The sequence below is a fragment of the Bos javanicus genome, chromosome X, assembly GCF_032452875.1.
Source record: "Bos javanicus breed banteng chromosome X, ARS-OSU_banteng_1.0, whole genome shotgun sequence".
Lineage (NCBI taxonomy): Eukaryota > Metazoa > Chordata > Mammalia > Artiodactyla > Bovidae > Bos > Bos javanicus.
This window is the reverse complement of record NC_083897.1, coordinates 20,411,901-20,556,079: the sequence shown is the minus strand read 5'-3', so window position 1 is coordinate 20,556,079 and position 144,179 is coordinate 20,411,901. Positions and strand designations below refer to the sequence as shown.

General features: G+C 40.9%; 1 protein-coding gene across 13 annotated transcripts; it reads left to right on the top strand.

Moving 5' to 3' along the window:
- Positions 1 to 26,841: 26,841 nt before the first annotated feature.
- On the top strand, positions 26,842 to 143,443 carry ARHGEF6 (Rac/Cdc42 guanine nucleotide exchange factor 6). Of its 13 annotated transcripts, none has more exons than XM_061408472.1 (22): positions 26,853 to 27,139; positions 28,351 to 28,434; positions 58,200 to 58,284; positions 60,464 to 60,588; positions 62,182 to 62,383; positions 74,020 to 74,090; positions 88,418 to 88,512; positions 91,547 to 91,642; positions 93,461 to 93,583; positions 119,200 to 119,338; positions 122,078 to 122,137; positions 124,079 to 124,225; positions 127,974 to 128,060; positions 128,857 to 128,935; positions 129,912 to 130,057; positions 131,368 to 131,505; positions 133,078 to 133,098; positions 134,214 to 134,307; positions 135,413 to 135,502; positions 137,971 to 138,070; positions 139,774 to 139,828; positions 141,487 to 143,443. In XM_061408472.1, exons 1-22 carry the CDS (start codon positions 26,903 to 26,905, stop codon positions 141,625 to 141,627), a joined length of 2,415 nt encoding a protein of 804 aa, XP_061264456.1. In that variant the 5' UTR covers positions 26,853 to 26,902; the 3' UTR covers positions 141,628 to 143,443. The 13 variants fall into 13 exon arrangements, with proteins under 13 accessions (XP_061264458.1, XP_061264456.1, XP_061264459.1 ...); XM_061408473.1 differs by having other exon boundaries at positions 26,858 to 27,139; positions 131,380 to 131,505; XM_061408474.1 differs by lacking the exon at positions 133,078 to 133,098 and having other exon boundaries at positions 26,842 to 27,139.
- The last annotated feature ends 736 nt before the right edge of the window (positions 143,444 to 144,179 follow it).

Sequence of the window (144,179 nt, the reverse complement as noted above, 5' to 3'; positions counted from 1 at the left end):
CTTTTTCATATTCTTTTTCTATTATAGTTTATCACAAAATATTGAATATAGTCCCTCTGCTATACAGTAGGGCCTTGTTGTTTATTCATTCTATCAATATGTATAATACTTTGTATCTGCTACTCCCAAACTCCTAATTTATCTGTCCTCCTCCCTTTCCCCTTCAATAACCATAAGTTTGTTTTGTATGTCTGTGAATCTTTTTCTGTTTTGTAGATAAGTTCATTGTAGAGTAACTTGTTTTTATAGATAAATGTCATATTTTAGATCCCACATGTAACTGGTATCTTATGGTATTTATCTTTTTCTTTCTGACTTAGTATCATCTCTAGGTCCATCCATGTTGCTGCAAATGGTATCAGTTCAAGAAGGTTAATTCTCCTGGTTGAAAATAAAGTGTGAGATTTCCTTCTTCTTTTTCTCAAAGCACTTATTTTAGAAAACTTGTAATAATAAGCATTTTCTCATTTCTTTGAAATTTATTTTATTTCTTAAAATTAATTTATTTATTTTAATTGGAGGCTAATTACTTTACAATATTGTGGTGGGTTTTGCCATACACTGACACCTCCATTTTTTAAATTTTAATTGGAGGCTAATTACTTTACAATATTGTGGTGGTTTTTGCCATACATTGACTTGAATCAGCCACGGGTGTACATGTGTTCCCATCCTGAACCCCCTCCCACCTCCCTTCCCATCCCATCCCTCTGGGTCATCCCAGTGCACCAGCCTGAGCACCCTGTCTCATGCATCGAACCTGGACTGGGGATCTATTTCACATATGGTAATATACATGTTTCAGTGCTATCCTTTTGAAGACTATAGACTTTGTGCCAGCTTTGTGACCCAGGAAGTTCTCTCTTGTGGACCTGGGAACCAACTCTTTGATATAAACCTCAGGAGAGATTGCCCCCTTATCTCCTAGCTTCTGTGGGAGGGTACGAGCCTAACTTTGGTAGGTACTTCACTCAAGTTGCAAAACTACAACTTGCCATAAAGATATAAGATGTTTGTTTTTTAACTTGATAAATTCGCTAACACAGATGATCACCCCAATTACCAAGTAAAGTTCGGATTAACTGTGTGACAAATGGTGCTGTCAGGTCCTTTTGCTGAAGAAGTAATTACCGTTTAGGGACTTCCCTGGCAGTCCAGTGGTTAGGACTTGGCACTTTCACTGCTGGGCCCGCGTTCAATTCTGGTTGGGGAACTAAGATCCCACAAGTCGCATGGCAAGGCCAAAATAAACAAAAACAAACAAACCATGTGTATAATAGGTTGTATTTGCCTGGCCATACAAAAGGGTGAGATTGCTTTCAGTCTTTGAAATCTCTTAGTAGATTACCTGTGATCCACATCACATTCTGGTTTAAGTGTTTTTCTTTCTCTGCTACCACTGTGCAAGGGATTTCTGAGTTTGGAGAGATTTTGTTTTTAATTGTATTTCTCCAGCTTAGGCAAAATTACGCCCACCCCCACCAAGATGCCCATGTGCTAATCCCTAAAATTTGTGAATGTTACCTTACATAGCCAAAGATGCTTTGGAGATGTGATTAAAGCTATAAACCTTGAGATGGGGAGAATAGCCTGGATTATCCAGGTGCTAATCCAGCTGGGCTTCCCTGGTGGCTTAGTGGTAAAGAACTTGCCTGCAATGCAGGGAGCTGCAGAGAGACTTGGGTTTGATCCCTGAGTGGGGAAGATCCCCTGGAGAAGGACATGGCAACCCAATCTAATTACACGAGTTCTTAAACAATGAAAGAGAGAGGCATATGAGTGGGTCAGAGATTCGATGTGAAGACTCAACTAGTTGTTGCTAGCTTTCAAGATGGAGACAGGGGCCCAAAAGCCAGGGAATGGTGTTCAGGCTCTTACAAGAAAATGCCATATACTGGGTAGTTTAAAAAACAACCTCTTCCTGGTTCATAGCAACTGCCTTCACATGGTCGGATGGACTGGGAGCCTCTTTTATAAGAGACTAATCCCAAGAATTCTGGGATTAGTGGTTATGCCTCAGCATTTTCACTGCCATGGACTGGGTTCAATCCTTGGTAAGGGAACTAAGATTATGTAGTGTGCAAAAAAAAAAAAAAAAAAAAAAGACACTAATCCCATTTATTATGGCTCCACCCTCATAGCCTAAGTACCTTCCAAAGGCTTGATCTCCTAATGCCATCATTTTTGAGGTTAAGGTTTCAATAGAATTTAGTGGTTAGGAGGCAACCATTCAGAACATAGCAGTAAGTAACCTCTAAAAGCTGGAAAAGGCAGCGAAATGAATTCTGCCTTAGCATCTAGAAGGGAGCACAGTCCTACTGACACCTTGATTTTAGTCCCATGAGACCCATGTTGGATTTCTGAATTACAGAACTGTAAGATAGCAAACTAGTGTTGTTTAAAGCCCCTAAAATTGTAGTAATAAAAAACTAATACAGCAAGATAGTCCCCAACAGCTAAGAGCAAATCCAAGGAGAAGGCTGCAGTTGTAAGCTGTTGGCTGCAGCATTCCCAGGAGCTGGAAAATGGGTACACTGGTCATAAAAGAGACAGAAACCATGGCTGCTATAATATGTGTGTGCATCGTGCTAAGTCACTTCAGTTGTGTCTCACTCTTTGTGACCCCATGGTCCTCTGTCCATGGGATTCTCTAGGCAAAGAGACTGGAGAGGGTTGCCACGCCCTCCTCCAGGGGAATCTTCCCAACCCAGGGATCAAACCCGTGCCTCTTGCATTGCAGGCAGATTCTTTACCATCTGAGTCACCAGGAGAGCCCATGGTTTTGTACATAAAGATTTATTTCATTTCTTCTGAAAGTTGTTTTTGTTAGTGTATGAGTTGGTGATCTACCTCTTTTCCAAATGGATAGTCAGTTGTCTCAACATCATTTATGGAGAAGTCAATATTTTCCCTGTAGATTTAATTTAATTTAATTAATTTTTATTTTGGTCATGTCACACAGTATGTAGGATCTTTAGTTTTGGTATGTGGGATCTTAGTTCCCCAACCAGGGATTGAACCTGGGCTCCCTGCTGTGGAAGTGTGGGGTAGGGAATTCCCACCCTATTGATTTTTTCTTTTTAAAATATTTATTTCACTTTATTTTGGCTGTGCTAGGTTTTCACTGTGTGTGAGCTTTCTCTAGTTGCAGTGAGTGGGCTTCTCACTGTGGTGGCCTCTCTCGTTGAGAAGCACGGGCTGTGGCGCTCGGGCTCAGTAGTTGCACCCACAGGCTTAGCTGCGGCGAGGCATGTGGAATCCTCCTGGACCAGTGATCGAAACCATGAGGCATATTCTTTACCACTGGACCTCCAGGGAAGTCGTCCTTTTCTTTTTTTTCTATGAATTTATATTGGAGCATAGTTGCTTTACAATGTTGTGTTAGCTTCTCCTGCACAACAAAATCAATCAGCCACATGTATACATATATCCGCTCCCTTTTGGATTTCCCTCCATTGAGGTCACCACAGCGAATTAAGTAGAGTTCCCTGTGTTATATAGTACGCTCCTCTCAGCTGTCTATTTTATACATGGCATCAACCGTGTATATATGTCAATCTCAACCTCCTGATTCTCCCACCACCCCCTCACCTTTCCCTCTTGGTATCCGTACATTTTTTCTCTATGTCCATGTCTCTATTTCTGCTTTGCAAGTAAGATCATATACACCATTTTTCTAGGTTCCACATATATGCATTAATATATGTTTTCTTCCCACCCTATCTGTTTTAAATACCATGTCTAACATATACCAAATTCCCACATGTGCATGGGTTAGTTTCTGGGCACTCCATTTTCAAGGGAGGTACTGATTTCTTCACTTATCTGAGTCAACACCACACGTGTTTAATTATTGTACCTTTATAACATTTCCTTATGGAAAGGAAAATTGCCTTGTGGGTAAAATCCCTTTTTTAATTTTTATTTTTTAAACTAGTCTTCTCTATTTGAGAGGAAATGTAGCATGACCCTAGATGAAATCAGCTAGGGAGTGAACATAGATAGAAAAGAGAGGGTGCCCAACAACTGAGTCCTGCTGTGCTCCAATATTTAACTTATGGAAGGAGGGGAGGAACCCGTGAAAGAGACAATCAGAAACCAGTGATGCTGGAGGAAAACTACGTGGCAGTCTGGAAGCCAAATGAAGAATCTGTTTCAAGTGGAGCAACTGCTAAGCCATATTATTCCTTTGTGAAACAAAAATAAAGCAAATAACAAGACAAACCAGAAGCCCTATCTCTTCTTCAAGTTAAAAAAATAATTGTTAGTGTGCTATTTATTTTCCAGTATAACAATTATAAAACTATAAAGTCATTCGGTGTAAATTATACAAATCAAATATTGAAGACAAAAGTAGAAACAACTCAAAGATTTAATCACAACGTTAGGAGCTCAAAACTGTCAGCATAATAATTTATTATTTAACAGTTTTACATCTTATTTTTATGAAAACAGAAATCTTTATGACAGTTTCAATACTGACTTGCTTTTTGTCTATAGAAATAATCACTATATATGACAGTTTTCTTTTGAGACTGTAGACATTAAGTAGTTCTTTTTCTTTTCTTAAAGTGTCTTTTGTTATGTTTTTTATTTTATTTGTTTATTTTTGGCTGTGCTGGGTCTTCCTTGCCTTGCACAGGTTTGTTTTAGTTGCAGCGAGTGGGGCTACTCTCTAGTTGCCATGTGCGGGCTTCTCATTGCAGTGGCTTCTCTTGCTGCAGAGCAAGCCACTCTGCAAGTTTGCTTCAGGAGTTGTAGCACATCAGCTTAGTTGCCCCGTGGCCTGTGGGATCTTAGTTCCCAGATCAGAAATTGAACCAGTGTCCCCTGCATTGGCAGGTGGAGTCTTAACCACTAGACTATCCGGGAAGTCCTTAAGTAGTTCTTAATACATTTTAATTTGGGGAAACTACATTCTCTATTGGTAACCATTATTGATGAAATTAAATACATCCTGAGAGCTCTAGAAGTATTCAGAAATGTATCCGGTGAACTATTACTGCCCAACTGAATGCAGAGTTCTAGAGAATAGCAAGGAGTTATAAGAAGGCCTTCTCAATGCAAAGAAACAGAGGAAAACAAAATAGTGTGGAAGACTAGAGATCTCTTCAAGAAAATTGGAGATACAAAGGGAACATTTCATGCAAAGATGGGCTCAATAAAGAATAGAAATGGCAAAAACCTAACAGAAGCAGAAGAGATTAAGAAGAGGTGGCAAGAATACACAGAAGAACTGTACAAAAAAGGTCTTAATGACCCAGATAACCACGATGGTGTGGTCACTCACCTAGAGCCAGACATCCTGGAGTGTGGAGTCAAGTGGGCCTTAGGAAGCATCACTATGAACAAAGCTAGTGGAGGTGATGGAATTCCAGTGGAGCTATTTCAAATCCTAAAAGATGTTGCTGTGAAAGTGCTGCACTCAATATGCCAGCAAATTTGGAAAACTCAGCAGTGGCCACAGGACGGGAAAAAGTCAGTTTTCATTCCAATCCCAAAGAAAAGCAATGCTAAAGAATGTTCAAACTATACACAGTTACACTCATTTAACACATTACCAGGGCTTCCCTGGTAGCTTAGCTGGTAAAGAATCTGCCTGCAATGCAGGAGAACCTGGTTCAATTCCTGGGTTGGGGACTTCTCCTAGAGAAGGGATAGGCTACCCACTCCAGTATTCTTGGGTTTCCTAGGTCACTCAGATGGTAAAGAATCTGCCTGCAATGAGGAAGACCTGGGTTCAGTCCCTGGGTTGGGAAGATCCCCTGGAGGAGGGCATGGCAACTCACTCCAGTATTCTTGATTGGAGAATCTCCATGGACAGAGGAGCCTGGAGGGCTATAGTCCATGGGGTCGTAAAGAGTTGGACACGACTGAGTGACTAAGCACAGCATAGCACATGCTATCAAGATTACGCTCAAAATCCTTCAGGTTAGGCTTCAGCAGTATGAGAACTTCCAGATGTACAACCTGGATTTAGAAAAGGCAAAGGAACTGGAGATCAAATTGCCAACATTCATTGGATCACAGAAAAAAGAATGAAATTGCTCCTTCCCCCCACCCCCCAAAAAAAATCTACTTCTGCTTCATTGACTACACTAAAGCCTTTGACTGTGTGGATCACAACAAACTGGAAAATTCATAAAGAGATAGGAATACCAGACCACCACCTGTCTCCTGAGAAGCCTGTATGCAGGACAACAAGCAACAGTTAGAACCTTGCATGAAACAATGGGCTGGTTTCAAATTGGGAAAGGAGTACATCAAGGCTGTGTATTGTCACCCTGCTTATTTAACTCATATGCAGAGTACCTCATGTGAAATGCCCAGCTGAATGAAGCACAAGCTACAATCAAGATTGCCGGGAGAAACATCAACAACCTCAGATATGCAGATGATACCACTTTAGTGGCAAAAAGTGAAGAGGAACTAAGCCTCTTGATGAAGGTGAATGAGGAGAGTGAAAAAATTGGTTTCAAGCTCAACATTGAAAAAATAAAGAAAATGGCATCCAGTCCCATCACTTCATGGCAAATAGATGGGGAAAAAGCAGAAACAGTGACAGATTTTATTTTCTTGGGCGCCAAAACCACTGTGGAGGGTGACTGCAGCCATGAAATTAAAAGATGCTTGCTCCTTGGAAGAAAAGCTATGACAATTCTAGACAGCATATTAAAAAGCAGAGATATCAGTTTTCCGACAAAGGTCCATCTAGTCAAAGCTATGGTTTTTCCAATAGTCAGGTACAGATATGAGAGTTAGACCATAAAGAAGGCTGAGTGCTGAAGAATAGATGCTTTTGAATTGTGGTGTTGGAGAAGACTCTTGAGAGTCACTTGGACAGTAAGGAGATTAAAACATTCAATTCTAAAGGAAATCAACCCTGAACATTCATTGGAAGGACTGATGCTGAAGCTGAAGCTCCAATACTTTGGGCACCTGATGTGAAGAGCTGACTCACTGGAAAAGACTCTGATGCTTGGAAAGGTTGAAGGCAGGATGTGAAAGGGCAACAGAGGATGAGATGGTTGGATGGCATCACCGATTCAATGGACATGACTTTGAGCAAAGTCCAGGAGATAGTGAAGGACAGAGAAGCCTGGCATGCTGCAGTCCATGGGGTCACAAAGAGTCAGACACGACTTAGCAACTCAATAACAACAGCAACATTGCTGCAAATATATGGCGTACTTCAACAAGAGGCTTACTAGATTTTAGTAACCAGCTTTTCAGTTCCATATTTCAGTTCCTCATACATCAAAGATCATCAATATCTCATTTCTTACATAATATCATCAGTCATTTCCATTTTAAGCCTTCCTAGATGTATTAGCTTATTTTTATTATTTTATATTTATATATTATATGTATTAATGACATAAATATATATATAGGTATTTATAAATTGTATATTTATTGTTTGCATGCTAAGTCGCTTCAGTTGTGTTCGACTCTTTGTGACCTCATGGACTGCAGCCCACCAGGCTCCTCTGTCCATGGGGTTCTCCAGGCAAGAATACTAGAGTGTATTGCCATGCCCTCCTCCAGGGGATCTTCTCGACCTGTATCTCTTACATCTCCTGCATTGGCAGGAGACATTCTTTACCACTAGCACCACCTCGAAGTTTATTTAAATATAAATCATAATTATATTTTCTATTTGTATTATTACTCTCTAACATATTGCTTGAAACACTGAAAAGGCAGATTTGTACTAGGCTGAATTGTTGTTGTTTAGTTGCTAAGTCATGTCTGACTTTTTTTGACCCTATGAACTGTAGCCCACGAGGCTCCTCTGCCCATGGGACTTTCCAGGCAAGAATACTGGAATGGGTTGCGTTTCCTTCTCCAGGGGAACTTCTTGACCCAGGGATGGAACTCAGGTATCCTGCATTGGCAGGTGGGTTCTTTACTGCTGAGCCACCAGGGAAGCCCACTAGTCTGAATAGTCAGGACCCAGGAACGTGTAAATGTAATCTTATTTGGAAAGAGGATCTTTGCAGAGGTGATTAAAGGCCTTCAGGTTATTACGAATTTTCCAGGTGGTCGCTATATGCCATCACAAGTGTGTTTATAAAGGAGAGGCAGGGTCTTGTGATCCAGTGCTTAAGACTCTGTGCTTCGACTGCAGAGGGAGGGCAGAAGTTCAGTTCCTGGTTGGGGAACTAGGATGCTGTGCAGTGCGGCCAAAAAGAAGATAGAGGCACAGGTTTTAGTGATGTGGGTAGAAGGCAGGGAATGCTGGTAGGACCAGAGAATGGCTTCTCCGCTAGAATGTCTAAAGACAGCAGGGCCCTATTTGATTTCAGACTTCAGGCCTCCAGGACTATGGAAGAACAACTTTTTGTTGTTTTTCTTTTCACAGTGCTTTATTTATTTATTTTTGGCTGTGCTGTGTTTTCAGTGCTGCAGTCGAGCTTTCTCTAGTTGCAGAGAGTGCGAGTTACTCTCTAGACACAGTGCGTGGGCTTCCCTCGTGGAGCACAGGCTCTAGGAGCATGGGCTTCAGTGGTTGCTGCACGCAGGCTCAGCAGTTGCGATTTCCTGGCTCTATGGTTCTTGGGCTTCAGTAGTTGTGGCACAGTGGTTCATTAGTTATGGCTCGTGGGCTCTAGAGCTCAGGCTCAGTGCTTGTGGCACATGGGCTTAGCTGCTCCCTACCCTCACTGCATGTGAGATCTTCCTGGACCAGGGATCAGACCTGTGTTCCCTGCATTGACAGACAGATTCCTATCCACTTTGCCACCAGGGAAGTCCAATTTTTGTTGTTTTAAGCCACCAAATTCTGTGATAATTTGCTATAGCAGCTCTAGGAAATGAATACAGCCATGATAGTCTTTAATTATTATAAACTTTTCTTTTAAATATGATACTGTATACAATATAGAAAAAAGCTTAGCTTGAAATTGATCACCATAGATATACAGTTTAAATGAGTTGTCTTTTCCCGTTTTATGTTTTTACACTGAAGAGGTTAGTCTCTATTTTAGTAGGCCTTAGTTTGTTTAGCATCATTAATATATTTAGCTTAAACATCATGGTTCACTTTTTGTCGAACAATTTCTAAGTTCCTTCAATGCTTTCAAGGGCACCTGTAGGCCGATAACCTATAGTGATAACTGTGATATTTCAATTGTGATAATATGCCACAAACTGATTCTGTGATACTCTCCAAACTCATTTCTCCTCAAGCAACTGAGAAAACAGATATTGAATTGATCATATACATGAATACTGAAATCACCAGTTGAAAAAAGCTTGCAGATTTTAAACTTAGAGTCCTCAAATTGTAAAAATATGAACATTTTGCTAATAATTAAAGTATCTATGATTGTGAATGGCACTGACTTAGATATAAGGCACTTGTGCAGTGGACAACCTGAACAACCATATGTAGTGACCTTGATTTCAAGGAGAGAGTAATCTGATGTTTCAAATGCCACTGAGAACTACTAATGTGTCTTTATAATTGACCACTGGGTTTGATAACATGGAGATTGTTATGGGCTGAATTCTGGCCTCTCAAAATTCGTATGCTGAAGTCCTAAACCCCAGTACCTTGGAATGTAATTATATTTGGAGATAAGGTCTTTAGAGAGGCGTTTAAGTTAAAGTGAGGTCTTTCAGTCAGTTCAGTTCAGTCGCTCAGTCGTGTCCGACTCTTTGCAACTCCATGAATCACACAGCACGCCAGGCCTCCCTGTCCATCACCATTCCCCGGAGTTCACTCAAACTCACGTCCGTTGAGTTGGTGATGCCATCCAGCCATCTCATCCTCTGTCGTCCCCTTTTCCTCCTGCCCCCAATCCCTCCCAGCATCAGAGTCTTTTCCAATGAGTCAACTCTTCGCATGAGGTGGCCAAAGTACTGGAGTTTCAGCTTCAACATCATTCCTTCCAAAGAACACCCAGGACTGATCTCCTTTAGTATGGACTGGTTGGATCTCCTTGCAGTCCAAGGGACTCTCAAGAGTCTTCTCCAACACCACAGTTCAAAAGCATCAATTCTTTGGCACTCAGCTTTCTTCACAGTCCAACTCTTACATCCATACATGACCACTGGAAAAACCATAGCCTTGACTAGACAGACCTTTGTTGGCAAAGTAATGTCTCTGCTTTTGAATATGCTGTCTAGGTTGGTCATAACTTTCCTTCCAAGGAGGAAGCGTCTTTTAATTTCATGGCTGCAGTCACCATCTGCAGTGATTTTGGAGCCCCAAAAATAAAGTCTGACACTGTTTCCACTGTTTCCCCATCTATTTCCCATGAAGTGATGGGACCAGATGCCATGATCTTCGTTTTCTGAAAGTTGAGCTTTAAGCCAACTTTTTCACTCTCCTCTTTCACTTTACAGTGGGTCTTAATCCAGTATGACTGAAGTTCTTATGAGAAAAGAAGGCCACAGAGACACCAGACACGACGTGTGTAGACAGCCAGGTGTCCATATGAAGATACAGCAAGAAGGCCTCCATCTGCAAGCCAAAGAGAGGCTTCAGGAGAATCCAGACTGCTGAAGCTTTGATCTCAGACTTTTAACCTCCAAAATTGTGAGAAAATAAATTTTCTGCTGTTAAGCTACCCAGTCTGTGGTATTTTGTTATGGCAACCCCAGTGTTACTGAGTCCAAACTCATATTGCTTGCAGCACAACAGGCCAGTCAATGGAGAAACAAGCTGTTGGGCAAGGAGTGGTGGCTTTATTAGGAAAGCCAGCAGGCTGGGAAGATGGTGGACCAGTGTCCCAAAGAAACATCCTGCCCAGGTTTGGATGCTAGTTTCTTTTATTGTACAAAGAGGGGGAGGTGTGTGTGTATGTGTGATAGTCACTTAGTCATCTCCAACTCTTTGTGGCCCCATGGAATTCTCCAGGCAAGAATACTGGAGTGAGTAGCCATTCCCTTCTCCAGGGGATCTTCCTGACCCAGGGATCAAACCTGTGTCTCCTGCACTGCAGGCAGATTCTTTACCATCTGAGCCACCAGGGAAGCCCCAAAAGACAATAAGTTGTTGCAAATATTTCCTGGTTCCGGTAGACTCCAGAGGAGATGTGTTGATGTCTTCTTTCCTGCAGCCTTTTACAGGTGGCCCTGGTCACAATGTTTCCTGTAAGCTAAGATATTTTAGCTTAACTTCATTGCTTAGGAGGCAGGGTCCTGGGAAATAGACCATTATGTCTACTTTAAGGTATATGATGCTGTGAACGTGCTGCACTCAATATGCCAGCAAATTTGGAAAACTCAGCAGTGGCCACAGGACTGGAAATGGTTCGTTTTCATTCCAATCCCAAAGAGAGGCAGTGCCAAAGAATGTTCAATCTACTGCACAATTGCACTCATCTCACATGCTAATAAAGTAACACTTAAAATTCTCCAAGTCAGGCTCAACAATACGTGAACTGTGACTTTCCAGATGTTCAAGCTGGTTTTAGAAAAGGCGGAGGAACCAGAGATCAAATTGCCAACATCCACTGGATCATTGAAAAAGCAAGAGAGTTCCAGAAAAACATCTATTTCTGTTTTATTGACTATGCCAAAGCCTTTGACTGTGTGGATCCCAACAAACTGTCAACAATTCTGAAAGAGATGGGAATACCAGACCACCTGACCTGCCTCTTGAGAAATCTGTATGCAGGTCAGGAAGCAACAGTTAGAACTGGACATGAAACAACAGGTTCCAAATAGGAAAAGGTGTATGTCAAGGCTGTATATTGTCACCTTGCTTATTTAACTTATATGCAGAGTACATTATGAGAAACGCTGGGCTGGATGAAGCACAAACTGGAATCAAGATTGCTGGGAGAAGTATCAACAACCTCAGATATGCAGATGACACCACCCTTATGGCAGAAGGTGAAGAAGAACTAAAGAGCCTTGTGATGAAAGTGAAAGAGGAGAGTGAAAAAGTTGGTTTAAAGCTCAACATTTAGAAAAGGAAGATCATGGCATCTGGTCCCATCACTTCATGGCAAATAGATGGGGAAACAGTGGAAACAGTAGCAGACTTTATTTTGGCGGGGGGGCTCCAAAATCACTGCAGATGGTGACTGCAGCCATGAAATTAAAAGACATTTACTTCTTGGAAGGAAAATTATGACCAACCTAGACAGCATATTAAAAAGCAGAGACATTACTTTGTCAACAAAAGTCCATCTAGTCAAGGCTATGGTTTTTCCAGTGGTCATTTATGGATGTGAGAGTTGGACTATAAAGGAACCTGAACACTGAAGAATTGATGCTTTTGAACTGTGGTGTTGGAGAAGACTTTTGAGAGTCCCTTGGACTGCAAGGCGATCCAACCAGTCCATCCTAAAGGAGATCAGTCCTGGGTGTTCATTGGAAGAATTGATGTTGAAGCTGAAGCTCCAATACTTTGGCCACCTGATGCGAAGAACTGACTCATTTGAAAAGACCCTGATGCTGGGAAAATTGAAGGTGGGAGGAGAAGGGGACAACAGAGGACGAGATGGTTGGATGGCATCACCGACTCAATGGACATGAGTTTGAGTAAACTCCGGGAGTTGGTAATGGACAGGGAGGCCTGGCGTGCTGCAGTCCATAGGGTTGCAAAAAGTCAGACACAACTGAGCGACTGAATTGAACTGAACTAAACTGAAGCTATAGGCAACATCTCTTTAGTGATTAACTTGTAACAAAAGCAATAGAACACAAAGGTTAAAGGAAAAGAAATGGATCCAATATGGAGTAAGATTTGTTCTTCCTTATTATAGTAGCAGACTAAGAGAATACTGTTGCAGGAAATAGGGGGCGATAATTGCAAGAGCAAAGTCCTTGAGTGGGTGAGGTTGATCTTCGCAAGGAGCACCGACAGTTCATAGATTATAATAGGAGGGAGGCCAGAGCAGATGAGTACAGATGCAGATAGCTTGGTTGACTTGGAGAAGGGGAGATAACTGGCTCAATTTTCTCAGTTACATATGCAAGATCATCATCTGGCAGTGAGGAGCGTAGAGAGGAAGATGCAGATCTGATGAGAGAAGCCAGTGTTTTCAATAATCTTCTGATAAAGTGGAACAGTAATTGAACTAGAGAAATACAGTAAGATTACTTGGTAGTGCTAAAGGCCCAATCAAGGTGTGAGATACTAAAGTGAATCCAGAGACTTCCCTCATGATCCTAAGGGAAGGATCGGCTAAGTCTCTGAGCTCCCAAGGCAGGCAGTCTGGTTTTGATTTCTGGTCAGGGAACTAGACCCCATATGCAGCAACTAAAAGATCCTGCATGCCACAACTGAGACATGGAACAGCCAAATTAATAAATAATTTTTTAAAAAGTGTATATTGTACCTCTGGCATTGTGAGACCTGTGGGTATCTGTCTTTTCAAGAATGTTATATAAATGAAATCATACACTATGTAACTTTTGGGGACTGGTTTTTTGCATTCAGCATCATTCACTTGAGATCCACATAGGCTGTTGTGCGTATCAATAATTTGTTCCTTTTTATTGATTATCCTGAGCAGGATTCCATGATATGGATGGGCCACAGTTCGTTCATCCATTTGCCTGTTGAAGGAAGGACATTTGGTTGATTTCCAGTTTGGGCTGCTACAAATAAAGCTGTTTTGAACATTTATGTATAGATATTGATATTTTTATTTTTTCTGGACTAGATTTCCAGGAGTATAATTGCTGGGTTAGATGGCAAGTACATGCTTAGTTTTTTAACAAACTAAAAACAACTTTTTTTTAGATTTTTTAAAAAAATATTTAATTGGAGGATAATTGCTTTACAATGTCATATTGGTTTCTGCCACACAACTTTTTTTCCCCACAAACTATTTTCCCATAGTGGTTGCAACATTATACATTCCTCCCAGTGATATAGGAGTGATCCAGTCTCTCTGCATCCTTAGCAGCATTTGGTGTTGTCACTGTTTTTTTATTTTAGCTCTACTGATATGTGTGTAGTCAGATCTCACTGTGATTTAAATTTGCATTTCCCTAGTAGCTAATGATATTTAACATCTTTTTCATGTGTTTATTTGCCATCCGCATGTCCTGTTTCAAGAGCTGTTTATGTCTTTTGCCCATTTTCTATTGGATTGTTTATTTTTTAACACTGAGCTTAAAATGTATTAAAAGGTGTTTTAGGCTTTTTAACATGTATTCTAGATAGTAGGTCTTTATCACATATATGGTTTCTAAGAGTTTCTCTCAGTCTGTAGCTTGTCTTTTCATCCTCTTCAAATGGGTTTTCAAAGAACAAAAGTTCTTAATTTTGATGAAACCTAATTTCTTAACTTTTTTTGTTCTGTAGATTGTGATTTTATAATCTTCCAAACTTGTCATATTTTCCTAGGATAAGTTTCTAAAATGACCTTGAGGAAAAACTTTAGGCATGATATAAAAGATGTACATCATAAAGGAAAAGATTGGTATATTTTATTATGTACAAAATTTAAAATTTCTGTATAGTAATTGCTAAGAAATTAATAAAATGTAAAAAAGGCAAATACTAACGAGGAAACAATTTAAAAAGTATATATCAAAAGGTTAGTATCCTTAATATCCAAAGAGGGATTATAAGTGAACAAAAACAAACTATATTCAGTCTCACTTGTATGATATAGAAGACATAATTAAAAGTAGACTGAGCCAGGGACTTCACTGGCAGCCCAGTGGTTAAGACTTTGCCTTTGGGACTTCCTGGCGGCACAGTGGATTGGAATCCGCCTGCCAGTGCAGGCAACAAGGGTTCATTCCCTCGTCTGGGAAGATTCCAGGGCCTCGGAGCAACTAGGCCCCCGCACCACAACTTCTGAGCGCGCGTGCTCTGGAGCCTGTGCTCCACGAGGAGAAGCCACTGCAGTGAGAAGCCCAAGCACCATAACAAAGAGTAGCCTTCGCTGACCGCAACTAGAGAAAGCCCACCCAAAAGCCACAGAGACCCAGCACAGCCAAAAAAACCCCCAAAACTTTGTCTTCCAATACAGGGCGTGCAGGCCAATCCCTGGTCAGGGAGCTAAGATCTCACATGCCTTGTGGCCAAAAAACCAAAGCATAAAACAGAGGCAATATTGTAACAAATTCAATAAAGACTTTAAAAATGGTGCACACCAAAAAAGAAAAAAAAAAAATGTAGGCTAAGCCAACCTCTGCTTCTACCCATAAAGGATTATGTGGTACGGACTTTTCCTCCCAATATAAACAACTTGAAAACCAGTCAGAATATATGAAACAACTCTTTCCAGAAATTGAGACAACCAGCAGCACAGGACTTTGATCCCCAAGAGAAGGGAAACAAAGGGGGAAGAACCCTGTGGTCACTCAGATTTTTGCCTAGAGGCAAATTCAGTTCTACGACAGGAGGAGGGGCAAATTGATTGGATGCTGTATTGAAAAAAAAAATCTTTGAAAAACATTTTAGGGACAAATGGGAAAGTCTTAATATGAACTGAATATTGGATGGCATTAGTGAATTTTGCTTATGTTCAAAATATCCTTAATTTGAGGAGAGGCATGCTGAAGTATTTAGGGTGATTTAGGGTGATAGGATGTCTGCAACTTATTTAATCATTTATTTAGAAAAATATAGCCACTGTGCCTATTTAGGCAAGTGAAATATGGCAGAATGTTTCCAATGATTAAATCTAGATGTTGGGGACAAAGGAGATCATCATATTCCCTCAGTCTTTCAGTAAGTTATACATTTTCCTTATTAAACTGTGTGTGGGGAGGGAGGAGTTTCAGTTTTAGTCCCCCATCCTGACATTTGGGTTGGAATGCAAATGTCATGACTAGTGTCCAAGCAGTCTGTTTTATTTATTTATTTTTTGCTCATCACAATTGCCTTTTAATTTTATTGTTATTTTTTTGGCTGCACCTCACACCTTGTGGGATCTTAGTTCCCTGACCAGGGATTGAACCTGGGCCCTCGCCAGTGAGAGTGCAGAGTCCTACTACTGGCTCACCAGGGAAGTCCCACAATGGCCTTTTAAAAAATAGCAATTTTGTTGAGACATGATTAACATAGTGTATAACTTACCTATTTATTTATTTATTTTTTATAACTTACCTATTTAAACTGTACAATTCAATGGCTTTTAGTATATTTACAGAGTTGGGCAACCGTCACTAAATCAATTTTAGAATATTTTCTTCACTTCTTCCTCCCCGCCTGGAAGTCCCACTCATACCCATTGGCAGTCAATCCTTATTTCCCCTCAACTCTCACCTCAGTCCTAGGCAACTGCTGTTCTACTTTCTATCTGTGTGGATTTGCCTATCCTGAGCACTTCATATAACTGATCATTCAATACATGATCTTTTGTGACTGGCTTCTTTCACTTAACATAAAGTTTTCAAGGTTCATCCATGTGTAGGATGTGTCTGTACTTCATTTCTTTTTGTAAAATGAATAATATTCACTTGTAACATTTTATTTATCCATTCATCAGGTGATAGATATTTGAGTTTTCACTTTTTGGCTATTATGAGTAATGATGCTATGAATCTTTGTGTACAAGATCTTACGTGGACATGTTTTCATTTCTCTTGGAGTGGAATTGTTAGCACATATGATAACTGTATTAACATTTTGAGTCACTGCAAAACTGTTTTCCACTGCAGCTGTACCATTTGACATTTCCACCAGCAATGTATGAGGGCTCTAATTTCGCAACAGCCATGCCAACACTTGTTATTGTCTGTGTGTGTGTGTGTGTGTGTGTTTTTACCATAGCCATCCTCATAGGTGTGAACTGGAATCTCATTGTGGTTTTGATTTGTGTTTCCCTGAAGGCTAATGATGTTGAGCATCCTTTCTTGTGCTTATTAGCTATTTGTATATCTTTGGAGAAATGTCTCTTCAGACAATTTACCCATTTTTAGCTATTTGTCTCTCTGTTGTTGTAAGAGTTTTATATACATATATATATATTCTGGATACAAGTCCCTAATCAGAAATATGATTTGCAAATATTTTCTCCCATTCTGTGAGTTGTCTTTTCAGTTTCTTGATGGTGTCCTTTGAAGGAAAAAATTTTCATTTTGAAAAGACCTGTTTATCTCTTCTTCTCTTTTGTGGCTTGTGGCCTTGGTGTGATATCTAAGAAACCGTTGAGGGGACTTCCCTGGTGGTCCACTGATTGAGACTCTGTGCTTTCACTGCTGGGGGTGTGGGTTTGATCCCTGGTCCAGGAACTAAGATCCCATATGTTGTGCAGCCACAACAACAACAACAACATCAAACCCACTGCTTAATCCAAATTCACACAAAGAATCATTTTGAACTATGAGGTGGGAAGCTAAAAATGGCAAAGTAACTGAAAAGTAGCATCAGTAGATCTCTGATGACTAGGAAGCTGCATGCTAGCCTTGGACTGCCAAATTCTGTATTTGTTTTATATGAGAGTGAGATAAAGTCTCTTATTTAAAAAATTGAGGACCTCTGTTTCTTAAAATGTGCTACAGGCATTGAAACATGTATAATATCATGTATGAAACGAGTCGCCAGTCCAGGTTCGATGCACGATGCTGGATGCTTGGGGCTGGTGCACTGGGACGACCCACAGGGAGGGTATGGGCAGGGAGGAGGGAGGAGGGTTCAGGATGGGGAACACAGGTATACCTGTGGCGGATTCATTTTGATATTTGGCAAAACTAATACAATATTGTAAAGTTTAAAAATAAAATAAAAATTTAAAAAATGTGCTACAGAATGAATTATTTGCAAACAAATAACTGACATTGACTTAGTATCCACCAGGTGTGACAAAGTTTTTTTGTTTTTTTATTTTGGTTGCACACTTCAGCTTATGGATCTTAGGTCTCTGACCTGGGAACAAACACAGATACCCCCTACCTGCCCGCCTTCCCATTGCACAGTGGAAGCATGGAGTCCCAGTATGACAAACTTTTATGACTCAATAACAAAAAGACAAACAACCTAGTAAAAGAGGGGCAATAGAAATGAACAAAGATTTTACAGAAGAGGAAATATTTGTGGCCAATCAACAGAGAAAAGCAAAGGAGAAAAGGAAAGATATAAACATCTGAATGAAGAGTTCCAAAGAATAGCAAGAAGAGATAAGAAAGTCTTCTTCAGTGATCAATGCAAAGAAATAGAGGAAAACAACAGAATGGGAAAGACTAGGGATCTCTTCAAGAAAATCAGAGATACCAAAGGAACATTTCATGCAAAGATGGGCTCGATAAAGGACAGAACTGATATGGACCTAACAGAAGCAGAAGATATTAAGAAGAGATGGCAAGAATACACAGAAGAACTGTACAAAAAGATCTTCATGACCCAGATGATCATGATGGTGTGATCACTGACCTAGAGCCAGACATCCTGGAATGGGAAGTCAAGTGGGCCTTAGAAAGCATCACTACGAACAAAGCTAGTGGAGGTGATGGAATTCCAGTTGAGCTATTTCAAATCCTGAAAGATAATGCTGTGAAAGTGCTGCACTCAATATGCCAGCACATTTGGAAAACTCAGCAGTGGCCACAGGACTGGAAAAGGTCAGTTTTCATTCCAATCCCAAAGAAAGGCAATGCCAAAGAATGCTCAAACTACCACACAATTGCACTCATCTCACATGCTAGTAAAGTAATGCTCAAAATTCTTCAAGCCAGACTTTAGCAATATGTGAACCGTGAGCTTCCTGATGTTCAAGCTGGTTTTAGAAAAGGCAGAGGAACAGGAGATCAAATTGCCAACATCTGCTGGATCATGGAAAAAGCAAGAGAGTTGCAGAAAAACATCTATTTCTGCTTTATTGACTATGCCAAAGCCTTTGACTGTGTGGATCACAACAAACTGTGGAAAATTCTGAAAGAGATGGGAATACCAGACCACCTGACCTGCTTCTTGAGAAATCTGTATGCAGGTCAGGAAGCAACAGTTAGAACTGGACATGGAACAACAGACTGGTTCCAAATAGGAAAAGGAGTACGTCAAGGCTGTATATTGTCACCCTGCTTATTTAACTTCTATGCAGAGTACATCATGAGAAACACTGGACTGGATGAAGCACAAGCTGGAATCAAGATTGCCGGGAGAAATCTCAATAACCTCAGATATGCAGATGACACCACCCTTATGGCAGAAAGTGAAGAGGAACTAAAAAGCCTCTTGATGAAAGTGAAAGTGGAGAGTGAAAAAGTTGGCTTAAAGCTCAACATTCAGAAAACGAAGATCATGGCATCCAGTTCCATAATTTCATGGGAAATAGATGAGGAAACAGTGGAAACAGTGTCAGACTTTATTTTGGGGGGCTCCAAAATCACTGCAGATGGTGACTGCAGCCATGAAATTAAAAGACGCTTACTCCTTGGAAGGAAAGTTATGACCAACCTAGATAGCATATTCAAAAGCAGAGACATTACTTTGCCAACAAAGGTTCGTCTAGTCAAGGCTATGGTTTTTCCAGTGGTCATGTATGGATGTGAGAGTTGGACTGTGAAGAAGGCTGAGTGCCGAAGAACTGATGCTTTTGAACTGTGGTGTTGGAGAAGACTCTTGAGAGTCCCTTGGACTGCAAGGAGATCCAACCAGTCCATTCTGAAGGAAATCAGCCCTGGGATTTCTTTGGAAGGAATGATGTTAAAGCTGAAACTCCAGTACTTTGGCCACCTCATGCGAAGAGTTGACTCATTGGAAAAGACTCTGATGCTTGGAGGGATTGGGGGCAAGAGGAGAAGGGGACGACAGAGGATGAGATGGCTGGATGGCATCACTGACTCTATGGACGTGAGTCTCAGTGAACTCCGGGAGTTGGTGATAGACAGGGAGGCCTGGCGTGCTGTGATTCATGGGGTCACAAAGAGTCGGACATGACTGAGCGACTGATCTGATCTGATCTGATCTGAATCAACATACTAAAAAATTCTTGGGACTTCCCTGGTGGTCCAGCGGTTAGGACTCTGTGCTTTCACTGCAGGGGTCCTGGGTTCCATCCCTGGTTGGGGAACTAAGATCCCCCAAGCTGTGTGTTGCAGCGAAAAAAAAAAAAAAAGGCTCAACCTTATTAGTAATCATACAAGAGTAAATTTCACACCCACAAAAATATTTTTAAAAATTAAAAAGTCTGTAATATGGAGTGTTAGCTATGATATGGAGTGATAGGAAATCATACCCTGCTTGTGGGAATGTAAATTTGTATAATCATCTTAGAAAACCATGCTTTGGGGATCGCTATGTGGCTAAGGATTAATTGTAGTGGGAGTAACTGAATAAACAAGCTGAAAAGACAGTTGGTTGTGGTTAGAAAATGTAGTGCTTGAATTCATGATGCAGGAGGCAGAGAAGTTTGTTCAATGACCAAGTACAAGGTGTGACCTTGCAAGTGGTTAACTAAAGTGGAGGTGAGTTCACTGAAGATGATGAAGCATGTTAGTCTGGGTCCAATTAGGACAGATAAAGCACAGGGGGATTTTAACAGGAAAAGTTTAACGTAAAGAATTACTAACGATAACAGGGGACTGGAGTAATAAGAGATTGGCTGGTAAGAAGTCAAGGGAACTCTAAAAGAATATAGGAAGAGCAGATATAATATACAATGGCAGACAATATAAAAACAATATGTAATAGTCACTACTCACAGAGCTGTGATAATCTCTCTTTCCCTGTATAGCTGAGATCCAGGCCTTGTTAGAGAAGTTGCCTGTGGTGTGCTGAGTCAGAGGAACTTGCTGGACATCCACCCTCTGGAACTGGCTGAAAACGTGCTTCTCCAGGATGTTTCCCATTCATAGGGGAGGTATCTCACCAGAAACACTGCTACAGAACCACCCAAGGGTGGTGCCAGGGGAAATTGCCACCCACTGTGCATTGAGGAAGCCAGTGCACAGAAGGTGGGTGCTAGGAAAGTGGAGGGTGGGGTGGGTGGGGGTGAGGTGTCAGCGGGGGTGGGGTAGGTAGGGGGGTGGTCTTACCAGGAGCCTATAGAGGAAACACACAGGAAACAGGAAGTAAAGCCCCTTCTTCCTGCCAGGTTTTTCCACCACCATCTACTAGATAAAATATTTCAAACCTGCTGGCAAAAGAACACAGCCTGAAAGTCCCCAGATCCACTTTCACAATAAAAAGAGGGAGTGAGAGGTATTATATCAATTACAGGTAGAGGAGGTCAAGAAGCTGAGTGGTCATGCAGTTGGATTGTTGTTCTTGTGAATACTGAAATTATCACCGGTGTTTACAGAAATTTTGGTGGAGTATAAGGTTGTAAAACAACTTGTTTCTTCACGTGTGACCTTGGTCCACTGCCTCAGAATCAAGGGGATACTTTAATAATACAGATTCCTTTGTCCCACTGCAGATCCTCTAAACTGGGGTATTAGGGAATTGAACCCCCAAATCTTTTTAACAAGTGCCTTAGATTTAAAATTTCAAAAATCAATTATGATTATTCCAAAGGCAGAAAAGTTAAGAAAATAACATAATGGGTTCCAATGTACCCAGAAACCAGTTTTAACAAATGTTAACACTTGCCTTATTTGCTGTAGGTTTTTTTATTTTTAATATAATATTACCAATTTACCGATCGGCACAAGTTCCACTCTCATGCCTTTCTCCTCCCTCCATCATAAGAGGTGATTATTTTTGTACGTTGTCATTTGTAAATGACTACTTTAGGTGATGGAGAGCCTTTGAGAGTTTTTGAGCAGGAATATTAAACGATTACAGAGGTGTTTTTGGAAAATCAACCAAACTGTGCTCTGCAAGGGAATTCATTAAGATGAGAGGATAAAGGGGGAAAGCCAGTGATGAGGCAGTTTCAGTGGCCCAAGGTGTGTGGTATTAAAGATCTGAAGTAGAACCAGAAACCTTTGCTCTTTGTATGGCAAAAACCATCACAATATTGTAAAATAACTATCCTCCAATCAAAATAAATTAATTAACTGAAAAAAAGCACTATACTAAAAAAATTTTGTGGGAGGCATTTAATTAATTTAAAATTAATTTTTATAAGAGGATAGTTGTCTTATCTTTTTAAAAAATTTGATTTGCTCAAAATTTATGTTATACTTTATTTTAGGTGAAATCTATATGTAATTTCAAGTTGAAAAAATCAACTTCAGTGCTCCCATTTCATTTAGTTTATGTTTTCCAATTTCTCTGTCTCTTTCTTTTTGATAGTCTTTCTCAAGCTTTTATCTATCAAGCATAGTAGAAAAGCTTTTGTATACATATATATAATATATGTATAACATATATATTTTATAAAACTTATGGATTTTTGCCTAGCTAAAAAATTTATGACAGTTTGATTCCACTTGTTTGACTTAGTATGAATAGAATGTTACATTTTTAACTCATATTCACTCAAAACTTTGGTATAGTTCCACGTATTTTGGCATCCAGTATTACTGCTAAAAGTCTAGAAAGTTTATTATCTTAGTGATTTTAAAAAAATTGAATAAGGCTTGAAATCCAATTCTGAGAACATAAAGAAATATCACATTGTAAGAAAAATAAACAACCCAGAAAATTAACATGTGGTACAATATTATTAATTAAAGTACAGCTTTTGTTCAAATTTAAAAAAAATTGGGGCATTAAATTAATTAATTTTAAATTAATTTTTATTGGCATATAGTTGCTTTATCTTTTTAAAAAATTTGCTCATAATTTATGTTCCACTTTATCTTAGGAAATCTATGTATAAATTTAATTTGAAAAAATCTGCAAAAAATATAGTTTTCAAAATAGAGTACATACTGGCTACCTTTTAACAAATCTGAGCAATATTACTTGAATACAATACCAAGATTATAGAAATTCAAAGTTACAATCCTGTTCAGAAAACCCAGATTTAAAACATCTTTTCAGAAAGTTCAATGTCTGTCTTTTAAGGTTATTATGAAATCGATTTCATATCTGGTATCATGTTGTGTGCTTAGTCAATAAAGCAGAAATAGATCTCTGCTTTATTGACTATGCCAAAGCCTTTGTGTGGATCACAATAAACTGTGGAAAATTCTGAAGGAGATGGGAATACCAGACCCCCTGTCCTGCCTCTTGAGAAAGCTATAAGCAGGTCAGGAAGCAACAGTTAGAACTGGACATGAAACAACAGACTGGTTCCAAATAGGAAAAGGAGTACGTCAAGGCTGTATATTGTCACCCTGCTTATTTAACTTCTATGCAGAGTACATCATGAGAAATGCTGGGATGGAGGAAACACAAGCTGGAATCAAGACTGCTGGGAGAAATATCAATAACCTCAAATATGCAGATTACACCACCCTTGATGGCAGAAAGTGAAGAAGAACTAAAGAGCCTCTTGATGAAAGTGAAAGAGGAGAGTGAAAAAGTTGGCTTAAAGCTCAACATTCAGAAAGCTAAGATCATGGCATCCGGTCCCATCACTTCGTGGCAAATAGGTGGGGAAACAGTGGAAACAGTGTCAGACTTTATTTTGGGGGGCTCCAAAATCACTGCAGTTGGTGATTGCAGCCATGAAATTAAAAGACGCTTACTCCTTGGAAGGAAAGTTATGACCAACCTAGATAGCATATTCAAAAGCAGAGACATTACTTTGCCAACAAAGGTCTGTCTAGTCAAGGCTATGGTTTTTCCAGTAGTCATGTATGGATGTGAGAGTTGGACTATAAAGAAAGTTGAGCACCGAAGAACTGATGCTTTTGAACTGTGGTGTTGGAGAAGACTCTTGAGAGTCCCTTGGACTGTAAGGCGATCCAACCAGTCCATCCTAAGGGAGATCAGTCCTGAATATTCATTGAAAGGACTAATGTTGAAGCTGAAACTCCAATACTTTGGCCACCTGATGTGAAGAGCTGACTCATTTGAAAAGACCCTGATGCTGGGAAAGATTGAAGGCGAGAGGAGAAGGGGACAACAGGATGAGATGGTTGAATGGCATCACTGACTGAATGGACATGAATCTGAATAAACTCCTTGAGTTGGTGATGGACAGGGAGGCCTGGCATGCTGCAGTCCATGGGGTCACAAAGAGTCGGACACAACTGAGTGACTGAACTGGACTGTGTGCTTAGATAAAATAGTCGCTAGATTTCTGTATGGCAGAAGGAGAGCAGATAATGTTGTTCATCAAAATGGGTAGACTCTAATATTCATATGATGGAAGAGAAAACTTAGGCTTCTGCTTGAATTAAATGAGTCAGTGAGGTAATTTCATGCAAGTTCTGGATACATGTATCCACCTTTACTTCTGCCATTCTCTTCTTGCAAGCGTGACAAGGTAACTTTTGCATAGCATTTTATTTTTTCATACTCTTATGTAAAGCCTGTGCTTTGTGCCGCTATGATCTCCTGTCTTTCAACTCTCCAGTCTGTTCCCCCAGGTCATTAACTTCTTTTCATTGCCCTGGGTTCCCTGGTTAGTCATTTCACCCGTATGGTTGCTACTGTCCTGGAATGCCTTGCTTTCTTGACATTTGCCCATACCAACCCTAACTTCCAATCTTTATACTAGTAGAAGTGTTTCTTCTGCTTTGAGATGGCCTTGCCTTTCTGATTTTACTCTATTGCTTACAGTCATTTGCGATAGCCAATGTCTAAAATGAGGCAGATTTTCACCCCAATAACCCCAGTGGGCTCAAGCCTATTTTGAACAAGGCTGGGTTCCTGAAATTACCCAGGCTTTATTCTTCAACAAAAAATGTAAGTGATACCTTAATAATACTGCCGGATTTGTTTGTCTGTAGAATACAATTTTGATGAGCATTTGTGAGAAAACTGGTCAAATGAGATATCAAAGTATATTTAAGCAGGTTACATTTAAGAATTTCATTGATCAACACATGGATTTTGGTTTTATTTCCATTACATAGATTTGGTCATGGATCAAAAGTCAATGAAAACTTTTGATTGACTATACTTATTTTGCTCAAACTGAATATCTGGAGGTCAAATCTTTCTTATAGAATTATTGATAGATACAACAACATGAATGAATCTCAAAGTGATGATGTTAACTGCAAGAAACCAGACAACAGAAAGGTCCACACTGTATGATTCCACTTATACAAGATTCTAGAAAATGCAAACTAATCTACAGGATTGAAAAAGGATTTTTCATTGTCTGGGATTTTAAGGGAAAGGAGGGAAGATGGTGTTGAAAGGGCACAATAACACTTTTGGGGGATGACAGAAAAATTTTTTGAATTGTGTGTGTATGATTGTATCATGGGATGTATACATATGTCAAAATCCATTAAATCATACATCTTAACTATGTGTGATTCATTATGTCAATTATATCTCAGTAAAAGTACAAAAATCATTAGCAAGGAAAACATGTTGGTTTTAAGTCATTAAAATGTCTGCTGTGTACCAGGCACTCTGCTGGGGACAGTGTTCATCAAGGCAGACAAGACCCCTCCCCTAGTGGAGGCTATATTCCGGTGGAGGAGACAGATCAACAAATGACAGTGGTCAAGTCTGGATAACTGTTACGACAAGGTAAAAAGGGGAAGCTTTGAAAGAATGTAGCCAGATTAAAAAACAATTTTTATTTGGCTGCACCTGGTATTAGTTGTGGTACGTGGGATCTTCACTGTGGCATATGGGATCTAGCTCCCTGACCAGGGATGGAACCTGGGCCCCCTGCATAGGGAGCGTGGAGTCTTAGCCCCTGGACTACCAGGAAAGTTCCCCAAACATGTAGCAGGATTATCTAAGCTGATTATTTGGTAGTAGATGCCTGTCACTCTGTTGAAAAGATTCTTAAAGTTAGCAGGATCCCAAGCATCAGGAGAGGGTAGTGATGGTGAGTACCATGCATTTGCCCAGATCAGGCTATACTGTTGGCCTTATCATAAATTTCCTAATCATGTGGCTATTATAACTGGTTATGAAGCTGTTTTAAGAATAGTGTCGATCTCTTGTTATAGACCTTTTTTTTTTTTTTTTCCAGAGCAATATTTTGAAGGCAAAATGTTTCTTGTTGGGGAAACATCAACCTTCAGACTGTAGTAAAGACAGAGGACAAGTGTTCTTTTGTTCTCGAAAATTCTGTTTCCAAGTGCTTTTCACTAGCCGATATGACTGTGTCTGAGCCTTTGCTAAGGGCACTGCAGCTGGATTGTGTAGTGGAACCAGGTCCAGAAAAAGAATCGCTCAAGAATGCAAGTAAACAGGATGTCAGATGTTATCCTTAGTCTATTTCCCTAAACATAGCTTTTTGGCTGCAAAGTAAAATGCCATTCTTCTAGTTTGTGCTTACACAGAGTGATGGCTGACAGCAGGCACAGTCTTCATCTGCTTGGCACGTTGTCACCGTGCAATTCAACGTGTTTTGCAAAGGAATGATCATGACACATTATCTCGGTGAGACAGTAAGAGGACATCCGGCCATTTCTTGGAAGAATTTTCCCAGCTTACCTTCTCTGAGCCCTGTTGTGCCAGCACAGCTCCCCACGAGGCTCAGATCTGTCTGACCTAAGAGCCAGTTGGCATCTTCCTCTTGACAGAAGCCAGATTTTCACTGGGGCTAGACTATTTATTGACAGCGTTTTCCCAGACTGGCCCATGAGTATCTCATTTCCAAGGTCCCCTGAAGTGCTGGCTCGCCTCTGTTTTCCCAGAGCGCTCGCTGCCTTCTCTTTCTTCCCTCCCCAGCATCCTGCTCACTTCCTTCCCTTACAGCTTCTTGCACTGTTGGTTTTTTTTGGGGGGAGGGGGAGGGGTGTGAGTGTGTGTATGTATTTCTTCTTTTTTTTAAAAAAAAAAAAAATCCTAATGAATTTGTTTTGCAGCTTTTGAAAAAGAAACGCAGTGTTATCCAGGATTATCCCCCCATTCATTCTATTTCTACATCTTTGAGTGTGAGCTCTGTGGTTTTCGAATCCCAGAATTGGTGTGGCTTCCACCGTTGTCTAAGGAACGTTGTTTTAGAGCTTTGCTCTGCAAGCACGAGAAGAGAACTCACAAAAAGGAAGACAACAGCAGATGCAATCGCGGATGTGGCTTAGTCCTTGCAGCTGCCCCAGAGAGGTGCTTGGGAGCATTCAGTCTGCAGTAATGAATCCAGAAGAGCGTGTCGTGACCTGGCTCATATCCTTGGGAGTATTAGATTCCCCCAAAAAGACCATCTGTGATCCTGAGGAGTTCTTGAAGTCCTCGTTGAAAAATGGGGTAGTGCTGTGCAAACTGATCAACAGACTAAGGCCTGGCTCTGTAGAAAAGGTAAGGGAAATTTGCAGTATCTTTAGGGTTGCTCACCACCAGAGAGCAGCGGTAATGTCACTCTGGAGATTTCGATTGCTTGGGTCATGGGACACTCCTGCTTTCATCTCTTTCTGAGACTTAACCGTTCTTTCTTACTGTTTTCGTAGTTGGAAAAAGTCAGAGAATGAAAGGTTATCCTTTAGTGATTGGCCACTGGAGGTTAGTACAGTAAAAACCTGTGACACCACTGGTGCCAGGGGACAAGGAGAACACCCCGTCACGAGCTGGCTCTGTCATAGAGACGCGTGTTGTACCTCCCTGTGTACTGAGGACATGTTTTGAACCTGAGGTTCATGTGAGTCCGTGGAGTAAAGGGATGATTTGTAACAGATATTCAGGGTGCTTATTGATGGTATGACTAAATTTAGTGTGGATTTACTTCTCAAAGAAATAAAGTATCCATTGAAAGAGAGGCTATTTAGCAATCAGGAGAAATAATCCAAAATGTCACAACGGGTTTGTTAAAACAATAGAAACCAAATATATGTTTTGAATGCAACACGTGTTCAAAGTGAAACTAACCTTACTCATTTTTAAAAATCCAAAATTGTGAATGTTGGAAACCCATGATCACCAGTATGAATAATTTTAAAAATGGGCACCTTGACTAAGTTTAAAAGTGGAGCCATAAATTATTTTTTTAAGGTCAGCAGGGAATGAGACACTGAGTACAGTTCATTTCCTTCCTTGAGGCAGTTGGTGTTTTTATTGAACATACCGATTTACTTATAATTTCTCAAACTTGGAAAACAGTGATAAAATGAAAAATGTCGAGAAATGTGATCAAATGTAAAGAGCAGCGAAGAGGAAAATACAATTTTAATACATTATCATGAGGAGGATGGAGGGAAATGATAGGTTGAAAGCAGTCAGGATGAAAAAAACTTGCAGGGTCTCTCTAATTTGCTATCACCACACTTTGGTAGAAAGCATGAGAAAGTTTATAAGTGCAGATGGCTTGGGGCTAAGGACTTGGTGACATTTGGAACAAGACCAACCGTTTAGATTTTTGCATCACTTCCTTCAGTGGTTAATTTCTCTTCCTGGATTGACAGTAATGTTGGCCCCACCTTAAAAAGCCTACTTTATCTAGTTATCAGCGAATGATGCAATGATGTGTCCCACTTGGGATGACAGTCTCCAAGTGATATTTGACTGTGTTTCTCTAGTACTGTCTGGAGCCCCAAACTGAAGCTGACTGCACCAACAACATCAATGACTTCCTGAAAGGATGTGCGGCCCTTCAAGTGGAGGTAAGCCCACCCAGGTTGCCTTCCTTGTGGTCATTTTTCACTCTGCTAATGAACATGGTGTTGTGGTAAAAGGCTTATTTTCACTGTTAAACAGAGGAAGCATTTTTATGGAAACCATGGTTAAGATCGATGGTCCTCAGTCATTGTTTGTTTGTTTGTTTATTTTTTTTTCCAGAAACCAATTCCAAAGCAAAACAAAATCAAAATTCAAAATATGGTAACTTTTATCTTACTGTATAGCACAGAGAACCATATTCAATATCCTATGATAAACCATAACGGAAAAGAACATTAAGAAAAAGAATGTCTGTATATGTGTAACTGAATCATTTGGCTGTACAGCAGAAATTAACACAGCAATGTAAATCAACTATAATTCAATTTTAAAGAACCAAAATATAGTACCACTTAAAAACAGCTCTCCAAATTTGTTGCATAACTCAGGGAACTCAAACCAGGGCTCTGTGACAACTTAGAGGGGTGGGATGGGGTGGTAGGTCGAAGGGAGATTTGAGAGGGTGGGGACATATGTATACCTATGGCTGATTCATGTTGATGTATGGCAGAAACCAACACAGTATTCTAAAGCAATTATCCTCCAATTAAAAATAAATTTAAAAAAAAAAAAAACAGCTCCCAAGCTCTGAAAGCAGGCTTTTGGTGCCAGAGGTTGTATGGTATGCATCCCTACTAAGTGGAGGCCAAAGTGGGCCACTGGATGCTGCAGAGGGTTACTGTAATCCTTTTGAGTTGGGAAGGGTGGAAAAATTATAACCACTTTTCCCCACTAACAATTTAGAATAGAGGCCATGAAAGAATTTGGGCCTGAGGTAGAAACTGTATATTAAGTTACATTGTATTCTTTTATGTTATGTGGATCCTTGCAGTAAGTATAGGGGGTGTTGCTGAAAAGGAGGTGACACTTCTGCTTGTATGTTACATTATTTCATGTCTCTGTGCTTTAGTGCTTTAATCTGTAAAATGGACACAATAATAACTACCTTATGGGGCTGTTTTAAGGATCAAATGAGATACTGCATAATAATTTAGAGCTAAGAGCTCCAAATTCCAAAGATCTATGAAATAATGTAGGTAGAGTACTCAGCACAGGACCCGGGGTGTAAGAAGTATTAGTACTGGTTTGAGCCTGGACTCTTCCCTACTGGCTCAGACAGTAAAGAATCTGCCTGTAATGCAGGAGACTCGAGTTCAATCCCTGGGTTGGGAAGATTCCCTGGAGAAGGGGGCGGCAACCCATTCCAGTATTCTTGCCTGGAGAATCCCATGGACAGAGGAGCCTGGTGGGCTACAGCCTGTGGGCTTGCAAAGAACTGGATACAACTGAGCGACTAACACTTTTACACACCTTCTGGTATTAGACTACTTGGGTTCAAATCTCAGTTATCTCTTGCTAGTAGCTTTGTGACCTTGGGCATGTTACTTAACTATGGCTCTATGCCTCAGTCTCCATATCTGCAAAATGGGAAGAATAGCAGCACCTGTCTCATGGGATTGGTATAAGGTTTCAAAGAATTCGCATCCTTGGAAGAGTGCATGGCACACAGAAAGTTTTCTCCTAGTGTTAGTTAACTTCTAGTAGTACTAGTACAAGTACCTTTTCCCCAGATAAACTTTGCTTCCTTCAGATTTTTTCTGAAAGTTAGCCATAGCATCAAGTTATGCTTGTTTCAGAATATTTTATTCCAGATTTCCTTATTGCCAAATTTTAGCTCCTTCCCTCTCTCTCTCTCTTTATCTTTCTGTGTGTGTGCCTGGGCACACAGTGTGTATGGCTTTTAAGGCAGGTGCAACCTACTCTATATCCCTTATGGAATGATGTCTGCTCTGAACAGATCATGGCATTTTCTTTTCATTTGTTAAATAAAAACATGGTGAGGTTGCCAATGATTCATGCACTCTGAAGCTGTCAGAAGGTATATTGAGCTTCTTTGTGGTTCTAAGAATACTAGGTGATACAGAAACACCTCCTGGGTCTGGCATTGTTGAAGAATGAGTCGTTTCACATAAGTGGATTTTTCTGACAATTAATGCTTACTCCGTTAAGCACCCATACTTAAAATATTTTTGGCCACTTTGGACACAAACATTTCTTTAAAAGTATAACATAATTTTCGTTTCTTACATGAAGGTCACCAAACATATTTTGATCTCTTTTGGATAATTCAGGCTGGCCTGAGCATCAGATGAATATTGTGAGGAGGCAATATCTGGCAGGATGGTTAAGCACATCCCTTCTCCAGTTTGACAGACAGACATGGGTCAGAATTTTGGCTCTGTGTGATTCTGAGAAGTTACTTGGCCTCTCTCTGCTCCAGGTTCCTCATCTGTATAATGGAGACATGAGTAATAGGTACTGCATTGGATTTGTTTATTTATTTTTAATATTTTGACCATAGCTTGCAGCATGTGGGATCTTAGTTCTCTGACCAGGGATCAAACCCTTGCCCCCTGCAGTGGAAGCAGGGAGTCTTAATCACTGGACGGCCAGGGAAGTCCCTGCATTGGATTCTTTTAAAGATCAAATGAAATAATGCATCTAAAGCACTTCATATGTCATTGCACATAAAGCATGCATAATAGCTGTTCACTCATACCATTATTACAGGTAGTGTTGCACACAAAATTATGCCTGAAAGGGGTGCACAGCAATCATACAGAGGCACTCCTAGAACCCTGAGGGAAGATTAATAAAATCAATACATGAGGAATGAGATTGAAAGCTGAGCGAGGGTGCACCCAGCAGCCAAAAATACTGACCATTCAGTCTCAAGTTCCCAAGGTAGCTAGGAGATAGACTTAAACACAAATATTTGCAAATTTAAAAACATTATTTTAAAAATTGAAAGTATTTGACGTACAATATGGTGTAAATTTAAGGTGTACGATGTGTTACCTTGATGCATTTATATTTTGTAATATCATTGCCATTGTAGCTATATTTATCACATCACCTAAGTACAATATTGTTGTCTGTGTTCCCTATAGTGGACATTAGACCACTATGGTGTATTTACTACTCATTGTAGGTTGGTAAGCTTAAACAATGTCAGTTTTCATCCCTCAGCCCCCACCCCCTGGTAACGGCTCTTTTTTTATATTTGATTTTTTAAGATTCCATGTATAAGTGAGACCATACAGTATTTTTCTTTGACTTATCTCATTTAGCATAATGTGCTCAAAAGTCCATCCCTGTTTTTGCAAATGCCAGAATATCCTCCTTTTGCATGGTTGAAAAACAGTCCATTGTGTGTATATACCACATCTTTTCTTGAAATCCATTCATCCATTGATGAACATTTAAATTGTTTCTGTATCTTGTCACTTTAAATAGAGTATCTCTCAGATCTAAAGTACCTAGCATAGTGCCTAGTCTGAAGCGAAGTGAAGTGAAAGTTGCTCAGTTGTGTCCTACTCTGCGTTCCCATACAGTCCATGGAATTCTCCAGGCCAGAATACTGGAGTGGGTAGCCTTCCCCTTAGGGCATACTTAATACTTTTTTTTGTTGACACTATGAAACTGTTAATGTTTAAAAAGCAAAAAGAGCAGGGCTTGATTGTTGCCAAGGACACACTATTATTTATATACAGAAAGAGTGCCAGCTGGGAACGGTCAGTTTGGAAATCTAGAAAAATGAAAGCAGAGATGCAGCAGTACATTGACAATTTGAGTGTTGACTGTGGGGCACGGTGACCACATGAAAGAGCTGCTGCCTTCTGACCCTCTAAGTGGCCAGCTGGTCTCTGCAAGTGACCTCCATCTTTGTGTTCTCATGTGGCTCTGGTGTCCTAGGGTCGCTAGAGGCTCATGCCACTGGCAACTCACCAGGGAAGTACGCTGAGACACCTGGGAGACAAGGATGCTTCTGAAGTGCCTCCCAGACTTTGATAGTATCTTCTTAAAAATATTTCCCCATTTTCTTTCTTTTTAATTTAATTAAAATTGTTATTATTATTGGCTGTGTTGTGTGGCTTGTGGGATGTTAGGTCCCCAATCAGGGATCAAACCTGGGCCCCCACCAGTGGAAGTGAGGCATCCTAACCACTGGACCACCAGGGAAGTCCTTAAAAATTATTTTTTATTACACGAAAAATTCTTAAAATTCTATAGTGCTTTCTAATTTTCAAAAGTTTCACACATATGATTTCATATAGTCCCATAATAACCCCTTTTATTCCCTTATCCCTATGTTGCCTTCTTCCTCCTTCCCTCTCCCCTCAGGCAGTTTGTTTTCCATATCTGTGAGTCTGCCTTTTTTGTTTGTTTTAGTCACTAATTTGTTGTATTTTTTAGATTCCACATATAAATGATATCATACAGTACTTGTCTTTCTCTGACTTGTTTCACTTAGCATAATGCCATCCAAGTGTCCATCCATGTTGGGATAAATTGGCATTATTTAGTTCTTTTTATGGCTGAGTAGTATTCCAGCCATAACACACACACACACACACACACACACACACACACACACACCACATTGTCTTTATCCATTCACCTGCTGACAGACACTTAGATTGCTTTTATACCTTGGAAATTGTAGATAATGCTGCTATGAACATTGAGGTGCATGTATCTTTTGAATTGGTGTTACACCCAGGAGTGAAATTGCTGGGGCATATGGTAGTTCTATTCTTAGTTTTTTGAGAAACCTCCATACTGTTTTCCACAGTGGTTGCACCAATTTACATTCCCATTGACAGTGTAGGAGGGTTCCTCTTTCTCAATACCCTCCCAAATTTGTTATTTGTGTTCTTTTTCATGATAGGCATTCTAACAGGTGTGAGGTGATACCTCATTGTGGTTTTGATTTGCACTTCCTTGATGATTAGCAATGCTGAGCATCTTTTCATGTGCCTGTTGGCCATCTGCATTACCTCTTTGGAAAAATATCTATTCAGGTCTTCTGCCCATTTTAAAAATTGGGTTGTTTTTTTGATGTTGAGTTGCATGAGCTGTTTATATATGTTGGATATTAACCTCTTATTAGTCAGCATTTGCAAATATTTTCTCCCATTTAGTAGATTGTCTTTTCATTTTGTCAATGGTTTCCTTTGCTGTACAAAAACTTTAAGTTGTAGGTGCCATTTGTTTATTTTTTAAATTTCCTTTGCTTTAGGAGATGGATCAAAAAATATTGCTGTGATTTATGTCCAAGAATAATCTGTCTATGTTTTCCTCTAGGAGTTTTATAGTATCTGGTCTTTAATCCATTTGAGTTTAGTTTTGTGTATAGTGTTAGAGAATGTTCTAATTTCATTCTTTCACATGTGCTGTCCACTTTTCCCAGCTGCTGCTGCTAAGTCACTTCAGTCGTGTCCGACTCTGTGTGACCCCATAGACGGCAGCCCACCAGGCTCCCCTGTCCCTGGGATTCTCCAGGCAAGAACACTGGAGTGGGTTACCATTTCCTTCTCCAATGCATGAAAGTGAAAAGTGAAAGTGAAGTCGCTCAGTCATGTCCGACTCCTAGCGACCCCATGGACTGCAGCCCACCAGGCTCCTCCGTCCATGGCATTTTTCCAGGCAAGAGTACTGGAGTGGGGTGCCATTGCCTTCTCCACTTTTCTCAGCACCACTTATTAAAGAGACTATCTTTTCTCCATTGTATATTCTTGCTTCCTTTGTCATAGATTAATTGACTGTAAGTGAGTGGGTTTATTTCTGGGCTCTCTATTCTGTTCTACTGATCAATGTATCTGCTTTTGTGCTAGTACCATACTGTTTTGATTGCTGTAGCTTTGTAGCATAGCCTGAAGTCACAGAGTGTGATTCCTCCAGCTCTGTTCTTCTGTCTCAAGATTGTTTTGGCTATCTGGGGTCTTTTGTGTTTCCATACAAATTTTTGAATTATTTGTTCTAGTTCTGTGAAAAATGTCACGTTGGTATTTTTGATGGTTTGTTGTTGTTCAGTCATGTCTGACTCTTTGTGACCCCATGGACTGCAGCATGCCAGGCTTCCCTGTCCTTCACTATCTCCCAGAATTTGCTCAGATTACTGTCCATTGATCAGTGATGGTATATAACCAACCATCTCATCCTCTGCTGCCCTCTTGTCCTTTTGCCTTCAACCTTTCCCAGCATCAGGGTATTTTCCAATGAGTTGGCTCTTTGCATCAGGTGGCAAAAGTATTGGAGCTTCAGCATCAGTCCTTCCAATGAATATTCAGGGTTGATTTTCTTTAGGATTGACTGGTTTGATCTTGCACTCCAAGGAACTCTCAAGAGTCTTCTCCAGCACCGCAATTCAAAGGCATCAATTTTTCAGTGCTCAGCTTTCTTTATGGTCCAACTCTCACATGAATACTGAAAAAACCATAGCTTTGACTAGACAGACCGTTGTTGGCAAAGTGATGCTTTTGCTTTTTAATATGCTGTCTAGATTTGTCATAGCTTTCCTTGCAAGGAGCATCTTCTAATTTCATGGCTGCAGTCACCGTCCACAGTGATTCTGGAGTCCAAGAAGATAAAATCTGTCACTGTTTTCACTTTTTTCCCATCTATTTGCCATGAAGTGAGGGGGCCAGATGCCATGATCTTGGTTTTTTGAATGTTGAGCTTTAAGCCAGCTTTTTCACTCTCTTCTTTCACTATCATCAAGAAGCTCTTTAGTTTCTCTTCACTTTCTGCTATTAGAGTGGTATCATCTACATATCTGAGGTTGTTCATATTTCCCCCGGCAATCTTGATTCCAGCTTGTGCTTCATCTAGCCTGGCATTTCACATAATATAGTCTGCATATAAGTTAAAAAAACGGAGTGACAATATACAGCATTGTCACACCCCTTTCCCAATTTGGAACCAGTCCATTATTCCATGTAATGTTCTAACTGTTGCTTCTTGACCTACATACAGATTTCTGAGGAGGCAGGTAAGGTGGTCTGGTATTCCCTCTCTTAAAGAATTTTCCACAGTTTGTTGTGATCCACACAGTCAAAGACTTTAGTGTTGTCAATGAAACAGAAGTACATGTTTTCCTGGAATTCCCTTGCTTTCTGTAGATGATTCTTTCCCCCACTGAATTGATTAATGTAGCTGAGTGGTAAGTTTTCAAATCAGAAAGCATGAGTCCTCCAACTTTGTTCTTCATTTTCAAAATAATTTTGGCTATTCTGGATCTCTTGTGTGTGCATATGGATCAGGATCAGCCTGTGCATTTCTGCAAAAAGGCAAACTGGAATTTTTAATAAGGATTGTATTCAGTCTGTATATTGCTTTGGGGAATACTGCCATCTGAACAACATTAAGTCTTCTGATCCATAAACACAGGATGTCTTTCCATTGATTTAGGTCTTTAAAATTTCATTCAACAATGTTTTGTAATTTTCAGTGTACACGCCTTGTACCTCCTTGATTCAATTTATTCCAAAGTATTTTATTTCTTTTGATACTATTGCAAATGGAATAGTTGTTTCCTTAATTTCACATTTGGGTTGTTCATTGCATAGAAATACAATTGATCTTTCACCATTAAGCATAATGGTAGTTGTGGGTTTTCATAGATGCTCTTTATCAGATTAAAGGAGTTCCATTCCATTCCTAGTTTTTTGAGTATTTTTTATCATGAAAGGGTGCCAGATTTTTTCAAATGCTTTTTTTTTTTTTTGCATCTGTTAAGATGACCATTGATTTTCTCTTCTATTATACTGCAATGTTTATTACATTATTAATTTTCATATGTTAAATCAATCTTGTATTCTTGGGATAAATGCCAGAGGGTCATGTTGTATATGCACATAGAGATTTGTGTACATCTGTGATTATTCTTGAAGCATCTTTCTTAATAGAAATGGAATAGCTGTGTTAAAATTTGATACTCTCAAATTCCCCTACAAACATGCTGTATGCAGTTCTAATCCTACCAACAGTGTAGAAAGTGCCTTCTTCCTCATGTCTCTGGTGGCCCTGGATATTATTTATCATTAATGTTTGCTAAAATGTTGGGTGCAAATGGTATCTGATTTATTGCTGTAATATGAATTTCATGATTCCATGTGCGTTTGGACATCTCTCATGCCTTTATTGTTTATTTGTATTTCCATTTCTGTGAACCAAATGTATCTTTCTTATTTATTTACAGAATGGAGAAGGCAGGGAGGACACTCAGGCTTCAAGAGAAAATCTTCTAGAACATATGGAAAAATCCTCATGTCTAGGTAGAGTGTCACTAATGTGACCAATAAGTCCCTCGACAGCACTATCCTAGCAATGGTCTTTGTTCTGCCTTTGAACTTGCTGGGAGTCAGGGACAGATATAGTTCTTGTGATCATTTAGGACTTGCCTGGGTGGTACCTCTCTGACTACGCGGTCCTGGCTAAGCCCCAGGAAGGACTGGTTTGTCCCAGCTCTAGTCCTCTGGTTTTTCTTTCAGCCAGGCTTCCCCCAGCCTCATCCCCAGTAGGCACTTCTTTTTCACCTGCCGCTTTTATGAACAACCCTTTGCCAGGGATACTCTACAATCTCCTATTCTGCTCCTGGGCCAACCCTACTTTGTAGAAAGCTGTTTTGTTTATGAAGGATTTCATTGAACGTATATGAAGCTCAGTTAGGGTTTCTTTCACTCTCTTTCTCCCTCCTCTCTCTCTCTCACCAGCTGGTATCAGTATGGCTTTTTCTTTGCCCCCACCCGTAACTGCCTCCTGTCTCCCTGAGTCACTCCATCTGCCTTGTCACTGGAACAGCATGGGTGCCCTCCCCAAAGTGGGGCCTGTGGGATGGACGATTTGCCATTTCCCAGGGGCTGCTCGACAGGGAAGCAGTTCTGGAAGGAAGGCAGCTCTACTAATGATCATGAGTCAAGGGCTAAATCTCCCATAATCGATCTGGGCTCTAGGAGAGCAAAGCCTCCCTGGAGCAGTGAGGCAGAGACCAGGCAGCTAAGCAGTAGCTGCAGTGGGTATCAGGCCCTGAAACGGCGACGTTCTCTCCGAGAACTCAGAGTCCCCTTCTCTCAGCCTCGGTTGACTCATCTGTAAACATGAAGAGGCTGGAGTAAGGATTGGTAATGTCTCACTGTTGGACACTGTTTTTAACTGGCCCATTTCCATCAGTTTCCGCTGGGGAAAGCTTTGTATATTTAGCCGCTCAATTTGAGCTAGTGAGAAGACTAAAGAGGATTTTGGTAAGTTTTTGGTCTTTTTTTTTTTTTTTTCCTCTTTCTGTCGAGCCAGTCTGACACTCCTACTGGAATTTCCGTGAGTTACATCAAATGACACCCATGACTCTGGCCATCCTAATCTACCGATTCCATTGCTTTTCGGTAAAAACTGGACTTCAAGTAAGGTCGGAAATATTTGCCTTCTCTCACGAACCTTTCCATTCTCCCTCGAAGAGACTGTTTGGTGTGGGGCCTGTTATTCGAGAAGTCCGGGAAGGGCATCCAGGACAGTTCGGGGAAGGGAGGGGTGCGGAGGGCCGCTGGAGAGCGCTTCCTCTTCTGGGGTGGCTCAGCGGCTCACCACAGGGTTTGGGGGCTCCAAGCCGTGTCCGGGGCTGGAGGAGGAAGCGGGCCACCTGGCAGGGCTGCTCAGTGAGGCCGGGATTCCCGCCCGAGGCTCTAGCAGAGGCCCGCGGCAGGCCAGGCGGCGGCAGCCCCGGGCTCGGGGTTGAACCCGGCGGCAGCAGCATGCGCAGTGTGGCCGCCGCCGCCGCTGCTTCGTGGCTTCTGCTGCCGCCACGGCTACCGGGCGGCGGCGGCGGCGGCGGCGGCGGCTGCTCTGCCCTGCGCCGCTGTCACTTCCAGTTCCTACTTCGGCGATCCAGGTCCGGGTCACTGCTTCCCCGCCGCTGGCCCGGTCCCTCCAGGCCGCTCTCCCTCCCGGGCTCTGGCTCCCGGCTGGAGGGGGCCGGCGAGGTACTGAGAGCCGGGTGCGGAGCGGCCGCAAAGGCGGGTTCCCAGGGCAGCCGCTGCCCGCCCGTTGCCGCCCCGCGCGCCCTCGGCCGGCTCGCCGCCCGCGCACCCAGCAGGGCGCGTCTCCCGCACCCCGCTTTCGGCCCCGCGCTCCCCGCCTCTTTGGAAACAAGAACTTGAGGGCCAGCATCTAGCTTCCCTTTAGGCTAAAAAAGGAGGGGGGGAGCATTAAAAACAAAAAACAAAAAAACCCTGGTCTGGAGAGGTTGCGGGCGCTGCTCAGAGTTTGGAGACGGGCGCCCCCTCCTCGTCCGCGTCCAGGAGCAAAGTTGCAGTCGCCCCTCCCCGCCCCGGCGAGCCGAGCCCAGCTCTCCAGTTTCGCCCTGGTGGCGGCCGCGCTCAGGGCAGAGTACCAGCTCCGGCCGAGTGGAACCGTTCCCGCAGCCTTGGCACCGGCTCGGCCGCCCGCTCGCCGGCCCGGTGACTCGGGAGGGCGAGCGGCTTCCCGGAGGCGGCGGCAGCGCGGATAGAGCGAGCGAAAATCTGGAGGACCAGCGGGCAGCCGTCAAGCCAGGTGACCTGCCCGGGCGAAGGGTCAGGGGAAGGGGAGCGCGCGAGGGCCTGGGGTGGGGCCGAAGGACCCTCGTTGGCGAGGAGACGCCCTTCCTCCCCGGGCCGTGGCCGCGGGGTCCGTCCTCCGCCAGGGCCTCGCGGGGCTCTGAGCTCCTGGGTGCCGGGAGCGGGGGCGGGGGCCGAGGGCGCAGAGCGGGGACGCGCCAAACTTAGGGGCGAGTTGTCCGGCTCTGGCCGCGAGGTTTGCATCAGACCCAATTCCTTCTTTTCCCTGAAACCAGGGCAGGAGTCAACAGTACTATTTTTCTTTTATACTAATTGACATACCCCCCGTCCCCCCCCAATTCCCGGCATCCGTACATTTGGGGTTATTTTAGGCATTGAGTACACAGGTCTGTCGCAGAAATGGTTTGTGGATGGGGAAAGTCCTGTATTTACAAGATGTTCCAACGTACCTGTGGTTAATTTCGAGTTTTCATTTTCCAGTCATTTAGGAACCCAACAGGTATTTGAGCGATTTCGTTTCTCAGCTCTAGAGTGGAGAGCCTTTAAGTTTATCTGTCTCTTCGAAAATCTTATAGTTTTATTTTTGGTTTGTTATTGTTTTTGGATACAGGGGTGACTCACATGATTTTTTTTTTTTTTTTGTCTCTCCTTAATGTGTAGTGGGAGAAAAAATAGAGTCCTAAGGGAATATATTTTTGTATGAAACTATGTACCTTTTGTCAAGAAAAGCTTCACATAAACCAGAAACCATTATAGGAGAGGAGACAATTTTAAAAGCAAGATTCTGAGGTCCAGACTGTTTTTCTAACTTGTATTTGCCTGGGAACCCCACGATTTGTCCTTGAACTTCCTATCTTAATTTTGACATTGACCATGGTAAGAAGAGCTCCGATGACATCATTTGCTCCAGCCACAGTTCTGGTGTTCCGTGACTGAGAGCGCCTGTCTCCAAAATGTAAAGCCTGGGCCTGCCCTTGTAGTTCAGCTGAGGCATTTCCAAGGATTTCTCTTAAGCAAAGTATTACGCTACATGCCAGGCAGTGCTGCAGTCTCTTCTTACATAAGCGAGCTTCAGGCTGGTGGAGTCTCTGGGTGTGCTTGAAGCAGTTAATATCAGAGAGTTCTCAGTCTTGGGGAGGGAGGGTGGTGGTTGGTGACTGGAGTTTGGAACAAAGTAAATTTCCAGCCTAGAAATCTCATCTTGCCTTCCTTTGCTGCTTCAGGTTTTGGAAAGCATTCTATTTATCTTATCTAAAACTCACTGTGCCCTTGTAAAGGATGTAGGAGAGATGGCATTGTTTTCATTGGCCAGAGAAACAGAAAAGTTTAGTGAACCAAAGTCACACAGCTGATGGGTGGTGTCATCAAAACTCTCACCCGAATCTTCTGCTTCTCAGCCCATGATTCTGCTTTGTTTTTATGCCAACATGACATTTGATACAAAAGTGTCTCATTTGGTACATATCGTGGCTGGTATGTCTCCCAAGCTACTGTTTCTTTCTGTTCTTTCTTGCCACCTCACAGGACTGTTGCTGTTACTAGGGGTAAGGTCAGGGACAAAGCTTTCCACAGGAGGGTCTGTGGTTGGTATTGATCTATGGTCTGCTTCCTCTCCAATCATCTTTGGGGGTGGCAGTGTTGAACAGAGTGAGCCCCCAGGGCCCAGAAATGTCTGATATTCATTTGACGTCACTAGCCCAAGTATAATATTACTTCAGTCTACAAAGAAACTCATTCAGGAGGAGAAACCGGAGAGTGTGAGTTTTGTTTGTCTACAGCGATCTGCTCATCACTGGGCTGAGACTTAGGAACTTAGACATGAAGGAGGGAGAGGAGGTGGGTACCTACCATTTTTCAAGCACATACTGTGTTCTAGGTTGCATGCTAGGTGCTCTAAATATATTATTTCATTTCATCCTCACAACAGTCCTAGGTGGGGAGAGGATATTGTGCCCATTATACACTGGTGGAAACTGAGGTTTGGGGATGATCCAGACAAATGCCACACACTGCCAGTGCAAAACAGAGCCAGAATGTAATCACTGATGTTCCTTACTTCAGAACTTGTTCCCTTTGCCACGTGCCAGGCTGTTAACCCAAAGGAGCTATTGAAAATATGGGAACATCTAGCCTTGGTTTTCACACATAGCTGTACATCAGAGCCACTAGGGGTGTTTTTTAAAAAATACAAATATTGGGGTCTACCCACACTGGGCTTTTGGGTTAATTGGTCTGCAGTGAGATCTAGGCCTTCCTCACTATTTCTTCTTTTTTTTAATGTTTAAGTAAACTTTATATTGACGTACAGCATGAATTCAGGAAACTGCACAAGTCCTGAGTAAAAAGTTCATTGGATCCTTACAAACTGAACACATCTGGAACTGGTGGTTCAGTGGTTAAAAATCTGCCTGCCAAGTGCAGAGGACACAGGTTCGATCCCTGGCCCGAGAAAATTCCGCATGCCGCAGGGCAACTAAGCCCATGTGCCACAGCTACTGAGCCCAGGCGCCCTAGAGTCTGTGCTTCGTTGTTCTCTATTTTTTATTCCTAGTGGTATTCCATTGTGTAGATGACCCCTATTTTCTTTATCCATTCACCTGTTGATGGACATCTGGGTTGTTTCCAGTTTGGGGTTGCTATGAACAATGCTACTATGAATATCCCTGTGTGTGTCTTCTGGTACACATTTCTGCTGGGTTTATACATAGGAATGGAACTGCTGGGTCATAGGGTATGTGTATGTTTGGCCTGAGTAAGTGCTGCCCCCAAATTTTCCGAAGTGGTCTTGTTATTATTTGATTTTGAAAGCTCCCCAAGTGATTCTAATGTGTAGCCAGAGTCGAGAACTTTTTCCCTGGTTTATTTACAGTTCAGTCGTCCAGCAACCCCTAGAGTCTGCCACCAAGCTGAGAACCTCATCAGCCTTGGATCGTCTAGAAAATCTCTGCTGAACTGGGCAGCTAGCATCCATTTTCCCATAATCCTTTGTGCACAGCTACCTTTTTGCTGCCTGCCCATTCTCAGCATGGTAATCTGTGGTCACATTTCTCTCTCTACTAGTCTTGGGGCTTCTCAAAGGCAGGAACTAGAGGTTGATCATCCTTGTAATGCCAGCAGTCATGACAGAATGTGGCACATAGCTGGTGCTCAGTAAATGTTTATTAAATGAATGATTGCTAGAATGACTGAGTGGTCAGGCAAGGTCTGGGCTGCAAAAGAGATGCCCGCTCTTTGTCCTTGGACATGTGCACTTCATTCCTAGGAGTCTGCCTTAAGCCCTCACTCAGAACCTAATTGCTTTTATTTATCGAAGCCTGTTGGAATTATGGGTAATCTGGTTGCTCATCCCCAAACTGATTAGAAATAGCAAATTAGATTAGATGAGATAAGGTATGTGGAAGCACTTTGTAAACTGGAAAACAGCATCTAAATGGAAAGTTGTGATAAAGGGAGAAGAGAGGTTGCTCCAGATTAGACTTGCTGGTGATGGTAGAAAGTCTATATCTATGTGAAACATGGAAGCAATGAAATCAGCAGGAGACAAAAACTATAAAAAAGCAGACTGCCAAACATAACCATCCGGGCATTTTTGGCATGGGGTCAGGTAACCCAGCACATGCTGTGTGGTCTAGTGGCCAGAATTTCTAACTTTCTCGGCCTTGGTCTAGGTCTAATTCCTGCTCAGGAAACCTTTGTTCTTGAGAAGTCGTGTAGTAGTGCAAAGGCTAAGAGCTTGAGTTTTGGACTTGAACTGACCTGAGGTAGCCACTTGTGAGGTATATGATAATTTCCTTCATGGTGAAAAGTGTTAGTCGCTCAATTGTGTCTGACTCAATTGTGACCCTACGGACTGTAACCCGCCAGGTTCCTCTGTCCATGGGATTCTCCAGGCAAGAATACTGGAGTGGGTTGACATGCCCTTCTCCAGGGGATCTTCCCAACCCAGGGATTGAACCCAGGTCTCCTGCATACAGGCAGATTCTTTACCAACTGAGTCACCAGGGAAGCCCTTTCTTCATGGTAGTGTTAGGTAATATTAGGTATATATATTACTTTCTTATTATTAGATATAAGCTACCTCTTAGCATTAAATGAGAGAAGTAAAGCACTTCACACTAGTGCATGGCACTGAGTAAACGCTCACTAACATCTAATTAGTTCCTAATTTAGCTGTATTTTAGTTTTTTGGCTGCACTGGGTCTTCGTTGCAGCATGGGCCATGTGGGATCTTAGTTCCCTGACTAGGGACTGAATCCACATCCCCTGCATTGGAAGGTGGATTCTTAACCACTGAACCATCAAAGAAGTCCCTGGAATTTTAATATATCCTAGTAGACTAGTGTTCACAAATGATCACATTGCAGTATCCAAAAAAGGTTCACTTTTTTTCTTGTTGACAGGTTAGGCAAACTCTATTTAAGAAGGGAATCGTGCTTAATGGAAAGATTTGCTTTAGAAATTGTAGCATTAAAAAAACCTTGGGACTTCCCTGGTGGTCCAGAGGTTAAGAATCCACCTTGCAATGCAGGGGACATGGGTTTAATCCCTGGTGCAGGAAGATCCCATATACTGCAGAGCAACTAAGTCCGCAGGCCTCAACAACTAGAGCCTGTGCTCCACAAGAGTAGCCACCGCAATGAGAGGCCCCCAGTCACCGCAACTAGAGAGTAGCCCCCAATTGCCACAAGTAGAGAAAGCCTGCGCAGCAATGAAGACCCAGTGCAGAGAAACAAATAATAAAATAATGGAAAAGCCCTTGGAGACAGGAAAGGGTAAACTGTGGCCTCTGGGGAATGATGGCGTCACCTGGGGTTCTGAGGTTTTACACTTGTTCCATTGAGAATTTAGACGAGGATGAAATGTAAACCAGGAAAGAGAAAATCCAGCCATCTTCTTTCATAGTTCTATGCTTTATTTGGCAGAGATCGCTTGTTTTTGGGAAAAAGTTGTTAGAAAATAAAGTTGAAGGTTAAAATCCCCACATATTTTTTAATACTTAACATCTTTCTTCCAAAGACAAAACAAAGTTGAACGTTTCTGGGAATTTTCGGTGAAGAGTGGTGGTGGGCTTGACCTCTGTTCTCCTGGTGAACAGCAGAACTCTATCCTGCCAACATTATTAACCTCTTTCACTCACTAATTGAAGTGTTTTTTTTTTTTTTCTTTTTCTGAACTTGAAATTCTTAGTGTCTCGCATCATAGAAAATAACGACTTTAGATTAGAGGGTGTTGAAATGTGTTGAAAACTATTTGTAGGTCATATTTACTGTGTTTACATATTTTATTTGGAAGATTGCATAAAGACAGTTTAAATTTTGGTGATATTATAGCCCAGTGATAGCCATGGGACAGAAACTGGAAGCTGTAACTCTAACTTCTGATAATGTATGTGTAATCTTAAGACTCGATGGACGTGAGTCTGAGTGAACTCCGGGAGTTGGTGATGGACAGGGAGGCCTGGTGTGCTGCGATTCATGGGGTCGCAAAGAGTCGGACACGACTGAGTGACTGAACTGAACTGAACTGACTGAATCTTAAGAGTTTCATGAACTGGTTATAAAAGTTCCTGTTAAGTCTCCAGCCTAATGTCTCGCTGTTGTTTTTAGTGCTTTGCGTGGCTGATTTTTAAGTTCTGAGAAGAAATTTGTATATGGTTTTCTTTATAACAACTCAGGGCGCGAAATATGTTTGGGGATCCAGTTCTAAAGAGGAACTGGAGAAGACAAAGCGACTGAATTCTTCTGAGACTATGAATTATTCAGTTGTTAACCACAGTAACTTCTTTAGCTACCATTTTGTGTGCTAATAATAGAAACGGTTTGGACGGATTCCTCTTGGAATTGAAAAATCAGGAAAGCTTTTCACTCTTTTCTAGTCTATGCATAAACTAGGAGAATGTTTAAAAGGATATTTTCAGTTTCTCATGTTTACCTGGATAAAATAGTAGGTGTGTCTTTTAAAACAAAGGTATTGATATTCATTTTATAATTACTATAGCTTGAAATTTAAAAATCCACTCCAGAGCAGTTTGCTTCTTGTTTTAGTTGAATTAAACAATTCAGCAAATGTTTTTTTGTTTTTGGTGATGACTGACAAAAGCTTTCCCCCTTGCTCCCAGGAAATAAGTAATAAACCTGTTGAATTGGGCACAGTTGAGGGGGAAAAATAATCAGTTGCCTCTATACAAAAAACAAAAACAAACAAAACCCCCCATGGTATATAATACTTAAAAAGGAAACATATAGTTTCTGAATTGAATTGAATGTGTGCTGATAATACCAAAAGGAAGGCATTTTGTTGGAATTAAATCTAACTCAACTGTAATTTGGTTTTAATGTTGATTTGAATCCAGGCTGTTTCTGGGGGCAACAGAGCACAATACAGGCCTTTATTAAGACCACACAATCTTGGCCAGTTCTCCCCTGCTCCAGCCCTACTCTAATTTGTTTGTATGCTATCACTGAGGCGACCCCCCAAGGATCGGTCTGAGAGGTGAGGACATTGCCAACACAGCATAAGGTAGGCAGAGCCATTGGTGATGACACTGGGGTTAGCACCAAAGGGAAGTACAAGGTCTGGCTGATTGCTTAGGGCCTTTGCTTACCTCCATTTTTAGAGGAGGTGTATGTCCACTCAGCCCAGAAGGCTGCTCCTTATCTACATTTCAACAGTGACCTTGCCACTTCCTCTATTGTCTTCTGGAAGAAAGACTTACAACACCAGACATCTGTCTAATTAGCTCCTGGCTTTGTCAGACCCTGGCAAACTGGACCCTACCACACAGAGGGTTGTGTGGCTTCAGATGACATCTAGTCACATGTCATTTGTATTTGACTTCTTGGCAGAAGATTTACCTTCCTAATTAAGTTCTGCTTAGAGAAATAGAGTAAAATCCCAGCTTTATACTTTCTTAGGGACTTGAATATTATTACAGAGATCAGACATGTCAACTGAGGGATTGAATAGGGCAATGGGGAAGAGAAAGAATTAAATTAAGGTGAGATGAAGTGCAGCAGTTTGCAAAGCAGAGAGTGAAAGTGTGATAAGGACTTGCTTGTCTCACCCTAGACAAAACATGCAGGTTTCCCTCCCTTTGGCAGCACAGGCATTACTTTAAGAGGCATCTTTAAGGGGTCAAGCTGTGAACAGCTTTTATGAAGAGCTGGCCCTGTGAAGCAGTCCCTCAACACTGAGGAACATTCTGTCTTGTATTAATAACTTGTCTGTTCTTCATGGCTAGGTTTCCAGCAAACTGGGGCTACTTACCAATGATTTCTGAGAAATGTATGCAAACCAAGAGAATTCAGTATTTTACTAACCAAAGAAATTTAACCACTTCTTTGGAGAAATGTGTGTTGTGATAGTGTAAATCAGCATTTTTACTGTGAAATAACCCGCTTGCATTCTTTGAAGATATGCTGGTATTTGGGAATGAATTGGGGGAAATCTTGATTGGGGATTAAAAAATCACCTTCAAGGAAAGAGAACAGAATGAAAAATAATGTTTGACAGTTGGTATATACTTGTAGGGACTTTTTTTTTTTTTTGATAGACTTCATATAGCATCCGTTTTATTTCTTATCTTAAAACAAATTTATGCATTAGTGCTTGGCATATACCAGGTGTTCAGTAAATATTTGTTGAATGGGTAATGAGTGGATGAATTGTTAAGAATTAATTTTAGATAGCTTGAATATCTAACAGCCTATATGTAGATTATCAAGAGCTGACTTTATTTATTGAAGTGACTCTTTAGTGGATGAAAATAAGGCTAACAGGAAAACTGGGTCTCTCCTAGTCAGTATTACTCAGTTTCTTTATACCAAGCTGGAGCACCTGTTTCATGTTTTTAAAAGTTAAAAAAAAAAGAAAAAGAAAAACATGAGAGATTAGGTCACACAGTGTCATATGGAAGACTTTCTCTGCCTTTCCTGTCCTCAGGTCACTTCTTATTCCTTGTGTTACCGAAACTCTGTCAATTTCACTATAATTTCAAGTGTGAGATTTGCATATCCAGGACTCTAACTTTGATTCTCCAAAGTGGTCCCAGGCAGTAACTTCACTTCCTTTGGGTGAGGTAAATGCTTTATCAGCATTCTTTTCTTCTCTCAATCATATTCTTCAAAAACAAACATCTGTCTTCCCATGTGATGGAAAATATATGAGCCCTGATTTAACAAGTTCTATGAGGAAAAAAAATGACCTCCCCCTGTCTTTCCTTCTGGAGAAGGTAGGCCCAAAGGACAGGTGTTTCTGGTGGAAGAAATAGCCACTTAAATTTTAGGTTGAAAGAAAAGAGGAATAGTCAGCAAATGTTTGTGGATCGTCTGTGTGGCAAGTGCTGAGCATTGTGGAAAAGGGCAGCATGTGTACGGGAAATAGTCATGGAGTTTCGCAGTGGATGTCTGGCTAGGTAGCCATGCTGCCAGAGTCTAGAGCATAATACAGAGTGGAAAGAGAAGTGCATTGTGTACTAAGTTAGAGTGTTGGAGGAAGACCCTATGGAGGAGACTGATGGAGGATGGGCCCGGAAGATCTGCTACAATTCAGATGATTGAGGGAGCTTGTTCATAAAGAGAAGGGTGCCTAGCAGAGAGCGCACAGTGAAGGAAGCAAAGGATTCTGGGGCATACATAGAGGTGACGGTAAGAAATGACACACTTGCTAGTGGTGAGACCAGCTTGAGAAGCACTTTGAATGCTGGTTTGAAGAGTGCGGACTTGATCTTGTAGGCAGTCATAGGCAAGGTTAGCTTAGGCTGAGAGATGTGACTTTTAACAGAAAGCACTGTTCATGCTGGCTTGGATGTCTGAGCTCCTGAATGCCCACCTTCCTGTGTTTGGATGGTTTCCTAGGCACAGATCTTGTTTGGGGTCAGATGGAGGAAAATTAATTAACTTATTCATTAATTGGCTGATTGATGTCTGTTAGGCCTCGATGGGCATCTCTGAAAAGGGCATAATTTTGAAAAAGTGACTCACATAGAGAAGTAAGCACAGTTGCCAAAAGTCTTTGCCAAATGAATTGTTGAAGGTGATCTCAAAAGAAAGAAAGAAAGTGGGAGAAACTTTGGCACAACATCCTTCCCACCCAGATTAGCTGGTGTGAGAGGGACTTCAGGCGTGTGATTTGTAGTCTTGCCAATTGCCTGTCACTGCTTCTTCCTTCTCCTGGGTTACTTTGCCGTATTTTGTCATGTCCCACTGTGCCCTGCTGGGACTTGGACTCTGTTTTAAGGCAAGGGATAAACAGGTTAATGTGGCTCATAGTGGCTGTCTTTTAAGCTGTTTTACAATACACTGTTCAAAAAAAAAAAAAAAAAAAAAAGATAACCCAGCCAGCCAAACAGTAACATCTCACAGTCCTTTCCAGCATCCCTTCTCTATAGTGCCCACATCATGGTGCTTTGGGAGGAGATTTGTACCACCCGAGACAAGCCAGAAATTGCATGGGCACATGAGTCACTGAAATCCATCACCGTAGAGTTTGAAGCATCTTTAGTCACCTCACAGTCACTGAGCTTCAGTTTGGGGACAAGCACAGGTGTGTGTTAGTTTAGATAACAGATGTTTCCTGAAAAGTCATATGGAAATGGATTCTTTTTCTTTGCTAATCATATTTCTTTTTGCCTTTACTTGTGATCTTGACAATGCCTTTTCCTCAATTATAATTAATCACCAGTTGGTGAAAGCTTCTAAACTGTAATTCATCAAACAGTTATTGAATACCTACTATGTGACACTTTTCTAGACACTGAGGATCCAGAGATGAAAAAAATTTTTAATACTATTGCAGTGTAGTTGATTTACAATGTTATGTTAATTTCTGCTGTACAGCAAAGTGATTCAGTTATACATTTTTTATATTCTTTTCCTTTATGGTTTGTCCCAGGATATCAAATATACTTTCTTGTGCTATACAGTAGGACCTGGTTGTTTATCCATTCTATAAGTAATAGTTTGCATCTGCTAATCCCAAACTCCCAGTCCGTCCCTCCTCCACACCCAGATATGAAAATGTTTTAAAAAACCTGGCTTTATGGGGCTTATTTCAGTTTTTCTGATAGTCCACCCTACCAATCCACCAATGAATGGTGGTTTATTGAGTGTCTCATAGGTATTGAATGCTGGACCAGGGCTGGGGGACACTGTGCTGCTAAGAGTTGGTTTTCCAATGGGAAAGCCAGGGCTAATCTTAAACCCTGCAGAATAAGTAGAGAGTATAACACTGGAGTTGACTGAGAGCTTATGTATGTGCCATCTATGCAGACAGGAGGAAGAAAGAGAGACATGAGGGTGGAGGACTTTAAGGAAGGCAGTGGATGAGACTGCTGGAGGGGGGACTACTGTGTTCATTGCCCACCTCCCTCCCTCAGCTTTGTGCTCGTAAAGGCTGTATTTTGTCACCCTGCTTATTTAACTTATATGCAGAGTACATCATGCAAAATGCCTGACTAGATGAAGCACAAGCTGGAATCAAGATTGCGGGGAGAAATATCAATAACCTGAGATATGCAGATGACACCACCCTTGTGGCATAAAGTGAAGAGGAAATAAAGAGCCTCTTGATGAAGGTGAAAGAGGAGATTGAAAAAGCTGGCTTAAAACTCAATATTCAAAAAACTAAGATCATGGCATCTGGTCCCGTCACTTCATGGCAAATAGATGGGCAAACAGTGGAAACAGTGACAGGCTTTCTTGGGCTCCAAAATCACTGCAGGTGGTAACTGCAGCCATGAAATTAAAAGACCCTTGCTCCTTGGAAGAAAGCTATGACCAACCTAGACAGCATATTAAAAAGCAGAGACATTACTTTGCCCATAAATGTCCTTCTAGTCAAAGCTACGGTTTTTCCAGTAGTCATGTACGGATGTGAGAGTTGGACCATAAAGAAGGCTGAGCGCCAAAGAACTGATACTTTCAAACTGTGGTGTTGAAGAAGACTCCTGAGAATCCCTTGGACTGCAAGGAGATCCAACCAGTCAATTCTAAAGGAAATCAGTCCTGAATATTCATTGGAAGTACTGATGCTGAAGCTGAAGCTCCAATACTTTGGCCACCTGATGTGAAGAACTGACTTATTTGAAAAGACCCTGATGCTGGGAAAGATTGAAGGCAGGAGGAGAAGGGGACAAGAGAGGACCTGGTTGTTTATCCATTCTATAAGTAATCGTTTGCATCTGCTAATCCCAAACTCTCAGTCCATCCTTCCCCAATGCCCAGACATGAAGATGTTTTAAAAAACTGGTTTCATGGGACTTATTTAAGTTTCTCTGATAGTCCACCTTACCAGTTCACCAGTGAGTGATGATTTATTGATATAAGCTTGGCATGCTGCAGTCCATGGGGTTGCAAAGAGTTGGGTGCAACTGAACGACTGAGCAACAACATGTAACACTAGTCTCTCCTGTGCATGGAATTTGTCGCAAAGCAGTTGCTTCTACTAGGTTTTCAGGCTCTGACCCTAAATCATAGAAAGCAGGGGCTTTGGGAACCCTGTCTTCACAGGAGAGTCCCCTCCTTCACTGCCTGGACAATTAAACCAGCAGGAGCTCTCGGCTCTTAGACTTTCTGAGCCTCTTCTCGTGGTCTTTATACCTATGGCTGGATTCATCATGGGGAGTTCTAAAAGAAATAGTACCTGGAATATCTAGGGTGTTTTTTATCTTTTTAAATTTATCCTTACATGAAAGGACAAGGAAGAAGTATAAAGGATGAGGATGTTGATTTGGGACCCCATGTTCAGGCATTTTTCAGTATAAAAATGGATTTTCCAAAAGTTTGTTTTTAAGTTATTTTAAGGAACACAGCACATTTTCCCATAGAAATATGGCGCTACACGGTGACTGTTTTCTGGCCGGCCCACAGCGGCTTGTTTAATAACTAATGTGACTGAATTACAGATGTCACGGTGACTAAGTGGCAGGAATGACACTGTATCTCTGGGAAAACATGTTCCTTGTTCCAATCTGCAAGACTAAGAAATAAGTTGCCTTCTCTGAAGGGGTGGGGACTTGGGGCTCAGGGAGGACACCCCCAGCTCTGGTGCACAGATGCTCCAGCAGCTGGGGCATCCCATGTCTGTCCGCCCCACCCCTCAAAACTGGCAGCTTGTATGACTCTAGTGACAGGGGCACAGGAGGAAGGTGGTGGGCGGGAGGTGGGCCACAGCGGCCATCTGGCTGGGCGGCAGCTGGTTCTAGGTCTTCGGCTTCCCTCCTTGGCTTGGCAAGTGCTATTTATAAGAGAGATTTCGTCTGTTCCTTTCCTTCACATCGACTGTCTTTTTGGTGAGATTATCCAAAGCCAATTGTCCTCTCTCTTTCTCCTTTTAATCTTGGCACTGTTTCCACCAGGATGCCCCTATCATTCCTCATTCCTTTGCTTCTTTCCTGAACACTTGCTACTCAACTGAAGATAAATTTCTGTCGTGGAGAAAGTGGTTTTTGCCGTAAACATGTGCTCACAAGGAAGAATGGAGATCATAAAGTTGGATGTGGTGATGTCAGTGATGCTGAGGAAGCCATCTGGAAGTGGACTTGGGGATTTCAAGATGAGGCGTGAGCAGTAACAATTAGGCTCAGACCTTTGCTCGTTTTACAGGAGCTCTGTGAAGCTGGACTTCCTGGCTCTGGATATCATGAGGTCCAAGTCATCAAGAAGCCTATATTAGTTATCTAAAGTAACTCTGTATAAATTCACAGAAACAAAAGGACATAGATGGTCAAAGCCATCCCCAATTGCAACACGAGTCCCACGAGGCACTGGCAGGAAGATAGAGCCAGAATTTATAAATAAGCCATTTAAAAATGACATTTTGAAAAAAAAAATCATCTGTAAACAGGTAATAATTATGTTAGGCTGCGATACTCCAGACTCCCTTTGCTCTGATTCTGTATTATCCAACAAATTTCTGATTGTAATTTGGCTTACCATGTAGATTTCTCTGTTGGGAGAGAGTGATGTAGACCATAAAATGGAAGGATCCAATCCTCTTAATGGTTCATTTTTTTGAAAAATTAGTACATTGGCTTTTCGCTTTATGTATTAGCCTTTTGTGAACGTGGTTAATGTGAGTCTATTTTCAAGAGCCTTGAGATTTGAAGACCAGATTCTGGACCTTGGGGACCCAGCCAAGATGCTGCCTTTGGGAGCCCCTGTTCAGAGGATGAATCAGCAGGCCTTTTACTGCGCTCCTTTGGTCAAAGACATCTCTCACCATCCAGATGGGAAACAGAGACACAAAGAAAGTAGTGTTGCTTTCCTTGAGTCCTCACAACTGCCCTGCAGTGACAAATCTTGGATTAGAGTCAAGGTTTCCTGACCCTCACGTCGGTGCTCTTTTCAGTACACCGATGTTATTGCAGCTACGTGCATAAGTCAGACCTTGTTCTCTAAATGGCTGAAGTGTAGAGAAGGGAAGGAAATAAGGGAGAGAAGTAGCGAGCAGGCTTTGCACCATATCAAATTGGAAGAGTTTTCATTTAAAACCAAGCAGAGTATAAATGCTAACTCCTGTATTCTAGTAAGTGGAATACCAGTGTCGAAGTGGGTCCAGTTTCTGAGATGAGAGGATTATTTGTTGCGGACTGGGTGACTGCTTTTAGGAGGAGCTGGGTGGAAGCATCCCAGGTCATGTCTACAAAGCCAGGAGCACTGCCACCCAGTGAAATATGACTAAGCAGCTCAGATTGGCTTGCTCTGTCGCACGATGTAATGACATTTCCTCCAAAGTTCAGGGGTTAACAGAGGCAGCGTGCTCAGCTGTGAGGATTAGAGAATGTGATTCAAGATGGTCTAAGTTAATTTAAGATCTTATTCAATAAGAACAAGGAGAACAAGGAAGAGATGGAATGTTCCTAAAATATTTGAAAAAAGTTTTTTTTTTTTTTTTAAATGGGCCAGAAACATAAGCTATATCCATGTGGTCTCACTGAATCACTTGCTTTGCAGTTGATTAGGCTTTAATAGTTGAGTGATGGAGTCTATTGTGATCCTCTCAAACCCTGAATTAGCTTTAAATGAAATGCACTGAGTGGTACTGAAGCCACATGGCATTAGAGGCATCACCTAGTTCTGAACTGGTTTGTGGTATGGCTTCTTGTCTTAACGAGGATGTGGCTGGGGCTATGACTGGTTAACGCAGATGCTTAGAGTATGATGCTGAGGAATGGTTTCACTTGGTCCTGTAACCATGGGCCAGATCCCCAACCCACACCCCGTCAGCCAACACTTAACGTATATGGACGATGGAACCAGACCAACAAACGGGAGTAACTTAGTGCAGCCCTGAACCCCTTCTGGCAAATACGACGAGGTGCCTGCTGGGTCAGGGCTGCCCCCTGAAATGAGAAAGACAACACAGGAGTTAGGCAAACCCCTGCAGAAGACAGTCTTCTCATACAGGTGAGTTTCTCTTTGTCACAATTAGTTGAACTAAGTTGTCTTAGAGGTTGTAACCAGCTTGCTGCAGGTGGTAAAGGTACTCCTTGTATTGACAGCAGCAAGGGATTTCTTTTCATGTACAGACTCACAGATTTCGTTCTCATCTTTTTATGTCAGGAAAACATGGTGGCTCAGATGGTAAGGGGGCTATCTGCGATGCAGGAAACCTGGGTTCGATCCCTGGGTCAGGAAGATCCCCTGGAGAAAGCAAATGGCAACCCACTCCAGTACTTTTGCCTGGAGAATTCCATGGACAGAGGAGCCTGGTGGGCTACAGTCCGTGGGGTCACAAAGAGTCGGGGCGTGACTGAGCAACTAACACACACACATAAAACTTCGGGTATGCATACAGGGCTAAAATGCTCCTCAGAGCACTTTCTTGTATATTTTTATTGATTCCATCACATTCTTGCTTTGTGACTTAACTACTTACTTTGAGTCACCATTTACTTATCTATAAAATGGGGGAAATAACTGTACCCAGATTATACAGGCTTGCTGGGAGAATCAAGGGCAATGAATGGATGGTGTCAGCCCATAGCACATAGCAAGGGCTCAGTAAATCAGGAAATTGTAGCAGTAAGATTACCAAATGGTTGGGGGAGTGTCTTCTCCTGCACTTCCTTACTTTTGTCAGTGTAGGGAAGATGTCATAAAATAGCATACATGTTGAAACTGAAAACTCCTCCAAAAAGGATCTATTTGTAAAGCCATATAAATATTAACTTCTGTGCAGCTTATATTGGCAGATCCCCAGTGGTTCAGAATTAACACCTGGTATTTAGTGGATGGAAAATAGGTTTTGCTGTCATTGTGGATATCCAAAATGGAAAAATGTGGGGAAACATTTAAAAATGAAAGGCCTTGTCTGATTTCAGCTGCTGATGTAGGACTAGACCTTAGGCTGGCTCTATGTAAATAGTTAAAATCTTTAATGAACTTTACTCCCTGTCTCTCCATTGCTTACCCAGTGTAGAGTAAATGTTTTTCTGTTGTTGTTATTCTTGAACCTTGCCTCATTCCATGGCAGGCCTGGGACCTTGAAGCCATTGAGCTGTAGTCCAAGAAGCAATCTTTTCTTTCCTGCCTGCCTCACAGTAGTGGTGAATGGAGGCAGGGAATCCTGCTGTTCATCCGACCTTCACAGATCCAACTGGAACTAAGCAGCTAATTTCTGCACCAAAATAAGTATCAAGAAAGTTCAGCTAGGGACTTCCCTGGTGGTCCAGTGGTTAGCCTCCATGCTTCCAGTGCAGGGGACACAGGTTCAATCCCTGGTCAGGGAACTAAGATCCCACATGCTGCACTGTGTGGACCAAAAAAAAAAAGAAAAAAAAGTTCAGCTAATCTGAAGCTCAGTTTCATACCAGGGACACTAAACAGGTGCATGAAGCTTGCATAGAGAAGCCAGAGATGCGTGTCATCCGGCCATTGTATTGGGAAATCGCATACAGCATCTGAGCACAAATTTGCATTACCTTTTCACCATCCCAGTGCTTTGGAGATAGAAAAGGGGAATTGGTTGTCCATTTTGTACATGTGAATGATTGGGATTAATTCTAGGCAAGTGACTTGTATTGGAGTCTGCTTACCTCATACCCTGCCCATGGTGGGGGAGTCTCCCTTGCTTTTTCCCAGTTGGGTACCAGTGCCCTTAGTTTTTCTCCACATCATCGTCTCTGAACTTGGTTTCACACCTCTCATTTCCACTAAGGTGTAAAAGACTGATAGCAGCTGAAAGTATTGCACTTTCTATAGACAGTATTTCCATTTTAGTAGGTGACCAATCTCAAGAGCGAGGAAGAAGGTCTGGGATGGAATGTTCAGTATTATTCCATGTGATGCTCGTGAGGGTGCGGTGCAGTGGAGGGTGACATGGTTCTGTCTAACTTTCCATTGGCTCAGAAATCATAACCCTCAGGCTTTGCCTTCTCTACTAGTCCTGAGAGGCCCCTTCCAACTTCTTCCTATGTAGTTCCGAGTGCCTCAGAACAGCATCTGTGGGTAAATTCTACTGTATTGAGGTTTTCTAAAAAAGGGAACTGTGTATAGTGCAGGCAACTTCCCTCAAGCAGATGCAGTGCCTCTTGCTGATGCATGTTTCATTTTCTGATCAATGTCTTTATTCTCAAATTCAGCCAAGTACCAACACAAGTGGGCTTCCCTAGCGGCTCAGTGGTAAAGACTCCGCCTGCCAATGCAGGAAATGTGGATTCGATCCCTGGGTCGAGAAGATCCCTTGGAGAAGGCAATGGCACCCCACTCCAGTATTCTTGCCTGGAAAATCCCATGGACAGAGGAGCCTGGCAGGCTACAGTTCATGGGGTTGCAAAGAGTTGGACATGCCTGAGCGACTAAACAACAACTAATACAAGTGAATATGGCCAGTGTGGTCGCCTATAGGAGGTCAATTAACCTGGATAAGGAGCAACCTCAAAAGAAAGGTGAAGGTTTTTTATCACAGTTCTCGGCCTTTTTCTGCTGATATTTACATCCATTTATTATTTTAGACACTACTCATCTCCACCACATCTGCCCAATACACACATCCACGTGCATACACATGCTCACACTCCCACTAGGAGTTTTTTGCTTTGTTACCATTTTGGCATACATGTCATTAACACTTTCCCATTGATATCACTTCTAAGGGAGATGCAGTAAGTCTGGAATCCCATGGGATACTTGATAGTGTCTCTAGGGTCTGTTGCATCTTGTTCACTCAGGTCTTGGCAAACTAGAACAGAATGCCTATCCATTTATTCCTGGAAACCTTTGAATTTTAGATTGTAGCATTCAGGAACATATTTGGATTGTAGTGTCCTTTAACTCTTTAGTAATACTGACATCTCCCCTTTGCTAGAAGTATATTAGAATCTCATTTTTAGATGCGATTGGGCTCGTCAGTCATTTTAAGTTTGAATGCAAAACATTCATTGATTAAATGAATAAAGACTTGTGGGTCTCAGAAGAGGCCCACATTTGCATATACTGTTTACACTGATGGCCTCCCTCCCAAATGTGGGGAAAAAATGGATACTATATATTTTCACTCAAGAGACAGATTTTAGGTCTTAAAGAATATGTACACAAAGAAGATAAAATTGGATCTTGACATAGCTCCCAGAAAACATGCAGATTAGAAATGGAACAAATGTCCCTACCTTCCCATCAGGGAAGACAGATCCTTCAGAATCTTAGGCTCATTACCAACCATGCCCCACATGAAAAGGTACATTTTATTCCATCACCACACTGGGGGAAAAAAGGATGCAAACTTCTTGACATCCTGGAAAAAACTGTTTTAAGGTATATTTCCATCCAGAAACTGGGCATCTGGTTAAGCACTGGAGAGTGGTGCTAGTGGTAAAGAATCCACCTGCCAATACAGGAGATATGGGTTCGATCCCTGGGTCGAGAAGATCCCTGGAGAAGGAAATGGCAACCCACTCCAGTATTCTTGCCTGGGAAATCCCGTGGACAGAGGAGTGTGGTGGGCTATAATCCATTGGGTAGCAAGAGTCAGATACAACTGAGTACAGCATGGCACAGCACAATAGATAATATATATAGATCTGGGAATCCAGGTGGCTCGGTGGTGGTAAAGAATCTGCCTGCCAATGAAGGAGATGTGGGTTCAATCCCTGGGTTGGGAAGATCCCCTGGAGAAAGAAATGGCAACCCACTCCAGTATTCTTGCTTGGGAAATCCCATGCACAGAGGAACCTGGCAGGCTACAGTCCATGGGGTCACAAGAGTCAGACAAGACTTAGCCACTAAACCATATATAGATCTGTATCATTGACTGGCAGATTAATAGGTTGAGCCTGTGCTTGAGCAGACTTCTAGTTTCAAATACACATTTATGAGACTAGAAGACATCTCCATACACTTTTAATACATTGAATGCATTTGAAATTTTATTCTTAAATTTGTGAAATTATTTTTTTACTAAAGTATAGTTGATCTACAATGTTTTGGGTGTACAGCAAAGTGATTGACTTATACATCTATAGATCTATTCCTTTTCAGATTCACTTCCATGATAGGTTATTACAAGATATTGAATACATTTTTAAATGAACAATTGTCTTTAAAACAGTAACCGCTTGGTATCTTCCCTAGGGACAGAGGATATCAGAATGATGATTGTAACTGGCCAAGTGAAATATTGTATTTCTTCAATGTTTTGCTGCCAGCAGATGAGCAATACCAGGAAGGCCAGAGGTCATATCCGGAGAAGTTACCTAAGGCCAGGAAGAACCTAGAGGCTCAGAGTGGCCAAGGGTCAGATCCATGAAGATGAGCTGAGAGGGGCAAGGTCAAGCGGCAGAAACTGGGCACTGAGGCAGGGAACAGGAGGCAGGCCTAGGCAGGAAGTTTGGGCAGTGTGAAGTTGGGACCCAGTGGGTGGCCACAGCAAGGATGGGCAGAAGAGAGGAAGGCAGTGCTGACAGTGCCCAGCTGAGAACAGTGAATAAACTGCACTGAGGAAAGGGTGTCACAAGGGCTCCCCCTCCTTCGGTAGGTGATGGGCGCTGACTGTAACCCAGCACAGGGTTTCCGGTAACTGGGCCGAGAGTATTGATGGGTTCAGGTCAGAAGAGCAGGTCTGTGCATTTCCTGGTGGGCGCTGCACTCGGCATAGTTCTCATTTCCCATTACTGCTTCTCTCTGACTCACTGATGGCTGCCACATGTCATTAGGCGGCTTTGCTGCCGCTTTCATTTTTTCCCAAAGGTATACAGAGGTTTGGGTCTTGGCTTTTACATTATTTTCCCCTGAGAGCTGGAGGAAGTAGCCTTCTGATAGTTTGGTTTGTTGAGTTGAATACTTACAGTGTCTTAACAGTTTCAATTTCCTTTCTCATAGATATTTGATCCTGATGACCTTTATGCAGGGGTCAATTTCTCCAAGGTTCTGAACACTCTTTTAGCTGTCAACAAAGCAACAGAAGGTAAGTAGGGCTTGAGATGGGTAGGGGGGTCTGGGTGACATGTTTGGGTTCACGTGTCTCTGATTCCTCTAGGATCCGACTATGGCCACAACTGTGCCCTTGGGACAGATTTCTCTCTTCCCCTTAAAAGAACCCCAATGGGTGCCAGATGCTTTAATTCGTCATACTTTAGGATTTCAACATAACTATTACAGATGTTTTTCTAATGCCCTTAATATAATAAGAATCAAGAAACAATTTCATTCAAAGCTATCAAATAGGCCCCTGAGTATAACAAGGCAGAAAATTAAAAGGAAAAAGATCAGTTCCTTTTTTCATAAAGTTTACAAAATGCAGCCGTTACTTCCCTTTCCCCGCCAGAGACATTTTTTTTTTTTCTCATAGTTTTCAGTATGTCTTTGTCCATGTTAAGGAACCCTTCAGTAACCTTGCACTGGAAATGAAACCTCAGGTTCATAGTGAGAGAAAAGAACATCATTTATTTAAATGTTTAGTACCCATCACATTGGCAGAATGAAATAAATATAAATCTTAGTACATGTGAACCAAATGATGATAACCTTAAAGGATAGCTTCATTCCTTCTGTGATACAGTCTCTTACTGAGAGCAGGGCAGTAATAACCATAGTTAACATGCGTTGAGCCCTTACCATGGGTCATGGCCGTCCTAAGAGCCATCAGTAGTCTCATTTAATCTTTGAAACAACCCTGGGAGTAGATGGAGTAGGTGTCAATAGTAGGTCCATATTACAGATGAGGAAAGTCAGGCCTGTAGTGGTTCGAGTAGAAAGTAAGCAGCAGACCTGGGATTCAGACCCACAGCTCACTGACTCTAGAGCCCCGATGCTCCAACTTGGGTCTTGCTGCTCAAAACACTGGAAAGTCAACACGCTGTGTGCCCAGCACTGCCAGGTGCTACAAAGGAAGTGTAAGACGTGGTCCCCGCCCTGGAGAAAATTACCATCTATTTAGGGAGACTCAACTTACCCATGTGAAACAGTTAAAGAACAAGAACAGACAATATAATCAAGTGCCAAAGAGGCTGGGGCATCTAGGAAGCTATCAAGTAATTACAGTTTTAGTCAAAAGAGCTGTATATAATAGCAATAAATGTAAAAATACTTCTCTGAAGTTGTTCTTTTGCTTTCTGGAAGAAAATGCTTTGGCGCTATTGCAAGGCGTATAGCAGAAAGTACAGCTAATTCAAGTAACTATATTTAACACACATGACAACTATCCAGTTCTGGGCAGGGAGGATCGTATAATTCTAACATTATGCCATACAAATTATATGTTCCTTTGCCAAACTCTCCTAGCAAGTTTTACAGTCTCTTCCCTTGCCACAGATATTTATAAAATACAAGGAGGTGAAAGTTAAAACCCACAGCATCAAGGAAATTACTTGGATACTGAGCTTGTCGCCTAGGGAATGTTTGGGCTTTAGACTTTTGCAGTTTATATCTTTTAAAAATAAATGGAGAGGAAAAGAACTCTCATTTGAATTTGTCAGGAAGCCAACTCCTCCCTTTAGTATGCTCTGGGCATTCTGAAAACACCCAACTCAGCGCTGGGCTGATCGAATTTCACATGGTTTCAAGGAAAAGACTCTTGAGTTTGAGTTTAAAAAAAAAAAAAAAGATTCTAGTATCAAGACTGCATCTTTCCCAGACGCACATTCTCTCTCATTCTCATTCTCCCATCCCCCAGGCACAAGGAAGATTTGACATCATATGTGCCACATAGACTGCTCCATGTGAGGAAGAAAAGAACCACTCAGTTACGGGCCAAAAAACAAAGCGAGAAATTTAAAATATTTCAAAGTAATAAGAGCCACAGACAGCTGTTTGGTACCCAATATAGTTCTGCTGGGGATCACAGGGCATACTGTTCCAACGGGTTCAGGAGCAAAGTGTTGTAGAGAAATGGGTTAAGAGAAAATGTGGTTGTGTTGCTGTTTTTCATTCTACTGGAGAACAATGGCCAGTAAGGTTAAGAAAGAGAAGTTGGCCACTGCAACGGAGGGGAGGGGGGATGAAATAAGCTCAGCATGTTCATCATGGAACAGTTAGAAGTCTGGTCAGATTGCCTTTGATAATGTCCCGTGAAAGAAAATATTTTGCTGGAGACGTTTTTCTGACACAAGGGGCTCTCTTTACGGTACCTTTTCCTCTTTTCACAGATCAGCTCTCAGAAAGGCCATGTGGACGTTCCTCTTCTCTTAGCGCTGCTAATAGTTCTCAGACAAACCCACAGGGAGCAGTTTCTAGCACAGCTCCAGGACTGCAAAGGCAGTCAAAGCCAGTGGTAAGTATGGTCCCCAATTCCCCTGGCCTGTTTTTAAATCCGTAAAATTCGATGGCTATCTTGGTTACATCTCCATAGGTGGTGAGATACCATCCTGTTGGTTTGGGGTGTTGTGATAAAATGAATTTGGAACCTCACCCCAATTCAGGCTGGCCCAAGGGAACGCATCAAAGGCATGTGGGCCACAGAGTCAGAAAGTCAGGGTTGAAGCCTCAAAGTTCTATCCCTTTCTACTGGAGTGGGTAGCCATTCCCTTCTCCAGGGGATCTTCCTGACCCAGGAATTGAAACCCAGGTCTCCTGCATTGCAGGCAGATTCTTGACTGTCTGAGCCACCAGGGAAGCCCATCCCTTTCTAGAATTGAGCAACTGAGAGCCCTATGCAAATGTCAGTTGTTAGTCCGACTTCCTGAGGGAAGTTTGCTGTTATTTCCCCGTCACCACCACCCACCCCCCGCCCCCAGCTTATTAGAGAACTAAATAGCTCCTGGCACAGTGCAGGCAATCAATGCACATTACTTGCTCTCATCATCATCACTGCCATTTTCTTTTTCTCTTTGCATTCCTACTGAGCTCGAGAGGAGCTCCTGTATTGGGATGGCTCAGTTATCATTGCATTTGGTCTTAATGGGAGCTTTTGGAAGGAAGCACCCTAGCTTCTGCTCTTTTGAGACCTTTATTCCTTGTCAAAATCCACCCACTTGCTTTAAGCCATCAGGAGCTATTAGTTCCAAAGTACTTTAATTACTTCCAAAGCACTTAACCTTTTGAGATCAGAGATCCCTTTCAGAAGCTGATGAGCATTGTAAGGTTCCATACCCCTTGGGCCCTCTCAAATTGTATGCAAAATTTTCTCTCTGAATTTACTAGTCTCTGTTTTGGGTAAAGGCACATTGTGCTATCATCTTCTCAGGGACCTGTGACAGGTTAAGAGCTCCTGACTTGGGTAACTATGGGATATTTGATCTTTGCATATGACTAAGCCTTAGCCAATTTAAGATATTCTTAGTAATTGGGAGGTGGGAGGCAGATTTTATGAGAGGAGGTTAGTACCTAATCTTGGTCATGTAATTATGTAAGACTTTGTCTGGGTGTTGGGTACAGGCAGAGTGGGATAGTTTATTAATCTACTTTGTTTCCTAGCTCATTTAAATAAGTATCTTTCAGGAATTCCCTGGCAATCCAGTGATTAGGACTCCATGCTTCCATTGCGGGGGGCCTGGATTTGATTCTTGGTCGGGAAACTAAGATCCCCACAAGCTGAGTGGTGTGGCCAAAAAAATAAAAGTAGTATCTTTAGATAACTGGTGGGGGACAAGGAGATGAAGGCATGACCCCCTCCAAAATACACATGCTCACAAATGCAAAAGTTTGCCTACAATTTTGAGGGCTTTATTAATCCCCTTCTTTTCACCACTTGCGCCCTGGCAAGGCCTACCTATGTTAGGCCCATTCCTAAGTTAAAGATTCAAGACTGAGATAGACCTGGGGTTTTATCCTTGGTCACCCTACTTTATTTGCCTAAATTCATAGAATTTCTGCCCCAGCCTCATTGAGATGAGTACCTAATCTGGTGTGACTTTTATTTCTCTAGGAGATGACGGAAAATGGAAGTCACCAGTTGATAGTAAAGGCAAGATTCAACTTTAAGCAGACTAATGAAGACGAGCTGTCTGTCTGTAAAGGGGACATCATTTATGTCACTAGAGTTGAAGAAGGAGGCTGGTGGGAAGGCACATTAAATGGGAGAACGGGCTGGTTCCCTAGTAATTATGTCCGAGAAATTAAATCCAGCGGTAAGTCAATCTTTCCAAAGCTTTTTTGACTCTGACTCCTCTATGTTCTTGGTCTTTGGACGGAAAATCTTGCAGTTTTCATTGGTTCACAGAATTGTTTGTACTGGTATATGTGAAAAAGACTAGAACAGAACGGGGATAAAAAAATCTGTGATTAGATATTTTGAAGCCAAGTTGTATTTAGATTACATCAAGGCGGCAAAAAACTAAAAAAGCAAAAGAATTCAAAGCTTAGACAACTGTTCCACCCTAACTATGTCCCTTTCTGCTACTAATTCTAGCTCATGTAGCCCATGTACAAAGTCCTTCCTGCTACTCCAAGAATCACTGATGGCAGAATACAATAATAAGAGAGGCCATGTGCTCACTTCCTTTTTTATCCCTAAGCTCTTTGAGCAAACTTAAGTCTAAATGTCTCAGAGATATGTAGGAGAAATAATCACAAGGCTGCAGGAAGCTGTCTGGCCACTTTGATTCTAAATAAGATTACCCTGAAAGTCGTTGTACACTGCTAACCGTTTACCCTTTTTCATGATGATACCCAGAGAAATGCAATCTAATCACTCATCAGTAATCATTCTAGAACTTTCTTAGGTAACTTACTTGCCTTTTATTCTTCAAGAAACTAAATCTTGCTTATATTACAAAACCAACAAAAATCTCTGGCATTATAAAAATATGTCATAATACAGATAAAATAAGGTTCAGTTATTCACATTATTATAGCTCTTCATGCTTCAAAACTATTTACCCAGGGGCTCCTTTTGAGTAGTTAGCTCCTTGGTATATTTTTTCCTTTGGTTGATGTCTTTTTTTGCTTTTTTAATACCTCAAAATTAATACTATTATTTAATAAGATTATAGGCTCACTATAAGTTAAAACTTACCAAAATAGATAGTGGAGATAATAAAAGTTCCCCTCTCATCTCCTCCTCCAGATAACCACTGTTAGGAGCTTTTCCCTAAAGTATTTGAGCTAAAATTTAGCTTCACGCTTTTCTGTGTTGTGTATCGGGTGAAGGTGGAGCATTTCCTTTAATGGAATGAGTATTTACTAACAGATTTCTAATTGTGTGTGTGTGTGTAAATGTCTTAGTATCTTTTAGTACTGGGAATCGAGGAGTTTCTGTTGAGCCCTGAAGTATTTTCATGGGCTTTGCCTGGAATTTCCTTGGTTTTGATGATTTCCACAGCCGATTTTTACCCCTTTTACATCTTTCAATGTGTATAATCTGATTGTTAGAATCTCTAAATAATTTGACAAATTCACCCTAACTTTGTTCACTGATTCAATGCCTTCATCAGAAAAGTAAAAGGAACAGCCCTTGCTTCCTGGCCTGGCCTGGGAATCCCAAGCATTGTTGAGGGGATGCAGGTAGCGAACAGACAGCACGCCGCACTCCTTATATATATAGTGTCCCTTACTGAGATGCCTTGTAGCATATAGTCTGGCTCCTCCCTTGTGAACCAACCACCCTGAGCAGTTTGTCCTGGTCTTGGACCCCTTCTCTTTGAGTTTTTCCTAAACTCTCTTTGGTTTACAACTCAGTTAAGGATACACTTGGCAAGCTCTGGCTCTTGTTTGAGCACCTGGGGAACCTAACCCTTAGAAACTCTTTTCCAGCTGTCAAGAATAGGTCTGGCTAACTGGGGTCAGGAGGCCAGCCTATCAGGGAAAGCCTAGGACTGCAAGAGTATGGACCACTTCCCACCTAGTTTATTGCAATAGCTTCTTAACTGGCATCCCTGCTCCTGTCCTTGTCACTCCTATAGTGTAATTTAAACTCAGTAGCCAAAGGGTACTTTTAAAATGTACCTTGAAAAAAAAATTAAAAAAATATAAAATGTACCTTGAGCATTATTAAAATGATTAGAGAGGGTACTTTTAAAATGATCCTTTTAAAATGTAACTTGAGTACTATAATGGCTCCCAGCTCAAAAACAGTGAAGGTCAAGGTCATCCCAATAGTCTACATGGCCTCCAGGATTTGGCCTCTGGTGTCCCCTCTGACCTTCTTTCTGACCTCTCTCCCGCTCACTTGTCCCACTTCCACGCGGGCCTCCTGGTTGCCTGTTCCAGACAGGTTCCTGCCTCACCTGCTGTCCCTCCACCCTTACCTACTTCAGGTCTTTGCTCCCTTGTTGGCTTTGAAGTAGCATCTTATCAGGTCACCCAGGGGGAAATTGGACCCTGTTCTCACTACTCTTGTCCCCTTTCCCTTTTGTAGGTTTTTTTTTTTTTTTAACCATTTATTTCTAACAGTGTATATTTATTTATTTATTTATTTCATTTACCATCTGTATTCTACCATTAGCGTATAAGTGCCACAAGGGCAGAGATGTTTTTTCTGTTGGTTTGGCTCGGTAAATATTTGTAAAATGAATGAATGTTGTGGGGCAGGTCATTCAATTCTGTTCAGCTTGTTCGTTGAGTATTTCCTGGGTACTGGGTGGGCTGTGCTGTACTTACCCACTCAGTCGTGTCTGACTCTTTGCGACCCCGGACTGTAGCCCACCAGGCTCCTCCGTCCATGAGTATTCTCCGGGCAAGAATACTGGAGTGGGTTTCCATGCCCACCTCCAGGGGATCTTCCCAACCCAGGGATTGAACCCAGGTCTCCCTCATTGCAGGTGGATTCTTTACCATCTGAACCACCAGCCCAAGAATACTGGAGTGGGTAGCCTATCCCTTCTCCAGAGGATCTTCCTGACCCAGGAATTGAACTGGGGTCTCCTGCATTGCAGGTGGATTCTTTTCACCAACTGAGCTACCAGGGAAGCCCACTTGGTGGGGAGAGGGTTGTAATAATCTGTCCTCATGGACTCTGCCCCCAAGGACTTTGCAGTCTAGTAGTCATGATAGGTGTGTACATGACAGGTTAGGACAGAGTCACACAAAGTCATATGTACAAAGCTGTTGGAAGAGTAAAGAAATTATTTGTTTAACAGTAACCTAAGAGGAAAGAAGGCAATGACACCCCACTCCAATACTCTTGCCTGGAAAATCCCATGGATGGAGGAGCCTGGTGGGCTGCAGTCCATGGGGTCGCTAGGAGTCGGACACGACTGAGCGACTTCACTTTCACTTTTCACTTTCATGCACTGGAGAAGGAAATGGCAACCCACTCCAGTGTTCTTGCCTGGAGAATCCCAGGGACGGGGGAGCCTGGTGGGCTGCCGTCTGTGGGGTCGCACAGAGTCGGACACGACTGAAGTGACTTAGCAGCAGCAGCAGCAGCAGCAAGAGGAAAGAAGCACTTGACTTGGGTCTTGAATGATGAAAAGAGGCTTCTGATGGGCAGAGGATAGAAGCAGTTACTAAGTTAAAGCTGGGAAGCAGGGAAGCATGGAGTGAGTGATAGGAGGATTTGGGTTGAGGGTCAGGTGAGTGAAGAGAAGGGGTGTGGCTGGAGCTACTTTAAGAAGGCTGTCAATGACAAGTTGTAAGCAGGGGATTGCATGTGGTTTAGAGAAATCTTTCTAGTGATGATGTTGGGGCTGGATGGCAGGGAAGTGGTGGGGATAATCAAGGAGGATGTGGGCAAAGCAGTAAAGACTACTGCTGAGGTCCCAGCAATCGACTTTGATGACTGTGGAGAAGAAGAGAAAGTGGATGGATGCAGTAGATACTGTCAAAACAGAATCAAGAAAACTTGCTGATGATTAGCTATGAGGAAAGGGAAGAGGTGAACATAATGCCAAGCCTAGGGGTCCAGGTTGACGGTGAGCTCCTTAAGGGCATGCAGTGTCATCCACCTAGCTGGGCAGCAAAGGTTTATTTGCCAGGAGTAGGATATCAGTTCTATGATGAGGGAACCAGTGAGGCACAGAAGCCTGAGGCATGCCTCTTGCCCTTGTGGTGTTCATAGTCTTGTGAGGAGATGGTCTTACTAGCATATCAAATGCTCAGTTCTAAATACAAGGTAGTCTGGAGAATGGTGAGCAGAAGAGAGGTACCCAGCTCATCCTGACAAGGAGGTCAAACGGAAATTATTCATCTTTGTATATCTTTCTGTGTCCATAGTGCCTAATGTAGTGCTTTAGACATAGGAAATGTTTGGTAGATGCTGAACTCCCTTATAGAGAAGATAGGAGGTTTTTTGTGTGTGTGTGTGTGTGTGTGTGTTGGGGGTGGGTGATTGGTACTGGAAGATGATGAGTTGTTTTGGACATGTTGAGTGGAGGTGCCAGCAGGTTATCATTCTGAAGATTTCTAGCAGGTTGGCAGGATGAATTTAGAGCATGGGAGAGAGGTAAGAGCTGGAGATTAAACTGCCAATGGACACTACAAAGTGGTGGATGATGAAGTGTCAAATAGATAGCAGATCATCAGTGGACAGAGAGTATGCAGTGACTGGAGAGGTTGGGAGAGGCTTCCTGGAAGAGATAGGACTTGAGCTGAACCCTCAAAGACACGGAGGCTGTGTGGACAGGTCCAAAAGAGAGAGGAGGACAATATAAGTTGTAGTGATTGTTTGGGGAGAATGAAAACCATGAAAGATCGGTGGTAGTTCAAGTGGAGCGTGTTTAAGGGACTGTGGAGGAGATTAACTTGGTGTAATGCAAACATCTTGTTGGCAAAGTAGGTATCAGTTCTTTGCCGACTTGAATCCTTTCCCACTGATATCTTGCTGCACAAAACAGTAAGAAGGCCACAACCTACTTAGAATGCTGCTGAGGGACAATATAAACTCAGTGTTATGCTGTTTTATCCCCTGGAGAAGGGAATGGCTACCCACTCCAGTATTCTTGCCTGGAGAATTCCATGGACAGAGGAGCCTGGTGGGCTATAGTCCATGGGGTCGCAAAGAGTCAGACACGACTGAGCGACTAACACTTAGAAGATACTTGTCAACTTTGGAATGTCTTTCCATAAAATCCATAGTGATGTGTCCACTTAGGAAAGGACATTTATCTTTAAAGAGTCTTTAAAAATGGTTTCTAGATTAAATGTGTAGCTCAAAGAAACGAAACCTTCAATTTGAAGTTTTCAACCCCTCTGCTATACAACTTCTGGGTCCTTTATAAAGTTGAATCAGGCATGGAATTCTGTGATCTCTGTCTGCTTACTGTTGGGCCAGATGTGTAACACGGAGATCACTGGAAGAGTCAGGAATTCTGGAATACTCATTCACGGTAGCCTGGGTACAATTCAGGCTGATGCTACAGGTTCTTTTGTCTTAGAAATCAAACAAAGGAACTCCAGTCCCAGGCAACCCTCAGCCCGCAGATGGCTCTGCTGCCTCTGCGATGGAAAGCTGTGCAGAGTTTTGTTCCATTGACAAGAGCACTTCATGCTCTGATAAGTTTGCCCTTGGGGAATGGATTTTTAAGTTTGAGAAATCCTCTGTAACTTTTGTCTAGAGATAATTATGGCCAAAGCCCTGGAGACAGTTTCTTCCTCTCTTCAGGAGGTTGATTTCTGAGGACTTACAGAACACCACCACTCTAATACTGTAGAAAGTTGATAAATAGAATATTTGAGTATAGTGTTTTATACACACACACACACACACACACACACACACATCTTTCAACATGAGTTTAAGGCTGAAGATAGAATAGTTTTTTGTGACCATGATGACAAAAGCCTCTCCGCAAGAATGAGAGAACTCAGACACAGGTGACATTAGGAAGCTCTTGTTACCAGTCCTGCTGGCCACCTTTCAATTTCCTGTCACATGAGAAAAATACACCCCATTTTGAGGAAAAAATATTTTTTCCAAGGATCTTACTTCTTGAAAAGTACATGTATGAATAACTTAGTCATTATATAAACTACAGAAGGTCTTTTTTATCCATCATTTCATTTGACTCAGATACATTATAAATAAGAAAATTAGCCATTTATCCTGTTTTCAGTCTTTTTCTTCAAAATTAGTGGTAACTTGTAAATGACCTTGTTGTTTACACACCAAAATCATGTTTGCCACTACATCATAGTAAGTTATATCTCAGTAACACAGTAGGTTATATCTCTCCTTAAAATTTTTGTCTTTGTTACCAAGAAAGGGTGAAGGTTTTATCAGGACTTTGCATTAAAATTTTCCTGGCTATTGAGGCAAATATGATTGGAGCAGATATTTTAAACAAGTTCTGTTTTCTTCAGCTGATTCAGTTAAAGGGTCAATAAATCCTTCTAAAACTTCTTCTTTGCAGGTAAATGTAGATGTCAAATGAGGGGATTAGGTAGATGGCTAATTAAATTGTATTAAGGCAGATTAAGAAATGACTCTTCCTACTTATTCTAATCCAAAACCATGATGAGGCTTTATATTTAGACTTCCTGTTTTAATCCCCAGGGTGTATCACACAGATCCTTCACATCCAGAGAAAACCAGTTATCACTAGATTTCTTTTTGACTTGTCACCACCAACAGGCATAGGAATCTATACCTTAGCGAGGGAGAGGAATGAATGGAGAGTTAATGGGAAAGGGATCGTTACATAGGAATAAGGACGATTTCTCTTTTTTCCCAACATTTGTAACATTTTTTAATTGAAATATTTGTTATTGTTGTTTAGTCGCTAAGTCGTGTCCAACCCTTTGTGACCCCATGGACTGTAGCCCGCCAGGCTCCTCTGTCTATGGGATTTCCCAAGCAAGAATACTGGAGTGGGTTGCCATTGTCTTCTCCAGGGGATCTTCCTGACCCAGGGATTGAACCCGGGTCTCCTGCATTGCAGGCAGACTCTTTACCAACTGAGCTACAAGGGAAGCCCCAGTTGTATAGTATTATATAAATTATATAATATAGTGATCACAACATTTAAGGGTTATACTCCATTTATAGTTATCATAAAATATTTGCTGTATTCCTCATGTTGTACAGTATATCCTTGTAGCTTATTTTATACCTAATAGTTTATACCTAATAGTACCTGTTACTCTCCTATCCCTATATTGCCCCTCCCCCTTCCCTCTCCCCACTGGTCACCAATAGTTTGTTTTCTGTATCAGTGCGTTTGCTTCTTTCTTGTTATATTCACTAGTTGGTTTTATTTTTTAGATTCCATGAATACGTCCTATTGTACAGTATAGTATTTGTCTTTCTCTGACTTATTTCACTTAGCAGAATGCCCTAGGAAGGTTACTTATGTCTACACTGTGTGACACTGTTGTTGTTTGAGTTATGCTAAATAACCCATTTGAATTCTTCACTACATTGATTGATTTCTTTTTTGTTGATTGAATTGAATTGACCAGTTTTTTAATGGCCTTAGAAACACCACCTAAAAGGTTTATGTTTTCATATTAGTTCTAGTTAGGTTATATTGCGGAGGAAAAAGTTTTCCTCTACCCTTCTAGGTTCTTTTGAAATTGGTAAGAGACAGATCAACAGGTGAAAATCACAAAAAAATTTTTAATAATATGTCTACATGGGAGAGACCCAGGGGAACTGAGTAAGTTGCCAAAATGGTGAAACGTTCACATTAAATACCATCTTCAGCTAAAGATAAAAGAGGGTGTTGGGGGTAGTGGTTTGTGACTTCAAAGGGGAAGAAGGCAATTGACAGAGAGATGGAAAAGCAAATGTTTGGCAAATAAATGTTTGCTGGGCCTTGCAGAGACCATGGAACACAGAGTGGACTCTGATCTCCAAGAGCTGTCCCCACCACCCCCAGCCCATGTTCTTTGCAGATGTCTCTGCTGATAGCTCTGTTCTGGGAACAGGCCTTCTACCTAAATTCTCTAGGCATCTAAGAGGGAGGTAAAAAGAAAGACTTCCTGAGTCTTTAGAGCCTTGATTGTTTTCAGCTCAATATAATCCATGTGCCAAAGAGACACTTTGGGGAGGGAAAATTGACCCCCCTTCTGTCACTTGGAACCACCCCCAGGGACTGAACTTGTTTCTTCTGCACCTCCACGTATTCATTCCTTCTCTGCGTGTCTCACTGAGAGTGGGTTTCAGCTAAGACCACACGTGTTAAGAGTAGGCAGTGGTGGGCTGGGGGTAGAGGGCAAAGGAGGAACAAGAGGCAAGAACTGTCACTGAAACCTGGTACTGGTGTTTTTCTCTTTGCATCCACCCCTTGAATTTTTTCATGGGGCCGGTTGTTTGCAAAGGCTACGTATCTAAAGATTTTCCAAGGTTGTCCTTCCAAATCTGTTTTCCTTCTCTCGGGGTTGATTCCCCATTCTGCACCAAGACTGCAGGGACATCCAGACCTTCCAGCACGACGCTGAGTGAGAGCAGGCATCCTTGCCTTATTCCTGATCTTGGGGTTCGGAATGCATTCAGCTGTAGGTTTTTCTCCACTAGGTAAGATGCTAGCTATAAGGTTTTTGTAGATGTCTTTATAGAGTTGGAGAAGTTCTTTATTCCTATTTCTTTTTGGAAGTTTTTGTTGAATGGGTATTTAATTTTGTCCTGTGTTTTTTCTGCATCCGTTGATATTATCATGTGATTTTTCTTTTTAGGCTATTACTAACATGGGTTTCATCTATTGATTTTTGAATATTTAACCAACTTGTATCCATGGGATGAATTCCATGGTATAAAGTTCTTATAAAATATTGCTGAATTCTATTTACTGATACTTTGTTAAGGTTTTTTCATCGAAATTCATGAGGGATATGGGTCTGCAGTTTTATTTTTTGTACTGTCTTTGTCTGGTTTTGGTGTCAGTGTAATAGTGACTTTATAAAATGAATTCTTTTATTTTCTGGAAAACATTGAGAAGAATTGCTATGACTTCTTCCTTAAACATTTGGTAGAACTCTCCATTAGAACCATATGTGCCTGGAGATTTCCTTTTTTCCAAAGTTTTAAATTTATAAATTCAATTTCCATACTAGTTATAAGGTTCTTCAAATGGTATATTTAATAGTCGGTGAACTGTGGCAGTTTTGGTTTTCTGAGAAATTGCTCCATTTCACACCTGATTATCAAATTTATGTGTTTTGAGTTGTTCATACTATTTATTATCTTTTTGGTATCTCTAGAGTCTGTAAAGATATCCCATATTTCACTTCTCATATAGGCAATATGTGTCTTCTCTCTTTTTTCCTCCGTCAGTTTTGCTAGAGTTTGACTATTTTATTAAAACTTTTTTCACTAGAATTTTTTTATTAAAGTGTGATTAATTTGCAATATTGTATTAATTTCAGGTGTACAACAAAGTGATTTGGTTATACATATATATGTATATATCTCTATATTTTGAAAATTTCTTTTCCATTATAGGTCATTACAATATACTGAATATAGTCCCCTGGGCTATTCAGTAAATCCTTGTTAACAATTTTATTGATCTTATCAAAGCACCAGCTCTTTTAGCATTATGTTCAGCCACCCAGGAATCTCCATGGCAGTCACTGTTTTCTTTAGTGTTTCCCTGTTCTACTTTACATAGTTACCATTTTTTTTTTCAATTACAGTGACCAATTCCTTTGGGCTTTCCTTTCCTCTTCTGCATCTTAGCAGACTTTCCATTACTGTTTACCCTTCCTTTTGGCCTTGCTTTCAAAAGGCGACCACATCTTGCTGATTTCTCTGGAACGTTCTATTTTTATCGGACTGGTTTATGTCATAATTACGCAAAACAACTGAGTTTTAAGTAGCATCAGGGCTATACTGTAGAAAACTTGTTTAATAAAAACTAAAAGAATTTGGTGACTGTTGATTTCAAGTATGCTGAAGAGTCCAAAACCATAGTGTGTGTGTGTTGGGGGGGGGCGGTGGGGGGCGGCGAGCACCAAGCTTGGCAATACAGTACTTGGGTTCATGTCCTGACTCTGCCACTTATAATCTCAAGTAATAGTCTAGGTGGCTTTGAATTGCTCAGATTTATCCAGTAAAGCCTCGTGAAGCCACCATGTGGATCCAGGCAGATCTTAAACTAGATATGCCCCATTTTTTGTTGCTGAGGAGTGGGAGAATTGGCCCTCATACCTGCGTTTCTGCTGTATTTCCACTTTACACAGCCTGGTCCAGCTGGACAGTTCACTGTCGCAGGAACAGCCCTGTTTGAGTGTTGCCATTTCTACAGCTGTGCTCCTGGAATCTTCCCTGCTGAGAAAACGCTCTACTGTCTTCTCAGCCTGTTTGAATTCTAGCCCCCATCCAGGGACAGATCAAATACCCCCCTGCCCAGCAAGATCTTCTCTGACCATCCCAGATCGAACTGATGGCCCCTCTGAGCTCTGAGGTAGATGGGGAACCACTCACTGCTCATGCCATCGACCAGGCCCTTCAGTAGCTTCATCTCTGGACGTCCTGCTGCTTGGGAGCACAGGCTCTTGTCAAGACACACCCGGGCTTCAGTCCTGGCTCTGCCATTTCCCAAATTCATGCCCTTAGGCAGCTGACCTCACCTTTCTGTACTTTAGTGACCTCTGCAAAATGAGAAGATTATCTCTGCCTCACAGGGTCGTTGTAAAGATCAAATAAAATGTCCTAAAAGCTGGTAAGTGCCAAGTAAACATAAGGGATATTTTAAATATAAAAATCATTAGAAATCAAGGTTAAATGGAAAAATGTTCATGAAATAGTGTTGTAATAGGAGAGTTAAGCTGTAGGTGAATTAAGGAAGATCACTGTGTGTGTGTGTGTGTTCACAAACACATGATAAAAGGAATAGGAAGACATACTCCAAAACGTTACTGTGGGTGATGGTTAGCTCTTGGTGACGGGTTAATTGTTGGTTTTTCTTTTATATATATTGTATTTTTTAGGAGTGGAATGTCATAGATATAAAACTAGAAAATATTACTTTTAGAAAAGGAAAGATCAAGGCCTGATGATAATACTTGGTTATGTATACTCTACCATACTTCAGAAGGAATTTAAAGCAGCATACAATATAATATAGCGAGGTAAAAATGGAATATACAGCAATGATATACAGGACAAAATGAGAGTAAGGAAGATAGTCTGTAGTGACACTGTTAAACATTTATGATTGTTGTCTTGTATTTTTTATTTTTTATATTTCTTTTGGCTGCACAAGGTGGCTTGTGGGATCTTAGTTCCCTGACCAGGGTTTGAACCTGATCCCCTTGCAGTGCAGGTGAGGAGTCTTAGCCATTGGACCACCAAAGAAGTCCCCTGTCTGTATTTTTATTAAGTGGTTTCTTTGTTTTTAAAAAAAGCATCCTGGGATATCTCTTCGTCATGAGTTTAATAGATAAGACAAACTTTGTAAAAGAAAGACAACAGTTTATAGCACAATGTAATGATATTAAAATGATACATAGAAGAATTTCCTGCTAGTTTTCAGTGTATTCAAGATTCCGATTATTTTATTCTGGGCACAATAAACAGCCAGCCCCAAGAAAGAATGGCTGCTATTATCTGTATTATGTTATTCTTGTATGGTTAGTTGCAAGTTACAAACATAACGTATTTGGTTAGCATTCCTTTGCTTATCTGTTTTATAATAAGTCGAATGGAAAGGCAGATGAGTGAAGAAACAGCCCAAACTGGATCTGAAGTTCTTGCCTTGACCCTGTCATTAAGAAGCTGTGACTTGACCATCTGTAGTTTAGTAAGATTATAGCTTCACTTGTTTAGAAACGTACATTTCCTTTGAGCCTTCCACTTGACAATATTTATATGTTAGTTGACCTATGTTATAAAATGTTCATCTTAGACTTGTGTGATATTAACATAATTTAAATGTCTTTTTCACAGAGAGACCTCTCTCCCCCAAGGCTGTCAAAGGATTTGAAGCGACTCCACTTACCAAGAATTATTATACTGTGGTGAGTGTTCAGATGATGAACAAAAATTTTCTTGACTCTCTATATGGAGAACCACTGAAGTGTCGAGGCGACACCAATGGAAGACTGGAGAAAGTTGCATTGCAAGGGTCTAATGTCAGCTTCATTATAATGGAACTCTTCTACTTGTAGGTTTCTTACAGATGTCTAGAAGTTTTACATCCCCTGTACTGAGTAATTCAAGGGTAGCACAAAGATTCAGAGCAAGACCTTTTAAACCGCAACAAAGGAGAAATTGGCTGATATGTCGACATTATGGGGAAATTCAGCAGTTAGAGCTCGCCTTACATATAGGAGGTGAATCCCCAAGTTCCTTTAATGGAATAAAGTTTACATGATTGCATAGTGTGATTTTATTTTAGAATCAATCAATTTGCTATGATATCCTTGGAAATATTATCAACCTTGTTCTTGAGGACAGCCCAAAGGGAAGACTGTCCTTTGGCACAGAGGGAGGAATAAAATGGCTCTGGCTTGAACACAGATATGACAAAATATATAAGCTATAAATAGGGCATGTGCAATACTCAAAATAAGTTCCTGTTTGAAAAAGAAATTGTATAATTTCCCTTAATCTACTCTGTTTTCCTCCATGTCTTCTTTCCAGACTTGGCCCAGTCACTAATGAAAAGGTCAAGTCCTCATAACCCCAAAGTCTCCCTGTTTGGTAGCCTTGTCATCTTCCTCATCACAGCTGAAATATAGTTTCACCCTTCACCTAATGTTCTATGTGTGTTTTTGCTGCCGATTCCTTTCATTGTGTGCATGGATAAACAGTTTTTATTTTATTTTTTGGCCATACTGTGTGGCTTGCGGGAGCTTAGTTCCCAGACCAGGGATGGAACCCGTGCCCCCTGAGGTGGAAGTGCAGAGTCCTAACCACTGGGCCGGCAGGGGAGTCCCTCAAGAGTTTTAAAATCTTTCTATACATTTGGTTTCAAAAAATGAAATATCATTCTTCAGTGAGTTTGCTTCATAATGATAACATGAACAGTAGTTGGTGTGAAAAATCAGGTAGGAACTTCATAGGTAGCATGGACAATAATCACAGGGGATAATTTTGTCACTATTTTCCTTTTACATTTCTGAGGTTAAAATACATCACTCAACAGAGCTAGGCTCCCTTCTCTCTTCATCCCTGATCACTTTTTTTTAAAAACTGGTAATATTTTGATGCATTTCCTACACATATATAGCTATATATCATTGAAGTGAAGTGAAGTGTAATCGCTCAGTCGTGTCCGACTCTTTGCAACCCCGTGGACTGTAGCCCACCAGGCTCCTCCGTCCATGGGATTCTCCAGGCAAGAATACTGGAGTGGGTTGCCATTCCCTTCTCCAGGGGATCTTCCCGATCCAGGGATCGAACCCAGGTCTCCCGCATTGCAGGCAGACGCTTTAACCTCTGAGCCACCAGGGAACCCCAATGTAGTTGTAATCATGCTATCTACACAATTTGTGTTCTGAGTTGTCACTTAAGGTTATCATATTTTCAATTATTTATTTGCCTTGTATTTTCTTTTTTATTCTAGTTTTATTGAGAAAAAATTGACATGCAACACTGTAAATTTAAGGTGTACAGCATAATGATTTGACTTACATACATCATGAAATGATGACCCCAGTAAGTCATTGAACATCCATGATCTCATAGAGTTACAAAATCAAAGAAATGGAAAAAAATGTGTTTTCCTCGTGATGAGAACTCTTAGGATATACTATCTTAACAATAATCATAAAGAGCATACAGCAGTGTCAATTATATTTATCATGTTGTACTTTATATCCCTAGTACTTATAACTGTGAGTTTGTACCTTTTTACCACCTTCGCACAATCCCCCCCACCTCTGGTCCTGACCATTTCTTTTAGCTTCCAGGTGAACCCCAATGATTAAATTTTTAATGGAAGGGTGCAGTCAAATGGTGAATGAAAGTGTTACAATAGCTGCTTTTCCCTGCCGGTCTGGAGCATACAATCACTCTGCTTTGACTCTCTCTCTGCCTCTGCTGAGTCTATCAACCCACTCCAGTATTCTTGCCTGGAGAAGCCCATGAACAGAGGAGCTTGGCGGGCTACAGTCCACGGGTCGCAAAGAGTCGGACACGACAGAGCAACTTCACTGGGATTATCCAAGGCAGACTAACCTCTGTGATTCTTATGGGCATTATACAAGTCCTATCTATACTAAATACCAACTCAAGATGTACTGCAGTTTCTATCACCCATCTCCTGTTGGAGTCCATGTACCTTATTTCCACATCTCGCTGTTACAAACAATTCTGCAGTGAACATCCTATGTGTAACTTTGGCAAAGCGTATAAAGATCTGTGAGGTGGAGTCCTAGAAGTTAAATTGTTGAGCCAAAAAAATATATATATTTAAATTTTTTCTCAAACCAAACTTAATTTAAAAAAACCCAAAAGGTCTTGGGGAGCCCATGATGGTCTGAGAAGGAACTGTAGAGCTGTAGTATGAGAATTGCTGGATTATTGAGACCAGTTGGACTTACTATTGTAATTAGATATGCATGTGAAGGGATTTGGGCTAGTTGGTGTTTTTTAAAAATCTACATTTTTGAGTATTTAGGCAAATTTTTAGCAGCAACAAATTCAAAATATGTTCCGAGTGTTCTGATCACCCTCCCAATCTGTGTTGAATACCTGAGTACTCACCCACAGTATTTGGAGATCTGAAAAATCAAGTTCACCCATATGTAAGGTGTCCCCATCTCATCTCACATTAGCTCGTCTTCCTAAGAGTCATTAATTGTAGATGTTTTCCGTTGCTAGTTCTGTAAGAGCACTAGTGTCTGATTTTTACTTCATTTTTTTTAAAACAGGAAGAATTTTTTTATTATATAAATAATGATTAAAAAATCAGACAGTGCAGGAAAAGTATAAAGAAGAAAATAAATATCACCTGTAATTCCACCACTCAGAGATGATCATCATTAATATCTTGCTGAATCTGATGCCAAACTTTCTTTGATGTGTGGGTGTGTGTATACATATATACATATACATAGCCTGTTTAAATATAAATATAGCTATAAATAAAACAGGAACTATGTCTTCTTCATTATTTCTCCTTCATGGAGATTTTTTGTTCTCACACCCTGACGATACTGTGATCAGACATGTTCTTATGCTCTTCATTCAGTGAGTCCTCGCTAGTCTAAATGCTTTCTTTATTTTGGTCTTGTGTATTAGTCGGGGTTCTCCAGAGAGACAGAACAAATGATACATACAAGGAATTGGCTTGTATGATTATGGAGGCTGAGAAGTCCCATGATCTGCCATGTGTAAGCTGAAAACCCAGGACAGGTGGTGGTGTAGTTCAGTCTGAGTCTAAAGGCCTGAGAACTAGGAGAGCTAAGGGTATAAATTCCAGTCCTCAGGCAGCAGATGTTCCAGCTCAAGCAGTGAGGTACAAAGAGAGCCAATTCTCCCTTCCTTCACCTTTTTGTTCTATTCAGGCCAACAGATTGGATGATGCACATTGCGGAGGGCAATCTGCTTTACTCAGGCTACTGGTTCAAAGTTCACCTTATCTGGAAACACTCTCACAGACCTGCCCAGAAATAGTATTTAATCTGGGCATCTCATGACCCAACCAAGTTGATACATAAAATTAATTCTCACATCCTATAAGCTTGGGCAGGATAGAGACCTCTTGGAATTTGCAGGTCTGCACACATTCTCTCCCCTTTTTCAAGTTTCTGAGGGATTATCAGCTGATCTTGGACCCATTTAAGCCTCAGTTTGCTTCTGGTGGCACATAAGTTCCGAAATGTTTAGAAGTTCTCCAGTATGATCAAAGTGACGTAGGGAGCCCAACTCAGACCTACATCTGCCATGAAGCATGTTTAATGTATCTAACTGAGGCTTGGCCTCTCCTAGCCGGTTGTTTTGAAAGGGAGTTTAGCATCCTTTAGGGACATGACAGCCTAAAGGAGGCTTTTGCTGCTCCTGACTTTGGTTCCTTCATTGTCCTAAAAATTCACTGTCATTTGTTAAACGTCTCTTACCATTGAACAAAAGCATATCGTTTTCTATGAGTTATTTTTCTAATAATCTGCTCAGTGGCTCTCTTTGCCTATTGTAAGTTGATGTTATGTGCCAGGAGGGATTAAAAATAAAGAAGAACAATAGCAACAAAAGAAAATGGTGACTATGTGAGGTGATGGATGTGTTAATTAGCTTGATCGTGGTGCTCATTTCACAATGTGTGCATACATCAAAATGTGAAGTAAGATATCTTGAATATATATAATTTTTATTTGTCAATTAGATTGCAATAAAACTGAAAAAAAAGAAAAGAAAGAGGAAACTATGTAGCTTAGTTGTGGGTTCATTTGCATGCAGCACTTAGGTCTTGGCATCCATGGTCTCACCGGGAAGACAGGACCGACGTGGTGTAAGCCACATGGCAGGCAATGATGTCAAGTGACAAACCGTCCTAAGATGAGTTGCTCCAGATGTGGCTGGGAAACCTTTTGCATTTGAAAGCCCCCAGGGAGACCATTAAAACTGTAGATATCTGGGATCCACATCTGGCTTGTTACATCAGAATCTTTGGCCATAGGTCCTAGTAAACAGCATTTTTAAACAGTTCCCTCAGCTGCTTTCTCTCCATTCCTCACAGGCGATTCTGATACTCACTAAACTAAAATTCAAAAATCAATAAAGGAAAATATTGGATTTCCTAGGTGTATCAGTGGTAAAGAATCTGCCTGCCAATGCAGGAGGTACAGGAGACGAGAGTTTGATCTGTGGGTCGGGAAACTCCCCTGGAGAAGGGAATGACAACCCACTCCCATATTCTTGCCTGGACAATTCCATGGACAGAGGAGCCTGGCGGGTTATAGTCCATGGGGTCACAGCGAGGCAGACATGAATTAGCAACTAAACAACAACAGCAACAGGAAAAAGTTGAATGGCAGAGAGGATTGAGGGCATGTTAGGGCTTAGATAAGCAGAGAAGAGCTGGAAGGGGAGTCAGGCAGGGAGAACCATGGGAGCACATTCATCCTGGCAAGAATGTGCATGCCTGCAACCTGTCCCTGCAGAAGGGACTGCGTTCTCTTCCATTCCCATCAAAATGCCTCTCAGAGGGTGAAATTCCTTATTTATTGCAACAAGTGCAGCCCACTGTAAGAATATGGTCCTTTGTGCTGCCACAAATAGGCCAGGCTCACTGATACAAGCACCCCTCAAAGATATTGCAGATATGATTCCATGAGTGCTCAGTCACTCAGTCATGTCTGATTCTTTGTGACCCCATGGACTGTAGCCCGCCAGGCTCCTCTGTCCATGGGATTTCCCAGGCAAGAATACTGGAGTGGGTCGCCATTCCCTTCTCCAGGAGATCTTCCCAACCCAGGGACTGAACCCATGTCTCTTGAGTCTCTTGCTTTGGCAGGCAGATTCTTTACCACTAGAGCCATCTGGGAAGGCCCATTTGATTCCAGAGCATCGCAAGAAACTGATTTACATGAGTTGTTTGGTTTCCCAGTGCATATAAGAGTTATGTTTCCATTTTATTTTTCTTTTAAGTCCTATCCAATTTTTAAATTTTAATTAAAAAAATTTTGACCATGCTGCACAGCATGTAGGATTTTAGTTCCCCAACCAGGGATCAAACCCGTGTCCCCTGCAGTGGAAGCGTGAAGTCTTAACCACTGGACCTCCAGGGAAGTCCCTGTTTATGCTTTACTGTCATCTATTAAGTGTGCAATGGCATTATGTCTTAAAAAACAATGTACACGCCTTAATTAACAAATATTTTATTGTTAAAAATGCTATGATCTAAGCCTTCAGCGAGTTGTAATCTTTCTGCAGTAGTCATATCAAAGATCACCCATCACACAATGAATATAATAATAACGATAAAGTGTAGACTCTTGGGAGAATTACCAAAAGTGACACAGAGACCTGAAGTGAGCAAATGCTGTTGGAAAAATGGCGCCGGTAGACTTGCTTGATTCAGGGCTGCCATACACCTTCCGTTTGTGAAAAAACACGATGTCCACAAAGTGAAATGAAGCAAAGTGCGATAACACGAGGTTTGCCTGTACTAAACTCTGGAAGTTGCCTCTGTCTGCAACTGTATATCTGTAGAGATATTTCCCTACAGCCAAATAGGCAAATATAATAAGTAAGGGCCAGTATTGTTTATTTTTTCTAACTTTCTTCTACTTTATTGTAATGTATGGTAACCAGTCTGTTTTCAGTGCCTCCATTCGGTAGGAAAGGTGGAAAGATTTTTTTATCTACCTTTCTAGTGCTTATCTACCCTTCTTAGAAAAAGAAAACTTTATATTTTCGGGCAGTTCTAGCTTCATGGTGAAAGTGATCAAAATGGAGAGATGTCTTGTATACCCCTGCCCCCACACATGCATAGATAGCCTCCCCCACTATCAGCATGTCCCATCAGAGTGGTATGTTTGTGACAATTGATGAACCTACATTGACACATCATTAGCACCAAAGTCCAGAGTTGACATTGCCATTACTCTTGATGTTGGACATTCTAGGGGTTTGGACAAATGTATAATGACATCTATCTACCTTTAGAGTGTTGTTCAGGGTAATTTCACTGCCCTAAAAAACTTCTGTGCATTCTCTCTTTTTTAAACCACTAATCTAAACTACCTTACCCATCTATCCATTTATTCCTTCTCCATATGCCATATTCTTTTTTGCCTTCTTATTTCCTGTTTGACTCATCCATCCATGTCTTCCACCTGAAGTTGGGGAGATGATGAGAGTTTTCAGAGTCCAATTCTGTTTTGCTGGGTCTGTCAATTACAGGGCATGGTGCTGCTTGTTTTGTGAAAACCAAGGACTTGGAGAAGTGAAATTGACCACTGCACTTGAATGTAAGCAGGTGGCTCTTCTGTCATATAAGCCAAATATTGTATAAATACAGTAGTTTACCAACACAAACTCATTTTTTGTAGGCATCATAATTATCTCAGAATTCCTATAACAGTGATTTGGCTTAGATTTAAGTTTTCTTAAGGCCGTTATAGTTTTCCTTTATCATGGGACGTATCTCTATAGTCAGCCTTTGTTTCTGCATTTTAGCCCCTTAAAATAATTTCCTCAGACCTATATGATTCGTTCCCTTTGGAAAACAGAGTTATAAAAATGAATTCACTCTAAAGCATTTCCAGGAAATGGAGGAAATATATTTTACTGGAAAATCAGTAGCCTAGGATGGAGGTTCAAAAGGCCTCTACCTCTTTTTCTATGGCTTCTAACCATCTGTTTTATTCTGAATTTAGTCAAAGGTTAATTGAGCAAAAGGATACTCCGTTGTCCTTGTGAAGAAGGAATCAGGGAAGCAAAGGCAATGTCTGGACAGTGTATTTTAGTATTGAGTGGATTTCATCTCAATCAGATTGTACTGCTCTGAAGTTAGTTGGCCTGCCAAACTCCCTGCCTTCTGACTCACCACTGAGGCCTTCTGTTTGGGAACACATAGCCTTCTCTGTCTGCTTCCCTTTTTAATCCTTTTACAGTAGATGCCCTGTGGCCTGAAAAATAAAGAACCAGTCTCCAAAGTTCATCAGTTGGTCTATTGAGATTGAGGAAAGCAATAAAAATCCAAGTGAATTTGGGAAAGAATCTTAGGCATCCACCATGATGAGCGTTTCTACTAATCACACCACAGCAAGGGCAATACTGTTCAGTACATCATCATTCAAACACGTTTTGCATTATTTAACGAAGGACTCATTAATCACCTTTGTCAATCTAGCTTGTAAAATCAGCATTCAGTTCAGTTCAGTTGCTCAGTCGTGTCCTACTCTGTGACCCCATGAATCGCAGCATGCCAGGCCTCCCTGTCCATCACCAACTCCCGGAGTTCATCCAAACTCACGTCCATCTAGTCGGTGATGCCATCCAGCCATCTCATCCTCTGTCATCCCCTTCTCCTCCTGCCCCCAATCCCTCCCAGCACCAGAGTCTTTTCCAGTGAGTCAACTCTTCGCATGAGTTGGCCAAAGTACTGGAGTTTCAGCTTTAGCATCAGTCCTTCCAAAGAACACCCAGGACTGATCTCCTTTAGGATGGACTGGTTGGATCTCCTTGCAGTCCAAGGGACTCTCAAGAGTCTTCTCCAACACCACAGTTCAAAAGCATCAATTCTTCGGTGCTCAGCTTTCTTCACAGTCCAACTCTCACATCCATACATGACCACTGGAAAAACCGTAGCCTTGACTAGACGGACCTTTGTTGGCAAAGTAATGTCTCTGCTTTTGAATATGCTATCTAGGTTGGTCATAACTTTCCTTCCAAGGAGTAAACGTCTTTTAACTTCATAGCTGCAATCACCATCTGCAGTGATTTTGGACTGGAAAAGGTCAGTTTTCATTCCAATCCCAAAAAAAGGCAATGCCAAAGAATGCTCAAACTACCACACAATTGCACTCATCTCACACGCTGGTAAAGTAAAATTCTCAAAATTCTCAAAATTCTCCAAGCCAGGCTTCAGCAATATGTGAACCGTGAACTTCCAGATGTTCAAGCTGGTTTTAGAAAAGGCACAGGAACCAGAGATCAAATTGCCAACATTCGCTGGATCATGGAAAAAGCAAGAGAGTTGCAGAAAAACATCTATTTCTGCTTTACTGACTATGCCAAAGCCTTTGACAGTGTGGATCACAATAAACTGGAAAATTCTGAAAGAGATGGGAATACCAGACCACCTGACCTGCCTCTTGAGAAACCTATATGCTGGTCAGAAAGCAACAGTTAGAACTGGACATGGAGCAACAGACTGGTTCCAAATAGGAAAAGGAGTACGTCAAGGCTGTATGTTGTCACCCTGTTTATTTAACTTATATGCAGAGTACATCATGAGAAACGCTGGACTGGAAGAAGCACAAGCTGGAATCAAGATTGCTGGGAGAAATAGCAATAACCTCAGATATGCGGATGACACCACCCTTATGGCAGAAAGTGAAGAGGAACTCAAAAGCCTCTTGATGAAAGTGAAAGAGGAGAGTGAAAAAGTTGGCTTAAAGCTCAACATTCAGAAAACGAAGATCATGGCATCTGGTCCCATCACTTCATGGGAAATAGATGGGGAAACAGGGGAAACAGTGTCAGACTTTATTTTGGGGGGGCTCCAAAATCACTAAAGGTGGTGATTGAAGCCATGAAATCAGCATTCAGCCACCCTCAAAACTTGCAACATTGAGTTTAGTATATGTTTCTGTTCAGATCTCCAGAACTCAGTCAAGGGCAGTAAGGAGTGTCTGCCTTCCTGCTTCTGTTTGTCCGTACGAGTGATTGCAGCGCAGATAGAACCCTTGGAATACTGCTTCGCTTAGCACACTCCAATAAACCCCTTGGACCAGGGCACTTGGCACCTTTCTTGCAAAATCTTAGTCCTTTCTCCTAAGGGAACTTGAGATGATTGCATTTTAAAGGAAGTTGAAATAATAAAACTGTTTCAACAGGGAGATAGCAACCTTGGAGTTAAAGTAGTGATGTTTAATTGTCTTAAAAAATTACACTTTATGATGTAAATAATGTCTTCGAAATTTCTAATTTAAAAATTCCCTCAGGCAATGATTGTGTTTTTTTTTCTTTTTCGCTTTGTTTTTCTTTTTTTTAAATGAACATTATAATCTGGATAGTATGACAGTTTCAGACAACGGTTCTTGAATGCAAGGTTGAGGATTTGAGACGGTACATTACTAGACATGGTCTCTTCAGAAAAATGTGAACAAAGGAAGTGATAAACTGACTTCATTCTCTCCTGGATATAAGTGGGAAGCCAGGCCACCAGCCTCTTTTTCTTTCAATATGAATACTGTAGACAAATAAATATTGCTAAAAAGGAAATCTGTATAAGAGTTTTACCTCTTAATAACTGTGGTCCTGTTGAATTCTAGTGCACCTCCTTCCATTTGTAAGAATAAAAAATGAATCCTAGTGCTGAATGTGAGTAAAAGTGATTATTTAATACACTGCAGTGAACAACAGCTCAGCTGGGCAGAGAGGTGTAAGGATGGACAAATTGAGTTTGGAAGGGTATTCTACTGGATAAGGACTTGAACTCAGAGAAAAAACAGAAAAATTTCCATGAACAGATGAGAAATTTGTCCTTTGAATTTAAGATAACAGCTATAATGATAAATAATTCACATACCACAAAAGTCACCACTTTAAAGTGTACAATTCACTGATTTTTAGTAAATTATGTGATGATCACCACCATCTTATTTTATAACATTTTCATCACCTCAATAAGAAACCCTGTACCCATTAGTACTCACTCCCTCCAGCCCTTAACAACCACTAATCTACTTTATGTCTCTCTGTAGAGTTTTCCTTATTCTGGATGTTTCATATAAATTGAATCATACAATCTTTGTTCTTTTGTGTCTGGCTTCTTCCTTAGCATAACATTTTCAAGGTTCATCCACGTTGTGTCTTAGTAACTCATTGCTTTTTTTGAGTGATTAATCTTCCATTGTGTGGATATAATAGGTTTTGTGTATCCAACCATCACCTGATGGACCTTTGGGTTATTATTTATAACGCTGTTGTGAAAATTGATGTGCAAATATTTACATAGAGATATTTTTTCATTCTTTCTAGTAATGGATTACTGGGTCATATGATAAATCTATGTCTGACTTTTTGAGGAACTGCCGAACTGTTTTCCACAGTAGCTACTTTCCATAGAAAGTTTTTGACTTTCCCACCAGCAATGTATGAAGGTTCCAGTTTCTCCATATCTTCACCAACCCTTTTTATTTTCTACTTTTTCTTTTTATTATAGCCACTCTACTAAGTGTTAAGTAGTATTGTGGTTTTGATTAGCATTTCCCTAGTGGTTAACTCGGAGAAGGCAATGGCACCCCACTCCAGAACTCTTGCCTAGAAAATCCCATGGATGGAGGAGCCTGGTAGGCTGCAGTCCATGGGGTCGCTAAGAGTCAGACACGACTTCACTTTCACTTTCACTTTTCACTTTCATGCACTGGAGAAGGAAATGGCAACCCACTCCAGTGTTCTTGCCTGGAGAATCCCAGGGTCGGCGGAGCCTGGTGGGCTGCTGTCTATGGGGTCGCACAGAGTCGGACACGACTGAAGCGACTTAGCAGCAGCAGCAGCAGTGGTTAACTATGTTGACTATCTCTTTATGTGCATGTTGGCCATTTGTATATCTTCTTTGGTGAGATGTCTATTTAAATCCTTTGCCAACTTTAATTGATTACTTTTATTGTTGAGTTATAAATTCTGAATAGTAGACCCTTTTCAAATACATTATTTGTAAATATTTCCCCCATTTTGTGGGTTGTCTTTTTCTTGACAATGTCCTTTGGTGAGCTTCTCTGGTGGCTCAGTGGTAAAGAATCCAAAGGAGACACAGGAGACATGGGTTTGATCCCTGGGTTGGGAAGACCCCCTGGAGAAGAAAATGGCAACCCACTCCAGTATTCTTTTTTTTAATTTTTTAAATAATCTTATTCATTTTAATTGGAGGCTAACTACTTTACAATATTGTAGTGGTTTTGCCATACATTGCCATGAATCCACTCCAGTATTCTTGTCTGAGGAATCCCATGGACAGAGGAGCCGGCGGGCTATAGACCATGGGGTTGCAAAAGAGTTGGACATGACTTAGCAACTAAACAATGTCCTTTGATACATAAAAGTTTTTAATTTTCATGAATTTAAATTTATCCATCTTTAGTCTCTTGTTGCTTGTGCTTTTGGTGCCATCCAAGAATCCATTGCCAAATCCAAGGTCAGGAAGATTTCCTCTTCTGTTTTCTTCTCAGGGTTTTGTAATTTTAACTCCAGCATCCATTTTGAGTTAGTTTTTTAATATGATGTGAAGTAGGAGTGCAAGTTCTTTCTTTGCATGTACTTATCCAGTGGTCCCAGCACCACTTTTTAAAAAATATCTCTTTAAAAACTCTATTTTATATTGGGGTATAGTTGATTAACAATGTTCGTGTTGTTAGTTTAAGGTGTACAGCAAAGTGAGCCTCCAGCAACTCATCAATTATAGTTCACGTTTTTCTACCTTGCTTCCCATTCCTGTGGAGGCTTCTCATGGTTTTCTGCTCCAGCAAGATATGATCTCTATCTGCTTGTCTGTTTCTCTAATTTTGAGTGTATCATTTTTCCCTTGTGACCTCAATTCCCTGACAAATGTAAGTAAAGTTCTTTTAGCCATTTTTTAAAAAGCTATTTGCTTGTTTTTAGGATGGAGTAATTTTTAGGATGGACTAGCAAATGCCTTAAATGCTGGAGTGGAAACCAGAAGTCCTGTTTCTTCTTTTTTGATATAGGCATGTATAGCTATTTACCGTCTCCAAGCACTGTTTTAACTGCATCGTACAAGTGTTTTATGTTGTGTTTTTTTTTTAAATTCATCTCAAGATAGTTTCTAATTTCCTTTGTTGTGCGTTGACTTCCTGTAGGGGGTAACATTTCTATTCCATTAGTGGGTTCATTTCACAGCACACTGGTACGTCCAGGCCCCTAGATGCACGCTTATTTTTAGAGTAGGCATTCCTCTTTAAGGAACAGAGAAACTGAAAGTAGACGTGAGTGGCTGGGAGGAGGGGCTACAACTCATTGGGGCCACCCCTATAGCCCATGTCCTTGTCGGCCAGGGGTGATATTGCCCTTCAGGTGACATTTGGCATTGTCTGGGCACATTTTTGATTGTCATACTTGGGCAGGGGGTGGCGTGCAGCTGACATCTGATGGGTAGATTCCAGTGATGTTGCTAAACGTCCTGCAGTACACAGGGCATCCCCTCACAACAAAGAGTGATCTGCTCTGAAATGTCAATAACTGCCATTGAGGAACCTTTTTTTTAACCATTTAAATTGGAAGGGACTGTTTCCCAACTCACCCAGCACCTACACGTACAGTGTCTCCCTTACCTCTTCACAATGGTCCCTGAGGTAGGTGAAATGTCACAATCTGAGATGAGGCAAGTGAAACCTTAAAACTGAAGCAACCTGCTCATTGGTAGCAGAGCCTGGACGACCACCCTTCAGTTCAGTTGTTTCAAAACAAACCACAGCTGCCTGGACCTCCAGGTGGTTTTTCCATTCCACCTTTTAAAAGCAGATCATCATGCCCTGTCTTGTGAGTACATGTCTGGCATGTTGGTAGGTTAAAGGGCTTCTCCTGGCTAAGAATGCTTCACATGGTCTTGTGAGCCCCCTGTTTAATGTCTCCCCCTGCAGATAGAGTAGAAACTCCCTGAGGGCAGGTATGGCCTTTGTCACCACATAGTGAAAGTTGCTCAGTCATGTCCGACTCTTTGCGACCCCATGGACTGTCCATGGAATTCTCCAGGCCAGAATACTGGAGTGGGTATCCTTTCCCTTCTCCAGGGGATCTTCCCAACCCAGTGATCGAACCCAGTTCTTCCGCATTGCAGGCGGATTCTTTACCAGCTGAGCCACAAGGGAAGCCCTGTCACCACATAGACAGTAAATTTGTGTTGAATGGATTAGGAGATATGAGAAAGTACACCAAAATGTTAGCTTGGTGGATCTCTAAGAACTTGGAATGAAGGTTGTAGCTGCCTCCAGAAAAGGCTGGGAAATGGGGCATGACTCCAGGGCTGGTGGTGGAAGAGAAACTGTGGACCTATTTATTGATTATTTTGCCTAGAGGATTTTCTTTGGGCTATCATTAATAATACTGGTAAGCATCATTTCCCTCATTTAATTCCTCACATTTCAGCTTCTTTTTCTCTTTGAAATGTTTATACTGGCACTTTTTACTTTTAATTAAAAAACCAGTTTTAACCCTGCTTAAAAATTCAGTGTCCTCAGATTTTGTCACCTAAAGATCTTCTCAAAAACATCATTAAAAAAAAAATCTGTTTTGGTGTTTGATATCAGTTATCGTGAAATTATCCTGACGTTGAATCTCTATGTCTTGGGGTAGTTGGTCTCAGTCTTCTCAGCCATAAAATGGAAATGATGATCCTTTGTTAGCTGAGACTTTTACTGAGGATAAAATAATTTAAAGCACACAAAAGCATTCTGAGCCATACTGTGTAAATGGTAGGGCCCCTCCAAGTAAAGGTAATTCTGAAAAAACATGTATGAGTTATGCAATATAACCAATTGCCATGCAATTATTAGTTTGCTAGAATGCATTCAGATTTTGTGTTCCTTACTCACACTGCTAACCTGAGTAAATAGGACTTTTCTTTCTTATAATTTGATAAAAAGATCTAAAACTGTATTTTATTTTGGACTTTTCTGACAATTACAATACCTTGATCTTTGTTTCTCCATAGGTGTTACAGAATATCTTGGACACTGAAAAAGATTATGCTAAAGAACTTCAGTCTCTTCTTGTTACTTACTTAAGACCCCTGCAGTCCAATAACAAGTAAGTTTTATATTTTAAACCCCTCACTAAGCAAAGCAAGATAATGTCAGCATATGGAGTCATTACTCTTATGTCACTGAATAATTGATTTTGCCCTTTAGAAGAATTTCCACAGATCACAGGTTGCCAAGAACATGGTCAAGGCAACAGAAATTATGCAAGATGTTGCTTTTGGAGAGCTCGACTTTCTCTCTCTTCTGGCTGTGGCGGGAATGAGTCGATCTGCTTTTCTGTCTGTCACCATTTTTGTCTTGTCCATTTTTAAAGGGATATATTTGGTTTTACTTTCCAGAAAAAGGACTTGCTGATGTTTTTATGCAAAAAGCACAGATACTGGAAATTCTTCTGCTTGCTGTGACCTTTGCTTGCCAGAGCAGAAACTCTTTCCCATGCTCTGAGAGTGGAAAAAGTGTGGCATTTTGTGAGTGTTCCTAAGAGCCATTCAAGCCAGTATTTCACCCAGGCCAAAGTGAATGAGAAAGAGATGTTAGAATGTTTTTCACAATCCAACATTCAAACCTTATTCTGATCATGGAAATCCGAAGGCCTGAATTGCAAACTTACTTTTCACAAAATAAAACTGTTGACCACTCATTTTTTTGGTGCTTGTAACAAATAATGTCCAACTGCATTTGTGTGTTTTTAATGGATTAAACTTTCCTAGAGATTATGATTTAAGTCAAATAGAAAATTTAGCAGTTGATACATAGAGTGGAGGACAGAAGCCTCTTCTTTTACTTCAGTTTGAGTATATTTTTTGCCAAACAATTACCTAAATTGTTGGCTTCTAGCTTAAATAAGTTTAATGATGTATTTCACTATTTTCTCCCTTTTTCTAAACCATTCTTGCTTAGACATAATGTCCTATTAAATTTCCCACTTGGTTATTTTCATGACACTGTGGGAATCCTACTTCAGTATGAAAGGATTTTGTATTCCTGTGTTTTGTCAGAGTTTAAATGATCAACAACAAAGTAGCTTTTGTTAATATTTTGTAAAATATGAAGTGCTCTGTGAATCATAGTTCTTAGAGCTGAATGGAACTTCAGTGAATCATTGGGTCTAGTGCCCTGGAAGAAATGACTTTCCTCATTGAATAAATAAGAAAACCAAATCCCAAAGAGGCTCACTGCCCTGCCCATCACATGGTCAGTCAGTGGCCAGATTCAACCTGCTGTATCTCCTGCCACTGAGTGAAATGTGGGTCTGTGTTCTAGAGGTGACAGGCAGAGGAGGAGAGGGAAACTGATGTGTTAAAGCTGACAGCAGAGATGGTAAGACTTCAAATAAAGGAGTGATTGATGAGCAATCAAGAACTAGACAAAAGAAAGGAAAAGAGCCAGGGCAGAGGAGGTGAGAGAACCGAGCCAGAACCGCACTGTTCCACGGAAATTCGAAATGCACTTACAGTCACTTTCCATTGGTTCTGCCTTGTCGACCCCGAAGTGATTTGAGCAAAGCAGACTGTTTACTGTTTAATCCTGAAGGGCCCAGCTAAGTGCTCAGTCAAGTTCCTGCTGCTCTAGGGGAGCAACAGCCAGGAAAGCTGCCTAAACGGTTTCACTTTTGACACCCATGAGAGGGGTTTTTCAGCTTGTGGTTCAAGAGGGCATCAGAGGGTAGGAACTGGGTGCTTTTTATACTCTGGGGGTTACTGGTAACGTCTGTTTGGGTCTTCCTTTTCTTTGTCAGCAAAAGTTACTCTCCTGGAAACCCTCCCCTAGTATTATTATATTAAGGAGAAATAACGTGTGGCAGACGTTGGCCTTTTAAGTCAATCTTCAGAAAAGTTTTCTCTCAAAAAGTAGAAGCATTTACTCTGGAGCTAGAATGTTTGAGTTCAACTTCTGGCTTCACCATTCGCTGGCTTTGTGACTTTGGCTGATTTGCCTAACCTCTCTGTGTGTGGGTTTCCTTATGTGTAAAATGGAGACAGCGATAGTATCTATCTCATAAAGTTGTTGTAAGGTTAAGACAAGTTGTTATTTGTAAAATGCTTACCTCAGTGTTAAGCGCTATACTAATGTTGGCTCCTTTTTTTTTTTTTTTTCGATATGAGAAGAAAAGATGAGAAAATTCTTAGTACAGAGGTGGTGGATAAAATTGTTCAGTTTGTCTTTGTTTGATTCTACTCCATTCCAAAAACAAACACACACATCAGTACTATTTCTTCCCTCCTACTTCCTCTCCAGATTTCCTTGAGTTGATTTTAATTTAAGAGAAGCCGGATTTTGCTCTTTTTCCTTGTGCCTTATATGGCATATATAATATCTTCCAATTACTGTCCCAGCTCCTCTCAGGGAGAGAATTCAAAAGTTTTTACACTTATTCCCAACTGTGATGTATTCTACCTACTTTAGATTCTTATTTATTTTTTATTGAGATAGAGTTGACATGTAAACATTATATTAGTTCAGATGTACAGTGTAATGATTCAGTATGTGTATATATTGTGAAATAATCACTACAGTAAATCTAGTTAATATTTATCATCACACATAGTTACAAAATTTTTTTCTTGTGATGAGGACTTTTAAGACCTACTCTCTCAGAAACTTTCCAATATGCAGTACAGTATTATTGACTGTGGTCACCATGCCATACATTCCATCCCTATGCCTTCCTTATTTTATAACTAGAAGCTTGAACCTTTTGACCACCGTAATCCATTCCACCCACCCCTTCTCCCCACCTTTGGCAACCACCAATCTGTTCTCTGTCAATGCTCAGATGTTAAGCACTTGTTACTCATTTACTCCTCGCTTTGTAAAATACCTAATGTCCCTTGTAAACACTCATTTCTTTAGGATCATTATTCTTGTCGTAGAAAAGGAAACCAAGGAAAGAAGTTTTAGAAAGTTGCTTAAGACCACAGAGTTGGTGTCAATTCAGAAGCAAAAGTTAAAATATAAGAATTGCTTCCTTTGTCCCATTTGCCAGTTACTAGCAAACTGTCACCTAACCAGACTAGAGAGAGATAGCTCAAGTCATCCCCAAGTTCTCTTCACTGAAGCTGCATATATCTATTTTTCAGTCTGAGTACTGTGGAGTTTACATCTTTATTGGGAAACTTCGAGGAAGTATGTACATTTCAACAGACGCTCTGCCAAGCCTTGGAAGAATGTTCAAAGTAAGTGTCTCACATTGCCATTAAGATAGCTAGCAACATTGGGTTTTTTAAATGTGTGTTTTGTTTTCTTTTGACTGTTGTCTTAGATATGGGCACTTTGTATTTATGCATTTATACATTTATTACAACTTTAGTAAATTGCCCCAGTACAGAGAAAATCTGGACTTCCCTGGTGGCTCAGTGATAAAGAATTTGCCTGCACAGTGGGAGATTGGGGTACAATCCCTGGGTCAGGAAGAGCCCCTGGAGAAGGAAATGGCAGCCCACTCCAGTATTCTTGCTTGGGAAATCCCATGGACAGAGGAGCCTGGCAGGCTACATACAGTCCATGGGGTCGCAAAACAGTTGGACATGACTGAGCAACTCTACAATAACAACAACAGAGAAAATTCACTAGGTGGTGGTATTCACAGTGTCAGACCACTAGTTGCTTATCAGTGTTCTATATCTAGTCAATTACTTCTGGCTTTATTTAAGAATTATGTTGACAAATAAGGTCTAAACTGACTATAGATGATGCCTTTATCATCTATTAGATGATAATTCGTACATAGCGAATTACTTTTCCAAGTAATACCTTTATGTGAAGCACAATACATCATTGAAGGCTAGCTAGATCATTGAGGTGTTCAACTTCATACTGCAGAGTGAACTGTGATGATCATCAAGCAATTTACTTCTGGAGCAAGATTAGTTGTCCAAGTGGTGGATCTCAGACATTGGTGACTTTTGTTGTCTATAGGGAACTTGGGGGCAATTGCCTGTTTCTTGAACTTAGTGAAGCACAAGTGGTTGTCCATGGAGGAAGCTGGTGAGAGCCCTCACAAGGAGACCTCAAGAGCCACTCCAAATGCTGTAGGGATCCAGATGATTGGTATGGAAAGGTGGTGACTAAGAGCAGATTGCCATCTAGATTTGTCATCTTTGTTTTCCATTTTATAGAGAAATACATAGAAGAGTCCAAAGAATAAGCCAAAATTATTATAATCGATATCTCTGAGTGGTGGAATTCCAAGTAATTTTTTTCTTGTGTTTTTCTGAGTTTTTTGCAAACTGAGATAGGTGACTTGTAATTTTAAACATCTGGATGTCACCTTGCCTAGCAACTGCCACCAAGACTACATAACACTTCTTTTTGATGTGTCATTTCTGGATTCAGTTAGTTTTGTCTGTACTTAAAGTGAAGTGAAGTGAAAGTTGCTCCATCATATCCGACTCTTTGTGACCTAATGGACTATACAGTCCATGGAATTCTCCAGGCCAGAAGACTGGAGTGAGTAGCTGTTCCTTTTTCCAGGGGATCTTCCCAACCCAGGGATTGAACCCAGGTCTCCCACATTGCAGGTGGATTCTTTACCAGCTGAGCCACCAGGGAAGCCCAAGAATACTGGAGGGGGTAGCCTATCCCTTCTCCAGTGGATCTTCCCAACCCAGAAATCGAACCAGGGTCTCTTGCATTGCAGGCAGATTTTTTACCAACTAAACTATCTGTACTTGAACTTCATGTAAATTAATCAAGAGTATTTTTAGTGTGTCTGGCTAAATTTGAATATTGTAATTTGAATAAGCATCTTAAAACCCCTATTAATGCAAGATAAGTATCTGACTCTATGTATTGGAGCTATGTTTGGTGGCTGGGGTTTAAAGCAGTGGCCAAGAACTTGCATTTCATAGATAAAATGGTTATAATATAGAAGTTTCTTTTTAACTTTGGCAAAAGAATTTAAAAGGTTTGCATGTTGCCAGGTTTAGTATAAATCACCTTCCTTTATCTTGTTTTCTCTATTACATTGTGTGTTCCACTTGTTTTACTTACAGGTTTCCAGAAAACCAACACAAAGTAGGTGGTTGTCTTCTGAGCCTCATGCCTCATTTTAAATCTATGTATCTGGCTTACTGTGCAAATCATCCTTCAGCTGTAAATGTGCTCACCCAGCACAGGTAAATTATTAACATTTCCCTCCAAAAGCTGTTTTGCAATGATACCTTTTCCTCGGACTACCTATTTGGAAATCTAGAGTCTCCCTCCGAACTCTTGATTATCCCTTTACGTCATACCAGAAATCGATTCATTGTTATATGGTTTTATTGCCCATTCATGTAACAGATAATTTATTGAGCACCTACTATGTGCAAAGTCCTATAGTAGCTGATGGGGATCCAGCTGTGAACAGGGAAGAGAAGGTCCCTTCCCTCATGGAGTGTAGATTCTTAGACATGAAATTATGTGTCACGTACTTTAAGCAAAGATTTCGGATTATAATTATACACGAATATAAGCTTTCGGATGCATGGAGAACAGCAGAACACTGTCTCCTTTAAGAGTCCTTACAAGGGATCCAGCTGAGCTCACGTCTCTCCTGCCCTTCCTTACCCTCTGACAACTCATCCTTGACACATTCATTGATACAGTCATCGGGACCAGGATTCTGTAGGATAGGCTTGAAGACAGTTTTGACTTTGAAACTGTGTGCTAGAAATCCAGGTGAGACAATAGGAAGAACAACATGCAGAGGCTCTTATGAGTGAACTCAGAGTCTAGATTCAGACCGACATGATTCTGGAGGCTGCTCAAGACAGAAAAGACTTTTCTCTTAATTTGACTTGAACTCCCAGAGCCAACCTGGAACGCTAGTTGACACCAACCCTCAGAAAGTGATGGAAACTTCGGTTTTGTTCTGTTTTGTGAAGGGCTTGATTGGCTTTATAGAGCTGTTATGTAAGGGCATTTTGAAGGTAGAATTCAGTAGGTTCTCCTTGGAGGTCAGTTTTACTTCCCTGATGAAAGTTGTGAATTTTTATGAAATAGCAAATATGGTCGTTGGAGTTTAAAGAAAGAAGCCGTGACTCTGGATTATTTAGGCAAGTGGCTCAACTGCTTAGAGCTAATAATAACACTGACAATGTGCCAAGCACATGATGTAAACGCCTATGATAGAGTTACTATTATTACCATCTCTTCTTTACAGATAAGACATTGGAAGGTTAAGTAATTTGCCCAAGTACTCATAATTGTTAAGTGGTTGAGCCCGAATTAGAATCCAGGTCTGTCAGACTTCTAAAAAAATGTTTTTATGGAGGCATGTGTTTCACCTACAAAGAGAATACTCTAAATGCAAATTTAAAGGATTATCATAAAATGAACACTTATGTACTTAAGAAATAAAATGTTACCATTTCCTTTTTAATATAACAGCTTTATTGAGATATAATTCACATACTATACAATTCACCCATTTAAAGTGTTAAGTAAATTCAGAATTGTGCAACCATCACCATGATCAATATTAGAAGATTTTCGTCATTCTCCAAACAAACCCATACTCATTAGCAGTGACTCTCCATTGCCAGACCAAGGCAACCACTGAAATATGTTAGGTCGCTATGGATTTGCTTATTCTGAACATTTCATTTAAGTGAAATCACACAACGTATGGCCTTTTGTGTCTGGCTTCTTTCACTCAGCATAATGTTTTCAAGATTCATCAGTGCTGTTGCACTTATCAGTACACTGCTTTTTAAATTGTCATATAATGAAAAACATTCCATTGTATGAATACCACATATTGGTCTTCCATTCACCAGCTTGTGGACATATGGATTGTGAATGGTGTTATTATGAAGGTTCATGTACAAGTCTTTGTGTGGACATGTTTTCATTTCTTTTGGGTAGATACCTAGGAGTGAAATTGGTGGGTCATACAGGAACTCTGTTTTACTTTTAGAGGAACTGTGAGACTTTTCCAAGTGGCTGCACCAATTTATATTCCTACTAATACTTTCTCCACATCCTCACCAACATTTGTTATCATTAGTCTTTTTGATTATAGATTATAGCCTTCCTAAAGGGTATGAAATGATACCTTATTGTGACATTGATTTGCATTTCCCTAATGACTCATGATGCTGAGCATCTTTCATGTGCTTATTGGCAGTTGGTGTACCTTCATTTGGGGAAATGTCTATTCGGATCCTTCACCTGTTGTTAAATTGGGTTACTTGTCTCGTTATTGAGATATGATTAACATACCATAAATTCACCATTTAAAAATGTATAACTCAGTGGTTGTGTATATATAATGTTGTGCAACCATCATCTCTGTTTAGGTCCAGAATATTTCCATCACCCTCAAAAGAAACCCCTTACTAGTAGCAGTCACCTTCCATTTCTCTAAGGGCTAATGATATTTCCTGTGCTTCTTGGCTATTTTAATATCTTCTGTGGAAATACATCTACTCAAATCATTTGTCCATTTTTTATGTGAGTTAATTCATCTTTTCATTTTTGAGTGGCAATATTTCTTTGTACATTCTTCTTTATATACTCTTATCCAATGTGTGATTTGCAAAAAAATTCTCCCATTTTGTGGGTTTTCTTTTTACTCACTTGATGCTATCTTTTGAAGCACAAAAATTTTTATTTTGTTTAATTTTGATGATGTCCGATATATCTATTTTATCTACTTTGCTTATATTTTGGTGTTATATCTAAAAAACTGTTGCCTAATCTATGCCTAATAGATTGCCTAATCTAATCTATTGCCTAAAATTATTGCCTAGGCTATGAAGATATGCCTTTCTAAGAATTTTATAGTATTAGCTCTTTAATTCCCCACTCCAGTACTCTTGCCTGGAAAATCCCATGGACGGAGGAGCCTGGTAGGCTGCAGTCCATGGGGTCGCTAAGAGTCAGACACGACTGAGCGACATCACTTTCACTTTTCACTTTCATGCATTGGAGAAGGAAATGGCAACCTACTTCAGTATTCTTGCTTGGAGAATCCCAGGGATGAGGGAGCCTGGTGGGCTGCCGTCTATGGGGTCGCACAGAGTCGGACACGACTAAAGCAACTTAGCAGCAGCAGCAGCAGCTCTTTAATTTAGCTCTTTAATCCTTTTCAAGCTAATTTTTACATATGATGTGAGGTAGGAGTCCAGTTTCATTTTTTGTATGTGGATAAGAAAGCAGAGAAAACCACTAGACCATTCAGGTATGACCTAAATCAAATCCCTTACGATTATACAGTGGAAGTGACAAATAGATTCAAGGGATGAGATCTTAGATTAGAATTAGATAGACAGAGTGCCTGAAGAACTATGGATGGAGGTTTGTGTCATTGTACAGGAGGCAGTGATCAAGACCATCCCTAAGAAAAAGAAATGCAAAAAGGCAAAATGTTTGTCTGAGGAGGCCTTACAAATAGCTGTGAAAAGAAGAGAAGCAAAAGGCGAAGGAGAAGAGGAAAGATATACCCATCTGAATGCAGAGTTCCAAAGAATAGCAAGGAGAGATAAGAAAGCCTTCCTCAGTGATCAATGCAAAGAAATAGAGGAAAACTATAGAATGGGAAAGACTAGAGATCTCTTCAAGAAAATTAGAGATACCAAGGGAACTTTTCATGCAAAGATAGGCACAATAAAGGACAGAAATGGTATGGACCTAACAGAAGCAGAAGATATTAAGAAGAGGTGGCAAGAATACACAGAAGAACTATACAAAAAAATCTTCATGACCCAGATAATCACAATGGTGTCATCACTCACCTAGAGCCAGACATCCTGGAATGCAAAGTCAAGTGGGCCTACGAAGCATCACTATGAAAAAAGCTAGTGGAAGTGATCAAATTCCAGTTGAGCTATTTCAAATCCTAAAAGATGATGCTGTGAAAGTGCTGCACTCAATATGCCAGCAAATTTGGAAAACTCAGCAGTGGCCACAGGACTGGAAAAGGTCAGTTTTCATTCCAATCCCAAATAAAGGCAATGCCAAAGAATGCTCAAACTATTGCACAATTGCATTCATCTCACATGCTAGCAAAGTAATGCTCAAAATTCTCCAAGCCAGACTTCAACAGTATGTGAACTGTGAACTTCCAGATGTTCAAGCTCGATTTAGAAAAGGCAGAGGAACCAGAGATCAAATTGCCAACATCCGCTGGATCATCAAAAAAGCAAGAGAGTTCCAGAAAAACATCTACTTCTGCTTTATTGTCTATGCCAAAGCCTTTGACTGTGTGGATCTCAACAAACTGTGGAAAATTCTTAAAGAGACAGAAATACCAGACCAACTGACCTGCCTCCTAAGAAATCTGTATGCAAATCAAGAAGCAACAGTTAGAACTGTCTGTTAGGACATGGAACAACAGACTGGTTCCAAATCGGGAAAGGAGTACATCAAGGCTGTATATTGTCACCCTGCTTATATAGTGCATCATGAGAAATGTTGGACTGGATGAAGCACAGTTGGAATGAAGATTGCTGGGAGAAATATCAGTAACCTTAGATATGCAGATGATACCACCCTTATGGCAGAAAGCAAAGAACTAAAGAGCCTCTTGATGAAAGTGAAAGAGGAAAGTGAAAAAGTTGGCTTAAAACTCAACATTCAGAAAACTAAGATCATGGCATCCGGTCCCATCATTTCATGGCAAATAGATGGGGAAAGGATGGAAACAGTGACAGACTTTTTTGGGGGCTCCAAAATCACTGCAGATGGTGACTGCAGCCATGAAATTAAAAGACACTTGCTCCTTGGAAGAAAAATTATGACCAGCCTAGACAGCATATTAAAAAGCAGAGACAGTACTTTGCCAACAAAGGTCCGTCTAGTCAGAGCTATGGTTTTTCCAGTAGTCATGTATGGATGTGAGAGTTGGACTATAAAGAAAGCTAAGTGGTAAAGAATTGATGCTTTTGAACTGTGGTGTTGGAGAAGAATCTTGAGAGTCCCTTGGACTGCAAGGAGATCCAACCAGTCCATCCTAAAGGAAATAAGTCCTGAATATTCATTGGAAGGACTGATGCTGAAGCTGAAACTCCTATACTTTGGCCACCTGATGCAAAGAAGTGACTCATTGGAAAAGATCCTAGTGCTGGGAAAGATTGAAGGTGGGAGGAAAAGGGGACAACAGAGGATGAGATGGTTGGATGGCATCACCGACTCAATGGACATGAGTTTGAGTAAACTCCGGGAGTTGGTGCTGGACAGGGAAGCCTGGTGTGCTGCAGTCCATGGGGTTGCAAAGAGTCAGACATGACTGAGCGACTGAACTGAACTGATCCAATTGTCCCAGCACCATTTGTTGATTTCTATTCTTATAAATCTGTTGCACTGTATTTTATGTCCCAGAATTGGATCTATCTTTGTGAATGTTCATGTGAACTTAAGAATTTGTATTTGCTGTTGTTGAATCAATTTTTCAATAAATGTTGATTAGATCAACTAGATTAATGATACTATTCTTTTCAGTTACATCCTTATCCATTTTTGACCTGCTGAATTTACTGATACTGATAGAGGGATGGAGTATAATAGTGGAGCCATCTATTTCTCCTTCCAGTTCTATCACTTTCTTTTCCCTCAAGTGTTTTGATGTTCTTTTGTTAGAGGCATTTGTGTTAAGGATTGCTTTATCTTGTTGGAGAGATGGCCTTTTTATCTTCATGTAATTCTCTCTCTTTATCCCTGATAATTTTCCATGTCTGATAATCAGCTTTTTCTGAAATTAACATAGCTAGTCCAGCTATCTTTTGATTACTCTTAATGTCTTTTTCCATTCCTTTGCTTTGTAATCTGTGTCTTGTAGACAATATATAATTGAGTCTTGCTTTTTAATCCACTCTGAAAGTCTCTATCTTTTAAATGGCATATTTAGACCATTCATATTTAAAGTGATTATTATTATAGTTGGGTTAATATCTAAAATGTTGTCACTGTTTTCTATTCATTGCACTTGTTCTTTCTTTGCTATCCCCCTTGTACTACCTTCTCTGGTTCTAGTTAAATATTTTGTATGATTTCATTTTTCTCTTCTCTTTTAGGAAGAATTTTAGTGATTTCCCTAGAGCTTGAATATCCATTTACAACTACTCTGACAGCACTTACAACAACTACTCACATAACACTTACCATTTCACAAGTAGTAACTCAGAGAAGGCAATGGCACCCCACTCCAGTACTCTTGCCTGGAAAATCCCATGGATGGAGGAGCCCTGGTAGGCTGCAGTCCATGGGGTCGCTAGGAGTCAGACACGACTGAGCAACTTCCCTTTCACTTTTCGCTTTCATGCATTGGAGAAGGAAATGGCAACCCATTCCAGTATTCTTGCCTGGAGAATCCCAGGGACGGGGGAGCCTGGTGGGCTGCTGTCTATGGGGTCGCACAGAGTCAGACATGACTGAAGTGACTTAGCAGAACTTGGAGTATTATCAGTTCTTCCCCTCATCTCTTATTATCCTCATTCATTTCATTTATTCATAATGTAAAATCACTCAATATATTGTTGCTATTATTACTTTGACTAGTTCTATTAAAAATATGAAAAAAACATTCTATTTTACCTGCATTTATTCTCTGACACTCTTCCTTTTCTATGTAGATCCAAGTTTCCTTCTCTCTGAAATACTTCTCTTTAAAGTATTTGATAGAAAATCTACTGGTGACAATTTCCCTCAGTTTTTGTTTGCCTGAGAAAGTTTTAATTTTGCTTCCACTTTTTTTCCTTCTATTTTTATTGTGTAAAACAAACAAACAAACAACTGTATAACATGACATCTATCCTCCTAACAAATTTTTAAGTGTACAGAACAGCACTGTTAATCATTAGCACAATTTTGTACAGCAGATCTCTAGAACTTTAAATCTTTTGTACCTGAAACTTTATATCCATTGAAGAGTAACTCCCCATTTTTCCCTTACCTCAGCTCCTGGAAATCACCATTTTACTTCCTGCTTTTATGAATTTGACTAACGTAGATACCTTTTATAAATGGAATCATGTAATGTGTTTCTGTGACTGACATTTCACTTAGCATAATGTCCTCAAAGTTCATTTATATTTTCACATATGACAGTATTTCCTTCTGTTTAAAGAGATAGGCATGTACATAGTACATTTCTTTATCCATTCATCATCATGGACACTTAGATTGTTTTCACAACTTGGCTATTGTAAATAATGCCTCAGCAAACATGGGAATGCAAATGTCTCTTTGAGATTCTCATTTCAATTTATTTGGATAAATACCCAAAAGTTGGATTGCTGGATTAAATAGTAGTTCTATTTTCAGTGTTTTGAGGAATTTCCATACTGTCTTCCACTGTGGTGCACCAATTTATATTCCTACCAACAGTGCACAAAGATTCCAGTGTCTTCACATCTTTGCCAGCATTTGTCTTTCTTTCTTACTTTTAATTATTTCTTTGTCTTTGGCTGCACTGGGTCTTCATTGCTTTGCGTGGGCCTTCTCTAGTTGCGGCGAGCAGGGGCCACTCTCCAGTTGTGGTGCACGGGGTTCTCCTAGGGCTGGCTTCTCTTGTTGCGGAGCACAGGTCTAGGCACGTGGGCTTCAGTAGTTGCAGCGCACAGGCTCTGGAGCGTGGACTCAGTAGTTGTGGTGCTTGTGGTGCCCAGTTGCTTTGCGGCACGTGGAATCCTCCTGGACCAGGGATCAAACCCGTGTCCCCCACACTGGCAGGTGAACTCTCATCCACTGCACCACCAGAGTTCTCTTTCTTTGTTTTTTGGTAATGACCATCCTAATCAGATGTGAAGGAATGTCTCATTGTGTGTGTGTGTATCTCTGTGTGTGTTTCTACAGTTCTTTACCTGCTGCTGCTGCTAAGTCGCTTCAGTCTTGTCTGACTCTGTGCGACCCCATAGACAGCAGCCCACCAGGCTCCTCTGTCCCTGGGATTCTCCAGGCAAGAATACTGGAGTGGGTTGCCATTTCCTCCTCCAATGCATGCATGCATGCTAAGTCACTTTAGTCGTGTCTGACTCTGTGCGACCCCATAGACAGCAGCCCACCAGGCTCCTCTGTCCACAGGATTCTCTAGGGAAGAGTACTGGAGTGGGTTGCCATTTCCTTCTCCAGTTCTTTACCTAAATGTATACAATCTTATGTAGTAAGGGTCATGTATCTGTTTTCCTCAAATAAATACTCAAGTAATATTTTAATTGAAGCATAGTTGTACAATGTTAATATAAGTTACAGGTGTACAATATAGTGATTCAAAGTTTTTAAAGGTTATACTCCATCTATAGTTATTATAAAATATCATCATAGTTCTGATTTGCACTTCCCTAAGGATTAGTGATATTGAACATCTTTTCATGTACCATTTGTATGTCTTCTTAGGAAAAATGTCTATTCAAGTCCTTTGCCCACTTCTAAATTGGGTTATTAGTATTTTTACTATTGAGTTGTAGGAGTTCCACACAGTCAAAGGCTTTGGCATAGTCACTCGATGGACGTGAGTCTCAGTGAACTCCGGGAGTTGGTGATGGACAGGGAGGCCTGGCATGCTACGATTCATGGGGTCGCAAAGAGTCAGACATGACTGAGCGACTGATCTGATCTGATCTGATCTGTAGGAGTTCCTTATTTGTTTTGGAGGTTAGCCCTTTATCGAATATATGAATTACAAATATTTTTTTCCTATTTTATGGATTGCCTTCTCATTTTCTTGATTGTTTCCTTTACTGTGAAGAAGGCTTTTAGTTTGATGTAGTTCCACTTGCCTATTTTTCCTTTTGTTAACTGTGCTCTTGGAGATCATTGCTAAGACCAATATCGTAAAGAATTTCTCCTGTTTTCTTCTAGGAATTTTACGGTTTCAGGTTTTAGGTTTAAGTCTTGAATCCATTTTGAGTTGATTTTTGTGTGTGGTGTGAGGTAAGGGTCCAGTTTCTTTCTTTCTTTTTTTGATGTGCATGTTCAGTTTTTCTAGTAACATTTGTTTAAAACAGTTTTTTCTCATATATTCTTGGCATCCTGGACAAAGATCAATCAAATACATATACGTAGATTTATTTCTGGGCTTTCCTATTTGTTCCATTGATCTATTGTCTGTTTTTGTGCCAATACCATACTGTTTTAAATACTGTAGATTTGTAATATGTTTTGGAACCAAGTGTGAAGCCCCCAGCTTTGTTCTTTCTCAAGATTCTTTTGGTTATTTGGGGTCCATTTTGGTTCCATATGAATTTGGAGATTTTTTCTTTTTCTCAAAAAAAATGTCCTTAAGAATTTATAGGGATAACTTTGAATCAGTAGATCACTTTAGATGTCTAGACATTTTAACAAAATGATTTCTTCTGATTTGTGAACATGGGATGTCTGTACATTTGTTTGTTCCCTCTTTAATTTTTTCATCAATGTTTTGTAATTTTCAGTGTACAAGTCTTTGGTCTCTTTGGTTATGTTTAGTCCTAAGTATTATATTCTTTTGATGCTATTGTGAATGAGACTTATTTACTTTCTTTTTTCCTTCCTTCTTTCTTACTCTGTTTCTTTTTTTCTTGGATAATTCATTGTTAATGTTTAGAAATGCAACTGATTCATGTATGTTAATTTTGAATACTGCAACTTTACTGAATTCATTTATCAATTTTACCAGTTTTTTTTGGTGGCATCTTTAGGGTTTTCTATGTATAAAATCATGTCATCTGTGAACAGAAATCATTTTACTTCTTCCTTTCCCATTTGGATACCTTCTGTTATTCTTTCTTGCCCGTCTGGCTAGGACAGCCAGTACTATGTGAATAGAAGTAACCAAAGTAGGCATCTTGTTCCTGATCTTAGAGAAAAAGCTCTGTTTTTCACCATTGAGTATGTTAGCTGTGTGCTTTTCATCTATTGCCTTCTTATGTTGAGGCAATTTCCTTCTGTTTGTGATTAGTCGAGTGGTTTATTTTTTTTTTAATCATGAAAGGATGCTGGATTTTGTCAAGCTTTTTCTGCATCTCTTGAGATTATCATGTGATTTTTATCTTTTGTCCTTTGAGTGTGATGTATCACACTGATTGATTTTTCTATGTCAAATCATTTTTGTGTCCTAGGGATATTTCCCACTTGTTCATGGTGTATGATGCTTTTAAAAAGTGCTATTAAATTTGGTTTGCTCATATTTTGTCGAGGATTTTTGTATCTATATTCATCAGGATAATGGTCTGTAGTTTTCTTTTCTTGTGGTATCTTTCTCTGGCTCCGGTATCAAGGTAATGCTGGTCTCATAAAATTAGTTTGAAAGTGTTCCTTTCTCTTTAATTTTTTTGAAAAAATTTGAGGAGGATTGGTGTTAATTCAGTTTTAAATGTTTGATAGAATTCAGCAGTGTAGCCATTGGGTTCAGGGCTTTCCTTTGTTGGGAGGTTTTTGATTACAAATTCAATCTTCTTACTCATTAGTGGTGTGTTAATTTTCTTTTTTTTCATGATTCAGTCTTGGTAGGCTGTATGTTTCCAGGAATTTGTCTATTTCTTCTATGTTATTCAGTATGTTAGTTTATAATTGTTCATAGAATAGACATATCTTGGAGATATTGCAGGTTTGGTCCAGGCCACTGCAATAAAGCAACTCACCTGAAATTTTTTTGTTTCCTAATGCATATAAAAGTTATGTTTACACTATACTATAGGCTATTAAGCATGCATTAACATGTTTTAAAATGTGCATATCGTAATTTTAAAATGATGCTGTTGGAAAAGTGGTGCTGATAGATTTGCTTGATGCAGGGTTGCCACACACTTTCAATTTGTAAAAAATACGATATATGTGAAGCACAATAAAGTGAAGTGCAATAAAAAGAGGTATGCCTGTAGTTGCTTATGATCCTTTTTACTTTCATGGCATCAGTTGTAATGTCTCTTATTTAATTTTCTTTATTTATTTGAGTCTTTTTCCTTAGTCTACTAAAGGTCAATTTTGTTTATTTTTTCAGCTCTAATTTTTATTATTTCTTTCCTTCTGCTAACTTTGGACCTAGTTTGTTGTTCTTTTTTCTAGTTCCTTAAGGTGTAAAGTCAGATTGTTTGAGCTCTTTCTTCTTTTTAATATAGGCATTAATCACTATAAACTTCCTTTTTAGAATTGTTTTGTTGCATTCTGTAAGTTTTGATATGTTGTATTTTCATTATAATTTGTCTGAAGATATTTTCTAATTTCCCTTTTGATTTCTTCTTTGGCCCTTGGTTGTTCAAGAGTGTGTTGTTTAATTTCCACATATTTGGGGATTTTCCAATTTTCTGTTAATTTCTAGTTTCATTCTGTTGGAATCAGAAAGGATACTTGGTATGATTTCAGTATTTTTAAAGTTAAGTTTTGTTTTGTAACATAACACATAACCTAACTTGGAAAATGGTCTCTGTGCACTAAAAGAATGCATATGCTGCTCTGTTGGGCAGATTGATATGTATGTTTGCTAGGTCTATATGATCTATAAGCATTTTTCAAGTCATTTTTTATCTGGATGTTATATCCATTATTGATAGCGCAATATTAAATTTCTCTGGTATTCTTGTGTTGCTATCTATATCTCCTTTTAGTCTGTTCATATTTGCTTTATATATTTGTGTGCTCTGGTGTTGTTTGCATATATACATATTTTAATTGTTATATCTTCTTGGTTAGTTAATCGTTTTACTGTGATATTTTTTTTTGTCCTTCTTTGTCTCTTTTGACAGTTTTTGATATCAGGTCTATTTTGTCTGATATAAATGTGGCCACCCTTGTGCTCTTTTGGTTACTATTTGCATAAAATGTCTTTTTCCATCTCTTCGCTTTCAGCCTGAGTTTGTTTTTAAAAATAAAGTGAGTTTTTTTAGACAGCATGTATTTGGGTCTTTAAAAAAAAATCCATTCAGCTATTTTATATCTTTTGAGGACTTTAATCCATTTAAATTTAATTATTGAAAAGGAAGAACTTACCATTGCCATTTTGTTCATTGTTTTCTGTTTATCTTGCAGCCTTTTTTTGTCTCTTGCTGTCTTCCTTCATGTTTTATTGATTTTGTGTAGTGACATGTTTTGATTCCTTTCTTATTTTCATTTGTGTATCATCTATAGGCATTTTCTTTATGATCACTACAGGGCTTACATAAAACGTAACAATCTCCTTTAAGTTGATAAAAATTTGACTTCAGTTACACACACAACTCTACACTTTACTTCCCCTCCACTTTATGTTATTGATGTCACAAGATACATCTTTTTACATTGTATATCCATTTAGTTCAGTTCAGTCGCTTAGTCCTGTCCAACTCTTTGCAACCCCATGAATCACAGCACGCCAGGCCTCCCTGTCCATCACCAACTCCCGGAGTTCACTCAAACTCATGTCCATCGAGTCAGTGATGCCATCCAGCCATCTCATCCTCTGTCGTCCCCTTCTCCTCCTGCCCCCAATCCCTCCCAGCATCAGAGTCTTTTCCAATGAGTCAATACATTAGCATCTTTTTATAGTTATTTTTATACTTTTATCTCTTAATTTCTATGCCAGAATTAAAGCAAGTTATGTACTATAGCTAACAGTATTATAGTATTCTGTATTTGTTTATATATTTAACTTTACCAGTGACTTTATAAATAAAAACGCTATTGTGTTGCTGTTTAGTGTCTTAATTTCAACTTAAAGGACTCTCTTTAGAATTTCTTGTAAAGGCAAATCTAATGGTGATACAGTCTCCAGCTTTTGTTTATGTGGGAAAGTCTTTATTTCTCCTTTGTTTATAAAGGATAATAATGCCAGATATTATATTATTGGTTGGCAGTATTTTTCTTTCAGTACTTTCAATATAGGGCTTCACTGGTGGCTCAGCAGTAAAAAATCGACCTGCAACGCAGGAGATGTAGGTTCAGTCCCTGGGTTGGAAAGCTCCCCTGAAGAAGGAAATGGCAACCCACTCCAGTATTCTTGCCTAGGAAATCTCATGGACAGAGGAGCGTGGCAAGCTGCAGTCCATGAGGTCACAAGAGTCAGACATAACTTAGTGACTAAATTCTGTAAAGCAATTATCCTTCAATTAAAAAAACTAAAAACAACTTTCGATATATCATCCCTCTCCCTTCTGACCTGCAAAGATTCTGCTGAGAGAACCACCAATAGTCTTATGGGAATTCTATTATATATGACAAGTTTCTCTCTCTCTGTCTCTCTCTTTTTGAGCTTGACGTTTTACTTAGATTCCACATGTAAGTGATAGCATACAGTACTTTTCTCTGTCTGGTTTATTTCACTTTAGCATTATGCCCTTAATGTCCATCCATGTTGTTGGATACGGCAGGATTTCTTTTTCTCATGGCTGATTAGTGTGTATATATGTATACACAACTCAATAGTAAAAAAAAGAGCCAAACAATCTGATTTAAAAATGGGCTGAAATGTTTTATATAAAACAGCTTCTTTATCCATTCATCTACCCATGAAAACTTAGGTTGTTTTCATATTTTGGCCATTGTAAATAGTGCTGCTATACTGGGGTGAAGGTATCTTTTCTAAATTGAGGTTTTTTTGCTTTGTTTTGTTTTTGGATATATACCCAGAAGTGAAATTGCTGGGTCATATGGTAGATATATTTTTAATTTTTTGAGGAACCCCTGTACTGTTTTACATAGTAGCTGCACCAATGTACATTCCCAGCAATAGTGAACAAGGGTTCCCTTTCTTCCACATCCTTTCCAACACTTGGCATCTCTTGTCTTTTTGATAATAGCCATCCTAGCAGCATGAGTAGGATTTGATTATTGCTTTGATTTGTATTTCCCTGATGATTTGTGATACTGAGCACCTTTTTATGTACCTGTTGGTCATTTGTATGTTTTCTTTGGAAAAATGTCTTTTCAGTTCTTCAACCCATTTTTAAATCAGATTGTTTGGCTCTTTTTTTTTTTTTTTGCTATTGAGTTTAGTTCTTTATATATTATGAATATTGCCCCTTATAGGATTATGACTTGCAAATATTTTCTCCTATTCCATAGGTCGCCTTTCTTTTTATTGATAGTTTCCTTTACTTGTGCAGAAGTTTTGGAGTTTGATATAGTCCCACTTACTTATTTTTTCTTCTTTTGCTTGTGCTTTCTGTGAGTACTAGTGGCTTTAGTTTTTCCTAGTTTCTTTGTTTGTTCCCCTCCCTCTCTGTATCTTTGTGTTTCTTAAGAATTTCCTCACAGAGTCCACATCCTGCAGCTCTCTCAGCTGTAATCCACCATTGTTATATTGGAGCCATGTTCATGTGGTTGGTATAAGGTGTAATGGAAGGGATGCATTCTATAATATTATGGATAAATTTTACTTATTTAATGGACCAGTGTCCCTGACCTCTGATCTGTAGAAGAGTTTCTTAGACTTTTTTCCTCCTCTTACTTATGAGAGGAAGATGAGAGAGGGTCAGATAAGTCTCTGACAACATAGTTTCCTTTGGAGAGCAAGCCTTTGTTACAGAGAATGTTCTGGGAGCATTTCAGTATGGTCACTTTTCTCTCCCCTTCTCTGAAACACAAAGGGATTTTTCTCTGATTGTCTCTATGACAGCCTGCTTGGGTTAATGGATACAGAACACACAAAAGTTTTGGGCTCCCGACTGGATCCTTGGGAATTTTTAATTGTCAAGCTAGTCCATGCTCAGACTCTTGCAGTGTATCAAAAGTACCAGTGGCTTCTCCTCAGGGAAATTGATCTTGGTTTTAATTCTTTGTGTTTGACTGTCTTTCTAGATTTTGGGCTGGTGGCTTTCCCTGTGATCTCAATTCTCAGTGGATCTAAAGAAAGTAATTGATTTTCAGTTTGTTCAGTGTTTTTCTTGTTGTGAGAATGGTAATGATAACTTCTAAGCTCTTTGGATGTCAGAGCTGAAACCCAATTTCCTTTCATGATTTTTTGAATTATTTTGTTTTTTAACCAGTTTGCTTAACTTATATTTAGTAAATGTATAGAGTTATACAAACATCACCACAATTCAAAATCATTTCTGTCACAGCAGATCCCTCATGCCCACCTGAGTCAATCTCTTCTCCTACCCCAGAAATTATTTTTTTTGGTGTTTGCTTTGAGGCTTTGCATATACATCTTGCCTGAATCTGCTTCATATTAACAGTTACTTAATTCTGGGGAGATAGAAAAACGTTGCTCCTAGTATAGCTCTATTTCTACTTCCTTTTCTTTTTCTCTACTTCCCTTTTTGTGCTATTTTTGTTATACATATCATGTCTATATGTTATAAACCCAATAATACATTCCCATAATTATTAGTAGTATAATAATTTTCTGTATATTAATTAAACTAAGAGAAGAAAGAGGAGTAAGGATATATGTATAGTATTTGTTATTTTCCATTTGTGTGAGGTGATACCTCATTTCAGTTCTGTTTTGCAATCCCTCTAATAATTAGTGATGTTGAGCATCTTTTCATGTGCTTATTGGCCATCTGTATGTCTTTTTCAGAGAAACGTCTACTTAGAAATGTCTACTTATTTGACAAAAATGTCAAATCCGTTTTTGGATTGGATAGATTTTTTGATACAGAGTTGTGTGAGCTGTTTGTATATTTTAGAATTTAACCCCTTGTCAGTCACATGGTTTGCAAACATTTTCTCCCATTCTGTGGGTTGTCTTTTCGTTTTGTTAATGGTTTCCTCTGCTGTTCAAAAGCTTAAAAGTTTGGTTAGGTCCCATTTGTTTATTTTTGCTTTTATTTCTATTGCCTTGGGAGATTGACCTAAGAAAACATTGGTACAATTTATGTCAGAGAATGTTTTGCCTATGTTCTCTTCTAGGAGTTTTATGGTGTCCTGTATTATTTTTAAGTCTATAAGCCATATTGACTTATCTTTGTGTATAGTGTAAGGGAGTGTTCTAACTTCATTGATTTCCCTGTGGCTATCCAGCTTTCCCATACCATTTGCTGAAGAGACTGACTTTTCTCCATTTTATACTCTTGCCTCCTTTGTCGAAGATTAATTGACCATAGGTATCTGGGTTTATTTCTGGGATCTCATTCTAGGGATAGTTTTTTGAGACCAGTGTTTGAAGTTTCTTCTGGCCCTCCTTAGTTGTCTCTTTCCCTGGTTCTCTCTAGCAACCTAGCTGGCCTCTTGTGTAGCTTGTTGCTCTTAATTCAGAGGACCAGCCTCCTCTCAGTTTTTGTTGTTATTGTTCATTCACTGAGTCATGTCCAACTCTTTGTAACCCCATGGACTGCAGCACTCCAGGCTCCTTTGTCCTCCACTGTCTCTCAGAGTTTTCTCAAATTCATGTCCATTGAGTTGGTGATGCTACCTAAGCACCTCATCCTCTCTCGCCCCCTTCACCTCCTGCCTTCAATCTTTCCCAGCATCCGGGTCTTTTCCAATGAGTCAGTTCATCAGGTGGCCAAAGTATTGGAGCTTCAGCTTCAGCATCAGTCCTTCCAATGAATATTCAGAATTGATTTCCTTTAGAATGGACTGGTTGGATCTCCTTGCAGTCCAAGGGACTCTCAAGTCTTCTCCAACACCACAGTTCAAAAGCATCAATTATTCAGCTCTCAGCTTTCTTTATGGTCCAACTCTCACATCCATACATGACTCCTGGAAAAACTATAGCTTTGACTATATATATATATACATTTGTAGGCAAAGTGGTATCTCTGCTTTTTAATATACTGTTTAGGTTTGTCATAGCTTTTCTTCCAAGGACTAAGTGTCTTAATTGCATGACTACAGTTACTGTCCGCAGTGATTTTGGAGTCCAAGAAAATAAAATCTGCCAGTTTACATTTTTTCCCCATTTATTTGCCATGAGGTTATGGGACTGGATGCCATGATCTTAGTTTTTTAATGTTGAGTTTCAAGTCAACTTTTTCACTCTCTTCTTTCACCGTCATCAAGTTCTTTAGTTCCTCTTCACTTTCTGCCATTAGAGTGGTATCATCTGCATATCTGAGGTTGCTGATATTTCTCCCAGCAATCTTGATTCCAGCTTCTGATTCATTCAGCCTAACATTTCACATGATGTATTCTGCATGTAAGTTAAATAAGCAGGATGACAATATACAGGCTTGTACTCCTTTTGCAGTTTTGAACCAGTCAGTTGTTCCATGTCCGTTTCTAACTGTTGCTTCTCGTACTGCATACAAGCTTCTGAGGAGACAGGTAAGGTGGTCTAGTACTCCCATCTCTTTAAGAATTTTGCACAGTTTGTTGTGATCCACAGAGTCAAAGGCTTTAGCATACTCAGTGAAGCAGAAGTAGACGTTTTTCTGGAATTCCCTTGCTTTCTCCATGTTCCAACGAATGTTGGCAATTTGCTCTCTGGTTCCTCTGCCTCTTCAAAACCCAGCTTGTACCTCTGGGAGTTCTTGGTTCACATGCTCCTGAAGCCTAGCTTGAAGGATTTTGAGCATAACCTTGCTAGCATGTGAAATGAACTCAACTGTATGGTAGTTTGAGCATTCTTTGGCATTGCCTTTCTTTGGCATTGGAATGAAAACTGACCTTTTCCAGTCCTGTAGCCACCACTGAGTTTTCCAAATTTGCTGACATATTGAGTGCAGCACTTTAACAGCATCATCTTGTAGGATTTTAAATGGCTCAACTGGAATACCATCACCTCCAGTAGCTTTGTTCATAGTGATGCTTCCTAAAGCCCACTCGACTCCACACTCCAGGATGTCTGGCTCTAGGTGAGTGACCACACCATCATGGTTATCTGGGTCGTGAAGACCTTTTTGGTATAGTTCTTCTGTATATTCCTGCTACCTCTTCTTATTCTCTTCTGCTTCTGTTGGGTCCTTGCTGTTAGATCCTAAACTTTTTACCACTTTTATATTGTCTCAGTTTACAGTTCTGCCACTTAGAAGCAGAACTGTAAACTGTAATCACCAGGGTGAGTCACTTCACTTTTTAAAAAATTAATTTTAATTGGAGGCTAATTGCTTTACAATATTATTGTGATTTTTGCCATACATTGACATGAATCAGCCATGGGTGTACATGTGTCCCCCATCCTGAACCCCCGCTCCCACCTCCCTCCCCATCCCATCCCTCTGGGTTGTCCCAGCGCACTGGCTTTGAGTGCCCTGTTTCATGCATCGAACTTGGACTCTTCATTATTTCACATATGTTTCACATACAAGTTTCAATGCTATTCTCTCAAATCATCTCACCCTTGCCTTTTCCCACAGAGTCGAAAAGTCTGTTCTTTGTATCTGTGTCTCTTTTGCTGTCTCGCATATAGGGTCGTTATCATCTTTCTAAATTCCATATATATGCGTTAGTATACTGTATTGGTGTTTTTCTTTCTGGCTTACTTCACTCTGTATAAGAGGCTCCAGTTTCATCCACCTCATTAGAACTGATTCAAATGTATTCTTTTTAATGGCTGAGTAATACTCCATTGTGTATATGTACCACAGCTTTCTTATCCATTTGTCTGCCAATGGACAACTAGGTTGCTTCCATGTTCTAGCTATTGTACAGGATTCACTTCACTTTTAAACCTTAGTTTTCTCACTTGTAAAGTGAAAATTAAACCACCTACCTTGCCAGGTTGGTGTGAGAAGTCAATGCAACAGTGTGCGTAAAGTACCCGGCAAGGTAGTTGCTGTCACTCCTCATTTGTACTTTATTCATCTTCCAGCTACTTGTTGTGTTTTAGAAAAAAATCATGCAACATTTCAAGCACACAAAGAGCAGAGAGAAAATAAAGTACACCCACATTCCCACCATTCAGCTTAAGAAACAAATTATAGCTGCAACTGGAGCCCTGTGCACACTTTCCAATATTTCCTGCTCCTCCTTTGCTCCCTCCCGCAAGGGAACGCCAGTCTTGAATTTGTTTTTATTATTTCCAGGAATGTTTTCATACTTTACTACTTATCTTCAGTAAAGACAAAATGGTTCAGAGGCATTTTTCCTGTGATGGATACTTAAACATCCTGTGTGGATAAGGGTAAATTTCTTAATGCCTATAAAAAGATATCACCATCATGTTAGCTTACCATTTATATGAGTACATATTCTCTTTTTTCTGATCCAAGAATAGCAATTCTGAATAAATACCAGAAAGAAATGGTGTACCTCAGATGACGGATTTTTGTAGTGTTTAGAGAATTTTCTGTCTTAAAAAAATTATTTATTTTTATTTATTATTGTTTTTATTGGAGTATAGTTGCTTTACAATGTTGTGTTAGTTTCTGCTGTACAGCAAAGTGAATCACGTACATGTAAATATATATCCCCTATTTTTTGGATTCCCTTCCCATAGAGGCCATTACGGAGTACTGAATAGAGTTCCCTGTGCTATACAGTAGGTTCTCATTAGTTACCTATTTTATACATAGTATCAGAAGTGTGTATATGTCAATGCCAGCCTCCCAGTTCATCCCACCCATCCCTCCTGTGTTGGTGTCCATTGTTTGTTCTCTTTATCTGTCTCTGTTTCTGCTTTACAAATAAGTTCATCTGTATCATTTTTCTAGATTCCACATATAAGCAATATTATATGAAACAGTAAGTCCCCTACATACAAACAAGTTCCATTCTGAGAATACATTTGTAAGTCCAATTTGTTCATAAATCCAACAAAGTTAGCCTAGGTACCCAACTAACACAATCAGCTATATAGTACTGTACTGTAGTAGGTTTATAATACATTTCACACAAATAATACATAAAATACAAACGCAAAAAATAAAAACATTTTATTTATTTTTAATTTTTTTTGAATTACACTTGTGGCGGATTCATGTCAATGTATGGCAAAACCAATACAATATTGTAAAGTAATTAGCCTCCAATTAAAATTAATAAATTTATATTTTAAAACATTTTCAATCTTACAGTACAATACCCTGAAAAGCACAATAGCACAGTACAACAGCTGGCATACAGGAGCTGGCATCGAGTGAACAGGCAAGATGAGTTACTGACTGGAGGACGAAGAGGAGGTGGGAGATGGTAGAGCAACAGGAGACGGAGGGCAAGCTGCAATTTCACTCATGCCTGATGTTGATGGCACAGGTTCTGGTTCCTTGATGGATTCAGTTCTATCCACCCTCTTGAAAAAACAATCCAGTAATGTCTGGCTAGCAGCTCTTTTTTCTTTTTGTCAGAGATGCCATGGTAGCACCGGATTGCAGTCTGAATGGCTGCTGCAACCTTTGTGTACTGTTCTACGTTTGGGTCCTGTGACTAACAGAGCCTCCTCAAATAAAGAAAATCCCCTTGCCTTTCCCTGTGTCGTGAAATTATTCAGTTCTGCAGTTACTTCTTCTTCCTCTTGTCTCCCTCCATCCTTTCTCTGGGCCTCCATTTCCAACAGGTCTTCATTAGGAAGCTCCACGTTCACATCTTTGAAAGTTCGCAACTGAAGAATTTTCTGTTGTAATTCTGTGTGCTAAAATGCTTCTGAGTCTGTATTTATCCATGTTAGGAGTTTAAAATATAAATAACAGTAGAGATTCCTTCAAACATTATGATTTAAAATTTGTTCCACAGTTAATATAAAGATTCTCTACTTTGGGGGGAAAACTACTGTATCCTATTGGCTTGATTTTGGTTAATGATTTTTTTCATTGAAGTATAGTTATTTACAATGTTCCATGTTTACAACAAAGTGATTCAGTGTATGTGTGTGTGTGCGTGCGTGTGCGTGTGTGCTAAGTCGCCTTAGTCGTGTCCAACTCTGTGCAACCTTATGGACTGTAGCCTGCCAGGCTCTTCTGTCCATGGGATACTTCCCGCAACAATACTGAAGTGGGTTGCCATGCCCTCCTCCAGGGGATCTTCCTGACCAAGTGATGGAACCCGCGGTCTCTTATGTCTCCTGTATTGGGAAACAGGTTCTTTACCACTTGGGGCACCTGGGAAGCCTTTTATATACATATAGTTTTTAATTCTTTTTCTTTATAGGTTATTACAAGATATTGAATATAGTTCCCTGTACTATATCATAGCTTCTTGTTTATTCTACATATGGTTAGTGATTTTTTTGAGAATTTTATAATATCCCTTGAATTGATGGAAGACTTACTGGAGTCCCATAGAACTGAATTTTTATCTTAATAACTTATTTACGTGCAAGGAATGAAAATTAAAATATTTGGCGTTATCCTCAATGGTGTTTCTAGTATAATCTCAGCTATTTTTTAGGCATCCTGTGGTAATTTATGCTGACATATTAGAGGCAAAGCATAGTTGAATGAAAATTCAGATTAAAATCCTGTTTTACATGAAGGTTTCAGCTGAAATAGGGACATTGTTGGATTTCTGCTAAAGCTGTAGGTATTTAGCAGCTGGATAATCACAAGGGCTTCCCTTGTGGCTTAGCTAGTAAAGAGACCTGAGTTCCATCCCTGGGTTGAGAAGATCCCCTGGAAAAGGAAAAGGCTACCCACTCCAGTATTCTGGCCTGGAGAATTCCATGGACTATGTAGTCCATTGGGTCGCAAAGAGTCGGACACGACTTTCACTTTCACTCACTCATCACCGAGTCAGAGCCAGCCAGTCAGGTGCACATCTTTCTTTCCGCCGGCAGGTGGCAGTAGCATACTAGAAATGTTTATGACGATTGGCACCGAGACCACACACACAGCTTTAAAATGCTATGATCGTGTGTTGGAACCTTGTGAAAAGAACAGTAAGCCATTTTCTGGATTTCGAGATATAAAGCAGACCCCAACCTTGATATGTTCCCCATATTTACATATATTTGAATGACTGCCCCGGTCTTTTGCTCTGCCCTGGGTAAGGTCTTTTGGGATTTCCCCTCTCTCTCCCCTTCTGGCTTCCTATTGTAGCTTTTGTTTCTTTCTGGGAGTAACTTCACCCTTACAAAAATACCCGCTTCTCTCCCATGCTTCATTGTGGCATCCATTCTTTTTCACGAGGGAGAGCGACCCGGTGTGAAACGACAGAGTAGGGAGAGGAAGAGAGAGCATGGAGGCAGATCTGGACCTCACTTCCGGCTCTACTGTGGCAGCTACCACAAACACCACATGTCCTTTTCCTCTTGTTAGTTTTATTCACTCTCTTGTTTACCATTGTTGTCAGCAGTGAAGACTTTGAGAAAAACCCAGAGCTGTGTACTTGCTTATGTAAAACCTAAGGAAAATTCTGAGACTCGATTCTGTTCTGTCTTTGAGGAACCAGGGAAGGGAGCAAGTGAGACTAATCACAAACAAAAAGTGGTGGGGACAGAAAAGAAGCAGGCAGCCTAGGTTCTGGGACCGGATCAGAGAAAAAAGGGCTAAGTGAGATCCACCCAACCCAGTGGGAGTGGCATCCCTGGGACTTTCCACTGGCCAGACCCAGCCTCCCAGCTCCTCATGTCTCATCATCACTTTCCCGACTACAGCGATTCCCAAGAAAGGCTGGTGCGAGAGAGTGAGGCAAAGGGGGGAAAAGTCTGACCCTTTTCTAGCTGCTTTAGATGGAGTTATCATCATTCGAAGTAGAAATCTATGCAGAGATTCTACAGAAACACTGTTAGATGAGATAGTTAAGCCCTGTACTGTCATTATAATGTACAATAATTTTCTTGAGTTTTCCAGCCCAACCCAGAAGGTGCCAAAGCCCCATCCACCATGTGCATTCTGTGAGATAAGGTTATATTGAATTGCAAACAACATTCACACATTGAAAACTGCTTCTGTTGTATCACATCACACATACAGAACATGTTAAACTCAAAAGACATTTCAAATAGGCTGTATAAAAGTTAAAAGCTGTATTTGAAAGACAGATTGTGTTTTGGTATAGTGATATACATTTGCATATTATATTTGTATATAATGATATTAATTTGTGCATTAAATTTATTTGGCTAAGTAAAATGTGTCTTTCAGGATCTATTTATCATACTGGGCAGTGGCTTTAAGATAATTTTGTTCTTTTGTTGCAATAGTCAAATGTTATTTTTTCCCCCAATAACCAGTGTTTTATTCTGAGATAGCGATCTCATGTTATATTGGAAAAATTAAAGAAATTATTTTGTAATATTTGACAAGCCTAGAAGTTAGAATGTTGCATGGAAAGTAGTAAAATACACATTGACATTTGCTTTTAATTGTTGTAACCCTTGTATCAATTTGAGTAGAACATTGAGGATGCGGTAGTTATTTAGTCATGGAAAGGAAAAATAAGACTTGTTTACCAAATTGAAAAGAAGTTAGGAACGCGATTTTCTCAAAAGTACACTTCTACTCAAATGCACTCTCCCACTTCAAGTTATTTTCCTAATTATATTTTATATGTGATGATTTTTTACTAAGTTTAAGCCAATCTGACCCAGAGGCAGGCTAACCTAGGTGTTTCCCTAGTGACTTGCATTAAGCACTATTTTTAAAAAATTTTTATTGAAATATAGTTGATTTACAATGTTGTGTTAGTTTCAAATGTATAGCAAAGTGATTCAGTTATACATATAGACACATATTCTTTTTCATATTCTTTCCCACTGAGGTTTATCACAGGATATTGAATATAGTGCCGTATAGTAGGACCTTGCTGTTCATCTGCTTTATATATAGTAGTTTGTATCTGCTAATCCAAACTCCTCATTTATCCTTCCCCCATCCTGTAACCCCTTTAGTAACCATAAGTTTATCTATTTTCTATGTGAGTCTGTTTTGTAAACAAGGTCATTTGTATCATATTTTAGATTCCACATATATATGATATCATATGGTATTTGTCTTTCTCTATCCGATTTACTTCACTTAGTATTAGAATTTCTAGGTCCAAAGGACTATTTCTTATAGAAGTTCTCCCTGTGTTATTCAAGTCAGCTCAGCCCCCACCCTCCTTTTATTCATGATTTAGGCCTCAGAGATGGCCCGTGCCATGTCTGTGTTCCACATCAAGCATCAGATGGTACTGATTTCCAACAGACTTGGGTATGAACCCCAACTTAGCTATTTACTTGCTTTCACTCATCCTTCCTGAGTCTTATGTTTCTCGTCTGTAAAATGAAGATAACACCCGTGTGAAAATGTTGTAGTGAATATTAAACAAGAACAAATGCATGCAAAGACTTAGCATGAAGCAGTAGCCTTATAAACCTCAATATTTAGGCTTCACGATTTTAGTAGGAAGTAGTTTTTATCTCTGTTTTACAGATGAGTCAGCTGAGGTTGGTAACTGATCCAGGGTCACCAAATTTGTTCTATGATTTCAAGTCCAGGGCACTTCAATCCCCTTGGCTGCTTCTGGGCCAAAACTGCAGAAACTGATGAAACAGGAAGCACTGATGGTTAGGTGTGACCACTCAGATGAGCTCTAGCTGCCGTGAAAGTGGCAATTCCCAGTTCTTTTTCCTCTGACATTCCTTTAATTCTGTGTGATTCACAGTTTCTGTTTAACAACTGAAACTCCATTCTTTTCTCTTCTGCTCACAAAAGCCCAGAGATAGGGAGAGTGTTTATAGTAGGGTTAACGGGCAACCTACCCCATCCACACCCCCTAGCATGTTATCACTGATAGTGAGTTTCTTTGAACACAATACAACGTATTCCAACATGCCATAGTCAGAAAGTGCTGCGTAAGATGTATTCTAGGAGAATAAATAGGTCATTTGGTAGTACAGGGTTCCTGTTGGAGAGTGATGAGAAGATTGGTGGGGTCAGTGGGAGTCTAAAAAGTGGAGAATTGATCTCACAGGTAAGTGGAGGTTTTTAAGTAGGAAAGCAGTAGGGGTAAAATGGTGGTTTGCAAGGGGTTTCAGAAGCCAGAAAGCCTGGAAGCCAGGGGATCCACTGAACTATTGAAGTGAACTAGACTGAATGAGATGAAGGCCTGAACCAAGTCAGTGGCCGTGCGAATGGAAAGGAATGAACAGATACAAGAAGGCTTGTGATGGATTGGATATGCATGGGCGAGCAAGGAAGGAGAGGGGTCAAGTGATAAAGCAGATTTCCTTCTTTATATTTTTCAGAAATGTAAACTATAATGATCTTGCAGCCCAAGGACTCAGAATCGTGATGGAGGAAAGGAGAAAATCCAGAATGTGCTGAAGGGCAGGGAAAACCCAAGGTTACACGTTGGCAGGACATGGTTCCTAAGAAGTTTTTCTTTTTGGCTCCACCACTTGGCATGTGGGATCTTAGTTCCCCAACCATGGATGGAACCTATACCCCCTGCCGGGGAAGCTCAGAGTCTTAACCACTGGACTGCCAGGGAATTCCCTACAGTCCTTTTGTTATTTTTGGCCGAGTTATTTGGGTAACCTGCTGTATGTTTTCAGATCCTAGGCTAAGTGACTTTGTGATTAGTCATGGAGACATGCTGCTGTCTGAATTTAGGACTTGATTCTGGAACATTGCAAGTGATGTTCTGGTGATAGAAAGCACTTGGTGAGTTATTCTCTTTGACATCTCACCAGCCAGTAACTAAATGTTTGCAGTGACTCAGAAAAGACTTTCCGAACCTGACACTGAGATCATCTGATAGATTGTATACCCCATGACTCTGGGTATAGGCTTCCTTAAGGGCAGAGATTTTTGTTTTCTTCACAGCTGTATTCCCAACAGAGAACAGAGCCTGTCACTTAGTAGATGCTCAATAAATAAGTGTTGGATGAGGAAACGAAGCCAGGGGCTACGAGTGCCTGGCTCACCACTGTACCCAGTGCTGCATGCCATGCTGATGGAATTGAGTTGAAATGCGTTGGACAGCATTTAGGCTGGTGACACAAAATTTATCTGGTTTTATATGCTGTGAAATACAGGAAAATCATGTTCAGTCAATAGCTGTTTATATGGAATATTAAGCAATAACAAAACTATATTCATCCTTTTGCCAGTGATGAGCTGGAACGATTTATGGAAAATCAAGGTGCATCCAGTCCAGGTATCCTCATTTTAACAACAAGCCTCAGCAAACCTTTCATGCGATTGGAAAAGTATGTTACACTCTTGCAAGAGTTGGAACGGCATATGGAGGTAAGGGAAGGTGAACTGTTTTAAGCTCGCATACAAAGTATGGACCTCTGCTATGGAGGCAGCAGCCAGTCTGACTCCAAACTAGCCTTGGTGAGGAGTTCAGGAAAAATCTTGGTTTCAAAATTGACTTGATCCAGTCTTCCCTCTTCCTGGGCTTTTAGTTTTCCTCTTTATGCAGCAAGATAAGAAGGGGACTGTTTTTTTCCTCTGAAGATTTTTAAATTTTTGGACTTATTTTTATTACTTTTTTCTAGCTTTATTTTTGAGGTATGACTGACCAATAAAAACTGTATGCATTTAGATTGTATAACGTGAGTTTTAAAAGGTGTATAATGTGATTATTCATTATACACGTACTTTGTGAAATGATGACCATACAATCAAGTTAATTAGCACATCCACCACTTTTTTTGTGTGAGAACTTTTAATGTCTTTTTTTTTTAGCAACTTTCAAGTATACAATTCAGTGTTATTAACTGTAGTCACCATGCTGTACATTAGATCCCTCAGATTTACTCATCTAATAACTGAAAGATACTCTTTCTTTATTATTAAATATTCATGGTCATTCTCCCTCCCCTCCCTTCTCCCAGCCTCGGTCTTGCTCATTGGTTGATTCAGATGGTGGTTCTACAGAGAGATCTTTCACCAAGAAATCTTCTGTTGCTCTGATATATGAACCAACTTTCTTGAGGGAGATAAACAAAGCAAAACAGCATCAGAAAATGTGCAGAAAATTTTTTTTATTATTATAGACAGAAGCATTTATCCCTAGGTCACTGCAGTCATTCAGCTTTCTGAGGCTAGGTTACAGTGGAAGATTCTGGTATTTCTTGAAAGAAGAATAAATGGGTCCACTCTTAGTTTCTTTCTTTACGCATCCAGACATCTCCATCAAAGTCCCCTTGCATTTTTTGTCTCAAGAGCCCAAATCCTCTTATTAAAAGCCAGTCAGCAGGGGTGGCTTCTTGAGTGGTTCTTGTGTGCTGGAGCCTGGGGGATGGGGTTGTGGGTGGGTGAGGGGGGCCTGGAGGCTGCATTTACCCTACTTGTTCTTCCTGTGTCTGGGGAAAGGTTTTGAGGTTTGAAAGGGTTTGAATATCTTTAAAGAAAAAGGTTGCACACTGCCGGTCATGTCAGCATTTGTAAGGATTGAAAGTGTGTACTCTGAGCGAAACCACATTCTCAGGTTCTTTGACCTGCCAGAAATCTGCAGGCAGTGGGGAGCCAGTGAGTAATGCCAGCCAGAATGAAATTTCAGTTAGAGCCCGGCAAGGTGTTGAGCCCTGGATGGCTTTCCAAAAGCTAAACCAATTTGCTGAATCGTTTGAGGTTGGCCCTTCCTGGTTTCTCACAAAAATTCAGAAATGAGCGGCCTCAGGTTCCGTGACTGCTCAGTGCTGAAGTGCAAATATTAATACACGCTTCACTGGAGGAGATAAAATCCCAGGTGCTCCTCCTGCCTGGATCCTCTGTCCTGGAGCCTGTTTCCACTCCTTCTCCATGTGCTGGTGGTTCCCTGCCTTTGGCTGCCTTTCATTTCCCACTATGAGATTATACATACCCCAAGTATGAATTCACCATCTGATAAAACACTTTATCCAGCTTTCTGATCATTGAGCATGGCTGCCGGCTCATGATAGAGTAACATTTGAACTTCGCAGGGGTCAGCTGATTTGGGGAAGGATGAGTTTATAAAGGAATACAACCTTTCTTTTCATAAGCAGTGCTGTTCTTGGCTTGGGTTAGACCCTTAGTCTGCTCAGCTCTGTATTTTATCACTGGAGGCTGGTTGCACAGCAGATATCTTCCCATTACTCCAGCTGAAATTCAAAGCTTAGCTGGATCTCTCCCCAAGGAGCTCCACTTTCCTTTCATAAAGAGTTATGCAGGTGTGGACTCCTCAAAGCCATTTTTTAAAAAAATGGCTGTTTATTCGTTCTGAAGCTAACTCATTTTTTGACTGTACTGCCCAGCTTGTGGGATCTTAGTTCCCCAACCAGGGACTGAACTGTTGCTGCCTGCCTTGGAAGCAGAGTCTTAACCACTGGACCGCCAGGGAAGCCCCTCAGAACCATTTTTGAACCTGTTCACTTTTGGGGATTGTAAGTCCCATGAAATTGCAGACCAAATAAGCTTGCTGAAGAAGGAGCACATGGTATAAACTTGGAATTTTTTCCCGTCCACCAGGTTTAGTCTGCTGAAAGAAAATGGAGGAGGTTTAGCATGTGAGATTGGATTGATTTTTCTGAGTATCACTCAGTTTCTACATTTCCTTACCTCTTATCATTTACTAACAACATGACCTAATGATGACCCCAAATAATTATTATTTATTATCCACAGTAAAATAGCAGAAGGGGAAATGGAAACCCTTGCCTCGATAACCAAATATATGTTACCAAATATATAATGTCTTCCGAACTGTCTTAATTTCTTCATCACCTAATCATTAAAGGTGCTGAGATTCCAAATGTTCAAGTGCTGTCTTATTTTTTAATCTTGAAGTTAACATATAGCAAAACTGATTTTTTTCCTTTGAGGTACAGTTCTATGACTTTTAACCCATGTACAGATTTGAGTTACCACCATCACTGATGCAATACACAACAGTTCCATCATCCCTCAAAAATGTCCTCTTTTGATCTCTTTGCAGCCACACCTTCCTCCCACCCCACCCTCTGGCAACCACTGATCTGTTCTCCTTTAATACTGTTTTAAAATGTATTTCTTTGGTAGGATACGCATCCAGATCACCAGGATATTCTGAAAGCAATCGTAGCATTCAAAACTCTCATGGTAGGTGCTGCTCTAAAATTATTATTCTCTATTTCGTAGTCTTTGTTCTAAAACAGTGACTTGTGTGTAATGTTTCTTTCCTTTTGCAAAGGTCTTTGGAGTGGAAACAGTAAGCTCTAGTGACCGTATTGCAGTGATTGTTTCATTTAATGTTGTCTTCCAAACATCATGCTCACCTGTGAAAGGTTGCCAGGCTGAGGGTGTAAAGTACTCACATTTGAAGTCTCTGCCACATTAAGCATGGCTGTGTGGGTGGGGGGTTTCTTTTGTCTCTTTGTCTTTACCCCTGTGTTGCTCACCTTACGTCTGTGCAACTCGTCCTTCACTGATTGGCATCAATACTGGATTCATCTACTTATGCCAAAAGGTGTGAGTCTATTCTTTGCCTAGGAAAAAGAAATCCTTCATCAAATCTAAAAGGAAAAAAAAAAAACAGCTAAAATGCAATTGCCGTATACAGATTGCTATCAAAGATACCTTTATCTTAAATCTTGAGCATGATGGCTTAATGTCCTCTTGAAACCACTAATGTAAAACCGCTTGGTGGCATTTTAGGAGGAAAGTAAATGTTATTTGGGGTGATTGATTAAGTTGAGCTTCATTTTAGACATTTCCGTAGTATTCCAAGTGATGGGGATTGAGGTTCAGTTATTGATTCTTGCTGTAAGATTATGATGCACCTTTCACCATCACCTCATTTTGGTTGCTGTTAAAAGATCTGTACCTGACGTGTCCGCAGTTAAACAGCAAGTTGAAGACCAGAGAGTAAGGTATCAGGTTCAATTTGCTGTGGGAGACAAAAAATGGTCAATTATTGGCAGTTTGACATGGTTCAACCTACTAGAGCAGGGCCACTGAAACCTGTGGCATTTGTTATTGTTATTTGTGTCCCCTTTCTTTTTTCCTGTGTAGATTGAATATAACATGTCTCTTTTGAAAACAAATTAGTTCTAATCATTTTACATGTTGTACAAGTTGCTTTGATGGTTATAGTATACTTATTCCCATTCCAGGTGCTTCAAAAATGTATCAGTTTATTTCTTTAAGCTTTCATTTACCTGAAAGGGACAGCAGAGATTTTATAGAAAACACATCCCCAAATGCTATGACAGTCATTTGGAAACAGGAATATAACTAATCATATGCTTATTTTCATATTCAATTTGGATTGAATGCTGTTAAATTATTTTAAGATAACCGCATTTTCTGAAACAATCATATATATATATATATAGTAATTATAGCCTACATATTGTTTCTTGGCTTGTATTTTCAATTTGTATTTGTGCAATTCAGTTGTATCTCTTTTTCGAATCCTTTTAAGGATAAAAATGAACTTAGTACTTTTTATAGCAACCTACTACTGGTCCCAAAACAAAGTGTAGCACAGTGTACATGTTTCATTATAAGATCAGTTTGAGTCACTGTGGCATAAGGAGTTTAATTTTCTCTTTTTCAATAACTCTTGGAGTTATTTTATAAATTAAGATGTTATTTGGTTGGAAACTGAGTTAGAAAAATAAGATTGCTTTGTAACTCAAAGCTCTATTTATGCAAAGATAGACAAGATGGAGGGGAGGTGGAGCCAACAGGGATGCCAAGCAGCAGATCTGAATGTACTGTCCCCGTTTGATGTCATTCTGCTTATTTTCCCATACTCCTTGCGGGGAGGGAGAAGCAATCCCCTTCTACCAGTTTATCTTGATGTTTTGACAAAATGAGAAGTAGCTCTTCCTTACAAAATGTCTGGGGGCTCAAGGCCAGCAATTTAAAGTAGTAGATCTTTCTGTCTGTCCAGAATGGAACTGGTGATGGGATTTGCGATGAAGAACAGGGACTCAGTGGAAATCTGAGAGTCGAGAACCACATCTTATTTTCGTCTTGTTTTAGGTCTGTTTCGGAAGAATTCCTATTCCATTATGTTCTGCTTTGGTTCCGTAGGGGCAGTGCCAAGATCTCAGAAAGAGAAAACAGCTGGAGCTGCAGATCCTTTCGGAACCTATTCAGGCATGGGAAGGGGAGGATATTAAAACCTTGGGGAATGTGATCTTTATGTCACAAGTCATGGTGCAGTGTGGAACAAGTGAGGTAAGAGGTTTCACAGCTCAACACCACCTCTTTCATCTCTTCTTCCATATGTTTCTTCCTTTATGTCTTCTCCCATCAAGGTCAAACACTCAAACTTTCGCATCAGAAACTGAGGACCTCTTCTTTGCCCAGCCCTCTGCTTGGTGCTGTGGGAGGGAGTTAGGAGGAAAGAACAGCCATGATCTTGATCTCTGCCTTCAAAGTACTCATTAGAGACAGATGAAAACCCAAACTGCAACTGGAAAACAAATCAAAATAGTCCATGACAGATTGTGACATCCCAGCAGTAGATTCCATAGAAGTTCAGAGAAGGGAGAGAGCAAGAAAAGACTATATGGAGACAGGACCCGAGGAGGGGGCCATGAAGAGAAGAGGGGAAAATTTCGTAAGGGAGAGGTCCTTATTGTCTCAGGAGAGAGCACGAACTTGGCGGCCTTTGTTCTTCAGGGCACTTGATTGGGAGCAGAGGAAACCTCCCAGGCAGAGTGCAAGAGCGAGCTGATTGAGAGGCAGGTTGTGAAGAATGTCGGATGTCAGGCAAGGGTAGTTCAGATGGAACCATGCCAGGCCTGAGGGTAGAGAAACACAGTGAAAGGGCTGTTTACGACACCATCTGGCAGCCGTACATGTCCACTAAACGGGAGGGGATGGGGCTGGAGACCGGCCAGCTGGGTTGGAAAGTGGTAAGTAAGTACCTCCCCCTCCCAGGAAGGTGATGGTGGAGAGAATGAAACTTAAGGGGCAAGTCTGAGACCTGTTTGGAAGGGAAAGCCTATAGGAAGTGGTGGGCCATGGGCTAAAAGAGATGACAGATGTCATTTCAGACCTGACTGAAATGTGATGGTTGGTATACAGATGGAGGTGACTTGTAGGCAGGTGTTGAAAAAGTGTAGAAATGTGGGTAGGAGGTCAGAATTAGAGGCAGAGGCTTCCATGTCACTGACAGATGTGCTTTCTTGGGAAATAAAAGTCCAGAAAGAAGCACAAAGGCCTGAAGATGGATTATATCTTTTAGGAAGGGGGCGGGGTAGGGGAAGAAGGTTGATTACATCACCTGGCATGATTTATTGGGTATTACAATCATCTTCTCCTTCCCTAAATATCTTCTTCTACTCCCTGACAGGTCTGTGTCAGAGATTCATTACTTTGGGCTAATGTGGTTACCAAAGAGGAAAGTGGGGAGGAATAAATTAGGAGTTTGGGATTAACACATACCAACTACTATACATAAAGCAGATAAACAACAAGATTCTACTGTATGCTGCTGCTGCTGCTAAGTCGCTTCAGTCGTGTCCGACTCTGTGCGACCCCATAGATGGCAGCCCACCAGTCCCCGCCGTCCCTGGGATTCTCCAGGCAAGAACACTGGAGTGGGTTGCCATTTCCTCCTCCAGTGCTGGAAAGTGAAAAGTGAAAGTGAAGTCGCTCATTTGTGTCCAACTCTTAGCGACCCCATGGACTGCAGCCTACCAGGCTCCTCCATCCATGGGGTTTTCCAGGCAAGAGTACTGGAGTGGGGTGCCATTGCCTTCTCCCTTCTAGCACAGGAAACTATACTCAATATCTTGTAGTAACTTATAATGGAAAAGAATCTGAAAAAATATATATCTGAATCACTTTACCATACACTTGAAACATTGTAACTCAACTAGGCTTCAATAAAAAAACACTAGAAGAAAAATAAGCAATCTCAGGTAAAATGCAGATACCCTTGGGAAAGTTACTGTAGCGACTCTAACAGTCTTTCATACCTTTGGGATAAACCTCTTGGGTAAAGCAAGAAGGAAATAGTGCCAGAAAAAGAAAGTGGAAAATAGAGGGAAATTAGGGGAGTGTGTTGTCATGGAAATTCCAGAAAGAACATTTGAAAGCGGTCAGACTGCTGAGGGCTGCAGAAGGTTCAGAGTATGGAGACCGAGAAGCCATGGGATGTCACAAAAAGGCAGTGATTGATGACTTTGAGAGAGCGATAAGGGTGCAGTTATGGAGGGATCAATGGGGAGAAAAAGAAAGCAGCCAGTAATTTGGCAATAAAACGTCAAGAAATAAAGCCACAGGGGGCAGATGACAGCCTATGAAATGGACAGGAGATGTGCCTATGCTAAAGGCAGCAGAAAAAGCAAGTTAGACAGGAGAAGTGGCTGGAAGCAGGAGCAGGAGATAAGATGTCTGTAGAAGGAAGCCAACCAATAGAAAGATGGGAGAGAACGCAGAACACTTGTTAGAAAAATCAGCCTTGAAAGGTTGCTCTTCTCAAGCAGGAGGAAGGAGATGGAACTGGGCTTGAGGATAATTGTAGGTAAAATGGCTGGACGTGCAAGCCCAGCGACATCTTTGGCATTTACTCACTGCATATCTGCTCAAGTAGTTCAGAAAAGCATTTGTGTCCAACATTTCCTTTCAGTTCAGTTCAGTTCAGTTGCTCAGTCATGTCTGACTCTTTGCGACCCCATGAATTGCAGCACGCCAGGCCTCCCTGTCCATCACCAAGTCCCAGAGTTCACTCAAACTCATGTCCATCGAGTTGGTGATGCCATCCAGCCATCTCATCCTCTGTCGTCCCCTTCTCCTCCTGCCCCCAATCCCTCCCACCATCAGAGTCTTTTCCAGTGAGTCAACTCTTCGCATGAGGTGGCCAAAGTACTGGAGTTTCAGCTTTAGCATCATTCCTTCCAAAGAAATCCCAGGGCTGATCTCCTTCAGAATGGACTGATTGGATCTCCTTGAAGTCCAAGGGACTCTCAAGAGTCTTCTCCAACACCACAGTTCAAAAGCATCAGTTCTTCGGTGCTCAGCTTCCTTCGCAGTCCAACTCTCACATCCATACATGACCACTATTTCCTTCTTTGTTTTATGTGGGTATGATAATTACTGTGTAGTTACTGATTAACAGTAATTTTAGGAAGAGTTTAACTCATGGGTTAAGAGCAGCGGTCCCCAACCTTTTAGGCACCAGACATGGGTTTTGGGGATGACAATTTTTCTACGAATGGGAGAGGGGTGGCAGGATGATCTGGGGATGATTCAAGCACATTACATGTATCGTGTACTTTATTATTATTACATCAGCTCCACCTCAGATCATCAGGCATTAGATTGCAGAGGTTGGGGACCCTTGTGTTAGAGCATAATAAATTTCTTATCACTTGAACCCCTTTATTTGGCCACTTTTCAAAGTAAAATCATTTTCACTTTGAGAACCTCAAGACTTATATTGTGCTGTGGTTGCATCACGGGCAAGAAGGCAGTAACAGTGTGACTTTTCAGGCTTCAGCTTGGGAAACAAGCGTGGTCATTTGTACTTAACTGTTGTGTATAGGACTTCCCAGGTGGCGCTAGTGGTAAAGGACCCGCCTGCCAGTGCAGGAGATGGGGGTTCAATCCCTGGGTCAGAAAAGTCCCCTGGAAAAGGAAATGGCAACCCATTCTGGTATTCTTGTCTGGAAAATTCCATGGACAGAAGAGCCTGGTGGGCTACAGTCCACAGGGTCACAAAGAGTCGGACACAACTGAGCGACTGAGCACACACGTTGTGTATAGGAAAGAGACAGATAAACTGGATTTATATACATTTCAAAGTACAATTAAACGAGTTTTCTACTTTTAAGTTGGGTATCTTTTTTTTAAAAAAATCACTATTTGTGTTTCATTGCCTTATATAAGATCTATCTTACAAAAATTCCAGAAATTCTTAATAAACAAAACGTGCAATTTCTGTTTACATGTAGTCTTTTTCCCTCCACTTCAGGAAAAAGAGGAGCGGTACCTCATGTTATTTTCAAGTGTTTTGATAATGTTATCTGCAAGTCCTCGGATGAGTGGCTTTATCTATCAGGTTAGTAGATTTCATATAAAGCAACAAGACAGATAATGAAAATAAATTTTCCTGTAGATGCACTGTTTCCACTCTGTATTAAGAGCTCCAGCCAGAAAAGGCAGAATGTTCTGACCCTTTGTATAATTAAACAATTTATGAGAGCAGATATTCCTTTGAACATAGACCTTTGTGTTAGCATAATGAGTTTATCCTGAACCTCCACTGCTCTGGTTATGAGATAGGTCATGAATGTGTAAACAGAAATCAAAGTCTGCAACTAAGTAAATTAACAGCAGCATTTTCCAGGCCTAGATCATATGATTATTGCTGAGAAGATATAAAGCTGACAGTTGCCTCTGTGATTGTCTTATTACAGTCACATTATATGACCCAAGTTTCTGAGATGGAAGTCATTCAACTCCGTAGGAAATTCAACTCCTTTCAGTTGACTCCCAAGACACTGAGTGTTATAAGTTATTGTTGCCTATCCTATCTTGGCCTAGCAATGACTAATTTTCATGAAATTTGAGTTTTTGCTTTGTTGACGGACTCTCCTGAAAATCTGTTAGAAGGGTAAACTGTGATTTAATCCTGACCTCATGATTTATGGTGTGTTAGCAAAACATAACCCACATTTTCCCGTTGCTTTCTTGTCTGATTAAAATTTAAAGCAGAGAAACACATTATCTATTGACAGACTGGAGAAATATGTCTCACCATAATTCAGCAGTGGTTCCTAAGAGGGTCAGAAAATCTAACAAAAACAGAGACATGTATAACCACAGAATTAATGGGGATGTTCTTTTTCTGGTAGGGAAAAATACCAGTAGCAGGAATGGTGGTGACTAGATTAGATGAAATTGAAGGGAATGACTCCACATTTGAAATCACAGGTAGGTAATTTTCTCTTCTTCAAATCCTTTTCGAAATGAAGTGGGGTTTAAATAAATGAACACTATTATTTTCTGTTATATAGTCCATGAGCAAGTTTTCCATGGACATGGTAAAGTGTATTCCACTTCCTTGGATAATTAGGTTACAGCAAGAGGAGGGAAGACTTGTGGTCATTCATGAGCCACAGCTTGGCCATTAGTTTCAATCTTCTCTTGCATAAGAGCTAAGAAATAACAAGATGGACTGATGTAAATACAGTTTTATTTCCCTTCTGTCATCTATTCCCTGGTGGCAGAGGAGCCAAAGATGTGAACTTTTATCAACAATTTTATCATCAGCCTATGAATTAGCAAGATTTGTGTTTCTAAAAAGTGCTGAAAAACCATGAAACTTTCCTCACGGTTTGAGCAGTCTGCCACACCTTGGTCATGCCCCCCAACTGGCCTGTTGTCCCTTTTGCCAAACCTGTTTGATGTAATGGTTGCACGTTTTTCACTGATACAACTCAATGGCTAACACTAGGATGCTGGCCCCAGACCATAACCCCTTCTTTCCCAATAGGGAGTCCGAGATTTGGTGTTGGCCTAAAGACCAGTCTTAGTTGGATCTGGCTTCACCTTTGATATTGGGTAAAGCAGTATGCTATTCTCCTTTTAGACTATGAACTAAATGGGCCCTGTGCTGAAATTTGGGGACTGTGAGCTTGTTTAGAGTGAAGTTTTATATTACTTCCAAGATTCTATAGGCAGTAGAAATCAAGGATGGTTTTTATAAATCAAATACAAGTATTTATATCTTTATTATCATGGCTTATCTGTTCCTGATAGAAGAGTTTCAACAGGGTTAACTCATAGCTATGAAAACTTCTCAAGATAGACACCCAAGTCCTAGCTGCACGCCGTGTGTTTATGAATGAGGCAAGCTCAAGGTCTTCCTTGTCTTTTGTTTCCAAATGCTCCTAATCGGGTGATCCAGGTAACATAGTAGAGAGAATTGTGGTCCACTGTGGCAACAACCAGGACTTCCAGGATTGGCTGGAGCATCTGTACAGGCTGATCAGAGGACCTGCCTCTTGCAGTTCATTATCCAAAACATCATCGTCGTCTTGTAGTGCTCACTCCGTAAGTAGCGTGTCTGTCCTGTCCAGGGATTATTGAGTCTCTTGTCAAATCCTGCCTACTGAGGACTTACAAGAGTGGTGAGCATGCCCTTAGCCTTTGGATAGTTTGGATTTGTAGGATTAGAAGTACAGTCAAACCTCATTAATTCTGCTTTCTTGTTATGGGGGAGGCCCATCCCAATTAACACAGAGTTTGAGATATGCAGCTTTGTTTGACAGTTATTAAGGTACTCCAACTGAACAGCTAGCAAAGTTTTTCTAACCAGAAGTCCTGCTAAGATGTTTTAGTGATAAACAGGATTTATTTTACTTAGCAACCGTTATGCTCATCAATGCTTTGGCTCCAATCCTTTGGCCACCTGATGTGCCGAGCTGACTCATTGGGAAAGACCCTGATGCTGAGAAAGATTGAAGGCAAAGGGAGAAGGGGGTGACAGAAGATGAGATGGTTAGATAACATCACTGACTCAATGGACATGAATCTGCACAAATTCCGGGAGATAGTGGAGGACAGAGAAGCCTGGGGTGCTTCAATCCATGGGGTCGCAAAGAGTCAGACACGACTTAGCAACTGAACAACAACAGCGTGCTCATATTAATAATGTGCTAAGGCAAAAGAGATAGTTTACCTTCTTAAGTACTGAAACGTCTCCATGCAATCACATTTATGCTATCACATTTCTTCATTAACCTTTAAGGGTAAACTTTGAGAGCTGCCTCCTTCTGCTGTATCACAGAGTTCACGGAATTTGAATTGATGAGATTTTACTGTACTTGCTGAGTGAGACTGAAGATGTGTTGTGTTGTCTGTTAACATTCAAACCTGTGATGCTCAAATTCCAGTTTTGAGCATCGTGTGTTGTGAGAAGAAAAGGGGCTTTTGGCATCAGATCTGGGTTCAAATCTTGACTTTGCCGATTGCTGACTGGTTACTTCGCTTTGCTAAAGTTTGCCTTAAGTTTTTCTGAAAATAACCTATGTAAGCACCTAATTGTGCCAAATACATGACTGAACTCATTAAATGTTGGCTGTCATTCCACTTTCCTCCCTTTCAGGGGATAAAAAAACATCTGACTTGAATGAAACTGCAGGACAGAGGGAGGGCAGGCTCATGGGATGTGGAATCAGTGTTGTGCTGTTCTTTTGAGGCCCCAAGTCTTGACTGGAGAATGCCAGTTTTCCGACTGGAGACTTGTTTTCCCATCCTTTCCTTTCTGGGCCTGGCTTTTCAGATCCAACCAAGCTATTGTTGTTCTCTCACTGTGTGGCCCAGGGTTGGGTTCATATGGCCAATTGCTACCATCTCATCAGACATTTTCCCAGTCTTTTAGCTCTACTGGACAGCCCCGAGGACCCTTGGAGCCTCCTCAAATTATAAAACCGTGGAGCTTAAGTTGTCTACGACCTGCACCTCCACTTAGACCATCAGCAGCACTAGGTTATAAAGAGGTAATTTTGCTACATATGGTATAAAATGCTTCTGACAAGCTGATTTTGTAGCTTATTAGAGATAGTTCTGTGGGGATGTGCTAGAATTGATGGTAGGCGATACAGTCAGTCAGTCTTGAGTTGCCAGACTCAGTGATTTTTTTTTTAATTTCTGAATTTTTCATTTCCCCATTGTCCATCTACACATATGTCTTAAATACCCACAGGCTTTCTGTGCACTGCCTGAGTTTCTCCGGTCTCCTCCTGAAGGGCCTCTGGTTTGCCTTTATGATGATATGATAATTCTATAAATTGGTCATGATGTACACACATCTCAGACAAAAGTCACTTTATTAGCGTGAAATTGCTAACCAAGCAGACCCAGTTCTGCATTTTGAATCATTTTGATCTATGAAACCAAATCAGTAAAAGTTTTATGGGACCAAGCCCTGGGTCTGAACTATGAAAGCCTGAATTATTTGCTGCAGTTGGAAAGAAAGAATTTAATGAAAGGAGTGTCTTTAAAAAAGAGGCTTCTAAGCAACAACCCTAGAGGACATTTGATATTTGGGTAGAATGGGGATTTCAAGGTTTTTTTTCTTGTCTCGAAGTTGCAGTCAGGAAATGCCAGTCACTGTCTTCTGAAACCGTGTGGAGTGTTACCTTTTCCATCCAAACTTTTTTTTTTTTTCCCTAGCATGGTTCTCATCATTTCAGCTTTCAGAAAAGATCCTCATTTATTAGTAACCGTTCTTTAAATAGGTCTTACTGCATGAAGATTTAAGTTTGTGACAGTTATGAGATGTGTCTTAGAATTACGGTGCCAAGGCAGCATATACTTTTGTACCAAACGTGTGTTTTTGATGCGTGATGCAGACTTAGCTCAGTTTTGAGTTTGTTTTGATTTAAAACACCGTGCCATTGTTTCACTTGTTGCCTCCAATGCTTAGTGCAGTAAAAGTAGAACAATGTTTGGATACGAGAGGATTTTTTGATCTTTTCAACCTGACATGACAGGAAAATAATCCTTGAGCTGAATCTTTATTATGTACCTCTATTCAGAATTTGGCCAGAAAACAGCCCCAGAGATTGGCTTTGGAAATTGATCGGTGATTCCTGCAATCATCCAATTTTCTCCTCTGATTACCTTAACCAGGAGTGCCACTTCATAGTTACCTAAGTCCCCTTTTTAATGATGGATATTTTGTAATTGTCAGTTACTAAATTCAAATTAAGGTGAGCTTTGAAGGGTAAAGTTGACTTAATCCTTCACAGAACTAATCCATTCAAACTAAGGCATGATCACTTTGTTTCTGCTGGGAGAAGTGAGTTATTAATATGTTCTTACTGTATAGTGTGTATTTCAGTAATTTTCAGCATTTGTAATTCTTCACAGAACTGTATTCCTTGGGCTTTTGCATGACGATATTGCATCTGAAACTAATGTGGGAAACATGATGATATTCTCTCTGTGTAATTTATGATAACACTAACATTTCAAATGTTGTTTTAGAATTATTGATAAATGGATTTGGTCACTATAACCATCGACCTCTCACGCTCATCTTCTCTTTCTTTACATATTCACTTTAGAGGATGTCTTATATCTTAAAGGTAAGGGTAGAACAATATCTTTGGTGTACAGTGACATCATTTAATGCTGTGCTGTAATCTTTGATGAATGAAGCTTTCCTTTATGCTTGTTTTGTCCCTTTTTATAATTGGTAGCTAAAATATGAAGATACATTTCTGACATGTAAGTACTTTCTTCAAAAAAGCAGGCTCTTAGGAAATATGTACAAAAATGAAAAACTCACGTGTGACAAAAATAACAGGAAAAATAGAAATAGCATGTAAGATGTCTGTTTTCCATGGGCTTTTTTTTTGCTATTTCTATTTTTCCTGTTATTTTTGTCACATGTGAGTTTTTCATGTCTGTCTGCTTTCTAAGGAGATCACTGAGGCTAACAGGAAGAAATTAAATTCTTTGTCACATTTATTTGTAAGGTAGCAATTGTTATCCATTCATCCTGTATATATATTGCATGGGAGGTTGGAATAAAATGATCGCTATTTACTCGGATATTTAATGAGCACTTTTTAGACTTTCTGGTTATTCATATGGCAAATCCAACAATTCATATATCTTTTATCTGCTAATTAAAAATATGCCTTGCTTGGCTGTAAGTACATTACGTGTAACCCCGAATTATTTATCAGGAAATCTTTCATTTGGCTATTCTCTCTGAATACAGGGACTGTATTTAGTCTCTCTGCCTTAATTTTCCTGTCTGGCAAATGGAAGTTGATATTCTTCTTTGTGGGACTGTTGCTAAGGAGAATTTCTTAGTTTTGAAGCTCTTTGAAAAGTGGTCTATACCCCACTAATAGTTATAATTGTTATTTCATTCCCTTAAAATTGTATCAGTGGGGAAGATAAACCCAGTTAGGAGTAGTGTTATTTCTCTAGGAGTGACGCCCATTACCATCTCTCCAGATGGTACCCTAAAGGCACTTGGCCTCCTGTATTTGCAGCTTGCCCATGCCATTCTTGGAGCCATTTTTATTGTGTATAGTATTAAATTTTGATACCCTCCTAAGTGCAACTGTAAAAATCAGAGAGCCATTCTACTTAATTTCATTTGCTCTTTTTAATTTTTTTTTTTTTTTTTTGCGGGGGGTGGGAGTGGGGAGAACCTTAATTCATGAAGAAACCTCTACCCTTATAGGAGTCTAGTAAAAGCCCCAAAACGATGAAGAAGTTTCTTCATAAAAGAAAGACTGAAAGAAAACCATCAGAGGAGGAATATGTCATCCGGAAAAGTATGTATGTGTTTTTTATTTTTAGAAAGTTGATTATAGATGAGGAATTTTTTGAAAGCAGAAAATTCGAGCAGTATGTTCTCAGCATCATCTTTCCCATAGGGAAAAATGCATTAAAAAAAAAAAAAAAGGCTTAGCCTCCTCTCAGACTTTGGAATAAGCTGTCTCCTGCTGCTTTTCACCTGTATGATTTTTGTGTTGACTATTTGACCATACCTGGTTTAGAAATACTAAAGGGACCTATTTGCCATGGATACATTTTTCCGTTCTTAGTTTCTGAATGCCTGAGATATTTGCCTTTACTGAGACTGACTCAGTAGACCTGAAGGGAGTTTAATGTTCAGTGATGTTCTCAGTTAGTCAAGGAATCTGCCTGCTGACATACTGAAACAGGGCTGGATTTAGAGACAGACTGCAAAGTCGGTCAGCCAGTGGATACATACACATTTGCCTCTGCGGCTGGGAACAAGGCACTCTGGGACACACATGAAGGAGTAAGTGCCACTTCCTAAATGGGTGACAGAGCTGTGCCTATCAGTCAGAAATAGTCTGGATAAACCTTTGCTAGACTTTAGCTTCTGTATCCCCCATTGCCCACCCGACTCCTAGGTCTGCACATGAGCGTGTTAACAGTCACGTCTAGGATGAGTTGGAGGGGCTTGGGGAGGAGAGGGAGACTCAATGACTAGCCTGGCTGGTTGGGAAAAAAATGTGTTATGTTAGTGGTGGAAAGCTTCCTTAGAGAAGGTGAGCCTTGAAATTTGATGGAGAGGAAGGGTGTGGTGTATTGGCTGAGAACTGAGGCCAGCGCCAAGCCCAGTGCTGGCCCTGAAGCCTCTGAGGCACATGGGAGACCCTCTAATTTAGTGTTTCGAGTGGCTTCCAGAGCAGACCACTCTCGGTGCTGAACTCACTGGTGCTGACCGCAGAGCTCCTCGGGGCTACTGTCTCTGTCGCTCCACCATGACAGCTGGTCAGCTTTTCTCTCCTGCCTTGCATGAACACCACTGGTCAGAGAAGCCAGTGCCCAGAACCCGCGTGCATCATTTCGAGGGTCCAGAGGCGTGTATCTCTGTGAAAAGTCACGATTCATTACATTTGACAGGTACGGCTGCTCTGGAAGAAGATGCTCAGATTCTGAAGGTGATTGAAGCCTACTGTACCAGTGCAAGCTTTCCACAAGGCCATGGCTCAAGTAGGTTCCCCCAGCCACTTTCTCTAATGAGTGATGTTTCTTCGCTACTGCTCACTGCCTCTTGGAAAAAGAGCAAAGCAACCCAGATGGGCTGCAGGGTGTGGAAAGCAGGTGACTTGCAGCAGAGGAGTGGGTACAAGGCTGCATCTTTCAGATAAGCTGGTTTTAGCTACCAAGCGGTTTGTTTACCCACTGTTTCTTTTCACCCAGAGAGAAAGAGAGATGCAAGAATAAAAAAAAGTTGGAGGTGATAGAAATGAAAAAAAAAATTTTTTTTAAAGTCAATTTCCTTTGAAGTACACAAATACCTTCACCAACACTAGTTAGGAATTAAAGAGCCCAAAGGGTTCCTGTGTCTGTGAACTGATGCTAATCTCTTCTTATAGGCAGATTTGGAAAGGAAGTCAAAATATTATCTTTGATCAGCTGCATATTTAAGCAAACAGAGCTTCACCAAGCTCAAGTTTCAGAGTTGCTCTGAAAATCTGGAAATGTAGCTGCTTAGCAGGGCCTGTTGAGAGTGTCTACAATTTATCAGGGACCTATTAGCTGAGGGTATTTCCCCCAGCCTGAAAGTGAGATGATGTTTTCTGATTCTTCCTTGTGCTTTTATAAAAGACATGTCACATGGCTTATGTCCTTGGCCTTTCATTATTAGAGACATTAAGGATACCTGGTGTGAGGGTCTTGCCTCTGCGGAAGACATGAGCTCTCCCTAAGGCTCCACTGGGACAGCCACTGAGCCCATGCTTGAGCGTGGGCAGGGCTTCCTCGGTGAACCACCCTGAGGGGTGCTGTCAAAGTGACATGTCTCTAAAGGCATCATGGGAAAAGCATTCTATGTGGACTTTGATACATTTGACTTTGAAGGGTAGACTGTCACACCTTGTGCTTCTCAGACCCAACCTGGCTGCAGCTTTGGGCACGCCTAGCCAGTACTCTTGCCTGGAAAATCCCATGGACAGAGGAGCCTGGTAGGCTGCAGTCCATGAGGTCACTAAGAGTTGGACACGACAGACTGACTTAACTTTGACTCTTCACTTTCATACATTGGAAAAGGAAATGGCAACCCACTCCAGTATTCTTGCCTGGAGAATCCCAGGGACAGGGGAGCCTGGTGGGCTGCCATCTGTGAGGTCGCACAGAGTTGGACACGACTGAAGCGACTTAGCAGCAGCAGCAGCAGCAGCCCTAATAACAAGATTCCAGGAGCCAGGAAAGGCAAGTGAGAGCAGTTTTTATCATAGAAACCAGGAAAGAGAGGCACACAAGGAGACACTAGAAGCAGCAGCCCTCCTGTGATATCTGACCTCACCTCCTGCCTCCTCCTGTCTTCACTCTGATAGAGACAGGAAATTTGCTCAGAGGTGCAGGCAGGCATTCTCAAGAGTCATATTGTCCCCCCTCCTCCCTGGCCTCCCTTTTACGTGTGGAAAGTGTCTAGCACAGTGCTTCGCACGCAGTAAGCCATTTAGCATCATGGTGTCATGGCGACCAACACCATACATCCCTCTCCAGCCAAAAGTCCTGCTCCCCTAAAACTGATTCCTACTGTTTATTGCTGCATCCAGTTGGTTGGTCAGTCAGCCAGCCTGCTACCCACTTATTAAGCATCTACGAAGTCCTGGGGCCTGCAGAAGACAGAGACACATCCCCTTCGAGAAAAGCATGGAGATTGAGTGAAGGCAGTGAGTGTTCAGAAATTGAAGGGAATTGGCTTAGAAGAGAGGAAGCCAGTGGCTCAAGGAGACAGAGATTAAGGGATCTAGCTCTCAGAGGAAGGATCCAGAAGGGAGGCGGAGGTTGGAGGTGCAGGAGAGCTGTCTGGTCAGGTCCCATGGCTGCTCTGTCACCTTCTCCATCCCAGAGCCGGGAGATGGTGAGCAGACAGTGGTCAGGACGCCTGCATCTTTGCAGCTGTCGTGATCATCTCCCCACCCTCACTCTACCCTTGATCAAAATGGTCTCCACTGACTCTGCCTCATCCTGTAAGATGGAGAACCAATGGGGGTGAATGATGCTTCTGAAGACTTTTTAAGCATGTTGCATCCCCATGTAGTGCTATGTTCTGCATGATTTTTACTAAAATACAAAACACACAGAATGTGGTGTGCCATTCCCCAGAGATGGGCAGGGAGGAATGGTTGCTGGCCAGCTCTTTGCTTTGGAGGAGCCAGAACAGGAAAGGAGGGGACCTTGGTTGAGGATAATCTCACAGCAGCCTTTTCACATTGTTTCTGGATACAAAATGTGCCCCGGCCCCCAGGGTTGAAACAATGTATTCGGCCATTTGGAATTTCTCATGTCAGAAAGATTTCATCAGAAAATGTGACTGCTCTTGGGGTGCCAGTCAGCCAGATGCTATCAACAAAGACCCCTCAAAAACAATCGTAGAAAGGAACAAACCCCCAATAAATAATCTCCTCTAGTAATCCCTCTCCTCTGCCTCTGGCTACCCTTGTCTGTAGGTGCTCGCAAAGATTCCGTTCCCCAAGTCTTACTCCCCGAGGAGGAGAAACTCATCGTTGAAGAAACCAGAAGCAATGGCCAGACCATCATTGAAGAAAAGTGAGTGGAGCTGGCTAAACCTTTTCTGATATTTCCAGGGGCTGGAAAGAAGGTTCCGGCAGACCAAGCCTGCACTGAAGGGCAGACCCTCCTCATCAGAGCATGGGGCCCTCTTGGTTGATCGTACAGTTGGGAGCACAGGGGGTGCTTCTCCCACAACAAAGGGAAGGAGAAAGGAAAGGCAGAGGGGGCAGCCAGCTCCCCGGACAGGAAGGAACTTCAGGGTACAAACGAATACTGCTCCAGATGGGTTTGGGAGGCATTGGGAAGGCTACAGCACCAATTCCCCTGCCCATGGCGATGCCCCTCACATTTATGGACTCAGGCACTGGACTTTCAATATTTGACCTCATTTAAACTCCCACAGCAATCCAGTGAGATACACCACCATTGAGATTTACCACCATTACAGATGAGGAAATTGTGATTCAAGAAAGTTATGTCCTTGACCTACCTTTGCACAGTAATGAGGGTGACCTACCAGGGGAAAATCAGGTTAAATACTTGTTTAAACTTGAGTCATTTCTGAAGTCAGGCCTAAATTTGCATAGGACAGCTTGTTTCATAGCGCTTGGCACCGTCAATATATTTTTCCATCTGGTGCATGAAGTGATACGGCCAAATGATGAAGCACTCGGGCTCAAGAGAACAGCCCTGGTTCAAGCCGATTCTGGTACTTGTTAGCTGTGTGACCTGGGACAAGTTCTTTCCCTTCTCTCTGCCTCAGTTTCCTCATCTATAAACTGGATGTGATAATGATACTTTCAGGGTTGTTGTGAGGTTAAATGGAATAAGAAGTACAAAGGCCAGCACATGATAATCACTCAATAAGTGATGATCATATAGTAATAGTTATTTACTCAATAGTAGTAGTTATTAACTCAATAATAGTAATAGTTTAATTACTATCATTATGGCTACATTCACCCTCCCAATGACTTATGAGGCTTTCGGGGAATGGGTTACTATCCCCATTTTGTATGTGAAGAAAATGAGACCAAGAGAGGGTGAGAAGAAAACTGGTTACCCAAGGTTAGAGGACTGGTAAGATGTCTAGTAAGTGGAACTCTGATCTCCAAAGTCCTTGTCCAGGGAGAGAGTGAGAGAGGAAATGACTCTTCTACAACTCAGCCAAGGTGCTTTATCCCTTTTGGAATACGTGGAATCTTCCAGAAATAATGCCCTGACTTTGTGTCACGTATGCTGGTGAGAAGGGCAATGTGCTCATGCAGACACTATAAGCAGGCAGGGCCTGGTGCCACCTCTCATTACAGTATGTCATGTGATGCCCCCTGCTTCCCCCAGGAGAGAAATCAAAACCTTATGAGTAGCCCTAGTCTCTCTTTTTCTGAATTTTTCTTTTTAAAAATTGAAGTAGAGTTGGTATACAATAATATACAAGTTACAGGTGTATAATACACTAGTCGCTTTTTCCGTACTCACCTGAGCCGGGAAGCGAGCAGTGGAGGAGACAAGTAATAGGAAAAGCGTGGTGACTCGGCATTGGAATGAGCTGGTGTGATGGTGGTTGTTAGCCCATAAAAATGAGGGACACAAGGGCCATTCATAGCAGTATCTCTCCCCATCCGCCAGAAAGGTCACTGGTTTTCAGAAACTGTATTTCTATAAAGCTGCTTTTCTTCTTAAGTATCACTTAATACTTCGATGCCAACTATTAATCTCTGAACTTTGTGTTGTTCTAGGAGCCTTGTCGATACTGTTTATGCCTTGAAGGATGAGGTCAAAGAGCTGAAACAGGTAATGAAATTTCTCAGATCCTAACAGCCTCCCTCTTCCCTGCCACACATGGGTAAACACCCTCAGGAGAAAGCCGGGAACAAGGTGGTGAGGTGGGCATTCTTATTTCCCATGTGTCATCCAGGTGGGTTTTGTAGATTTTACCATGTGGCCTTGGATTTCAATTTCTGAGGCTTGATTATATACCTGTTTAGCATTTAAAATAGGGTCCCAAACTTAGTTACAACTTTCATGTTCCCTGACATTTGCAAACAGAATTTAAGAAAAGATAAGTCATTCATGGGACTTCGCTGGTGGCTCAGATGGTAAAACATCTGTCTACAATGTGAGAGACCTGGGTTCAATCCCTGGGTAGGGAAGATTCCCTGGAGAAGGAAATGGCAACCCACTCCAGTACTCTTGCCTGGAAAATCCCATGGATGGAGGAGCTTGGTGCAGACTGCTGTCCATGGGGTCACAAAGAGTCAGGCATGACTGAGCGACTTCATGTAAATAGAACCATAAGTCATGAATTGTGGGCTCCTCTGGCACTCTTCCTAGAGTTTGAGGACTGCCTGTACTTTGTGATGGGGTAAAGCCTGGATTGTAGGGAGAGAGACCAGAAGCTGGAAGATCACTTAGGAGGCTATTACAGAACTCAGGGTGAGACATGATGAGGTCCTGAGCTGAGGAGAGAGAGCCACTGAGGCTGCAGAGGAGGGACATGGAAGTAAAGGAGGTATATCACTGAGTTAGAGCCTGTGGAAAATGGTGCTATGATGTGGGAATTGAGAAAGACCCAGAGGGCTTCCCTGGTGGCTTAGTGGTAAAGAGTCCACCTGCCAATGCAGGAGACACGGGTTTGATCCCTGACCCAGGAAGATCCCACATGCCCCAGCATAGCGAGGCCTGTGCACCACAGCTATTGAGCTGGTGCTGTAGAGCCCATGTGCTGCAGCTACTGAAGCCCACATGCCTAGAACCCATGCTCTGCAACAAAAGAAGCCACTGCAATGAGAAACCTGTGCACCACCACTGGAGCGTGGCCCCCGCTCTCCAAAACTAGAGTAAAGCCGTGCAGCAACGAAGACTCAGCACAGCCAAAAATAAAGTTAATAAATAAAATTTAAAAAAAAAAAAAAAAAGAAAAGAAAAAGAGCCAGAGATGGAAGATGAAACTTTTTCATCTGGGTATGTACTTTGATATGGTGGTGCCCTTCATGAAAATCAGAAACTACAGAAGGAAGAGATGTTTGGGTGATGGGGGAGATACTGGGTTCACTTTAGAACATAATGAACTTGAGGGCCTTATAACAAGTATAGGCGGAAATATCAAGTTGGCCCTGCGGGCTGTGGACCTGGTGCTCCTGAGCTGAGACGAGGTCAGTGCCAGAGAGAATTGGGGTGGCCTCTTCACAGATACTTGAGTTGAAAGAAAAAAAAACAGTAAGTGAAAAGAGTGAGTCAGAAGAGGGCCCAGGCCAGAGCCCTAGAGAATGCTTGTCTTGATATTTCAGGGGCTGGTCAGCGAGAAGTAGAATAATCCAGAAGCTGCTGAGGGAGAGGAGTTTGAGGAGGGAGAGTGTCTTCAGTGGTGAAGGCTGCCAAGAGGTTGAGCATGAGGAGCCCTGTGGCAGGGACTGTTTGTTTGGTAACCAATCAGCCTTTTCCCATCATAGGAGAATAAAAGAATGAAGCAATGCCTGGAGGAAGAGTTGAAATCAAGAAGGGACCTAGAGAAGCTGGTCCGGAGGCTGTTGAAGCAAACTGATGAGTGTATTCGGGCCGAGTCCAGTAGCAAGACCTCCGTTCTCCCATAACCATCACTGTGTGGCTGGCAGAGGGTGCCTGTAGGGTGTCGGGAAATGTCCAGCTGAGTGATCTGACTCAGTTTGCTCACTTCTCTGGTTTTTATTTCATATCTTAGTCTCTCTGTGTGTGTATGTGTGTGTGTGTTTGGATGAGTGTTTGTGATTGTTTGGTTATTGATTGGTTGTTGATTTTTTTGACAGGAGTAAAAAAGCAAGAGGGAGTGGGAGAAGTCTCCCCAGAGTCTTTTCCATCAGTAAGCAAAGGGAAGCTATTGTAGGCAGATGACTCACAGGGTCTTCAGATGGCCTTCAACTCGTAGTGCCTCTTTACCAGCCATTATCCTTGGGTCACTCTTGTTGGGCTGGCTGCTCTCCCCAAGTGGCTGGCCATGGCTTATTAAAATGTGAACTTGACTTTCCCCCTAATGCTTTCCTCTACCTAGCAGCCCCTCAGTACCTAATTTACTGAAGGCAACATTTCTGGAACTCTGACTGGGGAAGGTGAAAGGCAAATATGTTTGCCCAGTGATCCAGCTGCCCTTCCCAGACACAGCTTGTGCCACCCTCAATACCCGCTTTTTAAAATGACTACCCTGTCTTGTCTATAAGACCAAGAAAACTGTAGCACCCTTTCTCCTTTCGTGTTGGTTTATTTTTCCATTCTGTGGGGCAGAAGCTCTGGTCACCCACGCCAACACCAAATCCATTAGCAACCTGCACTGGAGCATCTTCCCCTCAGTAGCCGACTTGCCCATCTCTTGCCAGTGCATGCTAGGTTTTGTCCCTGGCCTTCTGCTTTGTGTAGAAGTTTTCTATTTCCCCAGTGCTTTAAGCCAACCATCCCAATCAGTGTGTAAATTGGTTTGTGTGTGCTTTTGCTTTTTAAAAATATAGACTGTGAGCAGTTCCTTTTATCTACGTCACATATTCAAGTTGCATCTTCTCATCCTTCAGTCTACACTGAGGTGATGTGGCGCCCTGGCAGACAGCTTTAATTCCCTTGATTGTCCTCCCATATATGCTGTGAGATGCTGTAATAGTCATCAGCCTCTTTGAGTAGGACTCTAAGCATGATTTGCAGATATGTGCTGTTGGGCCAGTTTGTACAGCTGGAAGGAAAGGGCCCCTCTAGTAGCTGTGTGCTGGTTCCTAGCAAAGCTGATTATTTGGAACTGGTTTACTCAAGTTGTCCATCGAATCAAACCCTTGCTGAGGGTTTCTAATATCTGAGAAATTAGAACTGTGATAAACCAGGTGTAGAAGATGGTCATGGCAGGGCAGCACACATCCAAATCCAGCACAGTTGAAAGTTGCAACCTGCCCCTGTCTCTCCCAAAGAGAGGCAATTTGGCCAGATGGGGGAGATCGCTGGAAAGAGAGGTCAAGGACCAATGGACAGATCAAAGTTGTCTCCCAGATACATTCAGTAGGTACCTATAAATGTGGGTTTTGCAAATGTTTAGAAACCAAACTTGAACTCCCGAGCTTGCGAAGCCATTTTCCTTTTTAGTACAGCAGAGGGGGTCTCAACTCCCATAGCTACCTGTTAAGGGGCTGTTGACTGCTTGCTACATGGCAGAAATTACATCCTCCACAGGAAATGGACTTTTCCTGCAGACCAATCTCAGCCAACCACACACAGCCATCTTTGGAAGCTGAAGACCGAAGAAGACTTCTTGGAATGGCTGTGTTCTGTTTTTAGCCCAATGATTTAGAGATGCCATCCTTCACTTCCAGATGAAAAACAACAATAACAAGAACACAGATCGTAGCATATGCCCTGTCTGTGGTTAGTCAATGGCTTGCAATAAATATGCAAACTATATCTGTAGGAAACATTTCTTGTGATTACAAATACTTTAGTTGATAAGGTATATAGGATTGCTTAAAATATTGACAGGTCTTTATTTTAAAGTGACATGTCCATATGCATGTTTTGGGGGTGTGGCCCTTCTGATGAGAGGCCATAGGTACTCTGGGTAATGTAGTTTTTGCAGAGTGGTGTCCACGCTCACACTCAACAATCCTATACAGGAAATGAAGCCATGTTAACCTAACAGCAGTGTCTCCATAGTTGTGTTGTTTACAATACTCTATAAATGGGTCCCTGTAACCCTGTAGTTAAAACGGCTACCCTTCGAGGCCTTTTAGTTCCTCTTCTGTCATGTCCCTTCTTACACAAGCTCAAATTTTCTAACTTGTTTTTATTTTGAAGACTTTTAAAATGGACATTTTCAATAAATAAGAATAACAATGCTTTATAAAATAAGTCCTGTGTTTCTTCTTCTTTTTCTTTTCTTTCTTTCTTTTTTTTTTTTTTTTTGCTAGCTGGTGTGTGGAAAGAATTCTCATGCTGTGTCAGCTTCCTTTCCTGTTTCCCTCATCAGTTATCCATGCTCATCAGGCCCCTGAACTAGCTTCTATCTTTTTCACTCAGGGCAGATGATATTTGTTCCCCACTTTACAGAGATAATATGTCTCTTTGAGGGAGAACCTCCCTTAACTTCACCACCCCTCTCCTCCTGGCCCCAAACTATAAACTGTCTGTACCTCTTCTTGCC

Coding starts and splice junctions, on each gene's coding strand:
- ARHGEF6 (XM_061408472.1), top strand. CDS start 26,903: ATGCAATCGCGGATGTGGCTTAGTCCTTGCAGCTGCCCCAGAGAGGTG. Junction 58,285..60,463: donor TGTCAACAAAGCAACAGAAG/GTAAGTAGGGCT, acceptor CTCTTTTCACAG/ATCAGCTCTCAGAAAGGCCA. Junction 124,226..127,973: donor TGCAGTGTGGAACAAGTGAG/GTAAGAGGTTTC, acceptor CCTCCACTTCAG/GAAAAAGAGGAGCGGTACCT.